This window comes from Dendrobates tinctorius, unplaced genomic scaffold, assembly GCF_039654945.1.
Source record: "Dendrobates tinctorius isolate UK_male_01 unplaced genomic scaffold, ASM3965494v1 ptg000028l, whole genome shotgun sequence".
NCBI classification, from domain to species: domain Eukaryota; kingdom Metazoa; phylum Chordata; class Amphibia; order Anura; family Dendrobatidae; genus Dendrobates; species Dendrobates tinctorius.
The window spans coordinates 47,278,207-47,422,385 of NW_027361696.1; the positions used below are offsets into that span (position 1 = coordinate 47,278,207).

The following is a 144,179-nucleotide window of genomic DNA, read 5'->3' on the forward strand; positions in this document are numbered from 1 at the left end:
GCATAACCCAGCAAGAGTTTCCTTTTTCTGCAGCCTGCGTTGCTATATGTGGACCAGAGGTGGCAGCAGACAGCAAGCCCACAGTGCTGGTCTGAGCAGAGCGCAGGGAACGACGAGTCTGCTGAGCAGGCTCCTCTGCGGCCGAAGGAGATTGGGAGACCGCCGAGCGCAAGGCTCTGGATTCCTGCTGTACAGTTGCAGGAACCTGATGCCTAACATTGGCCCCCTCCCCTTTGAGCCTCGCTACGCTCAAACACTGCAATAAGGAGCGGAGCATGGATGTTGTCCACTGGCTCCCAGGTCCGAGCCTCTGGACCATGACCCTTCCAGTCCACCAAGTAAAGCTTTTTACCACGCACCACCCTATGTCCCACAATGGCATTGACCTCAAACTCATCCAAAGACAGGTCTGATGTCCCGGCAGATGACTCGGAGAACCAGGACATGTGAACAGGTTTAAGGAGGGACATGTGGAAGGCATCAGAGATGGCCAAGTGTGATGCAAGAGCCAGGCGATAGACCACAGAGCTAATCCGCTCGAGGACTTTGAAGGGACCAATGTAGCAAGGAGCAAACTTAGTGGACTCGACTCGCAGCCTGATGTTACGGGCAGAGAGCCACACTAAGTCACCAGGGGAGAAGGTTGGAGCAGGATGCCGATGTGCATCCGCGGAGGACCTCATTCTCTCCTTAGAGGCCCGAATGGCATCCTGGGTGCGATCCCAAATATCACGTGCCTCCACCGCCCAGTCTGCCACCCTAGAGTCGGTGGAAGACACTGGCATGGGCACAGGGACATGAGGAAGTTAGCCGTAGTTAAGGAGGAATGGCGTCTGGCCGGTGGAATCGGCCACCATGTTGTTCAAGGCGAACTTAGCCCACGGCAACAAAGATGCCCAGTCATCCTGCCTGGCCGAGGTGAAATGTCGGAGATATGTGACCAGGGTCTGGTTGACCCTCTCTACCAACCCGTTCGTCTTGGGATGATAGGCCGAGGAGAGATTCAGTTCAATACTGAGCAAGCGACAGAGCTCTCTCCAGAAGTGAGATGCACACTGGAGACCCTAGTCACTGACAATCTTGTCAGGCATGCCGTGTAAGCGGAAAACATGTTTGATGAACAGCACTGCTAAACCCCGTGCGGAAGTTAGCCGAGAGAGAGGCATCAAGTACACCATTTTAGAAAAATGGTCGGTGACGACCCAAACAACGGTGCTGCCACTGGACATGGGTAGACCACAAAGTCCATGCCAACCATCTCCCAGGGCCTGTCCACCACCGGTAAGGGGTAAAGTAACCCAGCAGGTCGTTGCCGAGAAGGCTTATTCTTGGCAAAGGAGACACACGCCTGAATGTAGTCTTTGACGTCACGAGCCATATGCGGCCACCAGTACGTCCTTGCCAGAAGCTCAACTTTCCGCTTAGTACCAAAGTGTCCACCCACCCTGGACGTGTGAGCCCAGGAGAGGACCTCTGGATGCAAATGGGCAGGGACAAAAGTCTTGCCCGGGGGTACAGACTCGAGGGCGACCGGAGCCACTGTCCTCAGACTCTCAGATGGTACGATTAACCGAGGCTCCTCCTCCTCCACTGATACCATGGAGCGAGAGAGTGCATCGGCTCGAACATTCTTCTCACCGGAAAGGAAATGTAGGGTGAAGTGGAACCGGGAGAAGAAGAGAGACCATCAGGCTTGGCGAGAAGTTAACCGCTGAGCGGTTTGGAGATAGGCCAATTTTTTGTGGTCAGTGTAAACTTGGAAGGGATAGCGAGTCCCATCCAGAAGGTGTCTCCATTCAGAAAAGGCCAACTTCATAGCTAGCAACTCTCTGTCCCCAATGGAATAGTTCCTCTCCGCCGGCAAGAAGGTCTTGGAAAAGAAGAAGCAAGGATGCTTCCGACCTTGGGCATCTTTTTGGAACAGGACTGCTCCAGCACCGACGGACGAGGCATCCACCTCTAAAATAAATGGCTTATCCACATTGGGGCGATGTAAAATGGGAGCACTAGCGAAGTGAGTAACTTGGCATTTTATTATGCAGTCTGCAAACCGTTTCGGCCTACATGGCCTTCATCAGTTTGTAATGGAAAACTTGAAGGTGAGCTGTCCAGCTCCCTAGTATTGTATATTAATTCAGTATAGTTGTAGCAAGAACCTGTTACGTTGAAACGGAGGCTTGTTACCAGTTTCTCTGTAGTTATATTAGTTGCCGTGTGGTAGTATAGCAGGTCCTTATGAGGCATGGGAGGTAAGTGCTGATGGGCGTCAGGCTGGACACGGTTTCCGCCACTTGTCTCGTCACAGAGCCGGACAGCTCACCTACAAGTTTTCCATTAAGACTGATGAAGGCCGTGTAGGCCAAAATGTTTTGCAGACTGCATAATAAAATTTTCTTCTATGGACCCTTAAGTTGAGTGTCAAGTTACTTTTCACTATTGAGCTTTGGTTTGGGTAACCTATTTGCGCACCCTGCAGTAGTGTCACGCTATATTATACTTGATGCTTGATGGAGAGGAAGGCCTTAGGCTACTTTCACACTTGCGTTTTTTTTGCTGCGCGTTTTTTGCGCACACAAACGCATGAAAAAATGCATCATGCGTTTGTGTGCGTTTTTTGCAGGTTTTGGTGCATTTTTTTTTAAAATGCATGCTTTTTTTGTGCATACGTGCGCATTATAATGCGCACGTATACGCACCCATAGACTTTAATGGGTGTTTTGCTGTAAAAAAAAACGCATTGCGTGCACATGCGTTTTTTGGGGGCAAGTCGGACGCAAAAAAAATGCAACAGGATGCATTTTGCGCGCCCGAGCGCACACTGCAAAAAAGCATGCGCATACAAACGCGTACGTGCACATATGTATGCGCACATATGCGCACCCATGTTAAAGTATAGGGGAAAACACGCATGCTTTTTTTGTGCTAAAAAGCAGCGCAAAAAAACGCAAGTGTGAAACCAGCCTTAGACACCTCCTCTGACCACAATTTAGGATTCGCTCCCTTCTTGGTGAGGACAACCAAGGAAGCTACCAAAGTCGAGAAGTGCGGGATGAATTGGCGGTAATAGTTAAATCTCATAAAGTGCTGCACCGCTTTGAGTGAGTGAGGCTCCTGACAATCCATTACCACCTGCAGTTTGGCAGGATCCACGGCCAACCCCTGGGTCGAGATGATATAGCCCAGGAAAGGCAAGGACTCCTGCTCAAACACGCACTTCTCCAACTTAGCATATAGGGCGTTTGCCCGTAGGAGATTGAAGACTTTGCAAACCTCTCTACGGTGGGACTCCAAATCTGGAGAGAAGATAAGAATATCATCCAGATAGACCACTACCGAAGAGGAAAGCATATCTCGAAAGATGTAATTTACGAAGTCTTGAAAGACGGCCGGGGCATTACAGAGGCCAAAGGGCATGACCAGATACTCATAATGGCCATCGCTGGTATTAAAAGCCGTCTTCCACTCGTCTCCCTCACGTATGCGTATCAGGTTGTAAGCTCCCTGCAGATCGAGTTTGGTAAATACTCTTGCTCCCCGCAACCTATCAAACAGCTCCGATATCAGGGGCAGAGGGTACTTATTCTTAACGGTAATGGCGTTAAGACCCCTATAATCGATACAAGGCCGCAATTCACCGCTTTTCTTCTGAACAAAGAAGAATCCCGCCACTGCTGGTGACACTGACATTCTAATAAATCCCCTGGACAGATTGTCCTTGATGTATTGTGACATGGCCTTCGTCTCCGGGAGAGACGGGGATACACATGACCCCGGGGAGGCTCTGCACCAGGCAAGAGAGCTATAGGACAGTCGTAGGGACGGTGCGGCGGGAAAGTCTCTGCCGCTCTCTTGGAGAACACAACTGCGTACTGCTGATAGTGCTTAGGGAGCAAAGAGAGGTTTGCGGGAGCCACAGTGGAGGCCACCTGAACGCTCTCGCTCAGATATCTACTCTCACAGGACTTACTCCAACTAAGAATTCTCCCCGAGGACCACTCAATATGGGGAGAGTGGCAACACAACCAGGGAACTCCCAAGAGAACCTGATCGATACCCTAGGGCATTATAAGGAGGGACACTGTCTTGTGATGAGACGGAGACAGTGAGAGAATTAGTGGAGCAGTCTGATGGGTAATCTGCGAGTGTAATGTCGAGCCATTCAACACTCTGATGGTGACCGGCTGAGGTAGCCTAACCTAGGGGATCACATGCTGAAGAGCAAAGGCTGAGGACATAAAATTACCTTCCGCTCCAGAATCTATGCAAACCTCCACAGCAAGAGTGGAGGAGACGAACTCTAGCACCCCCTTGAAGGTTAACTTGGAGGAAAATGGTGTGGTGTCTCGTAACCCTCCTGCTATTGCCACTAGACGCGGGCGTATCTCCGAGCGTTGTGGACACCTATTGGCAAAGTCACCAGACTGTCGACAGTGAGCGTGAGCTATGGGGGTTCGAACAGGGTAGAACTTAGAGCCCATGTGAGGTACCTCCATAACCACCGACGACTCGGATGCTCGATCGGGTGGCTCCAGAGGTTTAGAGAAAGTTGGAGCCAGCTTACAAATCTGTCTGGACTGGGAGCGCTCCAACCCTCGCTCTAAGAAGCGGAGATTAATACGGGTGGAGATGGTAATAAGCTACTCTAGAGTGACGGGAACCTCCCGAGTGGCCAGAGCGTCCTTAATGTGGTCAGCCAAACCCCTCCAAAAGATTGGTGTTAGGGTCTTATCTGACCATTCCAACTCGAAAGCCAGTGTCCGAAAATGAATGGCATACAGGTTGACTGGGGACGAACCCTGTGCCAACAGCTGGAGCACGGTATCGTGTGTGACCCATGGACCCAGAAAGACCTGCTTCAGAGAGCCTAGGAACTGAGAGGCTTCCTGAATCGTGGGGTCACCATGCTCCCACAGTGGGGTGGCCCACTCCAGAGCCCTGCCAGCCAGAAGGGAAATGATGAATCCGACCTTAGCCCGCTCAGAGGGGAATCGCGCAGCCAGCAGCTCTAAAGGTACTGTCACACTTAGCGATGTACCAGTGATCCCGACCAGCGGTATGACGTGGTCAGGATCGCTGGTACATCACTAAGTGGTCGCTAGTGAGCTGCCACACAGGCAGATCTCACTAGCGACATCGCTGGGGACAGGGGTCGCTACTTACCTGTCACACCAGGCGATCCTGCATCCTCCCGCCCGGCTCCACGCGTCGCTCGTCGTCACAGCAGGAAGTGCCGCAGGAAGTGACCGACGAGGAATGGTCCAGGACGTTCTCGCGCGATCAGCGATAACCAGCGGGGGAGCGGGTTGTAGGTAAGTATCACACACAGCGGTATCGCTAGCAATATCGCTATAACGTCACAAGTTATAGCGATATTGCTAGCGATATCGCTGTGTGTGACATGCCCTTAACTGAATAGCACACTGGATCACGAATCCCCTACAGGAGGCACTAACACCCGAGATCTTCTCGGGCAGCAGGAGGTGGGATAACATCGGTGCAGGGATGGAAGTGGGAATACGGGAGACAGCCTCCTCAGCTGCCTGAGCAGCGGCCGCAGTAACATTCGCAGCTGAGGTTGAACGCTCGAGAGCAGCCAACCTGCCCCCCAGCTGCCGAATGTGCTGCAGTAGTTGCTGTTTATCCGCCATTACTAGCCAGACCCTGGCGCTAGTATAATGTTAGGGCTGGCGGAACGCAACAAATTGTAAAATAATAGTAGGTGCGTTCGCAGCTCGATGTTCACCATGCAGAGGTGGTACACTGCTGCTAGGTAATGGCAGGAGTATAAAGTGGTGAGGAAAGGTCACATGTGGGTTAACGTGACCCAGTGTGAACAGAAGCGAACTCTGTTAACTCACAGAGCCGCACTACTGCTGAACGTAAATGCCGGAGTCTGTTTAGCTCACAGAGCCCGGCCAAAGAGCACACAGAAAGTGGTCACAGAACTCTGCCCCAAGGACACGGAGTCAGAGTCCCTCTAGAACTTTTGAGCGCGTGGCGTCGCAACTGCGGACGCCGCTATAGACGCTGATTACGGAGTGTAGAGCACGTGCACTGAGGCATGCCGAGCCACTGGTGGAGACTGATGCCTGTCTCAGACTCTGTCCTACCTTCACCTAAGCCTGGGCGCTTAACAGGCTAGGCTGCACAACACATGCATACCAAGGGTAGGGGTTTCTTAATGAGTCATTCACCAGAGACATTCATACATGCATACAACACTCACTCCTCATAGTCTGATAATGCAGTCTATACTAGCGCATGGCCAAGCGGCCATGCAAACCTTTTATAGCCGCGTGCTTCCAGGACCTTCCTGGCCTTTCGGATGGACCAATCCAAGCTGGAGCAGAACCTGAGCACGTGACCTTCGGTCTCCAAAGGGAGATCACTCCACGGGCATCTTCAGTGAACCGAAAGGAGGACTTAGCCCCTGGAGAGACTCGCTGCTGGCCAGCCTGCGTTGCTATATGTGGACCAGAGGTGGCAGTAGCCAGCAAGCCCACAGTGCTGGTCTGAGCAGAGTGCAGGGAACACCGAGTCTGCTGAGCAGGCTCCTCTGTGGCTGAAGGAGAATAGGAGACCGCTGAGTGCAAGGCTCTGGATTCCTGCTGTGCAGTGGCAGGAACCTGATGCCTAACAATTCCAATCTGTGTCTGGTGTCACTGTGACAGCGAACGATGTTGTAACTACATGGTGCAGGCACTCTGAGCATTGGGATAGCAAGGAGGAGAGGTGAGTATTTTATTTTTATGGGGAGTGTATTATACTATATAGAGGCTTATAAGGCATGCATTATACTATTTATTGAGGTCTTTGGGGAGTGCAATATACTATATAGATGCCAATGGGGAGTGCATTATACAATACATAGAGGTCTATGGGGAGTGTATTATACTACATAAGCATATGGGACGTGAATTATACTATGTATAGGGGCCTATGGGGAGTGCATTATAGTATATAGAAGCCTATGGGGCTGGTTGGCTAAGTTTTGCAGCACACTCACTACCAGAATTTACAACAGTATTTCCCAATAATAATTTTTGCCTTAAAATATTTTAATGCTAAGCATTGATTTTTTGGTGTACAATAGCTACCACCATTATGTCCAATGTCGCAGCTAGCCCAGAGTTTCAGCTATATTATGTTTCATGTCAAGGAAGCGTTGGGACACCACAAATTCATATTATGTTGTGAACAATTTATTGAGTTTGGATAAGGAAATCTAAAATATATACAGTGATCTTTAGCTTATTTTGTATCCATTTTACTTCACTCACCCTTCCTATACAATTAACCAGGTCATCTACATATGAAATGCGTGGTGTGTACAGTTGGCTTGGGTGGATTCTAGGGATGTTCATGTCTCTTCTCATGCAGAGTTGCTGATGGGATTACAAAGCTCCTGACAAGTGTGATTTCTGCAGAGTATTGTTTCCTGTGCATAATTCTATTAAGTCAACTGGATGATACCAGTTCCTCCATTATCATTCAATTGAGCTAATAGATTTGTCAAAGATCCATATACCCAAAACTTACTGGTGCATTGAAGACAAAGTTTAAGGCCTCTTTCACACATGAGTTTTTTGCCATAAGTCACAATCTGTCATTTTGTGAAAAAAAAGGATCCAGCAACTCTCTAGAAGCACAAGGGACAAAGTTTACCTTAAGGCCTGTTTCACACTTCAGTTTTTTGATGTCAGTCAAAATCCGCCGTTTTGCAGAAAAAATGGATCCGCCATTTTTTTTGGTGGATCCACTTTTTTCCCACTGACTTGCATTGCGGCGGATTTTGACAGATGGCCATCCGTTGCATCCGTTTTTTGACGGATCCATCATAATTTTGGCATCCGCTCTCTTGAGTGGACGGACAATGAAACGTTTTTTGTGTGCGTTAAAACAGCGGATAGCAACGGATCCGTCGCTGTCCGCCATGGACGCCTATGGGCGGCGGATCCATTGACAACCGTTAATTGACGGAATCCGCCAATGGATCTGCCTTTTTATACTAAGCATGCCCGGAAGACTTTGTTTGCATGATATTTAACCTCAAATCCCGTCCTGCCAGCAAAATAAAAATCTCTCTCTCTCTATCTCTCCTTGCATGGAGGGCTCTTCAGTTCTTCGAGAGACCCAGAAATATACTAATGTAGACACTAAAGGGCCTGTCACACTAAGCGATATCGCTAGCAATATCGCTATAACGTCACTGGTTTTTGTGACGTTATAGCGATATTGCTAGCGATATCGCAATGTCTGATACTTACCTCCGACCGCTCCCCCGCTGGTTATCGCTGATCGCGCGAGAACGGCCTGGGCCGCTTCTCGTCGTCAGCTTCCTGCTGGGGCTTCCTGCTGTGGAGACGAGCGATGCATGGAGGTGAGCGGGAGGACGTCAGGATCGCCTCGTCTGACAGGTAAGTAGCGACCCCCGACCCCTGCGATGTCGCTGGTGAGATTTGCCTGTGTGGCAGCTCACTAGCGACTACTTAGCGATGCACCAGCAATCCTGACCGCATCATATCGCTGGTCGGGATCGCTGGTGCATCGCTAAGTGTGACAGTACCTTAAGGGACGGTGGTGACCAAATATTTTAGGGTTTACATACTATCCAGAAATATCACATTTGCATATTGTTTTTAGAAAGAAAAACATGTGATTCTCTTTTTAAAATAAAGATCTGGAGATGAATCTGCAACAGATTATCAGTGAGGGACCTGGGAACACATGTAGTGTATAGACAGGTACTGAAGAGGAGAGCAGCTCCAATATGCATGATATAGCTGGAAGAATGTAGGAGATAAAAAAAAATACTCATTAGGTTTCATTGTATTATGGCTGCTTGTAGTAAGAAAATATACACTTAAAAGCCTGGGAGTATTCACACCCCCATCACTGTACCCAAAGTAAATTATAAACAAGAAATACCAATAGGTCAATTCTAATCTTAACAGAGAAAGACTTTGGACAAATGTGAAGTTGTAACAAGAATGAAATATTTTTGTTTTAAATTCAAGTTTTATTAAATAAAAAAGTTTTACAAAATAATCAGGATATACAGAAGAACCAAATTCCATCACTGCAATCCCACACACACACAAAAGAAAACTACTGGTCACTAATGTGCAGTTTTTTTATGTCCAGGTGCCTGATGTATTCACAGCTGAATTGTTTTGGGTAAAACTGGCAGAGAATCTTAGTAGAGCTCTGATCCGGAATTAGGAGTGTTCTAATTTTGACGCCACCGGTTCTTCCATCATATCCTCCACAAGGAAATTGCCATTTTATCTGTGAAAAATAAGGATAAAATGTAGATATCACACCTCTATGAAATGTATAGGCAAAACTTTGCCAAATTCCAGGCCAAAGACGAAAAATAGGTAGCACTCCGTGATGCAGTAAAACAATCCTTTATTCAATACAAGTGGTGCATGGTTGCAGGCTTGAAGGTGTAGCGGAGGACGGCTGTTTTGCGTCGATTAGAAGCTTCAATGGGCCCAGGTACCAATGCTACATCACAGAGTGACACCTATTTTTTTCCTCTTTGGCATGGACTTTGTAGGACACTGATCATTTCAGGTGTTGAACCCAGGATCTTGCAAGCCGTACACTGTACACTTAGTCTGCCTAATAAGCTTGAAAATGTATATTTTAAAGCTCTTTGGTACTTGTTTTTCTCCTTTTCCTCAACTTTCTCAGATGTATCTATGGATATAAAATGTTCTAGACAGTTTTTCTGCAATAACCCATTTTAGATGTCATTCGCTTCAATAATATTAATGACTGTAGCAAGATATATTCAGCCAACCTCATCCCGATCAGTTTTGACTCATTGTGCACAATAGATAAGATTTGTAGTTCCCCAAAAAATACAGTAAATAGAAGTTGAACGTCAAGTTGGTTGTCGCTTAATTGTCCCAACAACAGACATATTGAATTTGTTATATCACTTTGTTTATTTTTATTGGATGTTTTTGGTTGTCTCTTCTAAGAAAGAAAAATAAACAAATAGAAGAAATAACCAAAAACATCCAATAAACATATCTAGGATTTGGAGGCCTCTGTGATGACTGGTGGAGTGCACTGTCCTCTTACCTGTTACTGTTCTTCTTCCGATGCTTCTTAGATTTGGATCTCCTCTCCCAGTCTTCCTGGAGGTCAGGACAGTCCTCTGAATGATGGCCTAGCATGAGGCAGCTGTAGCAGAACGGTCTTCTGTAGCCCTCCTTATGGTCCACATTCTTCTCACTCAATGATGTATCACAGTATGAAATTATGGCATCTGATTCTCCCAATGTGCATCTTTCTGGTAGATGCAAAAGACCATCAGATGAAGAATCGTCTTTTCTCAGTCTGACCAGCACAGACCAATTCCCAGTCCAAAATCCAAAACTATTGAGGGCCTTAGTGGGACCTTTCAAGACAGTGCAGAAGCGTCTTAGGTGTTCAGCAACCTCCTTCCCTGGTATTTGTGTGTTTCGTAAGGTTACAATTACTTCCACTTCATCTGTACTATCAACGCAGTCGATGGTGAGGGATTTAGGTGTTGTAGACTTCGCCATCTTGTTTCTTCTGACTACAGCTGTAGGAGCAGAAGAGTTCACCAGGGTCTTCTCTAGGAGAATGTATGAGGGCAGAGAGAAGTCACTCCTCTATATCAGACTGGGTAGGAGGGAAGGGGTGTCTTGTCATTGTCTCCTTCATCTTTGGTATCAGGTAGAGTAAAACTGATTTACATAACAAGTCTATTCAGTAGGTGAAGACCCAAAGAAAACAACTTAGTAATGAGCTTCCCTCCAAATCTCTTTCCATGGTCATATGCCTGGATATATTTTTATCCATTTATCTGTCATCTATCTTCTCGATTCTGATACACAGTGCAAACTGACCAACAGTACAAGAAATGTGTCTTTGGCTGAAGACTTTCCTGATAGGTCCCCGTTTCTCCTTACAAGACCCTTGCTAATATTAGTATAGGTATGTGTTGTGTTCATTATCAATTTTTATCTATTTTTAAACATAGATGATAGACAATAGATATATAAATAGATAGACAGATTATAGACAGAGGATGGATAAATAGATGAAAGATAGATAGATAGATAGATAGATAGATAGATAGAGATGCATCTCTCCAGGTCAATAAAGTGCAAAAATTGTTGCTGTTATTGGCCCATTTGGCAAAGCTTTGGTTGCAGTGTGAAATGATCTCATTGTGTTTATTGCACAGATCAGATACATAAAGTGCATTAATTGTAGACATAATTGTACATCACTAACAAAAGTACAAGTGACTGCAGATATAAATCATAATATACCAAATACATAGCAATGCATAGTGCTACATCGTACAAGGTGTGACGTGCATAAATGCATAATACTGCTCATTAGTAAGAATTATTGATGAAGATGACACCCAACCTATTATAGTTGTGTCATCAACATGGCGCCTACGTTTACAATTATGGTGATCGCCTCCCTTAACGAGCACCTCATTGATGTAACCCATCAGCTCAGTCATGTTTTCAAGTGGAGGAGATACATACAGTAGAAGTCCATGTGTGAGACTGGAGCTGGTTGGAGCTCCTGAGTGTCCAGGAGATACCAAGGGTCTGGAGTATGGACAGGAACCAGAGGAAGCCCAGCTGGGAAAACCCAAGGTGCTGTTAGCCATGTAACCAAGAGCGTGGGGCATGGTGTCCTGACGGACGTCAAGCATTGGAACTGTATGAACAGAACAAGACTGGAATAGACTGTTTGTGGGTTCTGTGTTGTTCACATGCCTACCAGGGGTTATAAAGTGGTTTATGAGGCTATAATAAACCAGAGCTTTGGACTTGTTTAAAAGGAATCTGCTCCTGTGTGTTCCAATATCGCTGCCAAGCGAGCATACCCCAGCCCGCTAGTGATCGCTATGTCAGATTTTAAGTGACTATAACTTCCAATGATCAAATTTCAAAAATGTCTGCTAAATTCAGAGATAGGAGGTTCTCTAAAACATTTCTGGATAATGGTAGAATAAAAGCCACATGTGGTGAAGTGTGAACTGAAGAGTCATCATCCCATGGTCTCCTCTTCTCATGTGGAGTTGCTGATGGAAATACAAAGCTGGGTAAAAGTGTGATCTCTGCAGAGTCCATTGTGTCTCAAGGTTAGGTTCATTGAATAATCAAAGTGCCTTCATTATTATTCAATTCAACACCAATAGAATTATCCCAAATATGTTAATTTAATATAAACCTTAAACTATTGATACATTATAAACAAGTTATTTTCTGCATCTTTTAGCTATAGATTTAATAAAACAAAGCAACGGAAGAAGTAAGGCCTCTTTCACACATCAGGTTTTCGGCGTCAGGTGCGATCCGGCGCTTTTGACTAAAACCGGATCCGGCGAAATGCAATGCCGGATCCGGTTTCCCCCCCATTGACTTGCATTAGAGCCGGATCGAGCCGGATGGCCATGCGTTTCATCCGATTTTCGCCGGATCCGGCAATGTGACGCGATCCGGCGTCTGGAAAAAACGGCTACTGTAACGTTTTTTGTCTCCGGCGAAAAAGCCGGACACGCCGGATCCGGCGTGTCCGGCTTTTTCATACAATGAAAGCCTATGAGCGCCGCAATGCGCCTGATCCGGCGACAGCCGGATCCGGCGGCCGGATCCGGTTTCTTTGGTCTGAGCATGCTCAGTAGCTCTGCCCACAGGACATATATAAAAGCAAGACAATGGGACCCTCAGCCACACCCAACATGCCACCCAAGCCAAGAACCAGGAGCAGGAGAAGGCAGCAGACATCTGCAGCAGCAGCACCATCAGCACCACCCCAAATGGAGCAGCATGCTGAACAACGGGAGGGGAGTCCAGCAGCAGATGAGAGACGGTAATTATCAAATCCCCCATTCCTCCAAACTAGGGCTATGGAATATCAAGATATTCATTGGCCCTTTGTTTCTCTTTATTCAACAGCCGCCCAATAGATGCAGCAGCAGCAGCAGCAATGGCAGCAGCAGAAACACCACCCACAGCCATGGAGTCTGGCCATGAGGAAGACAGCACATCTTCTGGGAGCCCTCTCTCGCATCGTCAGCGTTTGACGGTAAGTTTTTATTTCCAAAATCCATCATCTCTGTAATATATGTGTATTCATTGCCTTTTATTTCAAAACAGGAATCACAAGATGAAGAGGAGCTCCCAGAAGAAGAAGGAAGGGGTGGACAGACACTTGGAGTGGGCTCACAATTGGTAAGTTTTTTGCATCAAACGCAGAAACACAACATCACACTACACACAACACATAGAAAACAATGTTCTGCAGACCACACACAGCAAACAAATGCCTACATCCAAAGACATAACATTTTTTGTTTTCTTCTCTAGTCTTCCCAATCTGGTGCTCGGCCAAGAGGTCCTCGCAGTGCCTCCCAGGGTCGTCGGCGACAGCAACGCGGCGGTCACCAGCGTGTAAGTATAAATATTTTTGCTTTGTTTTTTTTGCACTTTTTATTTCATTTCTTTTGTGGAGGCTAATTATGTTATTTTTGTCTTTTTCTTTAACAGCCTTCACAGCGTGCTCCCGACTCTGACGGTGAGGATGGAGGGATTGATGTGGACCGCCTCATCGATCTCGTCAGAGAAAGGGAGCCGCTCTGGAATATGGCTGACCGCCGCCACGCTGACCTGATCGTTACCCGACGACTCTGGGAGGAAATCTGTTCGCTCCTTGTGGACCGCTGGGAGGACCTCGAAGCTCGGGCCCAGATTAAAGAGCGTAAGTATATACAGTACCGGTTGCTTGATTTAAACCAGTGTTTCCCGAACTCCAGTCCTCGTGGTCCCCACGGATCATGTGTTCAGGATTTCTATTTACTTTGGACATCCTGAAAACATGACCCCTGGGGACCATGAGGACTGGAGTTTGGGAAACACTGATGTTGTATACTAACCACTTTGTCCTTTCTCGTTTCAGGGGAGAGAATTGTGAAGCGGTGGCGGTCTGTGAGGGATCGTTTCAAGAAGGAGTTCAATAAAGAGATGCGGGCCCCGAGTGGATCTGGAGGACGCAGGAGCAAGTACAAGTACGCACGAGCCCTGTCGTTCCTCCGGGAGACAATGCTCACCAGAAGGTAAATATTACACACCACATGTGACAAAAAAATGTTTAGATGTAACATTTTTTTTTTCAGCCAGGGCCATACCATGTCACTATTTTAATTGTTTTTTTTTCTCTTTATTCCACAGCACGGTGAGCAGCACTCGGGAGCCTGCACGATTGGACCCTTCTGAGGCGATCCCTGAGGAGACCGGCACCGAGGGACACTTCGACCGCCCCGGTACATCTGCACCTTCCCAGCCTTCCCACACATTCGACCCATCTGTCCCATCCACCAGCACAGGAGCATCGTGGCCGCCTACATTACATGAAGCTGCTGGTGAGGAGATCGCTTTCCCTTTACCCCACCCTTCTGCCCCTGCCACCTCTAGTACACCTGCGGGTACTGGGCGGCAGCGGCAGAGGGGTCAGGAAAAGACTTATGCGCCAGAGTTCTTGCATCTGAATGCATCTTTCCAGAACTGTCTAAAAGTCTTGTCAGAGCAAATCTCCGCAGGCTATCAGCAGATCAACTCCAGCATTCTGGAGGTGAAGACACTTCTGCAAACCATGCATTCAGAAGCAAGATCTTCGCCAAACCACACCTTTTTCAGGTCTGTTGTGGAGCGCATGGAAACGCTCTCTCCTGCCCAGCAGATGCATGTAATGCATTCATGCCACGCTGCTCTCCAGCAAGTTACCTCCCAACCTCCTCCTCCCACCACAGTAGTTCCTCCACCTGCACCCCCTCCAGCCACTTTCCATCCTCCCCCTCCTATTACATCTACACCCCCTCCAGCCACTTTCCATCCTCCCCCTCCTATTACATCTACACCCCCTCCAGCCACTTTCCATCCTCCCCCTCCTATTACATACCAACCACCTCCCCAGCACCAGCAACCTCCCCAGCACCAGCAACCTCCCCAGCACCAGCAACCTCCCCAGCACCAGCAACCTCCCCAGTACCAGCAACCTCCCCAGTACCAGCAACCTCCCCAGTACCTGCAAACTCCCCAGTACCAGCAACCTCCCCAGTACCAGACATCTCCCCACTTCCAGCAACCTGCCCCGTACCAGACATCTCCCCACTTCCAGCAACCTGCCCCGTACCAGACATCTCCCCACTTCCAGCAACCTGCCCCGTACCAGACATGTTCCCACTTCCAGCAACCTGCCCCGTACCAAACTCCTTCCCCATACAACTTGCCATCAACATCATCTGCTCCTACAGTCCCTGCCCAACCCTCCTCTCCACCACCCACCACCTCTTCTGCTTCCCACATGTCCACCCATTCTGTAGTTTTTTCCACACCTTCACCTCTAACTGTTCCTTCCCCACCACGATCCCAGTCCTCTCTCCACACTCCCAGTGTCGAAGTGTCCCGCAGCCCCTCCAGCAGTATTTCCACCACACACTACACAGATTTATAATGTGTGTATTTAAATAAAAATGACCAGTTTTATGGTTTCAAAGCTTTATTAAACAAGTTTATTAAAATTTTAAAAAAGTTTACTAAAAAAAACATTTTTCAATAAAAGTTAAATTATTTTACACTGGTTGTCTGTCATTTCTTTCTGCGGCGAAAAAGGTTATATACAGGGTATTTAAAAGGTGAAATGGTATTCAAAACTAGGTATATAACTGTGGGTAAATTTTAGCTTTTTGCCACAGTTGTGTTCCTGGTTGTGTTTGAAGCAAAGTATTTCACCTAAAAAGTTGTGTTTATTGTTGGTGATTTCCTAACAATGTACACAACTTTTGTTAAAAGGTGAAATACTTTGCATAAAACACAACCAGGTACACACCTGTGGCCTAAAGCTAAAAATAGAGACCATGACAAGATAGCCAACTTTGGTTGGCAAAGGTATATACTGTTGGTACAGGAGGTACACAAGTTTGGTTAGGGCACAAATCTTTCACACTCTGTCATCCTGCCAGTGTACTCTGCCTTGAGGTGACATAAAGTATAGTGCAAAATTGTCCCTCATTACTGAAACCGTCACAGAACTTCTAGTGGTAATGTCATGGTAATCTTGCAAGGTGGTTTCTTCAGAGGTGTCCTCAATGGAAATGGGTTCCTTGCAGATAACAAAATTGTGGAGTACCACGCACGCTTTGATCACCTCGTCCACAGTTTCTGTCTTGAGGTTGATCGCAGTCAATAGGACCCGCCATTTGGCTGTCAGAATACCAAAGGTACATTCAACCATTCTTCTTGCTCTTGTGAGGCGGTAATTAAAAATGCGTTTTGGTCTTGTCAATCCTCTGCTAGAGTACGGTTTCAAAAGGTGTTCTGACAGCTGGAAGGCTTCATCCCCTACACAGACAAATGGCATAGGTGGACCAGATGTTTGCGGCAGCGGTCTAGGTGGTGGGAACTGGAAGGTGTTTCCATACAGTTTACGCCCCATGGCAGACAGTTTGAAAACTTGAGAGTCATTGAAGTGGCCATAGGCCCCAATATCAACCGCAATAAATTTGTATTCCGCGTCAGCGATGGCCATGAGGACAATTGAAAAATATTTCTTGTAATTGAAATATTCCGATCCCGATCCAGCTGGCTTTACAATCCGGATATGTTTCCCGTCCACAGCGCCCAAGCAGTTGGGAAACTGACATATCTGTTGAAACTTGTCAGCAATTTCAATCCACCTCTCTGTTGTGGGCTCTGGTAAAAACTCTTCAGCTAAGGAGTCCCACAGTGCATGGCATGTGTACTTCACAATTCCAGATATGGTGGAAATCCCGAGTCTGTACTGGAAATGCAGTGACGAAAGGGATTCTCCAGTTGCAAGAAATCTGTGGGGAATTAAAAAACAATAAATTAGTTTTAAATCACAGCATTACATACCAAAACTGAGCTATAACACTTGGAGATACAAACTACCACCAACAAGATTGCAGTGAAAGTGTGCTCTGATGCGATCACATCCAATAAATGTGGCTTACCTTAAAGTCACCATCAGACGCTCTGCGGGTGAAACAGAGAAGCAGCAATAGGTGTCCGCTTTTCTTATGAGGTGTGCAATGCGCTCCACCAAGTAATCAAAATTCTCCATTTTCATCCTAACATATCCAAAAAATTTATCCGGGTTTCGTCGAAGGTCCATGCAGAGTGTAGAATAGACCCCACGCGTCATTCTCTTGGCTGTGATGGGGTGGATCCACAAACGTCGTCTACGATGCCTGATGCGCTGCTGTCTCGCTCTCTCCTTCTCCAGAACAATCACCCTCAAACGATTCGCCTTCGCTATAAAATCCGCCAAATTCTTCAAAATATTTCCAATGACAACATCCATCTTCGCCAGTAACTTGCTCTTCTCTCCAACCTGCACTTTCTCCTCTACAACCTGTCAAAGAAGGGCTGTAGGAACATGCTATATATAGTTTTCCAGTAGCCAATCCCGTTCGGAAGGCCACAAGGGTCAATTTTAAAAACCGGATCCGGCGTAATCCGTCGAAAAACGGATAGAAAAACGGATGAACCGGATGAGACGGATCCGGTTTTGTCTGTCAAGAAAAAGACGGATCTGGCAGAAAACCGGATCCGTCACATCCGGTTTTACTAAACATTTGCCGGATCCGGCGTTCCGGCACGACGCCGGATCGCGCCTGACGCCGAAAACCTGATGTGTGAAAGTAGCCTAATCTGCTTCCAATTTGTATCACCATCTCACATCTGTACATACATCTATATGTTTTAACTTTTTTCCTACTGCTGTTTCTATGTCTCCCTTTCTCTCCTATTGGATGTATGAAATATTAATGGCTTTAATAAGTGGTGAATTATGAAGCAGACACTTGAAGGTCCAGATCAATGACAACAACACTTCAGGATACAAGTTCACGAGGTCGACACTTGGGTTACATGCTAAAAAAAAACTGACAAATGGGGTTTTTGGAGAAGGATCCTTGAACTTTGGGTATAGAATGATGAGACTGACAAATGGTGTCACTGTCCGGCATTTTAAGTCAAAGGATTTAATTTTTCTGTACCCCAAGTTTTAGACTGCTGTATCCATATTACTTAATTAGGGTACATCATAGTAAAACTTGGGGTACAGCAAAGTGCGTTATTATATAACATGCTCGCCACTACTCTGTACTCACCCGAGCATCTCGCTGCTCGAGAAGCTCGGAGCTCGCCAAGAATTTCCAGAGTTGCTCGGCGGGAGCTCGGGTCCCCTCCCTGCATGTTTGGCGATCTTTAGTGTGCCAGTGAACATGCAGGGATTGTCTGCCTCACACTGTAATGCTCATGTTTGTTGTGGCATTACAGTGTTTGGTAGGCCGCACAGCGTCATTGTAACGTGCTGCTGCAGTGTAATACAGCGCAACTTCCACCAGAGGGTGATGGTGAGGGAAGAGAGGTTTCACACACACAGCGTAGTTACATAGAGCAACAGCACAGGTGTCACAGGTAGTGAAAGAGAAGTCAGACTAGCCGTAGTCAGCAACTGTCAGGAGCAGAAGTAGCAAAGGAGACAGAAAGTAGGCAGGTACAAGCGAGAAGTCAGGACCTACTAGGAACGTGGTATTAGAAACATAAGACGTAAGCCATTGTCAGGGTACAAGTCAGAGGGTCAAAAGCCAGTCAGAAAGCGTGGTATCAGAAACGGAAAAACCAGAAGCAGGGCCAGAGATCAAGCTGGGTCATACACAAGTCCAGGAAATCAGAGGCAAGATGAACACTAAAGGAATACAGGTCAGAGTCACCAGCTTGGAAGCTGCAGTATAGCTGATGCTGGCCCGCAGGCGGCAGAGGACTGAAATAGCTCAGCCAACTCCAGAACGAGGCAGAGGAGTTTAACCCCCGCATGACCAGTCCAAAGAGAAGACAGCAGAAAACAAACTCTGGACTGGATTATGACAGTTATCTGTATATATCAGACCTGGCATCGCCATGCTCGTCACAGTCTACTACGGAATCAGGCAGTGTTGGGAGAGTTGCTGCTGAGCCAGGGAGAGATTTGCTTGTTTATTAGTTAGTGTAGGAATACCACAATGTATTCTACACATATCCATCTCAACTAATATTCCTTCTGAGGACTAATCCAGCTGCATAGATATCAGTGCTAGGAAGGCAGACAGGGAATGTGGCAGACTGCAGTGCATATAGCAAGAGGTTTCATTACAGTTCTGTCTGCTGCTGCTTTTACAGATATTTATAGACATAACCTCAGGTAGCAGGGGCCAGGAATAATTTTTTGCATCTTAATCCTGATTATTTGCTTAAAAAGCAATCCAGAGAACACCGTTTTTCTGCTCCACTTGCTTGTTGGCACTGCAGAATACAGCCAGATCCTTTCCATTTTACATAGTTAAAAATCTATCTGTTTAAAAGTGTCATTTGTCCATCACACTGATCACATACACGGGTGTTCAAAATTCTGCCATTTCTGGCCTCCATTTAAATTTTTTTGCAGTGTGTTAGCGAAGTTATTGACACCAGTTTGTTGGCCATATAGTTACCTACGGCCAGCTATTTAAAACCGGTTTTCCATCCACGGATCACATATAAGATCGCTCCAAATTCAGCCATTTGTAGTGAATGTGGAAAATATTGTTATCCATTTAAAATGGGAAAGGTGCGTGGCAAGGGACGGGGAACTAGATGTGATGGTGATGGTGAATTCATAGTCCAAGGCCGTGGGCAAGCTGAAATTGTGCCACAACAAACACCCTTATCTTCTCGCCTGACCTTCCTGTCCCAATTACAAGGGGACCGCAGCACACCAGTATTGAACCAAGTAAAGTGTCAAAAAGTTGGTTGGATAGCAGATAATGCTTCCAGTCACCTTGCCACCACCACCACCACCCTGTCTTCCACACAGTCAAGTATCAGTAGCTGTGAGTCTGGACAGCATATTCCTCACCCTGATCCTCCTTCCTCCCACAATGCCGAGTGCCCGGAGACAACTCATTCAACACTTGGAAACTCCAAAGAGCTGTTCACTTTTCCATTTATAGATTCGGGCCTCTTGCCCAGTCCACTTAAAGCGGGGCAAGAGGAGATCGCAGGTAGCGATGCCCAAATATTTGAGCAGCCACAGTCACATGAAGGCGATGGTGGGAAAGTGTCACAAGAGGTGGACGATGAGACACAATTGACAGAAAGTCAGGATGAGGACCAGGGTGCAGAAGTGGAAGATGAGGTGGTGGATGATGTAGTAACTGACTCAACCTAGCAGGAGGACATGCAGAGCAAGGACAGCAGCACACAGGGGGAGGGAGGCATATTACCCCAACAGGCAGGAAGAAGCAGTGTAGTGGCAGCAGACAGAAGGTGGGCAACCATTTCCTGTAACAACAACATGACGGAAGTTGCCAGTACAACTGTTAGGTCTTTCAGAGTCTGGTTGCTTTTTAAAGACTCTGCCGATAGACCCAAAAAAGCAATTTGCACCATCTGCCAGGCCAGCATCAGCAAGGGTAGCAAAACTACCAGCATGATCAGGCACATGGCAGCAAAGCACCCGACTTTGTGGGTCATACCCCAGGATCCAGGGACTGTGACTGCTGGTAACATCACTGCTTCTTCCGCTGTTGTTGGTGGAAGCCAATGGTGCATGGAAGGATGCCTCCTGCCCTTCACATACTCAACTAGCACCATCAACAAGCACGTCCACATCCTTGTCCCAGTGCAGTGTTCAGTTGTCCATACCCCAGTCCTTGGAACGCAAGCGCAAATACGCAGAAAACGCCCCTCAGGCCACACTACTAAATCCCCATATTTTGCGACTGCTTGCACTCAAAATGTTGCCTTTTAGGCTTCTAGAGATGGAAGCTTTCCGCAGTGTGATGGCGGCAGCTGTCCCTCAGTACTCGGTCCTAAGCCGCCACTATTTCTCCCGGTGTGCCGTCCCCGCATTACCCAAGCACGTGTCCCACATCATTAGCAGTGCCCTCAACCATACTGTTACTGGGAAAATCCATCTAACCACAGAAACGTGGACAAGTGCTTGTGGGCAGGGTGACTGCACTCTGGGTTAACATAGTGGAAGCCGGGACCCAGTTGGACCTTGGGATGGAACACTTCCTCCCAATGCTGAGGATTGCAGGCCCTAGGTCAATCAGGGTTGCCCCCACAGTCTACAGCTCCTGAACATCCCCCTCCTCCTCTTCAGCCTCCATCTCCGAAATGACCACATCAGTCACAATCTGGAAGCACTGCAGCACTGCCTCAACCAAGCATCAACAGGCTGTGGTGAAGCTAATATGCTTAGGTGACAAACCGCACAATGCTAAAGAGTTGTGGACAGCTCTGAAAGAGAAGGCAGATCTGTAGCTAACACCGCTGAACCTACAGCCAGGCATGTTCATGTGTGACAATAGCCAGAACCTGGTGGTGGCTCTGAGGCGAGGCGAGCTCACATACGTACCATGCCTAGCCCATGTGCTTAATCTCGTGGTTCAGCAGTTTCTCAAAACCTACCCAGAGCTGCTGGATCTGCTTGTCAAAGTACACCACCTGTGTGCCCATTTTAGAAAGTCAGCTACAGCTTCCGCTGCCCTTTCCGTGCTTAAGCAGCTGTTGTGAGTTCATTTTCCCCTCCGTCATGAGGCCTAGTGAACTCCCTATTCTAGTGAAGGAAGGTAGTGAGCCTGATTATCAGGCACCTGGGACTAATGAAGACGATTGGCTGAGTGGAGTCACTGACTGGATTTAAGGCAGACTACGCCCTTTCTGCCCAGCGGGAGATTTCTCTGTGGACTCTTGGACACCAGTCTGATTCCTGCTCTCCTAAAGATAAGTTTGCTGTTTTGCCTTTTGCATCTAAGTTTTGTTTTTGTTTTTCTTGCTTTTTGGATTCTGCCACTCCCTGCTGGAGTGTGCAGTGTTCCGTGAGCTCTGTCTTCTGAAAGTACCTGAGTGCTGGTTTAGTTTTTGAAGCTTAGTTGCTTCAGGGCCATTTTTATATCAGCTTGTTGGCTATTATAGGGTTTTGGCAGATTGCAGACAGCAGCCTTCCTATCCGTTCCTTTCTAGGTAGTTTTTGGGCCCCGTCTTTGCTCAGCCTGTGTTTCTGTCTGTGTAAGTGTTTTCATCTTGCTTCACCGTCATTATATGTGGGGGGCTGCCTATTGCTTTGGGGTCTGCTCTGGGGCAGTTAGATTTCCCCTTTCCTTCTTTAGGCTTATGTATCTCTCCGGCTGTGATCGAGGGGTCTAGGGCATCGTAGGAACCTCCCACGGCTACTGCTAGTTGTGTTGATAGGGTCAGGGGTCTGCAATCTGATAGTTGCCAACTTCTCTGGTTTTCAGGACTTAGCTGGCTTTTCTGTTTTTGCCTCCTACGGTGACTCAATCATAACAGAATCACCCACCAAACCGCAGATCCTGGGGTACTCAATAGCAGGAAAGAATTGTGTTTAAAAAAAAAAAAAAAAAAGGGGTGTTTGTATATTCTTTCCTCTTTATCTCTGAGGCCATAGGGGGAATTTTTTTTTCTCTCAATGGAGATAAAGCAAGTGTCTGATCGTGTGGAGCAGCTCGCTGCTGAAGTGCGAGGAATTTCCGCCTATCTTGCTCGTTCACATGCTGTTGAACCAAAGATCCCCACACCTGATGTATTTTTTGGGGATCGATCTAAATTTTGAGTTTCAAAAATAATTGTAAATTATTTTTTGCTTTGAAGCCTAACTCGTCAGGGAGCCCCACGCAGCAGGTTAAAATTGTCATCTCTTTGCTGCGTGGCGATCCCCAGGATTGGGCGTTTTCTTTGAAACCAGATGACCCTATTCTGACTAATGTGAACGCATTTTTTCAAGCATTGGGGTTGCTGTACGACAAACCTAATGCTATTGATCAGGCTGAAAAGACCCTGTTAGCATTGAACCAGGGTCGAGAATCTGCAGAGTTGTACTGTCAAAAGTTCCGAAAGTGGGCGGTCCTTACTACCTGGAACGATAGTGCCTTGGCTGCTCTCTTTCGGAAGGGTTTGTCAGAAGCCGTAAAAGATACTATGGTGGGATTTCCTGTTCCCTCTGGTCTGGACGATTCTATGTCTTTAGCCATTCAGGTTGATCGGCGTTTACGTGAACGCAGGATTACACGAGAGGTGTTGCCGCCGGTTGAACAGACGTCTGAACTTATGCAATGTGATAGAGTTTTGTCTAAGGTGCAACGTCAGGAATTCAGAAGGCGTAATAAGCTGTGTTTTTTCTGTGGAGATGCCTCACATGTTATTTCTGTTTGTCCTAAACGTGAGAAACGCTTTGCACACACGTTTTCTGTTGGTGGGGTTCAGCCTAAGTTTCTTTTGGCGATTACTCTGATCTGTTCCCTGTCCACATTTTCCGCCAAGGCTTTTGTGGATTCGGGAGCAGCGCTAAACCTAATGGACTTGGATTTTGCTAAACGTTGTGGATTTCCTTTGACACCTCTGCAGACGCCTATCCCTTTGAGGGGGATTAATGCTACCCCTCTGGCTAAAAATAAACCTCAGTTTTTGACCCAGTTGGTCATGCGGGTCGCCCCAGACCACCAAGAAAATTGCAGATTTTTGGTGTTGCATGGTCTGCATGATGCCGTTGTTCTGGGGTTTCCCTGGTTGCAGATTCATAATCCAGTTTTGGATTGGAAGTCTGTGTCTGTGGTGAGTTGGGGTTGCCGGTGTACCTTTAGTGAGGCTCCGGTTTTTTCCACCTCTCCTCAGTCGCATGAGGTTCCTGACTATTTGGCGGACTACTATGATGTATTTAGTGAGAATGAGTCTGCATCCTTGCCTCCTCATAGGAGCTATGACTGTGCTATTGAACTAAACCCGGGGTGTAAATTTCCCAAGGGTCGGCTCTTCAATTTATCTGTACCCGAGCACGAGGCTATGCGGTCCTATATTAAGGAGGCGTTGGAGAAGGGTCATATTAGACCATCCTCTTCACCCTTAGGTGCCGTTTTTTTTTTTGTGGCCAAGAAGGATGGTTCTTTAAGGCCTTGTATTGATTATCGTGCCCTCAATAAAATTACTGTTAAATATCAGTATCCGTTACCCCTGATTTCGGATCTATTCTCTAGAGTCAGAGGTGCTTGCTGGTTTACCAAGCTTGACCTCAGGGGGGCGTATAATCTTATCCGCATTAAGCAGGGGGATGAATGGAAGACGGCGTTTAATACTCCGGAGGGACATTTTGAGTACCTGGTGATGCCTTTTGGGCTCACTAATGCCCCTTCTGTCTTCCAGTGCTTCATGAACGATATTTTCCGAGACTTTGTCGATAAATTTTTGATTATCTATCTGGATGATTTTTTGATCTTCTCCAAGGATTGGGATTCTCATGTGGAACATATTCGGACTGTGTTCCGGATCTTGAGAGAGAATTCTCTGTATGTCAAAGGATCAAAATGCCTTTTTGGAGTACAGAGAATTTCTTTTTTGGGATTTATTTTGTCTCCGTCAACTATTGAAATGGACCCGGCCAAGGTACAGGCCATTTATGATTGGGTTCAGCCCACTTCTTTGAAGTCCCTCCAGAAGTTTTTGGGTTTTGCTAATTTTTATCGGAAATTTATAGCAAAATTTTCTAGTATTGCCAAACCATTGACTGACCTGACCAGGAAGGGTGCGGATGTGTTGAATTGGTCTCCGGAGGCGGTTGCTTCCTTTCAGGAGCTGAAGCGTAGATTTACCTCCGCCCCGGTTCTGCGGCAACCTGATGTCTCACTCCCGTTCCAGGTAGAGGTGGATGCTTCTGAGATTGGTGCAGGAGCGGTGTTGTCCCAAAAGGATCCGGCAACATCTAAAATGAATCCCTGTGCTTTCTTTTCCCGTAAGTTCTCTTCATCTGAACGTAACTATGATGTGGGGAATCGGCAACTGTTGGCCATGAAATGGGCATTTGAGGAGTGGAGACATTGGTTGGAGGGAGCCAAACATCAAGTTGTGGTCCTCACTGACCACAAAAATTTGATTTACCTAGAGTCGGCTAAACGCTTGATCCCTAGACAGGCTAGGTGGGCCTTGTTTTTTACACGTTTTGATTTTGTGGTCTCTTTCCTTCCTGGAACTAAGAATGTCAAGGCAGACGCCCTCTCTAGGAGTTTCTTTGCTGATTCTCCTGTGGTGACCAAGCCTGCCACCATCTTAGGCGAAGGGGTAGTTCTTTCTGCCATCTTGCCCGATTTGAGACTTGCTCTACAAGAGTTCCAGGAGGACAAACCTGAGCGTTGCCCCAGTGGAAAGTTGTATGTTCCTGACCAGTGGAAGAAGAGAGTGATGTCTGAAGTTCATTGCTCTGCATTGGCTGGTCATCCAGGTATTTTTGGTACTAGAGATCTGGTGAGTCGCACTTTTTGGTGGCCCACCTTGTCTCATGATGTCAGGAATTTTGTGCAATCCTGTGGGACTTGCTCCCGGTCTAAATCTTGTTCTCGCTCTAGTGGGTTGTTGATGCCTTTGCCGGTCCCCAGGAGGCCATGGACCCATATTTCAATGGATTTCATCTCTGATATGCCGGTCTCTCAAAGAATGACTGTTATTTGGGTGATTTGTGATAGGTTCTCTAAGATGGTTCATCTTGTACCACTCCCTAAGTTGCCATCTTCCTCTGAGTTGGTGCCTCTGTTTTTGCAACAGGTGGTTCGCCTGCACGGGATTCCTGAGAACATTGTATCTGACAGAGGAGTTCAATTTGTGTCTAAATTTTGGAGGACGTTCTGTTCCAAGTTGGGAATTCAGTTGTCCTTCTCATCTGCTTTTCACCCTCAGACCAATGGGCAGACAGAGAGAACAAACCAGACCTTGGAGTCGTATTTGAGATGTTTTATTTCCGCTGATCAGGATGATTGGGTTTCATTTTTGCCCTTGGCCGAATTTGCTTTGAATAATAGAGCTAGTTCTGCCACTTTGATGTCACCTTTTTTTTGTAACTTTGGTTTTCACCCTCGATTTTCTTCAGGGCAGGTGGAGCCTTCTGCCTGCCTAGGTGTCGACACTGTGGTGGAGAGAATGCACCAGATCTGGGACCAAGTGGTGGAAAAGTTATCTCTCTCCCAGGAAAAGGCCCAGCGGTTTTCCAACCGACATAGGACCATTGGTCCCCAGTTTAAGATTGGTGATATGGTGTGGTTATCATCAAAAAATATTGCTATGAAGGTGGCTTCTCCTAAGTTTAAGCCTAGATTTATTGGACCTTACAAGATTTTGGAGATTATTAATCCGGTCTCTTTTCGTTTGGCTCTTCCTGTCACATTTAAGATCCATAATGTGTTCCATAAGTCCTTGTTGAAGAGGTTTGTTGAGCCAGTTGTGCCTGAGGTGGCACCTCCGGACCCTGTATTGGTTGAAGGTAACTTGGAATATGAGGTAGAGAAAATTCTGGATTCCCGTCTGGCTAGACGGAGACTCCAGTATTTGGTTAAGTGGAAGGGTTATGGTCAGGAGGATAATTCCTGGGTCTCTGCCTCTGATATTCATGCCAAAAGATTGGTGCGTGCCTTTCATCGGGCTCACCCTGATCGCCCTGGTAGCGTTGTTGAGGGTTCGGTGACCCGTCCTCAAGGGGGGGATACTGTTGTGAGTTCATTTTCCCCTCCGTCACTGAGGCCTAGTGAACTCCCTATTCTAGTGAAGGAAGGTAGTGAGCCTGATTATCAGGCACCTGGGACTAATGAAGACGATTGGCTGAGTGGAGTCACTGACTGGATTTAAGGCAGACTATGCCCTTTCTGCCCTGCGGGTGATTTCTCTGTGGACTCTTGGACACCAGTCTGATTCCTGCTCTCCTAAAGATAAGTTTGCTGTTTTGCCTTTTGCATCTAAGTTTTGTTTTTGTTTTTCTTGCTTTTTGGATTCTGCCACTCCCTGCTGGAGTGTGCAGTGTTCCGTGAGCTCTGTCTTCTGAAAGTACCTGAGTGCTGGTTTACTTTTTGAAGCTTAGTTGCTTCAGGGCCATTTTTATATCAGCTTGTTGGCTATTATAGGGTTTTGGCAGATTGCAGACAGCAGCCTTCCTATCCGTTCCTTTCTAGGTAGTTTTTGGGCCCCGTCTTTGCTCAGCCTGTGTTTCTGTCTGTGTAAGTGTTTTCATCTTGCTTCACCGTCATTATATGTGGGGGGCTGCCTATTGCTTTGGGGTCTGCTCTGGGGCAGTTAGATTTCCCCTTTCCTTCTTTAGGCTTATGTATCTCTCCGGCTGTGATCGAGGGGTCTAGGGCATCGTAGGAACCTCCCACGGCTACTGCTAGTTGTGTTGATAGGTTCAGGGGTCTGCAATCTGATAGTTGCCAACTTCTCTGGTTTTCAGGACTTAGCTGGTTTTTCTGTTTTTGCCTCCTACGGTGACTCAATCATAACAAGCAGCATTTGCAGCTTTGGGGTCACCAACTGGTGTGTGATGTCCCCACACATTGAAAATCTACACTGCAGATGTTGGGAAGGGTTTTTGAGTAGAAAAGGGCAGTTGTTGACTACCAGTATCAACAAGGCCATCAGTATTCAGTTCAGACTCCACACACAAGACCTCAGCAGTGGACATGGATGTCAGTTATATGTACCATCCTCCAAAACGTTGAGGACTCCAACAAGATGGTGAGCGGCGATGATGCATCATCATCCTGCTTCTCTGTGTTCTGAAATGCTCTCTTCTCACAACCAAAGAGGATGCATTGGGGGAGCACGATGAGATTCGGCAAGGAACCATACAGGACGATTACACACAGCCCAGCCTCATCTCATCCCAACGTGGATGGGGTGACAACAAGGAAGAGGAGGAGGAGAACAGGAGCTAGTTTCATGCGCTATAGACAGTACTACCTGTACAACTGTCATACAATCTGTGCAGCATGGATGGCTTGAGGACAAGGAGGAGGAGGAGAGCATTGTCAGTCTGTTAGCAGTCTGGTATGCATGGCTGAGTTTGTTGCGCTGCCTTTTCCGTGACCCTCGCATTCTCAAAATTTTGGGTGACAGTCATTACTGCTGGTTGGTGACACTTCTAGACCCATGCTACAAGGAGAACTTTCCCTCTCTCTCGCGGCTCCTAGATACCCGATGTTTACCTTGGAAACTAGCATGTACGCCGATTTCCAAGGTAAACAGCGGGTATCCAGGAGTCGCGCGGCTCCTGGATACCCGACGTTTACATTAGAAACCAGCGTCCAGCGTCGCTGGGGCTCTCTATGTGACAGCTCACCAGCAATCAGCCTAACGATGTCCAAGCGATCCCATCATGTCGGATCGTTGGTGGGATCACTGGGACATCGTTTAGTGTGATGGGGCTTAACAAACACAAATCCAGTGTCTTTTTTTGGGAGGTCTATTTACATGCACCTCTTCACACCCACACATGGGTATACGCTTCCTGATTTTGGCTATTTGCTGTTGTCCTCCTCCATCTCCTCCTCCTCCACCACCATATCACCAGGGTGACCGTGGTCCGTGATACAACACCCACATAATTATTTAAAAGGGTGTTTATGATGCCCATAAAAAAAAATTGTTATACAGTATGCTCATGTATACACCCCCCCCGAGGGGTAAATGTTTGTCAGCACATACATGGCATGGGTAATACAAGTATAGGAGACCCGCTCCTTTCTATGTGAACATTTCTTTTTATGAGGCCCTCCTCCACGTCTCTTCCAAGGCGCATTGGAGTGCCTCCAAATTTTTGACAGCCCTTGCATTCACTGCACAGGCAAACACTATGGGAGACCCCCTTCCTAATAATGGGAACATTTTTTCATGAGGCCCTCCTGTATGCCTCTTCAAAGGGGTATTGAGGTGCGTCCAAATTTGGCAGCCCTGCATGCAGCCCTGCACTGCATACGCAAAAACACTGCAGGAGACCCACTGTTTAATAATGGGAACAACAAAGAATAGCTGGCTGATAGCTCTCTAGGAATAGTGAGGGCCGACTGCTGGCCCTTTAAGAATAATAAAGGCAGCCTGATGGCACTATAAAAAAAATTGGCTTTGTGACTTTCAAAGTCAATCCTTCATGATTGAAACAGGATACGGCTGATGATGTGTCACACACCACATAGCCAGAAAAGGTTGTAAAATGTTAAAATGACATTTCCCAGTGAATGCATATGCATATATTGGTTGAAAGCAATGTTAAAGTTCAAAAACACATCAAAAACGCTACATGTGAACATAGCCCAAGGTGTGGAGCATTTTTGTTTTTGGTTATTTTGTCTTATACATGAGTCATTACCCTGTAAAGGATGTTCCTTAACATATTTCCCAGGAAAATCCATTTTGGTTTTGTTTTTGTATGTTCTAATGTGAGTCTGTAAAAGCGGTGTATGACTGACAACATTGTTCACAGCACTGACCTGGGAGTCAGAAATGCTTCCATGGGTGTTCCCCATGATGTTCCCATATCATTTGAGCACTGTTCCAATCGATATCTGCAATTTCTAGTTCCTTTGCAGACCGCCGGAGGGGTTGCAGGAAAAATGCTCAAGTTTCCCATTGACTTACAGTGCCTTGCGAAAGTATTCTGCCCCCTGGAACTTTTCAACCTTTTCCCATATATCATGCTTCAAACATAAAGATGCCAAATGTAAATTTTTGGTGAAGAATCAACAACAAGTGGAACACAATTGTGAAGTTGAACTAAATTTATTGGTTATTTTAAATTTTTGTGGAAATGCAAAAACTGAAAAGTGGGGCGTGCAATATTATCCGGCCCCTTTACTTTCAGTGCAGCAAACTCACTCTAGAAGTTCATTGTGGATCTCTGAATGATCCAATGTTGTCCTAAATGACCAATGATGATAAATATAATCCACCTGTGTGTAATCAAGTCTTCGTATAAATGCACCTGCTCTGTAATAGTCTCAGGGTTCTGTTTGAAGCACAGAGAGCATCATGAAGACCAAGGAACACAACAGGCAGGTCCGTGATACTGTTGTGGAGAAGTTTAAAGCTGGATTTGGATACTAAATGATTTCCAAAACTTTAAACATCCCAAGGAGCACTGTGCAAGCGATCATATTGAAATGGAAGAGTAACATACCTCTGCAAATCTACCAAGACCCGGCCGTCCCTCTAAACTTTTATCTCAAACAAGGAGAAGACTGATCAGAGATGCCGGCAAGAGGCCCATGATCACTCTGGATGAACTGCAGAGATCTACAGCTGAGGTGGGACAGTCTGTCCATAGGACAACAATCAGTCGCACACTGCACAAATCTGGCATTTATGGAAGAGTGGCAAGAAGAAAGCCATTTCTCAAAGATATCCATAAAAAGTGTCATTTACAGTTTTCAACAAGCCACCTGGGAGACACACCAAACATGTGGAAGAAGGAGCTCTGGTCAGATCGAACTTTTTGGCAACAATGCCAAATGATATGTTTGGCGTAAAGTCAACACAGCTCATCACCCTGAACACACCATCCCCACTGTCAAACATGGTGGCAGCATCATGGTTTGGGCCTGCTTTTCTTCAGCAGGGACAGGGAAGATGGTTAAAATTGATGGGTGGATGGAGCCAAATACAGGACCGTTCTTGAAGAAAACCTGTTGGAGTCTGCAAAAGGCCTAAGACTGGGATGGAGATTTGTCTTCCAACAAGACAATGATCCCAAACATAAAGCAAAATCTACAATGGAATGGTTCACAAATAAACGTATCCAGGTGTTAGAATGGCTAAGTCAAAGTCCAGACCTGAATCCAATCGAGAATCTGTGGAAAGAGCTGAAAACTGCTGTTCACAAATGATCTCCATCAAACCTCTGTAACAACCCTGCTGGCGTCACTGCATGGCCTCCCATCCCCTGCACATCAACTTACTCACTGCTCCGGGTCATGCTGTGAATTCTGTCTATTGCCAGTCCTGTGCTCTGTGCCTCTGCTCTTCTGTATGTTTCCTGGCTATGTGTGTATAGGGGGGCGGCGCCAGAACTCTCTGGTTCTTATGCAGTCAGGGTGCACCTGTCTAATTTTCCCTGACCAATCACCTAGAGCCAATGACTATTTAGTTCCACCACACCCACTGAAACATTGCCTGTGCAATGTCTATACTCAGTTAGTATCTTGCTGCTGAGGAAGCCAGGCCCTGTCCTGTGTATCTCCTTCTGTGTAGGAATACCCTTAGCCTTGCTTTGTGTTCTTTGCCTGCCTGCCAGGAGGCTGAATATCCTGGCCCTTGAGTTTTGGTCCCAGTACCTTGTCTGTACTCTGTCCTACCTTAGTCTCCCTTTCTCCTTGTCTGTGGCTTCCTTCCCTGCTGTGTCTTTCCTTGTGTTCTCCCTGTCTGTGCATCTGCTCCCTTGCAGTTCTGCCTGCTCTGCTCCCTTGCAGCTCTGCTCCCTTGCAGCTCTGCCTGCTCTGCTCCCTGTCAGCTCTGCCTGCAAGGGAGCAAATGTTGTTCCTATCTTCAAATAGGGGAAGAAGGTGGACCCAGCCAACTATAGGCCGGTGAGTCTGACTTCTATACCAGGAAAGATCTTTGAACGAATTATTAAACAACATGTATGTCAGTACCTGGATAAGAATGAAGTGATTAAACAGAGTCAGCATGGGTTTGTAACTAATAAGTCATGTCAGACTAACTTAATTTCCTTCTATGACGGAATCACTGATTGGGTGGATCAAGGAAATGCTGTAGATATAGTATATCTTGACTTCAGCAAAGCATTTGACAAAGTATCTCATACAATCCTTATTGAAAAAATGACTAAGTATGGAATGGACAAGGCAACTGTTAGGTGGATTCATAACTGGCTTAGTGATCGGACCCAAAGAGTGGTCATAAATGGCTGCACATCCAGTTGGAAGAATGTCTCAAGTGGGGTACCACAGGGCTCTGTCCTGGGCCCTGTATTGTTCAACATCTTTATCAACGATTTAGATGAAGGAATTGAGGGTAAACTGATTAAATTTGCTGATGACACAAAGCTAGGAGGGATAGCTAATACTAGAGAAGAGAGAGAGAGGATTCAAAAAGATATAAATAAACTGGAGAAGTGGGCAGCAACTAACAGAATGGTTTTTAACAGGGAAAAATGCAAAGTACTACATCTGGGCAATAAAAATGAAAAAAGCATATACAGAATGGGAGGAATAGGCCTAAGCAACAGCACATGTGAAAAAGATTTGGGTATACTAATAGATCACAGACTGAATATGAGTCAACAGTGTGATGCAGCAGCAAAAAAGGCAAGTGCAATTCTAGGATGTATTAACAGAAGCATACAGTCTAGATCACGTGAAGTCATTATTTCCCTCTACTCCTCTTTGGTCAAACCTCATCTGGAATATTGTGTCCAGTTTTGGGCACCACATTTTAAAAAAGAAATCAACAAACTGGAGCAAGTTCAGAAAAGAGCAACCAGAATGGTGACCGGTCTGCAAACCCTGTCTTATGAGGAAAGGTTGCAGGATTTGGGATTGTTTTGTTTGCAAAAGAGAAGACTGAGAGGAGACTTAATAGCTGTCTACAAATATCTAAAGGGCTGTCACATTGTAGAAGGATCAACTTTATTCTCATTTGCACAAGGAAAGACTAGAAGCAATGGGATGAAACTGAATGGGAGGAGACACAGATTAGATATTAGAAAAAACTTTTTGATGGTTAGAGTGATCAATGAGTGGAACAAGCTGCCACGAGAAGTGGTGAGTTCTCCTTCAATGGAAGTCTTCAAACACAGGCTGGACAGACATCTGACTGGGATGATTTAGCGAATCCTGCTTTGAGCAGGGGGTTGGACCAGATGGCCCAGGAGGTCCCTTCCAACTCTACGATTCTATGATTCTAAGATTCTATGCTCTGCTCTCTTGCAGCTCTGCTCTCTTGCAGCTCTGCCTGCTCTGCTCTCTTGCAGCTCTGCCTGCTCTGCTCTCTTGCAGCTCTGCCTGCTCTGCCCCCTTGCTGCTCAGCTTCCTAGCCGCTATGCCTGCTCGGCTCCCTAGCCGCTCTGCCTGCCCGGCTCCCTTGCAGCCCAGCCTACTCTGCACTCCTGCGGCTCTGCCTACTCCGCACTCCTGCGGCTCTGCCTACTCCGCACTCCTGCGGCACAGGTCCAAACCTGTTCCTTCATATTTCACTCCTTCCTGCCTGTATCCATACCTGCACCTCCTGTGTGAACAGGTCCCAACCTGTTCCTTCATACACCACACCTGCTTGCCCTGTGTCTCCAAGCCGTGCCTGCTTGCCCTGTGTCTCCAAGCAGTGCCTGCTTGCCCTGTGTCTCCAGCTGTGCCTGCTTTCTCTGTGTCTCCAAGCCGTGCCTGCTTGCCCTATGTCTCCAAGTCGTGCCTGCTTGCCCTGTGTCTCCAAGCTGTGCCTGCTTGCCCTGTGTCTCCAAGCTGTGCCTGCTTGCCCTGTGTCTCCAAGCCGTGCCTGCTTGCCCTGTGTCTCCAAGCCGTGCCTGTTTGCCCTGTGTCTCCAAGCTGTGCCTGCTTGCCCTGTGTCTCCAAGCCGTGCCTGCCTGCCAGTGTACCAGCCATGCCTGTTAGTCACACCTGTCCAAGTGACTTGTCCCTGAGTGGGATCAGCAGCCACAGCCAGACACCACCATGGAGTGGCACCCGACAGCAACCTGCCGCACAAGCCTGACCTCACCATCAGAGGCTCCAGTGAAGACTGAGGTAGCTGTCATGGTTACGCCCCTTCCAGGGTAGTCTGGTTTGTGGCACAGTGGGGCCACAACCCCCCGGCTCGCGCTATTCAGCCAAGGCACGAGCGTGACAACCTCACTGAGCTCGAGCTGTTTGCCAAGGAAGAATGGGCAAGAATTTCAGTCTCTCGATGTACAAAACTGATAGAGACATACTCCAAGCGACTTGCAGCTGTAATCGCAGCAAAACGTGGCGCAACAAAGTATTAAGTTAAAGGGGCCGAATAATATTGCACGCCCCACTTTTCAGTTTTTGAATTTCCACAAAACTTTAAAATAACCAATAAATTTCGTTCAACTTCACAATTGTGTCCCATTTTCTTGTTGATTCTTCCAAAAAAATTTACATTTGGTATCTTTATGTTTGAAGCATGATATGTGGGAAAAGGTTGAAAAGTTCAAGGGGGCCGAATACTTTCGCAAGGCACTGTACATTGGGCTCGTTGATCAGGTCGAGCACCCAAACATTCCAATTTGCTGGACACGAGCAAGGAGCACCCAAGCATTTTAGTGCTTGCCCATCACTAGTCTTGGCATTTTTGATAACCCTTATTTCTAAAATTTATTTCCGTCTGGCTATAAAAACCATAAATTGCTTAAATTTTACAATTTACAAAGCATATAATATACTGCATTAAACAAAATTGTTTTATTTGGTGGTAAAGTCGTTACTGTATTTAATACATGTAAACCAGGTTTAATGTTCATTTGTATGAGTGCACAAATATTAGATGGGTATGTTGATGGCTCTAGATCTTGGGGAGAAGATAGTCCTTAGACATTACACCATCCAACAGTTTATTCTTTTGTGCCTTGGATTGGGTCCACGTTTACCAATATAGCTATTTACACATGTTCACATTGGCCATAAAGCATATAAAAAAACAAAATGAGCAAAAGCCCTGCTGTAACTAAGTAAAAAGCAAATGTGCATCTAAATAACAGGGGTCTTAGTAATACTGTTTTTGATCAAAAATAGCATAGAAGCCATCCCACCATCGACAAGATAACCCTGATCGGGACAGTCCTACGCTGTCTAATATTAAAAACCTTACCATGTGTCAGAATGTGTGAATAAGAGGAGACAAAATGGAACGGGTCCCGATGTATGGACACCATTGCTCATTTTGTTTTTTTTTGTAGGTTTTATATGCTTTATGGCCAATGTGAACATGCATTTATGTGCTGAATGTATACCAACTTAAAATCAAGCTCAATATAGCCATTTACCTGGATAGCATATTGCACAACTTGAAGGAGTTTTTTATACTAGGATCTTTATAGTTTTATTCTTGACAATGGTATAGTGAAGTCAAGACAACTTAACCCTACCAATTTAATGACCCATAGATGCATGAAGGCAAACACCACATACTGCCAGCAATTATTGCAGTATTCACCATAAATCATTTTTTTGCATTTTATAATTGTTCTTTATGAAGATATTTATTACGGAGGGAATTTTTTGTTCTATGAAAGGGTACCACCATGGGGTAAAATATGGTGCTTATTCCACAATTTCTGCTGATTCTCAGTTGATTGCCATATATAGACAATATATCTCTTATGGATTTTATTTTGGAGAACAGCGAGTTCTATACTTACCCTAATATTAGACACAAAGTAAAAAAATGTTGCTTTTCAGCCGCAGTTACATCATGGTTCCACACAGGAATGTATTAATTGTAATAGGTAAATTTGCTTAGGTCAAGCTTACTGACTAATCTACTTTAACAGCAGACAATTGCTAATGATCCTTTGTAAAGTTGATATGGTGTGTGTGATCAAAGCAAACATCTACAAAGCTCTTTGAATTTTATGCATTTGCTAGTTCTCTACACACCAATATCATATAGGTTTCATGTCAATGAAAAGTCAGGATATCATTCACCTTATATGGTGACCAAAATTTGTTGGTTTTGGATACGGATAATAAAACATTGGGACCTTTCAGCTCTCTTTTTTTTATCAATTTAATTTCTATCACACTTCCTATACGATTATTCAGTTGGTGATTAACCCGGTCATCTACATTTGAAATGCCTTGTGTGTAAAGTTGGCTTGGGTAGAGCCTGGGGAAGTTCATGTCTCTTCTCATGCAGAATTGTTGATGGGATTAGAAGGCTCCAGACAAGTGTGAACTCTGAAAAGTCTATGGTGTCTCATGAATAATTCTAGTAGGTCAGATAGCTGAACTAATAGGCTTTAGATGTATTGGTCTTGGATAAAGCTGACTGGTTTCTGGAATAGGCAAAGATGACAACATGTGGATGCACAATAGTGAAAAGCTGCATCTTTCTTCATTTCTCTGATGTTTAAGAGGTATTTAATTGGCAGTGACAGGAGATATCAGTTTTTAATTTGTTTCACAAACTAAAAACTGACATTTTTAATCACAATTTTTTTTTATCCATCCGTACCATCTAACTAGCTTTACCTTTTTTTATATCCATCTGTCTTATTAAAAGGGAAGGTGCCATCAAAAAAACTTTTTTTCCAGCAATTGAAAAAATGTAAAGAATTAATGTTTACATTTTCTTAAAAAATACGATAACATGTTTATAATTTAGTAAAATAATTTTAAAAGGTTTGGTATTTCCACTTTTAAACACTAGAGGAAGCAGCTATTGAAATTTGCCAAAAACCTAGTGTACAACTAGCTCACTTTACTGCCCTGCAGTAAATATGGGCTGAGTCTGCTGACATAGGTGTGGGGTCACTCCTCTCCTCCCCTTCTGGATGTTTGCTAAGGGATAAGAGAGGATGACATTTAGGAACACAGTGAGCAGCCATTTTGCTGGTGACTGCAAAGTTATACTGACAAGTAGACAGTCACTGAGGATGGCAGGCAGCAAGGATTCTGAGAGATATATGGAGGAGGGGGCAGGGTGACAGCAGCACATGGTATTTCAGGAGGGTAGTGTGCTGGTGTATGGGGGGCACCCTGCTCGGTGCACAGAGCAGTCAGGGATTGTACATAGAGCGCTGTCTTTTATACACATGGATGGACTGTCTGCTTGTCTGCTCGACAGAAATCCAGGAAACATTTCTGCTGATTGATGGCCTGTTCTAATCCAGACTTCGCATGCAAAGACCACATTCCCCTCCTCAGATCCTGTCTTCTCCATCCTATCCTGGTGATGTGTGAAAGTGAGGTTACAGGCGCAGCCCGGGGTGACGCTGGGAAGCAGGCTGGGGGGAAATGTAGCCATATAGTAATGATAAAAATGAGACCCTTCTCTTCAGCTGCCTCACCAGCCCTCCCCTGAATGCACCTAGCTGGAGGTTATGCTGCCCCCTCTATTACCCCAGACCCGTGTGCAGGTGCTCAGCCAGAACACTTTCTGCAGATAATACTGCCTTAGTGTTCTGACATAATACCGCCATGTACATCACACATAATGATGCGATAGTGTTCTACCACCGTATAGATCACACATAATAAAGCCATATACTTCTCACATAATACCGCCATATAGATCTCATATAATACTGTCATGTAGTTCTCACGTAAGACCGCCATATAGATCACACATAATGCTGCCATATAGATCACAAATAATATAGATCTCACATAATACTGTCATAGTTCTCACATAATACCGCCATATAGATCAAATGATGAAGCCATGTAGATAATACATCATACCGCTACATTGTTCTCACATAATACCACCATATAGATCACAAATAATGCCGCCATAGTGTTCTAACATAATACCATCATATAATTTTCACATAATGCCACCATATAGATCACACATAATACCACCATAGTGTTCCCACATAATACCACCATATAGATCACACATCATACCGCCATATAGATCACACATCATACCGCCAGTGTTCTCACATAATACCACCATATAAATCACACATAATACCGCCATAATATTCTCACATAATACCGACAAATAGCTCACACATAATGCCGCCATATAGTTCTCGCATAATACTGACATAAAGATCACACATAATACCGCCATATAGATCACACATAATATAGATCTCACATAATACTGTGATATAGTTCTCATATAATATCGACATATAGATCACACATAATCTCACAATATAGTTCTCATATATTACAGTCATATAGTTTTTACATTATTCCACCATACTGATCAAACATAATACCACCATACAGATCACATATAATACAGTCAAATAGATCACACATAATGCCATAACACAGATCACACATAATACTTGGTGGCATCAAGTGTGGTCTATGTGGCAATACTTTGAAAAAAAATATAATAGAAAGGGATAAAAATTATCCAAAAGACACCACTTCACAAAAAGATAATTATTAAAAAAAATTTTGACCACTTGCGGCTCTTGTATGTTATGTGACTGCACCTTATTTTGATGCACCATGCACCTTGACTATATGTGGGCTGTATAGTTCTGTATTGCATACAATTTTTCCACTTTAGTTATGATTATTCTCCAAGGTTATGGCATAGCTCCCAACCGTCCTGATTCTCGTGGGACAATCCCGTTTCTAACCCCCTCCCACCTGTGTACCGCCCTGGACTCTATTTTTCCCGCACTGCACTGAGCCGCCACACCCCCATGCACCGACCCCATCCTCACCCTCCCAGAGAGCCACCGCAGCCTGCAATGACATCCTAGGCTGTTCTGTGGCTGTGCGCACAGGACCTGTGATGAGGTCACAGGAGGGGAGGAGTCAGGGGTCACATGATCAGGGGCCTCCGTATGCAGGACTCTGCTTTGCTGGTTGTCATGGTGCTGGATGAGGTGAAGTTTCTGTGTGGGGTCAGGAGGGGTTTACAGGGTGGATGTAGAAGAGCCATATGTGTACAAGGTGTACAGAGTGGAGCCGCGTGTGTACGAGGTGTATGGAGCAGAGCCGGGTGTGTACAAGGTGTACGGAGTGGAGCCGTGTGTGTACGAGGTGTACGAAGCAGAGTTGTGTGTGTGCGAAGTGTACGGAGCGGAGCCGTGTGTGTACGAGGTGTACGGAGCAGAGTTGTGTGTGTGCGAAGTGTACGGAGCGGAGCCGTGTGTGTACGAGGTGTACGGAGTGGACCCATGTGTGTACAAGAAGTACGAAGCAGAGCCGTGTGTGTACGAGGTGTACGGAGCAGAGCCGTGTGTGTACGAGGTGTACAGAGCATAACTGTGTGTACAAGGTGTATGGAGCGGAGCCGTGTGTGTACAGAGCGGAGCTTTGTGTGTACAAGGTGTTCGGAGCGGAGCCATGTGTGTACAAGGAGTATGGAGTGGAGCCGCATGTGTACGAGGTGTGCGGAACAGAGCCGTGTGTGTACGAGATGTTCAGAGCGGAGCCGCGTGTGTATAGGGTGTATGGAGCTGAGCCACATGTGTACGAGGTGTACGGAGCAGAACCACGTTTGTACAAGGTGTACGGAGCAGAGCAGTGTGTGCACGAGGTGTACAGTCCACCGGAAGTGATGTGCTTGAAGCTGACCGGACATTAGGTAATTTCATGAGGAGATTGTGACGGAACCATGGAGGCACTTCAGGGAATGCTTCAGATCCATCGCCATGTCCTCCTCCGACAGCGCAGACAGCAGGATCGCCTTGGAATCAGGGATGCCGGCCATGTGAGCGGATCATGATATGTCCTGCACGGGAGGCTCAGGTGGGCATTACAATGGGAGTCAGGCTGCTATAGTATCTTTATAGAATCTTTCTTTCTCTGTTTCTTACTCTGTTCTTTCTTTCTTTCTTTCTCTCTTTCTTTGTTTCTTTCTTTCCCTCTCTTTCTTTCTCTCTCTTTGTTCTTTCTCTCTCTAATCTTTTTTTTTCTTTCTCTCTCTCTCTGTTCTTTCTCTGTCTCTCTCTGTTCTTTCTGTCTTTCCCCTCTTTCTCTCTCTCTGTTCTTTGTTTCTTTTTTCTCTATCTTTCTCTCTTTCTTTCGCTCTCCCTCTGTTCTTTTTTTCTTTCCCCGCTTTCTGTCTCTCTGTTCTTTCTTTCCCCTCTTTCTTTTTCTCTCTGTTCTTTATTCTTTCTCTCTCTGTTCTTTCTTTCTCTCTCTCTCATTTTTATCTGTCCTTTCTTTCTCTCTGTTCTTCCTTGCTCTTTCTCTCTCTGTTCTATCTTTCTTTTCTTTCTTTCTCTCTCTGTTCTTGCTTTCTCACTGTTCTCTCTCTGTTTTTTATTTCCCCTCTTTCTTTCTCTCTCTGTTCTTTCTTTCTTTCTCTCTGTTCTTTCGGTCTTGCTCTCCTTTCTTTCTCTCTTTCTTTCTTTCTTTCATTCTCTCTCTCTCTGTTTTCTTTTTTCTCTCTCTGTTTTATTTCTTTCTTTTCCTCAGTACCAGTCAGTGTGCCCACAGAACTAGCCACTGTGCCCATAATGCCAGCCACTGTGCCCTCAGTACCAGTCAGTGTGATCAGTAGTGCTATTGGGGTGAGGTTGGGCATGGACATGGGTGTGACTAGTTATGAAATGGGTGTGGTTGGGGAGTGGTCTAAAATTTGCACACGCCGCAGATTTTGTCCCGCTTTCCCTTCTTCAAAAGTTGGGAGGTATGGTTATGGAGAGGTTTTTTTTTTCTTCGACATATGTGGTATTTTTACATATATGCATTGAATATTTTTACCAAAATGACCTATATAAAAAATGTTTAATATTATGGAGATATTGCTGCTCTGATTATTTTTATACCAGATAATATGACATATATATGTTTTTTATGCAGTTTTTGTGTGACACCATCAAAATGTCCACTTATACTGAATCTTATGGCAACCTTATTGCATATGTGCTGCTCTGATTATTTTTATACCAGATAAATATGACATATATGTTTTTGATACAGAATTTTGAGCAGTTTTCGTGTGACACCACCAAAATTGCCGCTTACACTGAACCTTATGGCGACCTTATTGCGTATGTGGACTGCACCTTTAGCCGGGTTATAATATGGTGGATGTATGTAAATTTGGGAAGTAAATTATCAATGATTATTTTATTCCTATATTGTAAGGTTATGGTATATCCACACTTATAAGCTGCACACAATACCATCTTATATGTGACGTCTTCAAAATGGCCACATACATGGGACTTCTAAAAAAAATGGTGACTCCACTGCACAGATTTTGGCAAGTTTTTATGACATCATGGGTGCGATTTTAAGTAGTTTGTGCGACTTCGATAAAATGGCTTCATACATTGGAACTGCTAGAAAATGGTGATTCTAATGCGCATGCACACTTGCACTTCCTGTCAGCGCATAGTATGACGGCCTCTTATAAGGTCCTGCAAGTGTTTATGACATCATGGATGGTTTTCCTCCACACACTGGCCGGAATCGAGTGCCCTAACACAATGCAGCTGTGATAGAGAGGCAGTGATGACATGCGCTGCAATCTGATTCGCCTTTCACAAACTCTGAGTGGTATATATGGGTGCCATTAGGGATGGGCAGACACTCCCCTTGAGAAAGCATATATGCGAAATACGTGTTGGGTGTTCAGTGGCATCACAGACAGGCTTACAGCAACATGGGTAAGATCAATTGATGAATTACTGTTCCATTTGGCCGGGGGGGGGGTTGTCTCTGATGGAGCTTTACTATGATCATTTAACTGTGTTGCAGCCTGAATTTTGGTCTGTTCCACTATATGTATGGACTTGATTCCCTATTTTTTCTATACCTCATACATGTCTCATGTACACACGGTTCATGCGATCTTTATATTTGTATGTTTATATTTCTAACAAAGATTGATACTTTTCAATAATTATCTCTTTGTGAAGTGGTGTCTTTTGGATAATTTTTATCCCTTTTTGATGTTTCATGAGCACCCATTTATTATTATGAGGTAACTGCTTGAGGCCATCTGTGGTCCCTCTTATAGATTGATATGTTAGTGGACACTATTTTGATTAAAAAATATATATGGTGGCATCATGTCTGATTTATATGGCAACATTACGTGTGGTCCATTTTGCAGTATTATGTAATAGATATACCTGGCGGCATTATGTATGGCAGTACTATGTAATAAATATATATGGAGGTATAATGTGTGGTCTGTATGGGAGTATTATGTAATACAGTGCTGTGCAAATTAATTGGGACAAAGCAGTGATTCAAAACAGTTTTAACTGCTTTGAACAGGCACTCACACCTGTTCAAAGCAGTTAAAACTGGTTTGAATCACTGACTGGTAACCAACTTACGATTTTACTTAAAAAAATGCTTTATCCCAATTAATTTGCATAGCACTGTAGATATATCTGGCAGCATTAAGTAATAAATATATATGGCGGTACAATGTGTGGTCTTTATGGGAGTATTCCGTGATAAATATATATGGCGGCATAATGTGTGATCCATATGGAAGTGTGCTGGTCTATGGGAGGTCACAGATATATGGTGGAAGGAGCAGGGTGACAGCAGCACAGAGTATTTCAGGAGAGCAGTGTTTCCTTGTCAATGGGGGTTGTGCTCACACTCACAATTGTATACTTAGCCTATACTGGCTATTAAAATGGGGGACCCCCCCAAAAAAATTTAATTAATAACCAACAAATGCTATCAAGACAGCTGAGGGCTGATATAACCTAGGAAGGGGCCATGGATATTGCCTCCCCAGGCTAAAAACATCAGCTCTCAGCTGCCCCAGAAATGGTGCATCTATTAGATGATTTGCCCAGCTCTTCCCACTTGCCCTGTAGCGGTTGCAAGTGGGGTTCATGTCACCTTTGTATTGTCCAGTGACATCAAGCCCAGCTTAGTAATGGAGAAGCGTCTCTAAAACACCTCTCCATTACTAAGCCTTTAGTTATATGGTAAATAGAGACACAGCCAGAATAAAGTCCTTTATTACTCTTAATTAAACTATACTTACCTAACTCCTAATCACAGACTCCCTATTCTATTGCAACAAAAATAAAATAAACCACAAATATTCCTCACTTGTCCGAGGAGAAGATAATCCATAATGTTCCACAACGATCCTGATCACTTTGAGAGCAGTCACATCAGTGCTATGACTGCTCTCAAAGACAGCCGGCGATACACTGACAGGTGACAGGAGGTGATCGCCCCTACACAGCTCAGGCCAGGGTCAGACATGTGAGAAACTCACACGAGTCTCGCATGTCAATACCAAGCACTGTCGCCGGCACTCGGACCGGAGCGTTCAGCTGCATAGAAATACATGCTGCCATGTGCTCCTGTCCGAGTGCCGGCGGCAGTGTCTGGTATTGACATGCAAGACTCATGTGAGTTTCTCGCATGTCTGACCCCGGCCTCAGTGTCAGTATGACACAGGATAGGATTAGATACACAGCTCAGCAGACAGTATCACACAGGAGAGGATTAGGTACGTGACTCAGCATATAGTATGACAGGAGAGGATTAGATACATGGCTCAATTGCATAAACAAGGCTTGCACTCTGTAGGTAGGGGGCAGGTGCAGACTGAACCTGGAGCTAGTCCACAGAAGTCATAAACTAATAAGAAAACAGCCGCACTCACAAATTTTAGTTTAGTTTAGTTTTTTCCAATGCAAGTCAAAAAGGTTTATTGAAACACCACAGAAGTAGCGTGTTGAGGTAACGTTTCGACCCTGTGTCGGGTCTTTCTCAAACCTCACTAGAAAAGATACATACAAGATGGACGTTAGGCTATATATACACAATAGTGATGCAAAAACAAAACAATTACTATATGGATTCAGTGGAGAATATATACATGTATACATCATAGCTCCCAACCGTCCCTGATTTCATGGGACAGTCCCGTTTTTGCTCCGCCCACCCGCTGTCCCACCCGGGACACTATTTTTCCCGCACTGCAGGAAGATAAGCCGCACGTCCCTCATGCACCCCATCCTCGCCCTTCCAGAGACCCACTGTAGCCACTCACAGCTTGCAATGACGTCACTAGGCTGTAGTTCTCTTCTCTGTGCGCACAGGACCTGTGATGAGGTCACAGGATGGGAGGAGTCAGGAGTCACATGATCATCGATGTCATTGCAGGCTGTGAGGGGCTGCCGTGATCAGGAGCCTTGGAGTATGCAGGACTCTCTCTGCTGTGCTGGTCGTCATGGTGCTGGATGAGGGAAGTATATGTGTGGGGTCAGAAAGGGTTTACAAGGCGTATGGAGCGGAGCTATGTGTGTATGGAGCGGAGCCTCGTGTGTACAAGGTGTACGGAGCGGAGCCGTGTGTGTATAGAGCACAGCCATGTGTTTACGGAGCAGAGCCGCATGTGTACGAAGTGTACGAAGCAAAGCCACGTGTGTACGAGGTGTACAGAGCAGAGATGCGTATGAAGCGGAGCAGCGTGTGTATGAGGTGTACAGAGCGGAGCCGTGTGTGTACGGAGTGTACCGAGTGGAGCCGCATGTGTATGGAGCGGAGCAATGTGTGAAAGGGTTGTACAGAGCGGAGCCGTGTGTGTACAGGGTGTTCGGAGCGGAGCCGTGTGTGTACGAGGTGTATGGAGCAGAGCCGCTTCTGTACGAGGTGTACGGAGCGGAGCCGTGTGTGTACAAGGTGTACAGATGGAGTGGAGCCACGTGTGTACGAGGTGTATGGAGCGGAGCTACGTGTGTACGAGGTGTGCGGAACAGAGCCGTGTGTGTACGAGATATTCGGAGCGGATCCGCATGTGTATAGGGTTTATGGAGCTGAGCCACATGTGTACGAGGTGTACTGCGCAGAACCACGTGTGTACGAGGTGTATTGAGCGGAGCTGTGTGTGTACGAGGTGTACAGTCCACCGGAAGTGATGTGCTGGAAGCTGACCAGACATTAGGTAATTTCATGAGGAGATTGTGACGGAACCATGGAGGCACTTCAGGGAATGCTTCAGATCCATCACCATGTCCTCCTCTGACAGCACAGACAGCAGGATCGCCTTGGAATCGGGGATGCCGGCCATGTGAGCGGATCATGATATGTCATGCACCGGGAGGCTCAGGTGGGCATTACAATGGGAGTCAGGCTGCTATAGTACCATTATAGAATCTTTCTTTCTCTGTTTCTTACTCTGTTCTTTCTTTCTCTCTTTCTCTGTTTCTTTCTTTCCCTCTCTTTCTTTCTCTCTCTTTGTTCTTTCTCTCTCTAATCTTTTTTTTCTTTCTCTCTCTCTGTTCTTTCTCTGTCTCCCTCTGTTCTTTTTTTCTTCCCCTCTTTCCTTCTCTCTGTTCTTTATTTCCCCTCTTTCTTTCTCTCTCTGTTCTTTCTTTCTCTCTGTTCTTTTGTTCTTGCTCTCCTTTCTTTCTTTCTTTCTTTCTTTCTTTCTCTCTCTCTCTCTCCCTGTTTTCTTTTTTCTCTCTCTGTTTTCTTTCTTTTCCTCAGTACCAGTCAGTGTGCCCACAGTACTAGCCACTGTGCCTATAATGCCAGCCACTGTGCCCTCAGTACCAGTCAGTGTGATCAGCAGTGCTAATGGTGTGCGGTTGGGCGAGGGCATGGGTGTGACTAGTTATGGAATGGGTGTGGTTGGTGAGTGGTCTAAAATTTGCACACGCCGCAGCCTTTGTTCCTCTTTCCCTTCTTCAAAAGCTGGGAGGTATGGTTATGGAGAGGTTTTTTTTTCTTCGACATATGTGGTATTTGTACATATATGCATTGAATATTTTTACCAATATGACCTATATAAAAAATGTTTACTATTATGGAGATATTGCTGCTCTGATTATTTTTATACCAGATAATATGACATATATATGTTTTTGATGCAGTTTTTGTGTGACACCATAAAAATGTCCACTTATACTGAACCTTATGGCAACCTTATTGCATATGTGCTGCTCTGATTATTTTTATACCAGATAAATATGACATATATGTTTTTGATACAGAATTTTGAGCAGTTTTCGTGTGACACCACCAAAATTGCCGCTTACACTGAACCTTATGGCGACCTTATTGCGTATGTGGACTGCACCTTTAGCCGGGTTATAATGTGGTGGGTGTATGTAAATTTGGGAAGTAAATTATCAATGATTATTTTATTCCTATATTGTAAGGTTATGGCATATCCACACTTATAAGCTGCACACAATACCATCTTATATGTGACGTCTTCAAAATGGCCACATACATGGGACTTCTAAAAAAAATGGTGACTCCACTGCACATGTGCACTGGCTTTTCCTGTCGGCGCATAGTGTGATGACTTCTCACAGATTTTGGCAAGTGTTTATGACATCATGGGTGCGATTTTAAGTAGTTTGTGCGACTTCGATAAAATGGCTTCATACATTGGAACTGATAGAAAATGGTGATTCTAATGCGCATGCACACTTGCACTTCCTGTCAGCGCATAGTATGACGGCCTCTTATAAGGTCCTGCAAGTGTTTATGACATCATGGATGGTTTTCCTCCACACACTGGCCGGAATCGAGTGCCCTAACACAATGCAGCTGTGATAGAGAGGCAGTGATGACATGCGCTGCAATCTGATTCGCCTTTCACAAACTCTGAGTGGTATATATGGGTGCCATTAGGGATGGGCAGACACTCCCCTTGAGAAAGCATATATGCGAAATGCGTGTTGGGTGTTCAGTGGCATCACAGACAGGCTTACAGCAACATGGGTAAGATCAATTGATGAATTACTGTTCCATTTGGCCGGGGGGGGGGGGTTGTCTCTGGTGGAGCTTTACTATGATCATTTAACTGTGTTGCAGCCTGAATTTTGGTCTGTTCCACTATATGTATGGACTTGATTCCCTATTTTTTCTATACCTCATACATGTCTCATGTACACACGGTTCATGCGATCTTTATATTTGTATGTTTATATTTCTAACAAAGATTGATACTTTTCAATAATTATCTCTTTGTGAAGTGGTGTCTTTTGGATAATTTTTATCCCTTTTTGATGTTTCATGAGCACCCATTTATTATTATGAGGTAACTGCTTGAGGCCATCTGTGGTCCCTCTTATAGATCGATATGTTAGTGGACACTATTTTGATTAAAAAATATATATGGTGGCATCATGTCTGATCTATATGGCAACATTACGTGTGGTCCATTTTGCAGTATTATGTAATAGATATACCTGGCGGCATTATGTATGGCAGTACTATGTAATAAATATATATGGAGGTATAATGTGTGGTCTGTATGGGAGTATTATGTAATACAGTGCTGTGCAAATTAATTGGGACAAAGCAGTGATTCAAACCAGTTTTAACTGCTTTGAACAGGCACTCACACCTGTTCAAAGCAGTTAAAACTGGTTTGAATCACTGACTGGTAACCAACTTACGATTTTACTTAAAAAAATGCTTTGTCCCAATTAATTTGCATAGCACTGTAGATATATCTGGCAGCATTAAGTAATAAATATATATGGCGGTACAATGTGTGGTCTTTATGGGAGTATTCCGTGATAAATATATATGGAGGCATAATGTGTGATCCATATGGAAGTGTGCTGGTCTATGGGAGGTCACAGATATATGGTGGAAGGAGCAGGGTGACAGCAGCACAGAGTATTTCAGGAGAGCAGTGTTTCCTTGTCAGTGGGGGTGTGTGCTCACACTCAGAATTGTATACTTAGCCTATACTGGCTATTAAAATGGGGGACCCCCTCAAAAAAAAATTAATAACCAACAAATTCTATCAAGACAGCTGAGGGCTGATATAGCCTAGGAAGGGGCCATGGATATTGCCCCCCCAGGCTAAAAACATCAGCTCTCAGCTGCCCCAGAAATGGCACATCTATTAGATGATTTGCCCAGCTCTTCCCACTTGCCCTGTAGCAGTTGCAAGTGGGGTTCATGTCACCTTTGTATTGTCCAGTGACATCAAGCCCAGCTTAGTAATGGAGAAGCGTCTCTAAAACACCTCTCCATTACTAAGCCTTTAGTTATATGGTAAATAGAGACACAGCCAGAATAAAGTCCTTTATTACTCTTAATTAAACTATACTTACCTAACTCCTAATCACAGACTCCCTATTCTCTTGCAACAAAAATAAAATAAACCACAAATATTCTTCACTTGTCCGAAGAGAAGATAATCCATAATGTTCCACGACGATCCTGATCACTTTGAGAGCAGTCACATCAGTGCTATGACTGCTCTCAAAGACAGCCGGCGATACACTGACAGGTGACAGGAGGTGATCGCCCCTACACAGCTCAGGCCAGGGTCAGACATGTGAGAAACTCACACGAGTCTCGCATGTCAATACCAAGCACTACCGCCGGCACTCGGACCGGAGCGTTCAGCTGCATAGAAATACATGCTGCCGTGTGCTCCTGTCCGAGTGCCGGCGGCAGTGTCTGGTATTGACATGCAAGACTCGTGTGAGTTTCTCGCATGTCTGACCCCGGCCTGAGAGTCAGTATGACACAGGATAGGATTAGATACACGGCTCAGCAGACAGTATCACACAGGAGAGGATTAGGTACGTGACTCAGCATACAGTATCACAGGAGAGGATTAGATACATGGCTCAATTGCATAAACAAGGTGTGCACTCTGTAGGTAGGGGGTAGGTGCAGACTGAACCTGGAGCTAGTCCAGAGAAGTCAAACTAATAAGAAAATAGCCGCACTCACAAATTTTAGTTTAGTTTAGTTTTTTCCAATGCAAGTCAAAAAGGTTTATTGAAACACCACAGAAGTAGCTTGTTGAGGTAACGTTTTGACCCTGTGTCGGGTCTTTCTCAAACCTCGCTAGAAAAGATACATACAAGATGGACGTTAGGCTATATATACACAATAGTGATGCAAAAACAAAACAAATACTATATGGATTCAGTGGAGAATATATACATGTATACATCATAGCTCCCAACCGTCCCTGATTTCGTGAGACAGTCCCGTTTTTGCTCCGCCCACCCGCTGTCCCACCCGGGAGACTATTTTTCCCGCACTGCAGGGAGATAAGCCACACGTCCCCATGCACCCCATCCTCGCCCTCCCAGAGACCCACTGCAGCCACTCACAGCTTGCAATGACGTCATTAGGCTGTAGTTCTCTTTTCTGTGCGCACAGGACCTGTGATGAGGTCACAGGACGGGAGGAGTCAGGAGTCACTTGATCATCATGTGACTCCTGACTCCTCTCCTCCTGTGACCTCATCACAGGTCCTGTGCACACAGAGATGAGAACTGCAGCCTAGCGATGTCATTGCAGGCTGTGAGGGGCTGCCGTGATCAGGAGCCTTGGAGTATGCAGGACTCTCTCTGCTGTGCTGGTCGTCATGGTGCTGGATGAGGGAAGTATATGTGTGGGGTCAGAAAGGGTTTACAAGGAGTATGGAGCGGAGCTGTGTATGTATAGAGCGGAGCCGCGTGTGTACAAGGTGTACGGAGTGGAACCGTGTGTGTATAGAGCGGAGCCATGTGTTTATGGAGCAGAGCCACATGTGTACGAAGCAAAGCCGCGTGTGTACGAGGTGTACGGAGCAGAGATGCGTATGAAGCGGAGCAGCGTGTGTATGACGTGTACGGAGCGGAGCTGTGTGTGTATGGAGCGGAGCCGTGTGTATGGAGCGGAGCCGTGTGTATGGAGCGGAGCCGTGTGTGTACGGAGTGGAGCCACATGTATACGAGGTGTACGAAGCTGAGCCGCGTGTGTATGAGGTGTACAGAGCGGAGCCGCGTGTGTATGAGGTGTATGAAGCAAAGCCGCGTGTGTACGAGGTGTACAGAGCAGAGATGCGTATGAAGCGGAGCCGCGTGAGTATGGGGTGTATGGAGCGGAGCCGCATGTGTAGGAGGTGTAGAAAGCAAAGCCACGTGTGTAGGAGGTGTACGGAGCAGAGATGTGTATGGAGCCATGTGTGTACGGGGTGTATGGACCGGAGCCGCATGTGTAGGAGGTGTACAGAGTGGAGCCACATATAAACGAGGTGCACGGAGTGGAGCAGCGTGTGTATGAGGTTTGCAGAACGGAGCCCTGTGTGTACAAAGTGTACGGAACTGAGCCGTGGGTTTACGGAGCTGAGCCGAGCCGTGCGTGTACGGGGTGTACAGAGTGGAGCCGCATGTGTATGGAGCGGAGCCATGTGTGTAAGGGTTGTACAGAGCGGAGCCGCGTGTGTGTGGGGCATACGAAACGGAACCCTGTGTGTACGAAGTGTACAGAGCTTAGCCGTGTGTGTACGGAGCGGAGCAGAGCCATGTGTGTAAGGGGTGTACAGAGTGGAGCCGCGTGTGTATGGAGCGGAGCCGCGTGTGTACGAGGTGTACTGAGTGGAACCGCATGTGTACGAGGTGTATGGAGCAAAGCAGCATGTGTACAAGGTTTACGGAGTGGAGCCATGTGTGTACAAGGTGTACAGAGCGTGGCCGCATGTGTACAAGGTGTACGGAGCAGAGGCGCATGTGTATGAGGTTTACGTAGTGGAGCCATGTGTGTACTTAGTGGAGCCGTGTGTGCGCGAAGTGTACGGAGCAGAGCTGTGTGTGTATGAGGTGTGCAGAGCCAAGCATGCACAAGGTGTATGGTAGGGAGCATTTATACCTCCCAACCGCCCCGGACTCAGCAGGACAGTCCCGATTTTGAGTCTGCCCCACTGCCCTGGCAGGGAGGTTACTTTTCTCGCGGACACTGGAGTACACGGCGGAGCCCTGAGGAGCAATTTAAAATTCGCACGTGACTTTCCACTGGAAATAACGTGCTGGAAGTTGATTGGAAATTAGGTAATTTCGGGAGGAGATTGTGACAGAACCATGGAGGCACTTCTGGGAATGCTTCAGATCCATCACCATGTCCTCCTCCGACAGCACGGACAACGGGATCGCCTTGGACTCAGGGATGTTGGACATGTGAGCGGATCATGATATGTCCTGCATCAGAAGGCTCAGGTGGGCATTATAATGTGAGCCAGGCTGCTATAGTATGTTTAAAAAATCTTTATTTATTTCTCTCTCTGTTTCTTTCTCTCTCTTCTTTCTTTCTTTCTTTCTTTCTTTCCCCTCTTCATTTCTCTCTCTCTGTTCTTTCTTTTGCTCAGTTCTTTCTTTCCCCTCTTTCTTTCTCTCTCTAATCTTTCTCTTTTCTTCCTTTCTCTCTCTCTCTGTTCTTTCTGTTCTTTCTTTCCTCTCTCTGTTCTTTTTTTCTCTCTGCTTTTTCTCTCTCTCTGTTCTTTCTTTCTTTTTCTTTCTTTCTTTCTTTCTTTCTTTCTTTCTCTCTTTCTCTCTGTTCTTTCTTTCTTTCCCCTCTTTATTTCTCTCTCTGTTCTTTCTTTCTTTCCCCTCTTTCTTTCTTTCTTTCTTTCTCTTTCCTTTATTTATTCCCCCTCTTTCTTTCTTTCTTTCTCTCTGTTCTTTCTTTTCCCTCTTACTTTCTCGCTCTAATCTTTCTTTCTCTCTCTTTCTCTCTGTTCTTTCTTTCTCTCTGTTCTTTTTCTCTCTCTCTCTGTTCTTTCTTTATTTCCCCTCTTTCTTTCTCTCTCTAATCTTTCTTTCTCGCTCTCTGCTCTTCCTTTCTTTCTCTGTTTTCTTTCTCTCTCTCTCTGTTCTTTCTCTCTGTTCTCTTTCTTTCCCCTTTCTTTCTCTCTTTCTGTTCTTTCTTTCCTCTCTCTCTCTGTTGTTTCTTTCTTTATCTCTGTTCTTTCTCTCTCTGTTCTTTCTTTCTCTTTCTTTCTCTCTCTGTTCTTGCTTTCCCCTCTTTCTTTTTCTCTCTGTTCTTTCTTTCGCCTCTTTCTTTCTTTCTTTCTTTCTTTTTCTATCTGTTATTTCTTTCTCTCTTTCTTTCTCTCTCTCTGTTCTTTCTTTCCCCTCTTTCTTTCTCTCTCTGTTCTTTCTTTCTCTTTCTCTCTGTTCTTTTTATCTCTTTCTGTTCTTTCTCTCTGTGTGTGTTCTTAATTTCCCCTCTTTCTTTTTTTTCTCTCTCTCTCTGTTGTGTTTTTCTGTCCCCTCATTCTTTCTATTCTCTCTTTTTCTCTATTCTTTCTCTTTCTTTCCCCTCTTTCTTTCTCTCTCTGTTCTTTCTTTTGCTCTGTTCTCTTTCTCTTTCTTTCCCTTCTTTCTTTCTCTCTCTGTTCTTTCTTTCTCTCTCTCTGTTCTTCCTTTCTTTCTCTGTTCTTTCTTTCTCTCTATGTTCTTTTTCTTTCTCTCTCTCTGTTCTTTCTTTCTTTCCCCTTTTTTATTTCTCTCTCTCTGTTCTCTTTCTTTCTCTTTCTTTCTTTCTCTCTCTCTGGTCTTTCTTTCCCCACTTTCTTTCTCTCTTCTTCTCTGTTCTTTCTTTCTTTCCCCTATTTCTTTTTTTCCTCTCTCTGGTCTTTTTTCTGTCCCCTCTTTCTTTCTCTCTGTTCTTTCTCTCTCTCTGTTTCTTTCTTCCCCCTCTTTCATTCTCTCTGATCTCTCTTTCCCCTCTTTCTTTCTCTTTCTCTGTTCTTTCTTTCACTCTGTTCTTTCTTTCTCTCTCTCTGTGTCATGTCGGACGCTGTTCACACCACAGCGTCCGGCAGGCAGAGGTAGTTCCACCTCCATCCACTATAGCCTCAGTGGCGCCGGCTTGATCTTCAGGCTCTCGGGGGTTAATCTTGCTGGAGACCAGTTTGGATGGTTAGTCACGCCCACGGTCTTTAAATAGTCATGCTGGCCTATGGGCGTCGCCGATTAAAGCTTGTGTTTCATACCAAGTGGTACCGGTCTGGAGTGGAGGTGTTGAAGAGAGAGAGATTCGTATCTGGTGGCGTATGATCCGTTGTTATCCTTTCTCCTTCCCATATTTGTGTTTAGTTGTGCCCTGTCCACATTACTGTATAGTCCTGTGTGTATGCGGCGCGGTGCAGTTTAAGTTCTCCCCGTCTGTCATTACTGTGTTGGGCTTTGGTGGTTTGTCTCCTCACTGGGTGGAGGGTGGAGGGTTAAGTGCAGGGCTGAGCAGGAGATAAGGAAAGGTTGGAGGCTCAGGCATTTGCACCATCAGCAAAAACCCTGGGTTGAGGGTCAGACAGGGTTTCCCCTAGTTAAAGGGACATCACAGGGGCCCCGGGTATTTCAGCCTTAGTTGAACTAAGCACTGCGTGACACTCTGTTCTTCCTTTTTATTTCTCTGTTCTTTCTTTCTCTCTCTGTTTTCTTTCTTTCCCTTCTTTCTTTCTCTTTCTTTCTCTCTCTGTTCTTTTTTCTGTCCCCTCTTTCTTTCTCTCTCTTTTCTTTCTTTCTCTCTCTTTCTTTCTCTTTTTCTTTCTTTCTTTCTTTCTCTCTCTTTCTTTCTCTTTTTCTTTCTTCTTTCCTTCCCCTCTTTCTTTCTCTTTCTCTGTTCTCTCTTTCTTTCCCCTCTTTCTTTCTTTCTTTCTTTCTTTCTTTTCTTCCCTTCTTTCTTTTCCTCTCTGTTCTTTCTTTCTTTCTCTATCTGTTTTCTTTTTTCTCTCTCTCTCTGTTCTTTCTTTTCCTCAATACCAGTCAGTGTGCCAACAGTTCCAGCCTCTGTGCCCATAATGCCAGCCACTGTACCCATAATGCTAGCCACTGTGCCCTCAGTACCAGTCATTGTGATCAGCAGTGCTAAATGGGTGGGATTGGGGTGTCTACATTGGTGTGGACAATAGTTGTGAAATGGGTGTGGTCTAAATTTAGCCTTTGTCCCTCTTTCCCTTCTTCAAACGTTGAGAGGTATGATACACACATTTACACTATATACAAATATACAGATTATGCCCATGAAATACAGGAGTATATTATTACCGGTTATTATATGCAGTCTCGGAGCAAGGGTACGGAGAGGCTGGCATGCTAAAGCATATAAGACAGTATGACATGATATGATCATTGAGGCAGTGTTTACATGAAAATGACCTTAAGGAAGAACAAAAAGTAGAAAACAGGAGAAGCCACAGCAGAATGAATATACAGGAAGGGCTGAAAATATGATCAGAAGCAGTTTAGTGAGGTGAAGGGACCTACAGAGCAGAAGCAATATAAGTGGAGGGGAGGCATACCTAGAAGCCATATATGAATATCCGGCAGGGCAAAGGACCAGGCAGGAGTCCTGGAATGAGCTGGGGGGATGGGCAGTGCATGGGTTAAAAATTGAGCGTTTTATGGGTGAGAAATATGCAGGAGACCAATGTGGTGCTGTGGCACATACCTGGAAGTGCGAAGCACAATGCACCGTCTGTGGTGATGTGTGGAGGCATTGGTGGTCAGTGGGTTAAAATACCCCAGAGACCGGAAATCAGGATGGAGAGCAGATGGGGGTGCACGCGCAGTAGTAAAGGAGGAGAACATCAGAGCTGTGCCATAGGAGGGAGGCTTGGAGCGCTGGTGGTGGGGGCACATGCGCTGTGTGTTGAAGAGGAGAGCTGCGCTGAAGTGCCGCGGGCGCATGCACAGTACGGTGCCCAGTCAAAGCATAAACACAAGCATCCCTGGCGCCTGTGCAGTAGCGCTGGGAGGGGTAGATGTAAGAAAAGAGACGTGGGGAGAGGAAAGAATGAAAGAAGGGAGGGAGAAGAAGAGTGAGAGCAAGAGATTGTACAGTTGTGGCCAAAAGTATTGACACCCCTGCAATTTTGTCAGATAATACTCAGTTTCTTCCTGAAAATGATTGTAAACACAAATTCTTTGGTATTATTATCTTCATTTAATTTGTCTTAAATGAAAAAACACAAAAGAGAATGAAGCAAAAAGCAAAACATTGATCATTTCACACAAAACTCCAAAAATGGGCCAGACAAAAGCATTGGCACCCTCAGCCTAATACTTGGTTGCACAACCTTTAGCCAAAATAACTGCGACAAACCGCTTCCGGTAACCATCAATGAGTTTCTTACAATGCTCTGCTGGAATTTTAGACCATTCTTCTTTGGCAAACTGCTCCAGGTCTCTGATAATAGAAGGGTGCCTACTCCAAACTGCCATTTTTAGATCTCTCCACAGGTGTTCTATGGGATTCAGGTCTGGACTCATTGCTGGCCACCTTAGACGTCTCCAGTGCTTTCTCTCAAACCATTTTCTAGTGCTTTTTGAAGTGTGTTTTGGGTCATTGTCCTGCTGGAGACCCATGACCTCTGAGGGAGACCCAGCTTTCTCACACTGGGCCCTACATTATGCTGCAAAATTTGTTGGTAGTCTTCAGACTTCATAATGCCATGCACACGGTCAAGCAGTCCAGTGCCAGAGGCAGCAAAGCAACCCCAAAACATCAGGGAACCTCCGCCATGTTTGACTGTATGGATCATGTTTTTTTCTTTGAATGCCTCTTTTTTTTCTCCTGTAAACTCTATGTTGATGCCTTTGCCCAAAAAGCTCTACTTTTGTCTCATCTGACCAGAGAACATTCTTCCAAAATGTTTTAGGCTTTTTCAGGTAAGTTTTGGCCAACTCCAGCCTGGCTTTTTTATGTCTCAGGGTAAGAAGTGGGGTCTTCCTGGGTCTCCTACCATACAGTCCCTTTTCATTCAGATGCTGATGGATAGTACGGGTTGGCACTGTTGTACCCTCGGACTGCAGGGCAGCTTGAACTTGTTTGGATGTTAGTCGAGGTTCTTTATCCAACATCCGCACAATCTTGCGTTGAAATCTCTTGTCAATTTTTCTTTTCCGTCCATATCTAGGGGGGTTAGCCACAGTGCCATGGGCTTTAAACTTCTTGATGACACTGCGCATGGTAGACACAGGAACATTCAGGTCTTTGGAGATGGACTTGTAGCCTTGAGATTGCTCATGCTTCCTTACAATTTGGTTTCTCAAGTCCTCAGTTCTTTGGTCTTCTTTCTTTTCTCCATGCTCAATGTAGTACACACAAGGACACAGGTTGAGTCAACTTTAATCCATGTCAACTGGCTGCAAGTGTGATTTAGTTATTGCCAACACCTGTTAGGTGCCACAGGTAAGTTACAGGTGCTGTTAATTACACAAATTAGAGAAGCATCACATGATTTTTCGAACAGTGCCAATACTTTTGTCCACACTCTTTTTTATGTTTGGTGTGGAATTATATCCAATTTGGCTTTAAGACAATTCTTTTTGTGTTTTTTCATTTAAGACAAATTAAATGAAGATAATAATACCAAAGAATTTGTGTTTGCAATCATTTTCAGAAAGAAACTGAGTATTATCTGACAAAATTGCAGGGGTGTCAATACTTTTGGCCACAACTGTATAATGAAGGCAAAGGAATATATGAAGATATGCGGGGAATATCTGAAGAGGACTAGAATAAAAGTAATGAAAAAGAGGACATGATGAAAATAATGGAAAGAAGGGATATGGAAAGTGAAAATAAATGATAAAATAATAGAAGAAAAATGAAAATTAAATTAAAAAATAAAAATAAAATAAAGATAGCAATGAAATAAAGCTGCAGATAAAATGATGAAAATAAAAGGAAAATAAAATACAAGGAGAATGCAATGAAAAAACGTAGTGAAAAAACTACAATAAAGAGGGGAAAAAAACAATAGGAAAAAATAAAGAAAAATTGATGAAAAATAATGAAAAAGTAATGAAAAAATATAATGAAAAAAGAGAAAATAAAGAAAAAATTGAATAAAATGAAAAATTGAAAACAATGAAAACAAGGGGGAAATAAAAAGGTAGAAAAATTAAATAAAAAAAAAAGTAAAATAAAAATAAAAGTAAAAATAACATGGCGAGAAAATACAGGTACTTACCCTGATCGGGTGTGGAAAAATGAAGGGATCAAGGTGCCTGAAACATTAAGAAGAGTTAGTATACGGGAAGAAGAAACAAAGTCAGCATGTTAAACACATTCCTGCGAATAATAGATATGGAGTTCACATACTGGATAAATATAACTAGAATGAAATAAACAACAAATGGAAAAAACAGAGAATAATGAGCAGGAAACCACTATATCATTTATCTGAAAACCTTGTTGAGTTCCCTATTCAATCCCTTAAGGTACTGTCACACTTAGCGATGCACCAGTGATCCCGACCAGCGATATGATGCGGTCAGGATCGCTGGTGCATTGCTAAGTGGTCGCTAGTGAGCTGCCACACAGGCAGATCTCACCAGCGACATCGCAGGGGTCGGGGGTCGCTACTTACCTGTCAGACGAGGCGATCCTGACGTCCTCCCGCCCGCATCCACGCGTCGCTCATCTCCACAGCAGGAGGCCCCAGCAGGAAGCTGACGACGAGAAACGGTCTAAGACGTTCTCGCGTGATCAGCGATAGCCAGTGGGGGAGCGGTCGGAGGTAAGTGTCAGACATAGCGATATCGCTATACCGTCACAAAAACCAGTGATGTTATAGCGATATTGTTAGCGATATCGCTTAGTGTGACAGGCCCTTTAGGTGATAGAGTTTGCAAGGTGTAAATCCAATAAGATTCTCTTTCCCTCAATTGCTTAATGTGATTGCCACCCCGTCGTGGTTTCTCAATCTGTTCCAAAACCTGAAAATGTAGTTGGGAGACAGAGTGGTTGGCAGATGTGAAGTGGTGAGGAAGAGGAAGCCATGTCTTTTTACACCTTATGGTCGATTTGTGGCTCACAATGCTGTCACAGATATGTTGCGTCGTTTCACTGTCGTAGAGTAAACCACACGGGCATTTCACTACGTAAATGACATTATAGGATTCACAAGTGAAGAAACCTTTGATTTTATACTGTTTGCGTCCTTGCCTTCATTATACAATCTCTTGCTCTCACTCTTCTTCTCCCTCCCTCCTCCCTCCTTTCATTCTCTCCTCTCCCCACGTCTTTTTTCTTACATCTACCCCTCCTAGCGCTATTGCACAGGCACCAGGGATGCTTGTGTTTATGTTTTGACTGGGCACCATACTGCGCATGCGCCTGCGGAGCTTCAGCGCAGCTCTCCCTTTCAACACAGCGCATGCGCCCCCACCAACAGCGCTCCAAGCCTCCCTTCCATGGCACAGCTCTGACGTTCTCCTCCTTTACAACTGCGTGCGCACCCCCGCCCACTCTCCATCCTGACTTCCTGTCTCTGGGGTATTTTAACCCACTGACCACCAAAGCCTCCACACACCACCACAGACGATGGCGTATTTTGCTTCACACTTCAAGGTATGTGCCGCAGCACCACCATGGTCTGCTGCATATTTCTCACCCATGTAACGCTCATTTTTTAACCCATGCACCGCCTGTCCCCCCAGCTCATTCCAGGACTCCTGCCTGGTCCTTTGCCCTGCTGGTTTTGCATATATGGCTTCTAGGTATGCCTCCGCTCTACTTATATTCTAATATTGCTTCTGCTCTGTAGGTCCCTTCACCTCACTAAACTGCTTCTGATCCTATTTTCAGCCCTTCCTGTATATTCATTCCGCTGTGGCTTCTCCTGTTTTCTACTTTGTGTTCTTCCTTAAGGTCATTTTCATGTTAAACCTGCCTCAATGATCATATTTTATATGCTGCAGCATGCCAGCCTCTCCGTAGCCTTGCTCCGAGACTGCATATAATATCGCGTACTAATATACTCCTGTATTTCATGGGCATAATCTGTATATTTGTATATAGTGTAGATATGTATATATGTATATATTCTCCACTGAATCCATACAGTATTTGTTTTGTTTTTGCATCACTATTGTGTTTATATAGCCTAACGTCCATCTTGTATGTATCTTTTCTAGTGAGGTTTGAGAAAGACACGACACAGGGTCGAAACGTTACCTCAACACGCTACTTACTTCTGTGGTGTTTCAATAAACCCAAGGGGCATGCCCAGGTCACAGCAGGGAGCAGCTCAATTCAAGGTATAGGGTAGGCAGGAGAATGCTGTCTCCTTGCCCAGGGCAGCCATATTTGCAGAGTGTAAGTGTCTTACACTCCTGCAAAGCAAAATGGCAGTGCCCAGTGGCTGCAAGTTAAAAAATTCAATTTTGTATGAAATTATTGTTTATATAAACAATCATTTTTGATACAAAAAAATTGTGGCACTTTCCCTTTAAGAACAACATCACTCAAGAATATATAGCCACAGGTATAAAGAATTTCTTCAAAGAAAACTGCCCTCATGACAAATGCGACTCCAACACCTTGGAGGCTTATAAAGCCGTTTGGCTGCTTTCACATATCCGTTTTTTTGGCATCAGTCACAATCCGTCGGATTGACTGATCCATCACAGATTGTTAAAAACTGATGCAACGGATCCGTTTTTTTTTGTTGGATCCGCTAGCCGAATCCGTCCAAAAAACAGGTCCGTCGCATCCGTTTTCCGTTTTTTGACAGATCAGTGTTTAAAAACGCCCACAGGCAGATAGATAGAATCCATAGATCTATCCATCTTTTGATATATCTATGGATAGATATAGATAGATAATAGCAAGGCCGATGTTTATTAATGAGCAATATTTCTTATTTTAAAAAAAGGAAAAAAAAAGTGGCGTGGGCTCCCGTGCAATTTTCTGCGCCAGAGGGGGAAAGCCTACTGCCAGGGGCCAATATTTGTAGCCTGGAAAAGGGGTAATACCCATGGCCCCTTCCCAGGCTATGAATATCAGCCCGCAGCTGTCTACATAGCCTTTACTGGCTATTAAAATAGGGGGACCCACCAAAAAAATGACGTGGAGCCCTCCTATATTTTATAGCTAGAATGGCTATGCAGACAGCTGTGGGCTAATATTCATAGTCTAGGAAGGGGCCATGGATATTGGCCCCCCCCGGCTACAAATACCAGCCAGCAGCCACCCCAGAGATGGCGCATCTCTAAAATGCACCAATTCTGGCACTTAGCCCCTCTTCCCACTACCGTGTAGCTGTGGCATATGGGGTAATAAGGGGTTAATGTCACCATGCTATTGTAAGGTGACATTAAACCCGGTTAATAAAGGAGAGGAGTCAATAAGATGACTGAGTGATACAATGGGAAGGATTATGTCAGTCATTGTATCAGTGGAGCCCCTGGAGAGCGGTCGCATCAGCTGATGTGACAGCTCTCCACGGGAGATTGTCGTGGGACAATCATATGAATTGGATTACGTCGTACACATGGAGTATAGTGTTGGTTTATTTTAAATTTTTTTTTCTGATGATCAATGGCTTCTGGGATTGGCAATATATGGGGAGTATGAACTATATATGTGTTTTTTTTTTTTTACATTCAACACATTAGCCGGATGATGGGACTACTACTGTCCCATCATTGGCTAATGTTTCAATCACCCTTAGTGTAGTAGGAATAGCCTGATGGGACTTGTAATTCCATCGGACGATGCGTGCATATACACACACACATGCACACATAGCACCACACAGCCCCTCATATCCCCGCACAGCCCCCACACACACACACAGCCCGCACACACATTACATGCACATAGTGTCGGAGCATGCGCAGTTTAAAAACAGAATCATCGGTTTCCGTCATTTTTTGGACAGTGACTGATCCTGCGCCCATAGACTTCCATGCTAGCAAAAATCGGACAGCGACGGACCCGTCACTGTCCGATCTTTCAACGGACACAAAAAAACGTTGCTCTGTGCGTCGTGTCCGGTCACTAGACAAAGAATTTCTGACAGATTCAGCAAACGACGGCCAAAACGTGAGGCCATCCATCGCAATCCATCACTAATACAAGTCTATAGAAAAAAACGGTTCTAGCGGCATCAGTCTCCGGATCTGTTTTTTTTCAAAAACCGATGGATTGTGACTGATGGCAAAAAAGTGATATGTGAAAGGGGCCTTAGCTGACTTTTTGGAGGGGAAGGGGGAAATTTGGCACAGCCAGACAAAAAAAAAAGCTATGATTGTTAGAGTTGAGCGAAACGGGTCGAAAAATTTCAAAAGTCGCCGACTTTTGGCAAAGTCGGGTTTCATGAAACGAAACCCGACCCTAGGATGAGGTCGGCCACGAGGTCGGCGACTTACGCGCCAAAGTCGCGTTTCAAAAGTTTGTTTTGCGCTCTTTTTCAGCCAATCAGGATCCACGGACACTGTGGGCAACGTGATGACATAGGCAGGGGTCACCACCATCTTTCAGAAGGGCATGCAAGTGATTGGCTTGCTTTGGTGGGCGTCACAGGGGGTATAAAAGGGCGTGCACGCCGACCGCCATCTTACTTCTGCCGATCTCAGTATAGGGAGAGGTTGCTGCTGATTCTGTAGGGAGAGTGTTAGGCAGGGAAGAAGACAAAAAAACTGCTTCTGCTGCAAGCGATTTGGCCTGCACAACACACCAGTCACTGTGTGTGCAGTGCAAGGGGAGGCTATATAGTGGTGTATCAGTGGTGTTGGTTGTTGGGCTGCCTTCTAAGGCTTCCTGACATTCCTGCATTGCTGTTTACCCACTGCTCCGCAAACTGCTTTTTTAAAAGCAATCCCAATTTTTTTTTTTGTTTTGTCCTGCTGAGAAGAAAAAAAAACGGCTTCTGCTGCTAGCGATTTGGCCTGTACAACACACCAGTCACTGTGTGTGCAGTGCAAGGGGAGGCTATATAGTGGTGTATCAGTGGTGTTGGTTGTTGGGCTGCCTTCTAAGGCTTCCTGAAATTCCTGCATTGCTGTTTACCCACTGCTCCGCAAACTGCTTTTTTAAAAGCAATCCCAATTTTTTTTTTGTCCTGCTGAGAAGAAAAAAAAACTGCTTCTGCTGCTAGCGATTTGGCCTGCACAACACACCAGTCACTGTGTGTGCAGTGCAAGGGGAGGCTATATAGTGGTGTATCAGTGGTGTTGGTTGTTGCGCTGCCTTTTAAGGCTTCCTGACAGGCTGGCATTGCTGTTTACCCACTGCTCTGCAAACTGCTTTTTTAAAAGCAATCCAATCTCCCTTATCCTCTAGTCACTTTTGTCACAGCTGTGCCATCGAGCCTGTGACATAGCGCTCAGATATCAGTGGGCCTCACACAATCCAAAAGTGTCCAGTGTCCACAAGTGTCTGCAGAAATTCAAAATCTCCCTTATCCTCTCGTCACTTTTGTCACAGCTGTGCCATCGAGCCTGTGACATAGCGCTCAGATATCAGTGGCCCTCACACAATCCAAAAGTGTCCAGTGTCCACAAGTGTCTGCAGAAATTCAAAATCTCCCTTATCCTCTAGTCACTTTGGTCACAGCTGTGCCATCGAGCCTGTCACATAGCGCTCAGATATTCATTGGGCCTCACACAATCCAAAAGTGTCCAGTGTCCACAAGTGTGTGCAGAAATTCAAAATCTCCCTTATCCTCTAGTCACTTTGGTCACAGCTGTGCCATCGAGCCTGTCACATAGCGCTCAGATATTCATTGGGTCTCACACAATCCAAAAGTGTCCAGTGTCCACAAGTGTGTGCAGAAATTCAAAATCTCCCTTATCCTCTCGTCACTTTTGTCACAGCTGTGCCATCGAGCCTGTGACATAGCGCTCAGATATCAGTGGCCCTCACACAATCCAAAAGTGTCCAGTGTCCACAAGTGTCTGCAGAAATTCAAAATCTCCCTTATCCTCTCGTCACTTTTGTCACAGCTGTGCCATCGAGCCTGTGACATAGCGCTCAGATATCAGTGGGCCTCACACAATCCAAAAGTGTCCAGTGTCCACAAGTGTCTGCAGAAATTCAAAATCTCCCTTATCCTCTCGTCACTTTTATCACAGCTGTGCCATCGAGCCTGTGACATAGCGCTCAGATATCAGTGGCCCTCACACAATCCAAAAGTGTCCAGTGTCCACAAGTGTCTGCAGAAATTCAAAATCTCCCTTATCCTCTCGTCACTTTTGTCAAAGCTGTGCCATCGAGCCTGTGACATAGCGCTCAGATATCAGTGGGCCTCACACAATCCAAAAGTGTCCAGTGTCCACAAGTGTCTGCAGAAATTCAAAATCTCCCCTGTCCTATAGACACCTTGTACCTTGTTTTACATTACTATATAGTTTGTTGGATTTTGTCTACATTTCTACCAAAAATGAGGTAGGCTGGTGGAAGAGGCCGTGGAATTGAGCGGGGGTTGGCAGCTGGTAATGATGGTGTTGGTGGTGGATCTGATGGTAGTGGCAAGAGCAAAATAGGACCGAATGCAGGAGGTGTTGAGCCTGCGTCATCGTCTGGCTACATAAGGCCTCGAACGCTTAGTTTTCTAGGAGTTGGCAAACCGCTTTTAAAGCCAGAGCATCAGGAAAAAGTTTTGTCTTACATTGCTGACTCAGCCTCCAGCTCTATCGCCTCCTCTTCTTCAGTTGTAAAAAGTAAAAGCACTGAGTCGTCATTGGAGGCTCATGTTCATGAACCACACCTTTCCTTGTGTCCTTCACCCCAACCAAGATTGAAGGATGACGCAGGCCATACTACTGATTACTCCATGGAGCTGTTTTCACATACCATGCCTGGATTATCAAGTCAAATGGTGAATTACCCAGGCCAAGATGAATCTGACATGGAGTGCACTGATGCACTGCCGCTGATGGATGATTCTGCTGGTACATTCACTCAGAGCACTACATTGTCCTCGCAGTGTACAGAGCCAGATTCTGACCCTGATGAGACTCAGGTGCCCCTTCCCGCACACTATACCACCATACACGGTGACACAGAGGAAGGTGCACATGACATAGAAGAGGAGGTGATGGATGACCCAGTTGTTGACCCAGATTGGCATCCATTGGGGGAAGAGGGTGCTGCTTCCAATAGCTCAGATGAGGAGCATCCACAGCAGACATCGACATCGCAACAGCTGTTATCTGGCAGGCCCGGAGCACTCCAAAGACAGGTTCCAAACATCAAAAGAGTTGCTGGACAGCTTGTCCAGAGGGTCAAAAGATCACAGCGTGCTAGGCCGCAAAATGTCTGCCAAAGTAGGAAGAGTGCAGTGTGGCACTTTTTTGACCAAAATCCTCATGATCAGGCCAAGGTTATCTGTAAGAAGTGCGCAAAGACCTTTAGCCGAGGGAAAAATCTGAAAAATTTGAATACCAGTTGCATGCTTAGACATTTAACCAGCATGCACTTGCAAGCGTGGACACAACACCAAACCTCAAGTGCCACATGTGCAACTGATCACAACGAAGGTAGTCAGCAACGCTACATTGTTTCCCCCACTGTAAGCCCACCGGTTAGCACAGCAGCAAATGTTGAGGTGTCGTTGCAAGGCCACAGCAGTCAGGGAATCCCACTGTTATATCAACGAAAGACTGATTCTAGGCCATCAGAAAGAACAACAACTCCATCACCATCATCAACCCTCTCTCAGTCCGCCCTGTCCACCGCTACTCCCACCATATGCAGCTCTCAAGTCTAGCTCACCCTCCCAGACACTATGAGTAGGTCAAGAAAGTACTCAGTCTCTCATCCGCGTACACTGGGTTTGAACGCCCACATTGCCAAACTAATCTCGTTTGAGATGATGCCCTTTCGGTTAGTGGAAAGCACAGCTTTCCGCGAACTCATGGCCTATGCAGTACCACACTATGACCTACCCAGTCGCCACTTCTTCTCTCGCAAAGCCATCCCAGCCCTCCACCATCATGTGAAAGACCGCATTGTCCATGCACTCAAGCAGTCAGTGAGCGGAAAGGTGCACCTCACAACAGATGCATGGTCCAGTCGGCATGGCCAGGGCCGTTACGTGTCCATCACTGCGCACTGGGTTAATGTGGTGGATGCAGGGTCCACAGGGGACAGCGGTGGTGGGACAGTGCTGCCTAGCCCACGGTATAGGAAACAGTTGGCTGTAGGCGTTCGACCCTCCTCCTCCTCCTCCAGAAGCGAAAGCTCGTCCACAGAGCGCAGTCGTACGAGCACTCCATCTGCAGCTGCCACTGTTGCACACGATGTGTCCCCCTATCGAGCAGCTAGTGGAAAGCATCAGCAGGCTGTGTTGCAGATGATGTGTTTGGGCGACAGACACACCGCCGAGGTGCTGGCCGAGTACTTGAAGCGACAAACTGAGTCATGGCTGGGCAGTGTACATCTTGAGGCAGGCAAGGTAGTTAGTGATAACGGCCGTAATTTTGTGGCAGCCATAGCCCTTTCAAAACTCAGCCATATACCTTGCTTGGCTCACACCTTGAACCTGGTGGTGCAGTGCTTCCTCAAAAATTATCCGGAGTTAACAGCCCTGCTCCAGAAGGTGCGAAGACTGTGCGCGCACATCCGCCGGTCACCTGTACACTCCGTTCGTATGCAGAAGCTGCAGCGATTGCTCCACCTTCCCAACCACCGCCTCATTATCGACATTGCAACAAGGTGGAACTCCACCCTGCACATGGTGGAGCGGCTGTGCGAGCAGAGGCAGGCCATAATGCATTTGTGGGAGGATACACGGCCAGGCACTTTGAGAGCAGACATGGAGTTGACAGGTGTGCAGTGGTCGAAGCTGAAAGACCTCTGTAAAGTCCTTCAGTGTTTTGAGGAATGCACACGGCTGGTAAGCGCAGACGACGCCATCCTAAGCATGAGCATCCCACTTATGCGTCTGCTCATGCAAACTTTGACGCACCTTAAGGAGCAGGCGTCTGCAGCCAATGTTGATGAGGAGGAAGAAGAGGAGGGAATCCTTGATGACATTCAGCCATTGTCTGCTCAGGGACCTCTCCTGGACGAGGTGGAGGAAGAAGAGGAGGAGGAGGAGGATGATGGGGATGATTACTTAGGGGAGGAGGATGCATCTCGTGGGGCAAGTGAAAATGTTGGCGTGGCAAGGTCTGGTACAGGGTTTGTGCGTGACTGGAGGGATGTGGATTTGCCAGAAAGTGCTCCTCCAACCAGCACTCGCAGTGCATCATTGACACCGGGAACATTGGCCCACATGTCAGATTATGCCTTGCAGATCCTAAAAAGGGACCCACGCATTGCCAAAATGATGAACGATGACGACTACTGGTTGGCCAGCATCCTGGATCCACGCTATAAAGGCAAATTACAAAACATCATGCCACAGGAGAACCTTGACCTAATATTGGCTAATAAACAAGCAACTCTGGTAAATCGGTTGCTTGAGGCATTCCCAGCACACAGCAGCGGTGATGGTTCTAACACGAGCCGTACGGGCCGGGGGCAGCTTGGCAGAGGTGTTCGTGGTGCACACAGCAGAAGTGGCGTTGGAGACAGGGGTTTCATGACAATGTTGTGGACTGATTTTTCAAGTACCGCTCACACAACTGGTAATACTGCATCGATGGAAAGTGACAGGAGACAGCAGTTGTCAACTATGGTTACAAACTACTTTTCCTCCCATATCGATGTTCTCCCACACAGGTCATTCCCCTTTGACTATTGGGCCGCTAAACTGGACACCTGGCCTGAATTTGCACAATATGCCTTACAGGAGCTCGCTTGCCCAGCTGCAAGTGTGCTATCGGAAAGAGTCTTCAGTGCAGCTGGATCAATCCTGACAGAAAAAAGGACCCGTCTGTCAACCCAAAATGTGGATGATCTAACCTTCATTAAAATGAACCACGCATGGGTTTCCAAGGATTTTGTCCCACCTTCCCCTGATGACACATAGGGTGACAGAAAAATGGCTTGCTTTGGTCCACCTCTTCCTGGGACTTGACCTATTTCACCTTTTGCATCAGCTGAATGTCCAACATCAACATATGCCACTTTCTAAAACTCCCTAACTGTGCTGCCTCCCCCCCCCATGGCCGGGGTCACCACCTAGCGCATGACACCGTGCGAGTGCCGTTGCCCTGGACAGGTGGGTAGGCCGACTCTTGGGCGCGGGCACTGGCACAGGGTCCTTCATAGTGCAATCAAGTGTCTCTGACGGTGGTGGTGCACACCCGCCGTCAGACACACCGCCATACTATGAGGGGCCCAGTGCCAGTACCGACGCCCACGAGTGGGCCCCCCTTGCTTGGGCAGGGCCCCAGCATTTGCAATCTTTACCTCTCCCTGCTCCTCCGCTGTGTAGTCTGGGCTGTCAAATCCATACTGTGCCTGACACCGTCTGAGCCTGCCTCCTGATGTATAGACATATATTTTGAATGTGTACGCTATCCATACATGTTATCTGGGGATACGGTACCCTTTCTAACCTTTGTGCAATCACGTGCAATCCATACTGGGCCTAACACCGTCTGAGCCTGCCTCCTGATGTATAGACATATATTTTGAATGTGTACGCTATCCATACATGTTATCCGGGGAAACGGTACCCTTTCTAACCTTTGTGCAATCACGTGCAATCCATACTGGGCCTAACACCGTCTTCCTGCCTCCTGATGTATAGACATATATTTTGAATGTGTACGCTATCCATACATGTTATCTGGGGATACGGTACCCTTTCTAACCTTTGTGCAATCATGTGCAATCCATACTGGGCCTAACACCGTCTGAGCCTGCCTCCTGATGTATAGACATATATTTTGAATGTGTACGCTATCCATACATGTTATCCGGGGAAACGGTACCCTTTCTAACCTTTGTGCAATCACGTGCAATCCATACTGGGCCTAACACCGTCTGAGCCTGCCTCCTGATGTATAGACATATATTTTGAATGTGTACGCTATCCATACATGTTATCTGGGGATACGGTACCCTTTCTAACCTTTGTGCAATCACTTGCAAGCCATACTGGGCCTTACACCGTCTGAGCCTGCCTCCTGATGTATAGACATATATTTTGAATGTGTACGCTATCCATACATGTTATCCGGGGATACGGTACCCTTTCTAACCTTTGTGCAATCCATACTGGGCCTAACACCGTCTGAGCCTGCCTCCTGATGTATAGACATATATTTTGAATGTGTACGCTATCCATACATGTTATCTGAGGATACGGTACCCTTTCTCACCTTTGTGCAATCACGTGTAATCCATACTGGGCGTGAGAACGGCTGGCGAGCTGTTAAGCAAGCTACAGCACCTGTGGTTTGCACACGTAAGTTTTTCATTTTTTCAGGAATGACGGTTAGGCCTAATTCCGGAACTGTGGTTGACCTGCACTTACTGGGAAATCATTGTTCGCGGGTAATAATTGTAATCAGTGATCCCCATCACTAACGTTGTTCAGCGGGTTATCTGCACCTGTAAGCGACAAACGCTGGCCTTTTTTAGTGTAGCGCACATGCAGCCACGGACATGTAAGGGCATGACACACCAGTTATTGGCCAATCTCATGTGCCAGAGCCTCACGTGTCCCTCTAGTAAGCCGGACTCGGACCGCGGGGCATGACGGAGTCTCGTTCGTTAACGGAATTAAGCTTGCAATGTGTGCATCTGTTCTGTAGCTGGCATGGTTGAGGTTTCCCAGGTGGAGTCGAATTTAACCGTAGGCTCCACTCCTGGTGGTGCCCTTCTGGACATTCCTTGAAGGTTCAGCTTTGCAACCATACTGCCCACGTAAAACAAACACTTTGCCTTCATGAACGCTGTTTGGAGGGTCATGACTCGTGGGAATAACGCCGCCCAATCAGTTAACCTGCTAGAGAGATCGTTCGTTGCTCCCAAGCATGACATCACACTCCCTAGGAAGAAGGTAATGCCACTGTGGCGACCGTACTCCTGGGGGCGACACAAGTGCACTGATGCCCAGCCACTGCTCGATGAATCTGCTGGTACATTGACCCAGATCACTACATTCCCCTCGCACCCTACACGACCTGAATCTGACCCTGATGAAACTCAGGTTACCCTTCCCATATACAGTTCCATCTTACACGGTGACAAAGAGGAAGCTGCAGATGAAAGTGCAGGTTCGGCCCACCCGCCATCAGACACACCACCGTACTATCAGGGGCCCTGTGCCAGTGCCGTCGCCAACGAGTGGGCCCCCCCTGCTTGCTCAGGATCACAGCACTTGCAAAGTTGAAATACTGTGCAGTGAGATGGAAGATGGGGACGACGAGGAGTCCAGACAAGTACAGGGATTCCCTAGCGAGGAGACTTATTTGATTGTTTTCAATGTTGGGACAGCAATTTTTGGGGAGCACTATACTCTGGAGAATGATAGATGGGGCCCACCATACACTGGAACGTTCCAAAGGTGGACATCAGACACTGGAGCAGCATTTACAGGGCCCATTATACACTAGAGCATTAGAAATGGGGCCCATTATGTTTGGAGCATTATTTGGGCCCATAAGACAGTGGAGCTTCATCCATGGGGACCAACATATACTGTAGCATTATGTGGAGCTCATCATATACTGTTTCAAACATTATATGGGACCAATGATTTTGTATGGAGAAATAGATGGGCCTCGTCATGAGATGTAAAAAGTGAGGTATTTTTCATTGTACTATACCGCTATTTCTCTGCCGTATCGGAGCATGATGAGTTGTGGTATGTGTTAAAGGGGCGCTCTTTCGCCCAGGGCACATGAAAACCTGCAGCCAGCCCTCCCCCCCCACAACTTTAGCCAAATAACCCCCATTTTTCAGTGCGTAACTTGTATTATGAAGTTAATTAAGGTTGACAAGCTTAAGTAAGAAGAATTGATGCTTTTGGCATTCAAATGGGCACTGTAGGTGTGTTTCCTGTCCTTCTCTCACTGCCGATTTTTATTCCCCATTGACTTACATTGGGTTTCGTGTTTCGGGACGACCCCGATTTTTTTCCTATAATCGGACGATCTTGCTCGACCCGACTTTTGGAAAAGTCGGGTTTCACGAAACGAAACGCGACCCTAAAAAACCAAAAGTCGCTCAACTCTAATTGTAAGGTAAATCAAAATGTCTCACTTTGTCAATGAAATTTGCAGCAGAAACAAAATATACCATAAGACTCAGATTTTAGAGATATCAATTAAATTAGTAATTTTGTAGACAGAAATACCTGTGTACTTAGGTTGGCATCCCGGGACCCATCTAGGTACTGATATATCGGGAGGCAGTCAGACATCCAGGATCTCCCAAGCAGGACCAAAGACCCAACTTCTCTCATCTTGATGGGACTGTTTCACCCCAATGGGCTTCTCAGCAATTTGTAGATATGCAAGTCTCTTATGTGGTAGGGCAGTGTCAGCTCTACATTCCTGTCTTCACAGACGGCTTGGGATTGGAAGAGATAGTGGAGTCTTCCTGCGGAGGCAAAGCCGAATCTGCACCCGCCTTAGCGTTCTCTTCCGGGGTCTCAGGACTCCATTCTGCAGACAAATTTGCAGATGGCTGTTCGAAACTTTCTTCTTCATCCTCCATGGCCACAGGAGGCACCTTTTCAGGCACTTCAAGGGTTTCTTCTCTCAGTATGGGGTCTTCGGAGAAGCATGGCTGAAGCATACTCCTGTGGACCACTCTGGTGGGTGCATTCTCTTGCCTTTCTGGATAAAGCTCGTACACAGGTCCTTCCATGCCAACTCGACGCTTCACTCTGTAAGGCCTACTCTCCCACCCATTTTCCATCTTGTCACAAGGACGTTTCTCCCTCACTAACACCCGCTCACCAACCTGAAGATCTGTCCCCGTAGAGGAAGCTTCTCAGGGTGCTCCAGTTCCCAGAGCCATGTCTGAACTAACCGATGTATGGTTTGTAGATGATTACAATGTTCTCGGACCCAGGTAGATACCCCCATCCATAGGTAGTCTTCTCCTGGATCCAGCTCCAGTTCTGTGACTTCCTTTCCTGTTCGGCCGAACAATAGCGAGTAGAGTGTGTAACCCGTGGTTTGATGGACTCGATTGTTGTAGATCCACATGAGCTCAGTGACATATTCCGGCCACCATCATCTTCTAGGGTCCTTAGCATCTGAATCAGAGTACGGTTAACTCGCTTACAGTCCCCGTTTTCCTGAAGATGGTACGGTGTTGTGTGTGATCGGTCAAACTGATAGATCTGCTGTAACTGATCCATCACTCTTCCCAACAAACAAGCTCCTTGGTCCGAATGGATCCGCTGTGGGCAGCCTTACACCTGAATGAAGTGTTTACAGATAGCATACGCAGCGGACTCAGCCGTCTGATCTGGGGTGGGTGTCACCACAAGTTTTGTGAAATGATCTACCATCACTAAGTAGTGGTCATATGCTTGGTTAGCTGGCCCGATGGTTATATAGTCGACGGTCAATAGCCCTAGGGGTGCTGAAGTTACTATCATTTGAGTAGGAGCCCTTTGTTCCGGGGACTTGGCCAACTCACAGGCCCGACAGAGTCTACAAGCTTCCTCGACCGCTGCTCTTAGCCGTGGGTGGTAAACGAACCACTGAAGCCACTGTAAAGTTTTTTGAAGACCAAAGTTAGCCCCTTCTTCGTGAGCTTCAGTGACCACCATCTCTGGAATCACCACCTGCCAGGAAGCCCCAAGTTCCCTCTGAAGTTAAACTTTCCAATATAACAGCCCATTTCCCATCTGGAGGTGCTCCCACTGATGGAGCATCTTCAATACTTCTGGAGTCAAAGCCTTCCACTGTTCCGGGCTAGGTAGCTTCTTCAACATCACCCAGTGTAGGAACAGAGCAAGCTCACGATCTTCCTGCTGCAATTGAACCCACTCATCCCGAGATATTCCCAATATTCCTTTATAATGGGGAGTCTGTATCTGGTCCAGCGTGGCCGCCACCGTCCCAGCGGTCCTTCGGAACTGGGGCACCTCCTCTTCCTTTAGCAACTCATCTCTACTCTTTCCCAGTGGTGCATGTCTTGCTCTGGACAAGGCATCAGCATGCATTCTCTGCTCCCTGTCTATAGACAATTCTTTACCGGTACTTCGCCATTCAGGCCACCCAACTTTTCTCCATGGCCCCTAGCTTGGCGTTCTCCAGATGCTCTAATGGGTTATTATCGATGTGCACTAGCATCTCAAAGCCGAACAGGTATTCTGCGAATCTCTCCGTCATGGCACACACCAACGCCAACAACTCCAGCTTGAAGGAGCTATAGTTGTTGGGGTTGTGTTCGGAATCATGGAGGGAATGGCTAGCATAAGCGATCACCCTTTGTCTTCAGTCCTTCACCTGCGACAACACAGCCCCAAGTCCGTGCAAACTTCCGTCGGTGTGGAGAATGAACGGTATAGAAAAGTCAGCATAAGCCGGTACTGGAGCTTCGGTCAGTGCTTTTTTTAATTCAGAAAGTGCCTTTTCCTGCCACTCCTCGCAACGGGTAGATCGACTCTTGGCATTTGGGGGTACCCCCTTTAGGAGTTCAAGTAACAGTTGCACTACCCGGGCAAAATTCTTCACGAAGCGACGGTAGTATACCATCAATCCCAGAAAAGCCTGTAAATCTTTTACGCTTTCTGGCGTCGGCCAGTGCCTGATCACCGCAATCTTCTCCTGTGATGGCTTCACTCCCTTGGTGGAAACGACATGACAAAGGTACTCGATCTGAGTCCGGAACAAATGACATTTTTGGGGTTTCACTTTTAGCCCATACTTCTGTAAATGGCTCAATGCTTGCTCCAGTCTCCGTAGGTGGTCTTCAAATGAGGCGGCGGTGTGCGCCGCCTCATTTGAAGAACATCTACTGAGACTGGAGCAAGTCATCTGTCATCCAGATAGATGATGTCATCTAGATAGATGAGTGTGGCCTCAAAGTTCAGATCACCTAGACGCCTCTCCATCAGCCGTTGAAACGTCCCGGGAGCATTGGTCAGGCCGATCGGCATTCTTTTGAACTCAAAGAGACCCATGGGCAGTATAAAGACCATCTTCACCCAATCCTTTTCCAACAAGGGCACTTGCCAGTAGCCACTGGCGAGATCTAACGTCGAGAAGAATTTACCCTTCCCCAACACGGACAGAGACTCCTCAATCCAGGGCAGAAGGTATGCGTTTAGCTTACGGTAATCCACACAGAACCTCAGGGACCTATCTTTCTTCCTCACCAGCACAATGGGGGCCGCCCACGGACTCTAGCTTTCCATAATGACACCCGCCTGCAGCATCTGACCCAGCATTTCTTTCACACTCTGATATAACTGGGGGGAATCTGCCGATAGTGCTCTCATATGGGTGCTGTATCCCCCGTTGGTATCTCGTGGGTAATTGCCGTGGTGCAGCCGAAGTCATCTTCATGGTTCAAAAAACAGACTGATATCACCCCAGTAACGCTTCTACTTCATGTACTTGGGTGGGCGTGAGTTCAGACAGTTCAGCGCGCATCTGTTCTAAGACGCGCCGACCCTCTTGGATGTATTGAGGTTCGGCCGTCGGATGTGGTGACTCTCACCGACCACGGGTATTCCGGATTCACCGCCAACTGTATGTCCTGAGCCGGTATGACTTCTTCGGGCATGCCCACTACCCATGCGACTTCACCTTAGCGTGGGACGACAATTTCCTGATCGGTCAAATTCACGCAGCGTACAAGCACCGTCCCCTCTCGTACCACGGCCAGCGTTCGGGCCACTAAGAGTCCTGCAGGCAGTTGTTGGACTACCAAAGATTCCAACTGGACTTCCACCCTCTCCAGCGGGGCATGTGCTCGGACGGGCAGGGTTAGCAAAGTCTGCCCTGGTGGTAAGGTGAGTTGAGTGGATGCCGGCACAATCACTTTTCCTAGAGTTTCCCTTTGAACGGAGACTTCATGCATGTGGGCTGTGCAAATTAACTGTTGAAACACCCGCCACTGGGGGGGTGGACTCTACTGAGTTAAAGACAAGAGCGATGGCTCATCACTCAGCAGCTTTCTGAACTCTTTCAGGATATTCATCCCCAAAATGACAATGTGACTGTGGTCAGCCTCTCCCTGAGTCAGCACGATACCCCTCCATCCAAGATCCTTCCTACACAGGGAGACCTGCATCCATACCACCCCTGCGACTGGGATGGGCAGGTGATTTGCCGCCATCAGCTTTATCACCGGGCCCGAGGGTTTCTGGGAAGTGCCGAAGGAAGTACGCTTCGAGCATTGTGGTCACTTGAGACCCGGTATCCACCAGGCAATGCACGGCCCGGTCATTGAACTCAGCCCACACCAGCCGGCATGTGGACACCAGATTTGTGGGACTTTCACTACTCCTTCCTTTCCATTGTGGCTCCGGGCGAGGTCCCCCTCTAGTTTAATGGGCGGTGGGGTCGGGGCCCGGCCCGCCATGGACATTCTCTAGTCATATGTCCTATCTCTCCGCAGTTGTAACATGCAAAAGACCTTGGTCGGCGGAACCTTCGGGCCTCATCAAGGACATTTGCTCCCCCTTGACTTCCAGCAATGCACTGCCGGTTTCAACTTTTTCTGTCATTTGAGCTAGCTCCCCTTGGATATTCAACAGTTCTCTTCACATCTTTTCAACCCATTTGGGTTCAACTTCCAACTGTACTGCTGCCTCACCGCTCTGGACCTTCCCTACCGGGACTGTCACCAACTGCTCCTGTTCACGTGAGCGAGCCTCTTTCCCTATGTCAGCAAAAGTGATACGAGAGTCTACCCACACCTGCTCTCTTAGGGTCTGTTTGGTCAGGGTGTCCCGCAGACCAGTCACAAACAAATCACGCAGCACGACATCCGTTGGCCCTATCCCCACCCCGTCTTTTCTGGCAATGGCAGTGTGTAATTCTTGAAGGACATTCATATATTGCGTAACCGTCTCCCCCTCTCTTTGCATACTTCTAAACAGGCGAGTCCTAAGTTCTCCCATGTCAATGGGGCCCCCTTAGGTCGCCTCTAAGATCTGGAGTACTTTAGCAAACGTATCACGGTCTCGTGGGAATGCAGCATCACGGAGTCTCAAGCCTTTCTGTTCAAAGCCATAATGGCCAACTCGGCCTCGAGTGCGGGGGGTCATCGGGTGCATTCTCATCATATCCCCCATATGTTCTGTCCAGCTCCACACCATAGTATTAGACCCCATAAACTTCGGCAGGTTACTCAGCATGGCTCCCAGAGAGATGCTGGTTCTGGGCCCTGCCACCTGTTCTGCCACTTCCGCACTACCAGACTGCATCCTGCCGACTATGCCAAAATGTAAAGAGGAGAGATCAGTTGGATGAAGTAAATAGCCGGAGACAGAGAAGGGGTTAACAAGGGTTTACTGAACACAAGTAATACTCTACGCAGGGAGGCAAGATGAGTAAAGAACAGAGGAAATCACATACAAACACAATGCTCAGGTATAAGAGATAAAGAAATACGGTAACTTATCGCGTGCAGTTCTTGCAGGGGAAAGGCTGGAAAATCTTCCGTCGGTGTCGCAAGTCGTGGACAAAGTCTCTGGCTCTGCTACCCAGATACGAGAAGCACTGTCTCACGATGGTGCTGATGGACTCGGTCCTGCTTGACTTGAGTGTGTCAGAATGTGGAAACAGTCTTTTAGGCAGATTCCTCACCAATGGCGCCGGACACGAGACATGGGCACGCTTACAGTCCGCAGCAACCAACGGTCTTTCAGAATAGTTTCTAGGCAGTTTATCCTCTATCACAGTCACAACAGGGATATCCGGATCCAGGTAGTAATTTAATAGCGTAAAAGGAAGTCATTAGGTCAGCACGCTGAGAGTTGGGTGACGGGGAGTTGTCAGCGCGAGCAGCGGAGGAGTCAACCGTCCCCTGTAATTTTCCCGCTAAGTCTGACCCGTTCCCGCGCTCAGGTCTCCTTATATACCCCGCGCCCCCTGCTGTCTGACAAAAAGGTCTATCCCTCCTAGAAGAAATCTCCCCCGCCAACAGTGGTGACAGTCCCAATATTCCCTCTAAAGGGCACCGGACACCGATGACTCTGTCTCGGCTCATCTTCTTATACACACCCCTCTTTTTTGTTGCTACAGAAACTCTCCCCCCCACTTAAAGTGACTGCAGTTTTATACTTGCATTTCTGTAGTAAGTTCCACATAGAAGCCACTCGAGGGGGGAAAGACAGCCTAAAACCGGCACAGTTCAGCTGCATCTTTACATGGGGGGGGCAGTCTTCCTGAAATAACTTTTGCTTGTAGCGCAAATGCTGCTTTTTTTGCTGCATTTAACTGTCCATGTGAACACTGCCTAAATGTCCAAACAAAGTGGATTAAAAAAAAAAGAACTTTTATGGATTAAGCGTGCGCTGCCAGACCATCACTCCTCACAAGTGGTGTGCTTTATACATTTATTCCCAACGCGGTTCAAAGTTAACAACTTCTTCCTCAGGGGATGACATGTCATCCCCTGAGGAAGAAGTTGTTAACTTTGAACCGCGTTGGGAATAAATGTATAAAGCACACCACTTGTGAGGAGTGATGGTCTGGCAGCGCACGCTTAATCCATAAAAGTTCTTTTCTTTGAATCTGATGATTTATGACCACGGCGTGGTCATTTGGATGTGCAGCAAGCTGACCTTTGTTCCTTTATGTCTGATACTCTCCGACATAAGGTGAGTATAACGAATTAATTTACATTCTCAGTTTCTCGGGGAAGACCCTATTGCGCTCTTTTTCTTTTAGTTTCTACTATTCCAAACAAAGTGGATGTGACTTCATAAACTCCTACTACATACACTGCTAAACTGTGTGCTTTTGGTGCTTTTTTTTCCTCTAGGCTTTTATGTGGAGCCTTAAAAACCACATGGTAAAAAAAGATAAAAGCACAATCACTTGTTCTGTACTACTAAAAATGCTATGCTGCTTCAAATATGGGGGGGTGATGCACATTCAGAAGACTGTTATTGCATGATGTGGTAGTGCCAACTTTTTTTTTCTTTTTTAAATACACCATTTACAGCTCTTCACAAATCTGATTGCTGTGTTGTGCGGGTTGTTACAATTTCAAGAATATTAAATTTGTCCATGTGATGTTTATTTTGTAAAAGATGACATTGTAATTTGTTTTTCACTGTTTTATAGGAAGAAAACTGACATTTTTATTTTCCCTCTAGAGTACAGGAATCTAGAAATTAACTGCTATATACAGATGTATTTCTGTGTAACAGTAGATCTGCCATACTTATTAGTGCAGACTGTGGCTCATAGCTTTAGCTGATGCCTGCACTGATGCAGCTTTTGGGTTTGATTCCTGATGAGAGTAGATGGAAATGTAATGACGAGGCCGAGCATTTCCTGCTATCAACCACCACACGGTGTCCGCAGCCGAAGGAATTATTACACACACACCGGTCTCGAGGATAACAGTTGCTTTTACTTCAGCAGAAAGGGAAATAAAACTTGGAACAAATAAGGAACAGTCTCTCATGGGTAGTCCACGGCAAATACAGTTCACACTTAGATGCTGAGATGTGATTGGGGACTGGAGCTTTAAGAGCACAGGAGAGCGTCTCTTAGTAGTTTACGGGAAAGAAGTAGACACAGCAGTTAAAGGTTACAGACCTGTACTTCAGGGTTAGTTCAACAGTGTGTCATGGCACATGCACAAGTACTTATAGGTGAATGAAGAAATTTGCGGTGAATCTGGACAGAAAGACTTTAAAATGAAGCCTGTACAGGTTAGAGAGGAAACCCAGGCTCTTAGGCCTACAGGAGATCTTGTAGTGAAAACAGCCTCCAAGTGTGTTCTGCTCTCTCTGAAGGCATGGCCAAGACTAAAGAGAATTCTAGACTTATCTGGACAAGCCAGGAAAACAGCTCCTCCTACTGACCATGTGAGTAGGAGCTGGCCAATAGGACACCGAATTCACATCTCAGATCCTTACAAAACACAATAATTATAAGTCATTGTACACTTTCACCATTAGATGGTGTCAGAACACAGCAAATGAGAAATACTACTGAGGAACACCTTGAAATATAACACACATGAAAAATGCATTGCACCTAAAATGGAGGTGACTAGATATGGATAATTACAGCTCAAATTCTACATGTTGGACAATTGGCAAATCATCTCTAATGGCTTGTTTGCTTTTCAGGCATATTAGGACCAGTGGATGGAAGAGGGATAAGAGCATCTTCGAGGCTTTGGCTCTTAGTGGTGTAAAACTGACCCTGCCCAACGAATTTACCCTGTGGGTAAATAAATAGTTGCTCTGTAAAATATACAGTAGACTTGATTCTCAATTTCTAAGACAGATGGGTCATTAAGATATGGCTGTCTGTAGACAGGTTGGGCAAAGAGCATTATCCATACACAGTGGCCATCTTTGATCCAAGAACCTCCCCGTGTCCTAAATGCATCGCCAAGAATTCCAGAAGATCAGTGTAAACGTTCCTGCTCTTCTATGGTTAATTGCCATATAGACATCAGGAAAAGTAATGCTTGTATGGTGCTCATCACTTCTATCATCTGAAACTTATTAGTAAAGACGGTGACTTAAAATCGAGGGAAGTGTGTGCCCTACATCCCCCATAGTCCCCACAGTCTTGGCCCTGTATCCCTGGATGGAACACTTCATAATTCTACAACCCAACAACAGCCCTGCTGCAGGAGTACTGGATGTAGACTCTGCGGAGCCCTGATGACTGTAGAATACTGGGGTGTACATACTACAAAAATGTATTGTTACAAAACTTTCCTTATAAGAAGGGTAACTTCAGCAATGTGGTGGACATCCCCCAAATAAAGTACAATATTCTTATCTGGTCTGTTATATTATGCTGAAGAAGATGCCGAGTCAACGAGAGAGTTAATGTTGTTATGCTAATAGTTTGTGTGATAAAAGCTGTTATTTTATCCCTATGGAAGGTGTTGTACTTCGGTTCTCTTGCAGGCTTCGTCTGTAAGGCCATCCCTGGGAATGCAGGTGGCCTGTCCACTAGGGAAACCAGACAGCAGATACAGTTTGTATTACACTGCATATGACGCTAGATGATTGATGTTGGGATTAGCTCACCAGTTGGGAGGGGAAAGGGAAGTTTTATATGTCTTCTGAGTTACAGTCAGTTAGAACCTGCCAGCCAGACAGTCCAATCAGTCCATGACTACCAACAGCACATGTTCAACTTCAGTGAAGGGGAGTGGAGAGAAGGAAGGCTGAACAGACAGTGAAGCAGGTTCTAAGAAGCAGAGCTGGAAGTGTTTGGTCAGTATATGTAAGTTTCTTAATAGAATGAGGATGCATCTAAAGCTTTGTCTGGACTCTGGGACTGACAGTCAGACCTCTGTCTCCCTGATGTGGAAGATGTCATCTGGGTCACAGAGAAAGGGAAAGATGCTGGGTGTGATGAGCGTCAGCTTACGCTGAGTCGTTTCTTCTTTGAATGAGTGGACCCTCTGGGCCGTGGCACCCATCCACCTAGGGCGAGCTAACCTAGTGAGAACCACCCCCTATACAGCGAGTGTCAGGGGCAAGACCAAGGGGGTGAGCCACCACAGCAGCTATACCAGACGGCCGGCTCAGTGAAACAAGACAAGGTGAGACGTTAGTTCAAAGAAACTTCATTTAAGGAAGGCTTCAGGGATAACATCAGGTACAAACATAACCAGAACAGGGACAACATAGCAAGGTGCGTGCCAGGGCACGCCAAGGTCCAAGCATGGTACGTGCAGATGGTAGGCGGAGGCACGATGACATCAGACTCCGGACAGCAAGCGAAGATCAACCGGGACATCAGGTTCTGAAGCTCTGTAGGCAATCATCAAGATCCGGACATCCGAAAGTCAGCCAGGATTCCATGCAAGGAAACAAGACAGGGTTAACGACATGATGCGTGTCAACGGACACGACAGGTTCGGGTTCACAGGACGAGACCTGCGCATACCAAGGGGCATGCCAGGGAGAGACACAAGGATGGTGGCCTGCGCGTGTGAGGGCACGCCTGGGAGAGACACAAGGACGGTGGCCTGCGTATGCGAGGGCTCGCCAGGGACAGGTACAATGGCATCGACCGACAGGCTCCAGGTATCTGGCTACGGACATCAGCTTCGGACATGAGGCCACAGGTCTAGGTCCGGACCTCTGGCAGCGGTTGGCAGGTTATGGAATCCGGCAGGCAAACTAAGGTTAAAAGCAGAGCAAAAGAGGCAAAAGGCTTTGTGCAAGAGTAGCACGAAAAGGCACAGTGCGGGAACCAGCGTGCGTGCAAGAGAGCACGAAGACCACGGCGGGGGCACTGGCAGGTGATACCGACAATGGCAGTTGCAGGCGAGCATGACCAGAGGCGGCACCGCTGCGGGGCCACACAGCCGCGAACCACTTTAGCACTGGACGGGGGCACGGCTGAGGCACACAAGCGAGCACGGCTAGAGGCGGCATGGCTAAGGCACACCAGGCAGGCACAGGCGACCAGGCACGTGCACGGAGGCACGGAGCCACAAGGCAGGGCTAGGCAAAGGGTACAGGACAGAGCCACATGCGAGACAGCATGGCAAAACCTAGAACGAAAAGTGCAAGAGCGCACGAAACATCAGGGACAAGACAAAGAACGAGACAGAGACCTGCGCATGCAGAGAGCATGCCAGGGACAGGGACAGTCTAGCAGCGGAGCGTAGGCCGAAGCCCAGAGCCGGGCCAAGGCAGGGACTAGATAGGGTACAGAGCGAGGACTGCACGTGTAGAGACACGCCAGGGAGAGGTTCAGAGCGGAGGCCTGAACGTGTAGAGACACGCCAGGGACAGGGACGGTCTAGCAGCGGAGCGTAGGCTGAAGCCCAGAGCCGGGCCAAGGGAGAACCTTGGGACTAGACAAGGTACTGAGCGAGGCCTGCATGTGTAGAGATACATGAGAAACTTCTACATTATTTTGATCAAAATTATGTTAACTAAATACCCTTATTATTACTATTATTACTACCTTCATGCAATTTTTGCAATATATATTTTTTTACTTTTTTATTCCAGGATATTTGTTTTGTGTTTTGCTTTTGGTTTTCTATGTGTAGAGATACGCCAGGGAGAGGTTCAGTGCAGAGGCCTGCACGTGTAGACACGCCAGGGAGAGGTTCAGAGCGGAGGCCTGCACGTGTAGAGACACGCCAGGGAGAGGGTACAGAGACGGGGGCCTGCACGAGTAAGGAGACACGTCAGGGACAGGGTACAGAGACAGGGGCCTGCACGTGTAAGGAGACACGTCAGCGACAGGGCACAAAGACGGGGGCCTGCACGTGTAAGGAGACACGTCAGGGACAGGGCACAGAGACGGGGGCCTGCACGTGTAAGGAAACACGTCAGGGACAGGGTACCTGAAGCCACAAAGCAAAGTGAGACAGGAAACATGGAAAGAAACACGGAACAGAATCAGAGCAAACAAGGACTACAAGGCAAAGCAAGGCAAAGACAAAACATGGCACGAAGGACAAACACTAGACAAGACACTAGACAAGAGACGGAATACGAGCACGGAGCGTGTGCGGAGACGCACGACAGAGCAGAGTGCAAAGGCACAGAATAGAGGGAGCGCCCCACAGACCAAGAAGCCATGCAGGGACACAACACAATACTCAGGCCCTGAGCATAGGAAGGGAAGGTCTGATATAGGGCACAGCACTTCCTCTTCTGGGTCAGGACCAGGGAAGAACTTCCTAGTTCAGATGCTCCAGATCACAGAGCGCAGACACATGATCAAGGATTCTAGACATGGAGATGATTGAAGAACCAGACAGTGCAGGATCCTAGGAAAGGTCACATGATCAGAGTTTCAGACATGATGAGATGATTGCAGAACCAGACAGTGCAGGATCTTAGGAAACGTCACATGATCAAGGTTTCAGACATGACGAGAAGATCACAGAAGGCAAAGCAGAAACGCAGGCATCTTGCAGCTCAGCAGACATGAGGTGAGTGTGCACACTGCTCTAGGGAACAAGCAGGATAGCAGACAAGATATGCGCATGCACATTGCTCCAGGAGTTCTTGAGACAAAACAGACATGGCGGACATGACAGTACCCCCCTCCTTAAGCCCTCTCTTACTGGGGCTGGAAAGAAGAAAAAAAAAAAATTCTTCGGCAGAAACCAGAGTTTAGTCCAAACCGCTCCAACAATGTTGATCCGACATCTGAAACGGACACCTGCACCGGTCAAGACACAGGAGCCGCGGATGAGACACAGGGATCCAGTGGGGAGGACTGCGGGTAGACAAACAAGTCTTCTTATTCTGGCTGCCATCATTTCCAAACAAGTTCAGAGGTCAAGGGCCGGGTCTGAGTTACATCAGAAGAGTGGCCAGGGTACCGCCATTTTCAAGCGAGTTCAGGAGACATAGACCAGATCAGATTCTTCATCAGATGGGTAGCCGAGGTACCAGCGGAGTCCATGGCCTGAGTATTCTGTGATGAGCGTCAGCTTACGCTGAGTCGTTTCTTCTTTGAATGAGTGGACCCTCTGGGCCGTGGCACCCATACACCTAGGGCGAGCTAACCTAGTGAGAACCACCCCCTATACAGGGAGTGACAGGGGCAAGACCAAGGGGGTGAGCCACTACTGCAGCTGGACCAGACGGCCGGCTCAGGGAATCAAGACAAGGCGAGACGAGACGTTAGTTCAAGGAAACTTCATTTAAAGAAGGCTTCAGGGATAACATCAGGTACAAACATAACCAGAACAGGGACAACATAGCAAGGTACGTGCAAGGGCACGCCAAGGTCCAAGCATGGTACGTGCAGATGGTAGGCGGAGGCACGATGACATCAGACTCCGGACAGCAAGCGAAGATCAACCGGGACATCAGGTTCTGAAGCTCTGTAGGCAATCAGGATCCAGACATCCGAAAGTCAGCCAGGATTCCATGCAAGGAAACAAGACAGGGTTAGCGACATGAAAATATAAAAAGAGAGAAGCCAGCGCTGCCGATGGTCAGAACGTATAACATGAAGTGCAATGCACATATTGACATCTAACTCTAATCAAAATGAGACATTTGGCAAAATATTTATCAATACATTGAGCCACCCCGCCGCGCCAAGGCAATCTCATGTGGGGGGTCCTACTCTACATTTTTTATTACTCACTGTGCCATTACAGCCTCCTGAATATTTCAAAAGCTAGACCATATCTATTACAATTGTACCTGAAACATGTCTGAATCGCGCCCGTGCAGGCAGATGAAACAAGTGCAGATAAAGGCCAACCAGGTCTGAACACAGACATCTCAGGTTAAACCTCCACACACTGCCCAACCAGCAAACACAGATGAAGGGCGATGCAGGCTCAGACACAGATGTACAAATTATAAAGCCTGGGGCAGGGCGGGGCTGCTGTGTGTGTGCAGAGCAGCCTAGATCCATCACATTGAATACAGCAAAAATGGCGAACATAACCCAGCGCGCACGGCAACAGTGGTGGTCAGCCACGATGCAATATGCAAATATAAAAAGAGAAAAGCCAGTGAAGCGTAGGCCGAAGCCCAGAGCTGGGCCAAGGCAGGGCCTTGGGACTAGACAGGGTACAGAATGAGGACTGCATGTGTAGAGACACGCCAGGGAGAGGTTCAGAGCGGAGGCCTGAACGTGTAGAGACACGCCAGGGACAGGGACAGTCTAGCAGCAGAGCGTAGGCCGAAGCCCAGAGCCGGGCCAAGGGAGAACCTTGGGACTAGACAGGGTACAGAGCGAGGCCTGCACGTGTAGAGACACGCCAGGGAGAGGTTCAGAGCGGAGGCCTGCACTTGTAGAGACACGCAAAGGAGAGGTTCAGAGCGGAGACCTGCACGTGTAGAGACACGCCAGGGAGAGGGTACAGAGACGGGGACCTGCACATGTAAGGAGACATGACAGGGACAGGGTACAGAGATGGGGGCCTGCACGTATAAGGAGACACGTCAGGGACAGGGCACAGAGAAGAGGGCCTGCACATGTAAGGAGACACGTCAGGGACAGGGCACAGAGACGGGGGCCTGCACGTGTAAGGAAACACGTCAGGGACAGGGTACAGAGGCAGGGTACCTGAAGCCACAAAGCAAAGTGAGACAGGAAACATGGAAAGAAACATGGAACAGAATCAGAGCAAACAAGGACTACAAGGCAAAGCAAGGCAAAGACAAAACATGGCACGAAGGACAAACACTAGACAAGACACGAGACAAGAGACGGAATACGAGCATGGAGCATGTGCGGAGACGCACGACAGGGCATGGTGCAAGGGCACAGAATAGAGGGAGCCCCCCACAGACCAAGCAACCATGAAGGGACACAACACAATACTCAGGCCCTGAGCATAGGAAGGGAAGGTCTGATATAGGGCACAGCACCTCTTCCGGGTCAGGACCAGGGGAGAACTTCCTAGTTCAGATACTCCAGATCACAGAGCGCAGACACATGATCAAGGATTCTAGACATGGAGATGATTGCAGAACCAGACAGTGCAGGATCCTAGGAAAGGTCACATGATCAGAGTTTCAGACATGACGAGATGATTGCAGAACCAGACAGTGCAGGATCTTAGGAAACGTCACATGATCAAGGTTTCAGACATGATGAGAAGATCACAGAAGGCAAAGCAGAAATGCAGGCATCTTGCAGCTCAGCACACATGAGGTGAGTGTGCACACTGCTCTAGGGAACAAGCAGGATAGCAGACAAGATATGCGCATGCACATTGCTCCAGGAGTTCTTGAGACAAAACAGACATGACATACATGTCGGACATGACACTGGACCTCAGGACCGCAGCTATCACTGAAAAGGTACAAAACCAAGGGAACATCACTAATAATAGACTATGTCTTTGTCAGGAGCCCCGCACTACACTTGCTCACTGAGCCAGTGCGGGTGTCCTGAGTACAAAAGCAGTGCTCAAAGATACCTGTGGAGCAGGGCAGCAGCGGTGATGATGCGTGCTTCAGAGTATCAGGACCTGAAGCACATGACTGCTGGGGGCGTGGCCTAAGTTCCACAGAGCTAGGAGCTGCAGAGAAACTCCTAGAAAAGTAACTACAATACAATGTTACCAAGGGGCATAGACAGAGACAGAAACCAGATGAAGCCAGGGTCAAAGCACAAGATAGCAATACAGTTCCAAAGGGTTAGACAGAATGGATAGTCAGGACGTAGCAATAGATCAGAAAACCAGAACGGGCAATAGACGGTACAATAGGGACAAACTGTAGCGGAGTAACGATAGCCCAGTCAGGAAGTCAGAACCGGAGAAGACAATAGTACTAAAACGAGACATGGAGTACAGAGTGAGGGAACAGACCGGGTCATACACGGGAAGCAAACATGCAACGCAGAATACACGCACACCAGGGGTCAGACACACCAGAACAACAGTATAGCTGACAGAGAACTCTGGTAAAGAGTGAGTATAAATACTCCTCCCAGATCCAGAAAGAGGCCACTAACACTTAACCCTGTGAGTGCAGGGCAAGAACCTTGTTCAAACCATGACAGTACCCCCCTCTTAACGGGGGGCCACTGGACCCCCAGACTTGTCTGGGTATCTGGCGTGAAAAGCCCGCACCAGACGATCGGCATGCACCGAACTGGCCGGAACCCATGACCGATCCTCCAGAGAGTACCCTGTTATGAATGAGTCACCGTAGGAGGCAAAAACAGAAATACTAGCCAAGTCCAGAAAACCAGAGAAGTTGGCAGCTATCGGATTGCAGACCCCTGAACCTATCAACAACAACTAGCAGTAGCCGTGGGGGGTTCCTACGGTGCCCTAGACCCCTCGATCACAGCCGGAGAACTAAATAGCCTAAAGACAGAAAGGGAAATCTAAATTGCCCCACAGCAGACCCCAAAGCAATAGGCAACCCCCAACATATAATGACGGTGAAGCAAGATGAAAAAACACTAACACAGATAGAAAGATAGGCTGAGCAAATGATGGGGCCCAAGCTAACTAAATAGGACAGGATAGAAAAGCTGCTGTCTGCAATCCGCCAAAATCCTATCAAAACAAGAGCCAACAGACTGATAGGGAAAAAGACCCTGAAGACGCTAGGCTTCAAAAAGACTATATCAGTACTCAGGTATTTTCTGAAGACAGAGCAAAAAGACAAAAAGGAATTCAGCTCACCCCCAGCAAGGAATGGCCGAAATCCAGAAAAACAAGGCAAAATAAAACCAAAACACAAATGCAAAAAGCAGAGCAGAAAACTTAGCTTTTGAGGAGCAGGAATCAGACTGGTCTCCTAGAATCCCTCAGAGAAATCACCAGCAAGGCAGAAGGGCGTCGGTCGCCTTATATCTAGTCAGCAATTCCCGTCACCCAGTCATCATCTATCTGCTCAGGTGCTTGGTGATCAGTCTCACTACCTTCCTTCACCAGAAGAGGGAGTTCCTCAGACCGCAATGGTGAAGGGGAAAATGAACTCACAACAGTACCTCCCCCTTGAGGAGGGGTCACCGAACCCTCATCCACGCCACCAGGGCGATCAGGGTGAGCCCGATGAAAGGCAGGCACCAATCTTTTGGCATGAATATCAGAGGCAGAGACCCAGGAATTATCCTCCTGACCATAACCCTTCCACTTAGCCAAATACTGGAGTCTCCGTCTAGCCAGACGGGAATCCAGTATCTTCTCTACCTCATATTCCATGTTACCTTCAACCAATACAGGGTCCGGAGGTGCCACCCCAGGAACTACTGGTTCAACAAACCTCTTCAACAATGACTTATGAAACACATTATGGATTTTAAATGTGACAGGAAGAGCCAACCGAAAAGAGACCGGATTAATAATCTCCAAAATCTCGTAAGGTCCAATAAATCTAGGCTTAAACTTAGGAGAAGCCACCTTAATAGCGATATTTTTTGATGATAACCAAACCATATCACCCACCTTAAACTGGGGACCAAGGGTCCTATGTCGGTTGGAAAAACCGCTGGACCTTTTCCAGGGAGAGAGATAACTTATCCACCACTTGGTCCCAGATCTGGTGCATTCTCTCCACCACAGTGTCAACACCTGGGCAGGCAGAAGGCTCCACCTGCCCTGAAGAAATTTGAGGATGAAACCCAAAGTTACAAAAAAAAGGTGACATCAAAGTGGCAGAACTAGCTCTATTATTTAAAGCAAATTCGGCCAAGGGCAAAAATGAAACCCAATCATCCTGATCAGCGGAAATAAAACATCTCAAATACGACTCCAAGGTCTGGTTTGTTCTCTCCGTCTACCCATTGGTCTGAGGGTGAAAAGCAGAGGAGAAGGACAACTGAATTCCCAGCTTGGAACAGAAAGTCCTCCAAAATCTAGACACAAACTGAACTCCTCTGTCAGATACAATGTTCTCGGGAATCCCGTGCAAGCGAACTACCTGTTGCAAAAACAGGGGCACCAACTCAGAGGAAGATGGCAACTCAGGGAGTGGTACAAGATGAACCATCTTAGAGAACCTATCACAAATCACCCAAATAACAGTCATTCTGTGAGAAACAGGCATATCAGAGATGAAATCCATTGAAATATGGGTCCACGGCCTCCTGGGGACCGGCAAAGGCATCAACAACCCACTAGAGCGAGAACAAGGTTTAGACCGGGAGCAAGTCCCACAGGACTGCACAAAATTCCTGACATCACGAGACAAGGCGGGCCACCAAAAAGACCGACTCACCAGATCTCTAGTACCAAAAATACCTGGATGACCAGCCAATGCAGAGCAATAAACTTCAGACATCACTCTCTTCTTCCACTGGTCAGGAACATACAACTTTCCACTGGGACAACGCTCAGGTTTGTCCTCCTGAAACTCTTCCAGAGCACGTCTCAAATCGGGTGAGATGGCAGAAAGAACTACCCCTACGCCTAAGATGGTAGCAGGCTTGGTCACCACAGGAGAATCAGCAAAGAAGCTCCTAGAGAGAGCGTCAGCCTTGACATTCTTAGTGCCAGGAAGAAAAGAGACCACAAAATCAAAACGTGTAAAAAACAAGGCCCACCTAGCCTGTCTAGGGTTCAAGCATTTGGCCGACTCCAGGTAAATCAAATTCTTGTGGTCAGTGAGGACCACGACTTGATGTTTAGCTCCCTCCAACCAATGTCTCCACTCCTCAAATGCCCATTTCATGGCTAACAGTTCCCGATTCCCCACATCATAGTTACGTTCAGATGGGGAGAACTTTCGGGAAAAGAAAGCACAGGGATTCATTTTAGATGTTACAGGATCCTTTTGGGACAAAACAGCTCCTGCACCAATCTCAGAAGCGTCCACCTCTACCTGGAACGGGAGTGAGACATCAGGTTGCCGCAAAACCGGGGCAGAAGTGAATCTTCGCTTCAGCTCCTGAAAGGAAGAAACAGCCTCCGGAGACCAATTCAACACATCAGCACCCTTCTTAGTCAGATCAGTCAATGGCTTGGCAATACTAGAAAATTTTGCTATAAATTTCCGATAAAAATTAGCAAAACCCAAAAACTTCTGGAGGGCCTTCAAAGAAGTGGGCTGAACCCAATCATAAATGGCTTGCACCTTGGCCAGGTCCATTTCAATAGTTGACGGAGACAAAATAAATCCCAAAAATGAAATCCTCTGTACCCCAAAAAGGCATTTCGATCCTTTGACATACAGGGAATTCTCCATCAAGATCCGGAACACAATCCGAACATGATCCACATGAGAATCCCAATCCTTGGAGAAGATCAAAATATCATCCAGATAGATAATCAAAAATTTATCCACAAAGTCTCGGAAAATGTCGTTCATGAAGCACTGGAAGACAGAAGGGGCATTAGTGAGCCCAAAAGGCATCACCAGGTACTCAAAATGTCCCTCCGGAGTATTAAACGCCGTCTTCCATTCATCCCCATGCTTAATGCGGATAAGATTATATGCCCCCCTGAGGTCAAGCTTGGTAAACCAGCAAGCACCTTTAACTCTGGAGAATAGATCCGAAATCAGGGGTAACGGATACTGATATTTAATTGTCATTTTGTTGAGGGCACGATAATCAATACAAGGCCTTAATGAACCATCCTTTTTGGCCATGAAAAAAAACCCAGCACCTAAGGGTGAAGAGGATGGTCTAATATGACCCTCCTCCAACGCCTCCTTAATATAGGATCGCATAGCCTCGTTCTCGGGTACAGATAAATTGAAGAGCCGACCCTTGGCAAATTTACACCCCGGGCTCAGTTCAATTGCACAGTCATAACTCCTATGAGGAGGCAAAGACGCAGACTCATTCTCACTAAATACATCATAAAAGTCCGCCAAATAGTCAGGAACATCATGCGACTGAGGAGAGGTGGAAAAAACCGGAACCTTACTAAGGGCACACCGACAACCCCAACTCACCACAGACACAGATTTCCAATCCAAAACTGCATTATGAATTTGCAACCAGGGAAACCCCAGAACTATGGTATCATGCAAATTATGCAACACCAAAAATCTGAAATTTTCTTGATGGTCTAGGGTGACCCGCATTACCACCTGGGTCCAAAACTGAGGTTTATTTTTCGCCAAAGGAGTAGCATCAATCCCCCTCAAAGGGATAGGCGTCCGCAGAGGTGTCATAAGAAATCCACAACGTTTAGCAAAATCCAAGTCCATTAGGTTCAGGGCTGCTCCCGAATCCACAAAAGCCTTGGCGGAAAATGTGGACAGGGAGCAGATCAGAGTAATTGCCAGAAGAAACAGGTTGAACACCACCCACAGAAAACGTGTGTGCAAAACGTTTCTCTCGTTTAGGACAGACAGAAATAATATGCGAGGCATCTCCACAAAAAAAGCACAGCTTATTACGCCTTCTGAACTCCTGACGTTGCTCCCTGGACAAAACTCTATCACATTGCATAGGTTCAGACACTTGTTCAACAGGTGGCAACACCTCTCGTGCAGTCCTGCGTTCACGTAAACGCCGATCAACCTGAATGGCTAATGACATAGAATCGTCAAGACCAGAGGGAACAGGAAATCCCACCATAGTATCTTTTACAGCTTCTGACAAACCCTTCCAAAAGAGAGCTGCCAAGGCATTATCATTCCAGGTAGTAAGGACCGCCCACTTTCGGAATTTTTGACAGTACAATTCTGCAGAATTTCGACCCTGGCTCAATGCCAACAGGGTCTTTTCAGCCTGATCAATAGCATTAGGTTCATCATACAACAACCCCAAGGCTTGAAAAAATGCATTCACATTAGTCAGAATAGGATCATCTGGTTTCAAAGAAAACGCCCAATCCTGGGGATCACCACACAGCAAAGAGATGACAATTTTAACCTGCTGTGCGGAGCTCCCTGACAAATTGGGCTTCAAGGCAAAAAATAATTTACAATTATTTTTGAAATTCAAAAATTTAGACCAATCCCCAAAAAACACATCAGGAGTAGGGATCTTTGGTTCAGCAGCATGTGAATGAGCAAGGTAGGCGGAAATTCCCCGCACTTCCGCAGCGAGCTGCTCCACACGATCAGACAAATGCTTTATCTCCATTTGAGAGAAAAAAAAATTCCCCCCTACGGCTTCAGAGAAATAGAGGAAAAAATATACACACTTTTTTTTTTTTTTTTACAATTCTTTCCTGCTATTGAGTACCCTAGGATCAGCGTTATGGCTGGTGATTCTGTTATGAATGAGTCACCGTAGGAGGCAAAAACAGAAATACTAGCCAAGTCCAGAAAACCAGAGAAGTTGGCAGCTATCGGATTGCAGACCCCTGAACCTATCAACAACAACTAGCAGTAGCCGTGGGGGGTTCCTACGGTGCCCTAGACCCCTCGATCACAGCCGGAGAACTAAATAGCCTAAAGACAGAAAGGGAAATCTAAACTGCCCCACAGCAGACCCCAAAGCAATAGGCAGCCCCCTACATATAATGACGGTGAAGCAAGATGAAAAAACAATAACACAGATAGAAAGATAGGCTGAGCAAATGATGGGGCCCAAGCTAACTAAATAGGACAGGATAGAAAAGCTGCTGTCTGCAATCCGCCAAAATCCTATCAAAACAAGAGCCAACAGACTGATAGAGAAAAAGGCCCTGAAGACGCTAGGCTTCAAAAAGACTATATCAGTACTCAGGTATTTTCTGAAGACAGAGCAAAAAGACAAAAAGGAATTCAGCTCACCCCCAGCAAGGAATGGCCGAAATCCAGAAAAACAAGGCAAAATAAAACCAAAACACAAATGCAAAAAGCAGAGCAGAAAACTTAGCTTTTGAGGAGCAGGAATCAGACTGTCTCCTAGAATCCCTCAGAGAAATCACCAGCAAGGCAGAAGGGCATCGGCTGCCTTATATCCAGTCAACAATTCCCGTCACCCAGTCATCATCTATCTGCTCAGGTGCTTGGTGATCAGCCTCACTACCTTCCTTCACCAGAAGAGGGAGTTCCTCAGACCTCAATGGTGAAGGGGAAAATGAACTCACAACAGTACCCCTTCCAGTGTATCAGATACTGGAGTCTCCGGCGCACCCACCGGGGGTCAACAATGCGCCCTACTTCATACTCCAGCTGCCCCTCTACCAGCACTGGTGGAGCATTTGATGAGGGATCCTCTCTCACCGTCCCACCAGGCTTTAACAGGGACCTGTGGAAGACATCAGAAATTTTAAAGGAGGTGGGCAGCTGCAGTTGGTAGGCTACTGGGTTAACAACCTCCACAACTGTGTATGGGCAAATAAACTTGGGGCCGAGCTTTATAGATGGTATCATAAGCTTGATATTGCGGGTGCATAGCTACAGCTTCTCCCCTACTGCAAATGCTGGACCTGGCCCTCTCCTCCTGTCTGCAAACCGCTTATAGGTTTCCTGGACCTTGGAAATATTCCTCTGAACCTCCCTCCAAAGAATTCTAAGACGTTGTGTTGCACCCTCAGCTCCAGGACAACCTGAATCCATGCGGGAAAACTCTCCAAAATGTGGCTTAAACCAATAGTTGATCTGAAAGGGAGACTTCCCAGTAGATTGACTCACACGACCGTTGAATGCAAACTCTGCCATGGGCAATACCTCACACCAGTCCTCCTGCCTGGAAGAGGCCAAACATGTGAGAATCTGCTCCAATGATTGGTTCGTGCTCTCCGTCTGTCCATTAGACTCTGGGTGGTAGGCAGAGGAGAAGGACAATGAAATCCCCAGCTTTTTGCAAAAAGCCCTCCAGAACCTGGCTACAAACTGTACCCCTCTGTCTGACACCACATTCATAGGCACTCCATGCAACCTAATTATATGCTGCATAAATAAGCGGGCCAGGGTTTCAGCAGATGGTAACGCGGGGAGAGGTACAAAGTGGGCTTGTTTTGAAAACCTATCCACCACCACCCATATCACCGAGTTGCCCCTGGAAGGAGGAAGATTTGTGATACAAATCCATGGACAAATGTGTCCATGGTCTATCCGGAATTGGCAAAGGCACCAACTCCCCGTCCGGCCGGACCTGAGAACTTTTAGAACGAGCGCACACCCCACATGCAGTCACAAACTTTTTAATATCTGTCACCTTAGAGGGCCACCAGAAACCCCTCGCAATTGCCCCCAGGTAGCTGCAATCCCAGGATGAGCACTCAACATAGAATCGTGAAATTCCTGCATAAGTCCGAGACGGAAACGTTCCGGTACAAACAATTTACCCAGGGGTTTACCACCCGGAGCCCGAGCCTGGGCCTCCAAAATCCCTCTCTGTAACTCAGATGAGATTTCGGCCACCACTACTCCTGGCTGAAGAATGGAGGAGGGAGGTTCTGGAGGGGACACCGAATCAAAGCTTCGGGATAAGGCATTAGCCTTGATGTTTTTAGATCCCGGGCGGAATGTGATGGTAAACTGAAATCGAGATAAAAAAAGCGCCCACTGAGCCTGTCTGGGGGGTCAATCTCTTGGCAGACACGATATAGGCCAAATTTTTGTGATCAGTGATGACTGCAATGGGATGAACAGTCCCCTCCAGGAAATGTCTCCATTCATTAAAAGCCAACTTTACCGCCAACAACTCTCTATTGCCGACATCGTAATTTCTCTCGGCAGAGGAAAATTTTTTAGAGAAGAAGGCGCAAGGCCTCAGATTAATAAGGGTAGGAGAGCCCTGAGACAAAACTGCCCCCACCCCTACTTCCGAGGCATCAACCTCCACGACAAAAGGTCTTGACGGGTCGGGTTGTACCAACACAGGGGCTGAAGAAAAGCACTTTTTTAATGTCATGAAAGAATTTTTTGCAGCTACAGACCAATTTTTTACATCAGCTCCCTTGAGAGTGAGGTCCGTTAGAGGCTTTACCACCTGCGAGAAGCCCTTAATAAATTTCCTATAAAAGTTGGCAAAGCCCAAAAATTGCTGCAACCCTTTCAAGTCATGAGGCTGCACCCACTCCGTAACAGCCTGGACCTTCTTAGGATCCATGCAGAACCCCTCCCCTGACACAATCAACCCCAGAAAGGATACTTCTTGCATGAAAAATGAGCATTTTTCCAACTTGGCATACCAATGATTCTCCCTCAGTCTCATGAAAACCATCCGCAAATGGTGCAAGTGAGATTGACTGCCAACCGAGTACACCAGAATGTCATAGAAAGAGATAACCACAAAATGACAAGTTAAATCAGCGAAAATTGCATTAATAAAATTCTGAAAAACAGCACGAGCGTTGGTGAGACATAAATAGGACGTATATGCCCCACGTAAATCCAGTTTAGAGAACCAGATCAGGAATTAGGGGGAGAGGGTATGCATTTTTCACAGTAATTTTGTTTAATCCCCAAAAGTCGAGGGACGGCCGCAAACCACCATCTTTTTTCTTAACAAAAAAGAAGCCCGCCGCCACAGGTGAAACAGAAGGTCTAATATGCCCTTTGCGGAGACTCTCGGTAATGTACTCCTTCATGGCTAGACGTTCGGGCCCAGACAAATTGAACAGGCGAGCCTTGGGTAACTTGGCTTCAGGGACTAGATTAATGGCACAATCAAAGGGTCTATGTGGTGGTAGCGCCTCAGCCTCACTTTCGGAAAATACGTCTTCAAAATCTTTCAGGTACTCTGGAATACCTTCCAGATCGACAGATGACACTGACACAGATTTTACTGGGGTGACAAGAGTTGTCAAGTTACAGCATAGACCGTTAGGCATACAACCCCACTGAATGATCTCCCCCGTGACCCAGTCAATAGTAGGATTGTGACCTTGAAGCCAAGGCATACCCAGTACCAGTCCAGCCGGCAGATTATTTAGAACAAAACACCTTCATTTTTCCACGTGAGTGTAACCCACTTTCAGAGAAAAGGTATCAGTCATGAAGCAAATTCCCTCCCGAGTGATAGGAGAAGAATCAATTGCCACGATTTTAACAGGATCTTTTAACCTGACTGTCCCTATCTTATGAAAAGTCACAACTTTGGCATCGAACAGATTAATAGAAGAACCACAGTCAACAAAGGCAGTAGTCACAACCGGACCGCCTGTAAGTTCTAGTTCCACCGGAAGCAGAATTTTAGTAAGTGAGGAAAAGGGTACCTGGGAGCCTGGGCAGCCTGCTCGATTGTTACCCAGACTCAGTCGTTTTCCTGACGGCTTCACTGAAGAAGGGCAAGAAGGACAGTTCCTTCTCCAATGTCCAGCGGATCCACAGTAAAAGCACAATTGGTTGTTTCTACAGTGTCTCCTCTCTTTTTCCTTCAATGACGTGGCACCAACCTCCATGAGCTCAGGACTAGATGCAGTGTCTCTCAGATTGGAGAATAAAGGGGTCTCCTGCAGAATGACCCCTTTTGCCCGCAGCCTATGGTCCATGCGGACAGCCTGGGTCATAGCGTCCTCCAAAGAATCCGGTGGAGGATGAAGGGCTAGGGCATCTTTCAAACGTTCGGACAGGCTTCTACAGAACAAACCCCGGAGGGCAGCATCATCCCAGAAGACCTCCGCTGCCCAGCGTCTGAACTCAGAGCAGAACCATTCAGAGTGCCTCCCCTGTGTCACACTCATCACCATATCCTCTGCCAGACGCACTCTATCAGGCTCATCATAAATGTGCCCCAGAGTCTCAAAGAACAAATTCACAGACATACGTTCAGGAGCAGAGGAAGAGAGAGAGAAAGCCCATGCCTGTGGAGCCCCCCGAAGTAGGGAAATGATGACCCCCACCCTCTGGAACTCATCTCCGGAGGAGCGGTGCCTCAGAGAAAAAAAAAGCTTGCATCCTTCTCTGAACGACCTGAACTCCCTTTTATCCCCTGAGAAAAGGTCTGGCAATTTGACCGGAGATTCGGGGGATGCCAATGACACATCTCTATCCCCAGCACTAGGAGCCCCTGCAGCAACAGCCCCCTGCACAGTATCCACCAACTGTTGCTGGGTCTGGGCCATCGTGCTCTGTTCCACATTAAGTTTGTGGAACATTTGGGTCAGGTGCTTGACCTGATCAGCCAAAGCTTGTATGGGATCCATGAGGATAACACTTTTTTTCTTTTCCCTTCAGAGGAAAAAAAAACTGAAATGGTCAGCTATAATGTCAGGAGCCCCGCACTGCACTTGCTCAATGAGCCAGTGCGGGTGTCCTGAGTACAAAAACAGTGCTCAAAGATACCTGTGGAGCAGGGCAGCAGCGGTGATGATGCATGCTTCAGAGTATCAGGACCTGAAGCACATGACTGCTGGGGGCGTGACCTAAGCTCCACAGAGCTAGGAGCTGCAGGGAAACTCCTAGAAAGGTAACTACAGGACAATGTTACCAAGGGGCATAGACAGAGACAGAAACCAGATGAAGCCAGGGTCAAAGCACAAGACAGCAATACAGTACCAAAGGGTTAGACAGAATGGATAGTCAGGACGTAGCAATAGATCAGAAAACCAGAACGGGCAATAGACGGTACAATAGGGACAAACTGTAACGGAGTAACGATAGCCAAGCCAGGAGGTCAGAACCGGAGAAGACAATAGTACCAAAGCAAGAGACGGAGTACAGAGTGAGGGAACAGACCAGGTCATACACCGGAAGCAAACAAGCAATGCAGAATACACGCACACCAGGGGTCAGACACACCAGAACAACAGTATAGCTGACAGAGAACCCTGGTAAAGAGTGAGTATAAATACCCCTCCCAGATCCAGAAAGAGGCCACGAACAGTTAACCCTGTGAGTGCAGGGCAAGAACCCTGTTAAAACCATGACAGTCTTATTCTGTATGCTGCAGCCATGTGTAACCAAAATGCACAGTAAAGATGAACCTGTTAACCAAGAACCAAGGTCTCGTCTTGTTTGTAGTCGGATCCAGTCCCAAGGACAAAGGTCACGAGGACTCAAAGTAAAAGTGAGTACAGAACTAACTCCAGCACATTCCACTCTCACCTCTGTTTAGAAGAGGGGGTTGCAGGCAATCAGAACTGTGTTCTGGCCAACAGCAGATGCATAGTGGTACCCCACTATCCAGGTAAGGTGGAGACACCTGACCACACTCCAACACTCACATCCCACACGCACACCAGTAGTGTAGCAGAGCAACCTTGGTGGCTCCCTGCTTGGAACACGAAGAGTGCTGGGAGGTGGGTGGAGCCTAGACTGCACAAGAGAGCGGGAGAATATTAGGAAAAGGTCAGTCTGTGAGAGAAGATCCCCTGAGAGGGATGGAGTGAAGGAAGTGCTGCAGCAGACTCCTGTGACCTGGAGCTGCTGGTACAGGAAAGAGCCATAGAAAGCCTGATTCTTCAGAGGGAAGAAAGATTAGTGCAGAATGTAAGGAGAAGAAGAGAACTAAGGACTAGGGTCAGAGCAGAGCCCTTCTTCAAGTTTGAAGCGCATGGCCGGTGTCCGGTCCCTGAGGTTGTATGGATACTGATGTTCCTGCAGCAGAAACCGGAGGAATAGAAGTCGTTACCACTTCATTCCCATATAAGACTTGTGGGCATAACAGCAACGTGGGTGAGCCGGGACATGACAGCAAGGAGTCCTCGAAGCAGGCTACAGCTGTCTGCCGTACAAGTAGAGTTCTAAGTAACATCAAGAAGGAGGAACTTGAGTTTAATACACAACTACAAGTACTTCAGATTAGGCGCTAGTGTGGAGACGTTCAGAGAAGGCACATGTTAGAGGAATGCTGGAAAGGTGTACTTTACCTTGCCTGGGAGTTGGCTGAGCCCCTGACCTGGAGGACACGGCACCGAAGCGGGCATCTGTGTGCACCAGACTGTGAGTAAAGCCTTGGAACTACATGACCTTGTGTCCTCCACTTTTTCTTGTGTCTTACACCCAGCTCTGCTACATCTACTTCTTTACACCATCTCCCCACTTGCCAACCTCATCTACACTGCCCTGGGACTACAGCTCCACCTGTGGGGAGCTTCAACATCATTGCTGCACCACACCATCTGTCCCAGAGAAGTAACCCTGCAGCGCTGGTCAAACTGACCAGAAACCACAGGTGGCGTCACGAATCATCTCAACAACTTTATCCCCATCACTCTACCCCTTTTACATTGACCGCCTGAGGCCACGGACTGGGTCACTGCCACTGTGACATCTTTCATTGTATTCAACGGGCCTGGTGACGAGTACCCCACGGCCTCTGGGGCGAGTCAATTTTGGCGTCACGAACAGGATGATGAAGCCCGGTACCACCGGGTCCTGTGTGCTGCAGATTTATTGGACTTAAAATTGCTGAAAATGTGCAAAACAACCAAAATGATAGACTGTAAAATGGACTCTCAAAATGGCCGCCAGCGCGGTGAAGAAGGGCGTGACAACATGGGTGGCCCTAAGAAAAGAGCACGAACTGTCCTGGGCCTCCCCTGCCTGAACTTCTATGCAACCGCAACATGGCCCACCCCCAGAGGGGTTCGTACACTGGCTTGGTATGGAGGCAGAGGAAGAAGATGCCGCCCCAGGAAGGAGGAGCAAAGCCCTGTGGCAGGAAAGGAGCCCAGAGAGAAGCAAGAACGCCAGGACGCCATGATGGAAGAAGGACGGAGGCCTGAAGAGCGCGAGGAAGAGGAGCTTGCCTTCCCCGGCGCAGTAGTCGAAGGCTCCGGCCCTGCTTTTGTGATGGACCGTCAGCAGCTGAAGGAAGAAATCGTCATGCGGAACCGCAGTCTGAGGCTGAAGCAGGAAGCGCTGCGGACCTTGGATTGGCAGCGCACCCAGGAGGGGCCTGCAGAAACGGTACCTCCACCACCGGTACCCACCACCGCTGCACCAGTTCCACCCCAGGCAGCACCTGTGAAACCCGCGGCCGCTGCTATGCCATCGGCAGCGCCTGTCACCACCTCCCCGCTGCTGCCACTGCTGGGCGCTGCCTGCCAGGAGGAGTTACCTGAGGACCCGGGAGCTGAATTTGAAGCAGGGACCGTGTTCCCGCCTGGACCGGGTGCGGCCGCACAGGTCCCACCGGAGGCCTCAGCAGACCCTGAACCAGCATCTGCTCCACTCCAGTCGCCGCCCGCTGACCTGGCAGCTCCAGCAACCACCGTTGCCACCGGCTGCCGTCCAGTGCCTGCACCGGAGCCAAAACACCAGCAGGAAGCGTCAGGTATGACCACCGCCCCTCCAGCTGGGGAGATCTCAGATTTCCCGTCCGCTCCAACGTCCGGGCAGGTTGAGCTGGACCTAGTCAGGGACCGGGATACTAGACCCTGGGGGGAAACACCTGAACTCCTGGCAGTGGTGCCCCTGTCCACTGTGGGCAGAGGCCGGTACCGAGAGGAGGAGGAGAAGGAAGCCCGGTGCCAGCAGACTATCCGCCAGCTTCAGATTAGGCGCTAGTGTGGAGAAGGCACATGTTGGAGGAGTGCTGGAAAAGTGTACTTTACCTTGCCTTGGAGTTGGCTGAGCCCCTGACCTGGAGGACACGGCACCGAAGCGGGCATCTGTGTGCACCAGACTGTGTAAAGCCTTGGAACTACATGCCCTTGTGTCCTCCACTTTTTCTTGCGCCTTACAACCGGCTCTGCTACATTTACTTCATTACACCATCTCCCCACTTGCCATCCTCATCTACACTGCCCTGGGACTACAGCTCCACCTGTGGGGAGCTTCAACATCATTGCTGCACCACACCATCTGTCCCAGAGAAGCAACCCTGCAGCGCTGGTCAAACTGGCCAGAAACCACAGGTGGCGTCACGAATCATCTCAACAACTTTATCCCCATCACTCTACCCCTTTTACATTGACCGCCTGAGGCCACGGACCAGGTCACTGCCACTGTGACATCTCCCATTGTAATCAACGGGTCCGGCACCGAGAACCCCACGGCCTCTGGGGTCGAGTTACAGAAGTGTGTCCTGGACCCACTTCAGATACACCGGATGTCTTTCCTCCCTTTCTAATGTGTGCAGTGTATACACTGGCACAATGGCAAAAATCAAAGGATCGGCACAGGTTAGGCCTCTTTCACACATCAGGTTTTTGCCGTCAGGCGCGATCCGGCACTTTTGCCAAAAACCGGATCTGGCGAAATGCAATGCCGGATCCGGTTTGCCCCCCACTGAATTGCATTAGCCCGATCCGGCCGGATGGCCATGCGTTTCATCCGGTTTTCGCCAGATCCGGCAATGTGTCGCAATCCGGCGTCTGGAAAAAACGGCTACTGTAACGTTTTTTGTCTCCGGCGAAAAAGCCGGACACGCCGGATCCGGCGTATCCGGCTTTTTCACACAATGAAAGCCTATGAGCGCCGCAATGCGCCGGATCCGGTGGCCGGATCCGGTTTTTTGGGTCTGAGCATGCTCAGTAGCTCTGCCCACAAGCCACATATATAAAAGCATGACAGTGGGACCCTCAGCCACACCCAACATGCCACCCAAGACAGCAACCAGGTGCAGGAGAAGGCAGGAGACCACTGCAGCACCATCAGCACCACCACCACCACAACCACCCCAAATGGAGCAGCATGCTGAACAACGGGAGGGGAGTCCAGCAGCAGATGAGAGAAGGTAATTATCAAATCCCCAATTCCTCAAAACTAGGGCCATGGAATATCAAGATATTCATTGGCCCTTTGTTTCTCTTTATTCAACAGCCGCCCAAGAGATTCAGCAGCAGCAGCAGTGGCAGCACTGGCAGCAGCAACAGCACCACCCACACCCATGGAGTCTGGCCAGCAAGAGGACAGCACATCATCTTCTGGGAGCCCTCCCTCGCATCGTCAGCGTTTGACGGTAAGTTTTTATTTCCAAAATCCATCATCTCTGGAATATATGTCTATTCATTGCCTTTAATTTCAAAACAGGATTCACAAGCTGAAGAGGAGCTCCCAGAAGAAGAAGGAAGGGGTGGACAGACACCTGTAGTGGGCTCACAATTGGTAAGTTTTTTGCATCAAACGCAGAAACACAACATCACACTACACACAACACATAGAAAACAATGTTCTGCAGACCACACACAGCAAACAAATGCCTACATCCAAACACATAAATTTTTTTCTTTTCTTCTCTAGTCTTCCCAATCTGGTGCTCGGCCAAGAGGTCCTCGCAGTGCCTCCCAGGGTCGTCGGCGACAGCAACGCGGCGGTCACCAGCGTGTAAGTATAATATTTAAGTGAAATTTTGGTACACTTTTTATTTCATGTCTTAAGTGTGGTGACTAATTTTGCTATTTTTCTCTTTTACTTTAACAGCCTTCACAGCGTGCTCCCGACTCAGACGGTGAGGATGGAGGAATAGATGTGGACCACCTCATCGATCTCGTCAGAGAAAGGGAGCCGCTATGGAATATGGCTGACCGCCGCCATGCTGACCTGATCGTTACCCAACGACTCTGGGAGGAAATCTGTTCGCTCCTTGTGGCCCGCTGGGAGGACCTCGATGCTCGGGCCCAGATTAAAGAGTGTAAGTATATACAGTACCCAGGACCGGATTAAGGTTGGTGGGGGCCCCTGGGCAGAAAATCTGGTGGGGGCCCCCATATCATTAACATTTTAGCCATAACAGTAGAGCGCGAACTGTAGCACTCAGATGTACAATCTAATCTTATCCTCTTGTTCTGCCACATTCAGATTTACAGTACTACAATAGAGATACAGTCCAGGATAACTCAAAGCAGTCCAATTATAGACAGAAAGAGTTACTCACATTTTTTTTTATTGAAGCCAATGTTAAGACAGCCAAGGAATAATAAAAATGCAGAAAGGGAAAGTTTTCACCGGCAGCAATTGTTGCTAACTACTGTATAACAATATGCTCTCTATTGTATTATCTCCGGAGTACAGCTTCCCCCCCCCACGCAAGGGTATACAGCTCTTGCCCCCTACAAGGGTATACAGGCAGCTTTCCCCCCCATGGGAATACAACTGCCCCCCAACGGGTATACAGCTCTTGCCCCCTACAAGGGTATACAGGCAGCTGTCCCCCCCCCCCAAGGTTATACAGTTCTCCAATGTTTCGTCTTTATACAGTTCCCTCCTCCAGGTATACAGGCCCAAATGTACAGCTCCCCTCTCGCGCATACAGCTCCCCCGATCAATATATAGCTAGCTGGAGCCTGGAGGCAAGGGGGTTAATCACCTTGGCGCTGCAGAGTTGATTGGCGGGTACACAGCAGGCGGCGGGCGCACGATGCTCGTGAACGCGGCGAGCAGGCAGAGGAGATCCACAGGACAGGAGGCGTGACAGGAGAGGAGGCGTGACAGAAAGAAAGAACAGAGAAAAAAGAAAACAGAGAAAGAAAGAACAGAGAGAGAGAAAGAAAGAATGGAAAGAAAGAAGAGAAAGAAGAAAGAACACACAGAGAGAGAGAGAGAGAGAAAAAAAAAGAAAGATTAGAGAGATAAAGAAACAGAGATAGAAAGATTCTATAAAGATACTATAGCAGCCCGGCTCCCACTGTAGTGCCCACCTGAGCCTCCCGATGCAGGAAATATAACGATCCGCTCACATGGCCGACATCCCCAAGTTCAAGGCGATCCTGCTGTCCGCGCTGTTGGAGGACATGGTGATGGATCTGAAGCATTCCTTAAAGTGCCTCCATGGTTCCGTCACAATCTCCTCCCGAAATTACCTAATTACCGGTCAGCTTCTAGCACGTCACTCTTCCGGTGGAACGTCACATGCGAATTTTAAAGTGCTCCTCGGGGCTCCGCCGTGTACTCCTGTGTCCGCACGAAAAGTAAGCTCCCAGCCGGGGCAGTATCTCTCTCAAAATCGGGACTGTCTCGCTGGGAGGTATGAATGCTCCCCACCATACACCTTGTACACGTATGGCACCGCATACATCATACACACACAGTTCCGCTTTTTATGCCTCATACACACGGCTCCGTTCTGTACACCTTGCACACACACACTGCTCAACTCAGTACAAACATGGCTCCACTCCGCAAACCTCGTACACATGCGGTTCCGCTCCACACACCTTGCACACACGCAGCTCCGCTCCATACACACACGTGGGGCTCCGCTCCGTACACGTGGGGCTCCGCTCCGTACACGTGGGGCTCCGCTCCGTACACCTCACACACTCGTGGCTCTGCTCCGTACACCTCATACACACACACGGCTCCGCTCCGTACACCTTGTACACACACATCTCTGCTATATCCACCCTGTAAACCCTCCCTGACCCCACACAAACTTCACCTCATCCAGGACGATGAGAACCAGCACAGACAGCAGAGTCCTGCATAAACCAAGGGCTGATACTGGGTACTGGGGGAACATTATACTGTGTATGGGGGGATGGCGGTACTGGGGGAACATTATACTGTGTGGGGGATGGCAGTACTGTGGGAATATTATACTGTGTGAATATTATACTGTGTGGGTGTGACGGTAGTGGCGAACATTATACTGTATGTGGGGGGATGGTGATACTGTGGGAACATTAAACTGTATGTGGGGACGTGATACTGTGGGAAAATTATACTGTATGTGGGGACAGGAAAGGGACATTGCAATATGTGTTTTATTACTGTTTTCCATACTTGGGTCACATGTACAAGGAACAAAATGCTATGATTCTTAGAAAGTGACAACAAAAAACACCAAGATAGTCTCAGCTCTGAAAAGGTTACTGCCCCCTCTGCCCAGTAATGGGGAATCTCCAGCACCTACCTCCACATGCACAGCCACACTCCACATAGAGAATAATGGGGCCTCCAGCACCGACCTCCACCCGCAGAGCCACACTCCACATAGTGAATAATGGAGCCTCCAGCACCGACCTCCACCCGCAGAGCCACACTCCACATAGAGAATAATGGAGCCTCCAGCACCGACCTCCACCCGCAGAGCCGCACTCCACATAGAGAATAATGGAGCCTCCAGCACCGACCTCCACCCGCAGAGCCGCACTCCACATAGAGAATAATGGGGCCTCCAGCACCGACCTCCACCCGCAGAGCCACACTCCACATAGAGAATAATGGAGCCTCCAGCACCGACCTCCACCCGCAGAGCCGCACTCCACATAGAGAATAATTGGAGCCTCCAGCACCAACCTCCACCCGCAGAGCCGCACTCCACATAGAGAATAATGGAGCCTCCGGCACCGACCTCCACCCGCAGAGCCACACTCCACATAGAGAAAAATGGGGCCTCCGGCACCGACCTCCACCCGCAGAGCCACACTCCACATAGTGAATAATGGAGCCTCCAGCACCGACCTCCACCCGCAGAGCCGCACTCCACATAGAGAATAATGGAGCCTCCAGCACCGACCTCCACCCACAGAGCCACACTCCACATAGAGAATAATGGAGCCTCCAGCACCGACCTCCACCCGCAGAGCCGAACTCCACATAGAGAATAATGGAGCCTCCAGCACCGACCTCCACCCGCAGAGCCGCACTCCACATAGAGAATAATGGAGCCTCCAGCACCAACCTCCACCCGCAGAGCCGCACTCCACATAGAGAATAATGGAGCCACCGGCACCGACCTCCACCCGCAGAGCCGCACTCCACATAGAGAATAATGGAGCCTCCAGCACCGACCTCCACCCGCAGAGCCACACTCCACATAGAGAATAATGGAGCCTCCAGCACCGACCTCCACCAGCAGAGCCGCACTCCACATAGAGAATAATGGGGCCTCCAGCACCGACCTCCACCCGCAGAGCCACACTCCACATAGAGAATAATGGGGCCTCCAGCACCGACCTCCAACCGCAGAGCCTCACTCCACATAGAGAATAATGGGGCCTCCGGCACCGACCTCCACCCGCAGAGCCGCACTCCACATCGAGAATAATGGAGCCTCCGGCACCGACCTCCACCCGCAGAGCCGCACTCCACATAGAGAATAATGGAGCCTCCGGCACCGACCTCCACCCGCAGAGCCGCACTCCACATAGAGAATAATGGAGCCTCCGGCACCGACCTCCACCCGCAGAGCCGCACTCCACATAGAGAATAATGGAGCCTCCGGCACCGACCTCCACCCGCAGAGCCGCACTCCACATAGAGAATAATGGAGCCTCCGGCACCGACCTCCACCCGCAGAGCCTCACTCCACATAGAGAATAATGGGGCCTCCAGCACCGACCTCCACCCGCAGAGCCGCACTCCACATAGAGAATAATGGGGCCTCCAGCACCGACCTCCACCCGCAGAGCCGCACTCCACATAGAGAATAATGGGGCCTCCAGCACCGACCTCCACCCGCAGAGCCGCACTCCACATAGAGAATAATGGGGCCTCCAGCACCGACCTCCACCCGCAGAGCCGCACTCCACATAGAGAATAATGGGGCCTCCAGCACCGACCTCCACCCGCAGAGCCGCACTCCACATAGAGAATAATGGGGCCTCCAGCACCGACCTCCACCCGCACTCCACATAGAGAATAATGGAGCCTCCAGCACCGACCTCCACCCGCAGAGCCGCACTCCACATAGAGAATAATGGAGCCTCCAGCACCGACCTCCACCCGCAGAGCCACACTCCACATAGAGAATAATGGAGCCTCCAGCACCGACCTCCACCCGCAGAGCCGCACTCCACATAGAGAATAATGGGGCCTCCAGCACCGACCTCCACCCGCAGAGCCACACTCCACATAGAGAATAATGGAGCCTCCAGCACCGACCTCCACCCGCAGAGCCGCACTCCACATAGAGAATAATGGAGCCTCCAGCACCGACCTCCACCCGCAGAGCCGCACTCCACATAGAGAATAATGGGGCCTCCAGCACCGACCTCCACCCGCAGAGCCGCACTCTACATAGAGAATAATGGGGCCTCCAGCACCGACCTCCACCCGCAGAGCCGCACTCCACATAGAGAATAATGGAGCCTCCAGCACCGACCTCCACCCGCAGAGCCGCACTCCACATAGAGAATAATGGAGCCTCCAGCACCGACCTCCACCCGCAGAGCCGCACTCCACATAGAGAATAATGGAGCCTCCAGCACCGACCTCCACCCGCAGAGCCGCACTCCACATAGAGGATAATGGGGCCTCCAGCACCGACCTCCACCCGCAGAGCCACACTCCACATAGAGAATAATGGGGCCTCCGGCACCGACCTCCACCCGCAGAGCCGCACTCCACATCGAGAATAATGGAGCCTCCGGCACCGACCTCCACCCGCAGAGCCGCACTCCACATAGAGAATAATGGAGCCTCCGGCACCGACCTCCACCCGCAGAGCCACACTCCACATAGAGAATAATGGAGCCTCCGGCACCGACCTCCACCCGCAGAGCCACACTCCACATAGAGAATAATGGAGCCTCCGGCACCGACCTCCACCCGCAGAGCCACACTCCACATAGAGAATAATGGAGCCTCCAGCACCGACCTCCACCCGCAGAGCCGCACTCCACATAGAGAATAATGGGGCCTCCAGCACCGACCTCCACCCGCAGAGCCGCACTCCACATAGAGAATTATGGGGCCTCCAGCACGGACCTCCACCCGCAGAGCCGCACTCCACATAGAGAATAATGGGGCCTCCAGCACCGACCTCCACCCGCACTCCACATAGAGAATAATGGAGCCTCCAGCACCGACCTCCACCCGCAGAGCCGCACTCCACATAGAGAATAATGGAGCCACCGGCACCGACCTCCACCCGCAGAGCCGCACTCCACATAGAGAATAATGGAGCCTCCAGCACTGACCTCCACCCGCAGAGCCGCACTCCACATAGAGAATGGAGCCTCCAGCACCGACCTCCACCCGCAGAGCCACACTCCACATAGAGAATAATGGAGCCTCCAGCACCGACCTCCACCCGCAGAGCCACACTCCACATAGAGAATAATGGGGCCTCCAGCACCGACCTCCACCCACAGAGCCGCACTCCACATAGAGAATAATGGAGCCACCGGCACCGACCTCCACCCGCAGAGCCGCACTCCACATAGAGAATAATGGAGCCTCCAGCACCGACCTCCACCCGCAGAGCCGCACTCCACATAGAGAATAATGGAGCCTCCAGCACCGACCTCCACCCGCAGAGCCGCACTCCACATAGAGGATAATGGAGCCTCCAGCACCGACCTCCACCCGCAGAGCCGCACTCCACATAGAGAATAATGGGGCCTCCAACACCGACCTCCACCCGCAGAGCCCCACTCCACATAGAGAATAATGGAGCCTCCAGCACCGACCTCCACCCGCAGAGCCGCACTCCACATAGAGAATAATGGAGCCTCCAGCACCGACCTCCACCCGCAGAGCCGCACTCCACATAGAGAATAATGGAGCCTCCAGCACCGACCTCCACCCGCAGAGCCGCACTCCACATAGAGAATAATGGAGCCTCCAGCACCGACCTCCACCCGCAGAGCCGCACTCCACATAGAGAATAATGGAGCCTCCAGCACCAACCTCCACCCGCAGAGCCGCACTCCACATAGAGAATAATGTGGCCTCCAGCACCGACCTCCACCCGCAGAGCCACACTCCACATAGAGAATAATGGGGCCTCCGGCACCGACCTCCACCCGCAGAGCCGCACTCCACATCGAGAATAATGGAGCCTCCGGCACGACCTCCACCCGCAGAGCCGCACTCCACATAGAGAATAATGGAGCCTCCGGCACCGACCTCCACCCGCACTCCACATAGAGAATAATGGGGCCTCCAGCTCCGACCTCCACCCGCAGAGCCGCACTCCACATAGAGAATAATGGAGCCTCCAGCACCGACCTCCACCCGCAGAGCCGCACTCCACATAGAGAATAATGGAGCCTCCAGCACTGACCTCCACCCGCAGAGCCACACTCCACATAGAGAATAATGGAGCCTCCAGCTCCGACCTCCACCCGCAGAGCCGCACTCCACATAGAGAATAATGGGGCCTCCAGCACCGACCTCCACCCGCAGAGCCGCACTCCACATAGAGAATAATGGAGCCTCCAGCACCGACCTCCACCCGCAGAGCCGCACTCCACATAGAGAATAATGGAGCCTCCAGCACCGACCTCCACCCGCAGAGCCGCACTCCACATAGAGAATAATGGAGCCTCCAGCACCGACCTCCACCCTCAGAGCCGCACTCCACATAGAGAATAATGGGGCCTCCAGCACCGACCTCCACCCGCAGAGCCGCACTCCACATACATGGCTGCTCTCAGTGCTCTGTGCTGTGCGCACAGGACCTGTGATGAGGTCACAGGAGGGGAGGAGACAGGGGTCACATGATCGGGGGCCCTGACACCTTCCCTCCTGTGATCTCATCACAAGCCTTTGCACGCTACCAGCAGCATCAGCCTTCGCGCTACTTGTAGGTGCTGCTGGTAGCAGAGCACATAATGCCGCCCCCACGGTCACTCACTTTTAGGTGGGGAGAAGATGGAGTGCCATTGCAGCAGCCAGCAGGAATGTGGTGGGGGCCCCCTTAGAAGCTCTTGTGGTGGGGGCCCTGGGGCTGAAGCCCCGCCTGCCCTGCCTATAATCCGGCCCTGACAGTACCGGTTGCTTGATGTAAACCAGTGTTTCCCGAACTCCAGTCCTCGTGGTCCCCACGGATCATGTGTTCAGGATTTCTATTTACTATGTAAATCCTGAAAACATGACCCCTGGGGACCATGAGGACTGGAGTTTGGGAAACACTGATGTTGTATACTAACCACTTTGTCCTTTCTTGTTTCAGGGGACAGAATTGTGAAGCGGTGGCGGTCTGTGAGGGATCGTTTCAAGAAGGAGTTCAATAAAGAGATGCGGGCCCCCGAGTGGATCTGGAGGACGCAGGAGCAAGTACAAGTACGCACGAGCCCTGTCGTTCCTCCGGGATACAATGGTCACCAGAAGGTAAATATTACACACCACATGTGAAAAAAAAAATGTTTAGATGTAACAATTTTTTTTCAGCCAGGGCCATACCATGTCACTATTTTAATTGTTTTTTTTTTCTCTTTATTCCACAGCACGGTGAGCAGCACTCGGGAGCCTGCACGATTGGACCCTTCTGAGGCGATCCCTGAGGAGACCGGCAACGAGGGACACTTCGACCGCCCCGGTACATCTGCACCTTCCCAGCCTTCCCACACATTCGACCCATCTGTCCCATCCACCAGCACAGGAGCATCGTGGCCGCCTACATTACATGAAGCTGCTGGTGAGGAGATCGCTTTCCCTTTACCCCACCCTTCTGCCCCTGCCACCTCTAGTACACCTACGGGTACTGGGCGGCAGAGGGGTCAGGAAAAGACTTATGCGCCAGAGTTCTTGCATCTGAATGCATCTTTCCAGAACTGTCTAAAAGTCTTGTCAGAGCAAATCTCCGCAGGCTTTCAGCAGATCAACTCCAGCATTCTGGAGGTGAAGACACTTCTGCAAACCATGCATTCAGAAGCAAGATCTTCGCCAAACCACACCTTTTTCAGGTCTGTTGTTGAGCGCATGGCAATGCTCTCTCCTACCCAGCAGATGCATGTAATGCATTCGTGCCACGGTGCTCTACAGCACGTTACCTCCCAACCTCCTCCTCCCACCCCAGTAGTTCCTCCACCTGCACCCCCTCCAGCCACTTTCAATCCTCCCCCTCCTATTACATACCAGCCACCTCCCCAGTACCAGCAACCTCCCCAGTACCAGCAACCTCCCCACTTCCAGCAACCTGCCCCGTACCAAACTCCTTCCCCATACAACTTTCCATCAACATCATCTGCTCCTACAGTCCCTGCCCAACCCTCCACTCCACCGCCCACCACCTCTTCTGCCTCCCACATGTCCACCCATTCTGTAGGTTTTTCCACACCTTCACCTCTAACTGTTCCTTCCCCACCACGATCCCAGTCCTCTCTCCACACACCCAGTGTCGAAGTGTCCCGCAGCCCCTCCAGCAGTATTTCCACCCCACACTACACAGATTTCTAATGTGTGTTTTTTAATAAAAATGCCCATTGGGTTTAAAACCTTTATTAAAAAAGTTTTTTGCACTTTAAAAACATTTTACAAAAAAAAAAATATTTTACATAAAAGTTAAATTATCGTTTCACAATGGTTGTCTGTCATTTCTTTCTGCGGCGAACTATGTTTAAAAAAAAGGTTAAATACAGGGTATTTCAAAGGTAAAAAGGTATTCAAAACCAGGTATAAACTGTGGGTAAATTTTAGCTTTTTGCCACAGTTGTGTTCCTGGTTGTGTTTGAAGCAAAGTATTTCACCTAAAAAGTTGTGTTTATTGTTGGTGATTTCCTAACAATGTACACAACTTTTGTTAAAAGGTGAAATACTTTGCATAAAACACAACCAGGTACACACCTGTGGCCTAAAGGTAAAAATAGTAAAACCATGACAAGATAGCCAACTTTGGTTGGCAAAGGTATATACTGTTGGTACAGAAGGTACACAAGTTTGGTTAAGGGCACAAATCTTTCACACTCTGTCATCCTGCCAGTGTACTCTGCCTTGAGGTGACAAAGTATAGTGCAAAATTGTCCCTCATTACTGAAACCGTCACAGAACTTCTAGTGGTAATGTCATGGTAATCTTGCAAGGTGGTTTCTTCACAGGTGTCCTTAATGGAAATGGGTTCCTTGCAGATAACAAAATTGTGGAGTACCACGCAAGCTTTGATCACCTCGTCCACAGTTTCTGTCTTGAGGTTGATCGCAGTCAATAGGACCCGCCATTTGGCTGTCAGAATACCAAAGGTACATTCAACCATTCTTCTTGCTCTTGTGAGGCGGCAATTAAAAATGCGTTTTGTTCTTGACAATCCTCTGCTACCGTACGGTTTCAAAAGGTGTTCTGACAGCTGGAAGGCTTCATCCCCTACACAGACAAATGGCATAGGTGGGCCAGATGTTTGCGGCAGCGGTCTAGGGGGTGGGAACTGGAAGGTGTTTCCATACAGTTTACGCCCCATGGCAGACAGTTTGAAAACTTGAGAGTCATTGGAGCGACCATAGGCCCCAATATCAACAGCAATAAATTTGTATTCCGCGTCAGCGATGGCCATGAGGACAATTGAAAAATATTTCTTGTAATTGAAATATTCCGATCCCGATCCGGCTGGCTTTACAATGCGGATATGTTTCCCGTCCACAGCGCCCAAGAAGTTTAGAAACTGACATATCTGTTGAAACTTTTCTGAAATTTCAATCCACCTCTCTGTTGTGGGCTCTGGTAAAAATTCCTCAGCTAAGGAGTCCCACAGTGCACGGCATGTGTACTTCACTATTCCAGATATGGTGGAAATCCCGAGTCTGTACTGGAAATGCAGTGACTGGGATTCTCCAGTTGCAAGAAATCTGTGGGGAATTAAAAAACAATCAATTAGTTTAAAATCACAGCATTACATACCAAAAGTCAGCTATAACACTTGGAGCTGCAAACTACCACCAACAAGATTGCAGTGAAAGTGTGCTCTGATGCGAGCACATCCAATAAATGTGGCTTACCTTAAAGTCACCATCAGACGCTCTGCGGGTGAAACAGAGAAGCGGCAATAGGTGTCCGATTTTCTTATGAGGTGTGCAATGCGCTCCACCAAGTAATCAAAATTCTCCATTTTCATCCGAACATATCCAAAAAATTTAAAAATAAAAATAATATTAGGCGCATGCAACTCTGATACCGGCTCCAGTAGCAGCAAAATGTAGACAGTACCACTAAAAAAGTCCCAGGGTAAAAATCAAAAGTAAATAAAATTCATTTGCGCTTACATGAAAAGCCGAGGGTATACTCAGTACATGTGCCTCTTATTCATATAGATTGATAGTAAGGTTTGGATAAATTAAAATAATTAGTGACTACTAAAAATAATTTTTTATTAAAAAATAATGTTTTTAGTCCTAATTTAAAGTATAAAAAATAAATAGTATAAAAAGGCAAAATAAACCTAACAATCCAAGGGATCCTAGGCAGCTGAAAGATATCTGTCTTAATTGGTGACAGGTAGAGTTGAGCGACTTTTGTTTTTTTAGGGTCGCGTTTCGTTTCGTGAAACCCGACTTTTCCAAAAGTCGGGTCGAGCAAGATCGTCCGATTATAGGGAAAAGTCGGGGTCATCCCGAAACACGAAACCCAATGTAAGTCAATGGGGAATAAAAGTCGGCAGTGAGAGGAGGACAGGAAACACACCTACAGTGCCCATTTGAATGCCAAAAGCTTCAATTCTTCTTTCTTAAGCTTGTCAACCTTAATTAACTTCATAATACAAGTTACGCACTGAAAAATGGGGGTTATTTGGCTAAAGTTGTGGGGGGGGGGCTGGCTGCAGGTTTTCATGTGCCCTGGGCGAAAGAGCGCCCCTTTAACACATAATACCACAACTCATCATGCTCCGATACGGCAGAGAAATAGCGGTATAGTCCAATGAAAAATACTACACTTTTTACATCTCATGACGAGGCCCATCTATTTCTCCATACAGAATCATTGGTCCCATATAATGTTTGAAACAGTATATGATGAGCTCCACATAATGCTACAGTATATGTTGGTCCCCATGGATGAAGCTCCACTGTCTTATGGGCCCAAATAATGCTCCAAACATAATGGGCCCCATTTCTAATGCTCTAGTGTATAATGGGCCCTGTAAATGCTGCTCCAGTGTCTGATGTCCACCTTTGGAATGTTCCAGTGTATGGTGGGCCCCATCTATCATTCTCCAGAGTATAGTGCTCCCCAAAAATTGCTGTCCCAACATTGAAAACAATCAAATAAGTCTCCTCGCTAGGGAATCCCTGTACTTGTCTGGACAGGTGCTGTAGCTTGCTTAACAGCTCGCCAGCCGTTCTCACGCCCAGTATGGATTACACGTGATTGCACAAAGGTTAGAAAGGGTACCGTATCCCTGGATAACATGTATGGATAGCGTACACATTCAAAATATATGTCTATACAGCATGAGGCAGGCTCAGACGGTGTTAGGCCCAGTATGGATTGCACGTGATTGCACAAAGGTTAGAAAGGGTACCGTATCCCTGGATAACATGTATGGATAGCGTACACATTCAAAATATATGTCTATACAGCATGAGGCAGGCTCAGACGGTGTTAGGCCCAGTATGGATTGCACGTGATTGCACAAAGGTTAGAAGGGGTACCGTATCCCTGGATAACATGTATGGATAGCGTACACATTCAAAATATATGTCTATACAGCATGAGGCAGGCTCAGACGGTGTTAGGCCCAGTATGGATTGCACGTGATTGCACAAAGGTTAGAAAGGGTACCGTATCCCCGGATAACATGTATGGATAGCGTACACATTCAAAATATATGTCTCAGGAGGCATGTTCAGACGGTGTTAGGCCCAGTATGGATTGCACGTGATTGCACAAAGGTTAGAAAGGGTACCGTATCCCTGGATAACATGTATGGATAGCGTACACATTCAAAATATATGTCTATACAGCATGAGGCAGGCTCAGACGGTGTTAGGCCCAGTATGGATTGCACGTGATTGCACAAAGGTTAGAAAGGGTACCGTATCCCCGGATAACATGTATGGATAGCGTACACATTCAAAATATATGTCTCAGGAGGCATGTTCAGACGGTGTTAGGCCCAGTATGGATTGCACGTGATTGCACAAAGGTTAGAAAGGGTACCGTATCCCTGGATAACATGTATGGATAGCGTACACATTCAAAATATATGTCTATACAGCATGAGGCAGGCTCAGACGGTGTTAGGCCCAGTATGGATTGCACGTGATTGCACAAAGGTTAGAAAGGGTACCGTATCCCCGGATAACATGTATGGATAGCGTACACATTCAAAATATATGTCTCAGGAGGCAGGCTCAGACGGTGTTAGGCCCAGTATGGATTGCACGTGATTGCACAAAGGTTAGAAAGGGTACCGTATCCCTGGATAACATGTATGGATAGCGTACACATTCAAAATATATGTCTATACAGCATGAGGCAGGCTCAGACGGTGTTAGGCCCAGTATGGATTGCACGTGATTGCACAAAGGTTAGAAAGGGTACCGTATCCCTGGATAACATGTATGGATAGCGTACACATTCAAAATATATGTCTATACAGCATGAGGCAGGCTCAGACGGTGTTAGGCCCAGTATGGATTGCACGTGATTGCACAAAGGTTAGAAAGGGTACCATATCCCCGGATAACATGTATGGATAGCGTACACATTCAAAATATATGTCCCCGTGGGGGGGGAGGCAGCACAGTTAGGGAGTTTTAGAAAGTGGCATATGTTGATGTTGGACATTCAGCTGATGCAAAAGGCGAAATAGGTGAAGTACCAGGAAGAGGTGGACCAAAGCAAGCCATTTTTCTGTCACCCTATGTGTCATCAGGGGAAGGTGGGACAAAATCCTTGGAAACCCATGCGTGGTTCATTTTAATGAAGGTTAGATCATCCACATTTTGGGTTGACAGACGGGTCCTTTTTTCTGTCAGGATTGATCCAGCTGCACTGAAGACTCTTTCTGATAGCACACTTGCAGCTGGGCAAGCGAGCTCCTGTAAGGCATATTGGGCCAATTCAGGCCAGGTGTCCAGTTTAGCGGCCCAATAGTCAAAGGGGAATGACCTGTGTGGGAGAACATCGATATGGGAGGAAAAGTAGTTTGTAACCATAGTTGACAACTGCTGTCTCCTGTCACTTTCCATCGATGCAGTATTACCAGTTGTGTGAGCGGTATTTGAAAAATCAGTCCACAACATTGTCATGAAACCCCTGTCTCCAACGCCACTTCTGCTGTGTGCACCACGAACACCTCTGCCAAGCTGCCCCCGGCCCGTACGGCTCGTGTGAGAACCATCACCGCTGCTGTGTGCTGGGAATGCCTCAAGCAACCGATTTACCAGAGTTGCTTGTTTATTAGCCAATATTAGGTCAAGGTTCTCCTGTGGCATGATGTTTTGTAATTTGCCTTTATAGCGTGGATCCAGGATGCTGGCCAACCAGTAGTCGTCATCGTTCATCATTTTGGCAATGCGGGGGTCCCTTTTTAGGATCCGCAAGGCATAATCTGACATGTGGGCCAATGTTCCCGGTGTCAATGATGCACTGCGAGTGCTGGGTGGAGGAGCACTTTCTGGCAAATCCACATCCCTCCAGTCACGCACAAACCCTGTACCAGACCTTGCCACGCCAACATTTTCACTTGCCCCACGAGATGCATCCTCCTCCCCTAAGTAATCATCCCCATCATCATCCTCCTCCTCTTCTTCCTCCACCTCGTCCAGGAGAGGTCCCTGAGCAGACAATGGCTGAATGTCATCAAGGATTCCCTCCTCCTCTTCCTCCTCATCAACATTGGCTGCAGACGCCTGCTCCTTAAGGTGCGTCAAAGTTTGCATGAGCAGACGCATAAGTGGGATGCTCATGCTTAGGATGGCGTCGTCTGCGCTTACCAGCCGTGTGCATTCCTCAAAACACTGAAGGACTTTACAAAGGTCTTTCAGCTTCGACCACTGCACACCTGTCAACTCCATGTCTGCTCTCAAAGTGCCTGGCCGTGTATCCTCCCACAAATGCATTATGGCCTGCCTCTGCTCGCACAGCCGCTCCACCATGTGCAGGGTGGAGTTCCACCTTGTTGCAATGTCGATAATGAGGCGGTGGTTGGGAAGGTGGAGCAATCGCTGCAGCTTCTGCATACGAACGGAGTGTACAGGCGACCGGCGGATGTGCGCGCACAGTCTTCGCACCTTCTGGAGCAGGGCTGTTAACTCCGGATAATTTTTGAGGAAACACTGCACCACCAGGTTCAAGGTGTGAGCCAAGCAAGGTATGTGGCTGAGTTTTGAAAGGGCTATGGCTGCCACAAAATTACGGCCGTTATCACTAACTACCTTGCCTGCCTCAAGATGTACACTGCCCAGCCATGACTCAGTTTGTCGCTTCTAGTACTCGGCCAGCACCTCGGCGGTGTGTCTGTCGCCCAAACACATCATCTGCAACACAGCCTGCTGAAGCTTTCCACTAGCTGCTCGATAGGGGGACACATCGTGTGCAACAGTGGCAGCTGCAGATGGAGTGCTCGTACGACTGCGCTTTGTGGACGAGCTTTCGCTTCTGGAGGAGGAGGAGGAGGAGGAGGGTCGAACGCCTACAGCCAACTGTTTCCTATACCGTGGGCTAGGCAGCACTGTCCCACCACCGCTGTCCCCTGTGGACCCTGCATCCACCACATTAACCCAGTGCTCAGTGATGGACACGTAACGGCCCTGGCCATGCCGACTGGACCATGCATCAGTTGTGAGGTGCACCTTTCCGCTCACTGACTGTGTGCATGGACAATGCGGTCTTTCACATGATGGTGGAGGGCTGGGATGGCTTTGCGAGAGAAGAAGTGGCGACTGGGTAGGTCATAGCGTGGTACTGCATAGGCCATGAGTTTGCGGAAAGCTGTGCTTTCCACCAACCGAAAGGGCATCATCTCAAACGAGATTAGTTTGGCAATGTGGGCGTTCAAACCCAGTGTACGCGGATGAGAGACTGAGTACTTTCTTGACCTACTCATAGTGTCTGGGAGGGTGAGCTGGACTTGAGAGCTGCATATGGTGGAAGTAGCGGTGGACAGGGCGGACTGAGAGAGGGTTGATGATGGTGATGGAGTTGGTGTTCTTTCTGATGGCCTAGAATCAGTCTTTTGTTGATATAACAGTGGGATTCCCTGACTGCTGTGGTCTTGCAACGACACCTCAACATTTGCTGCTGTGCTAACCGGTGGGCTTACAGTGGGGGAAACAATGTAGCGTTGCTGACTACCTTCGTTGTGATCAGTTGCACATGTGGCACTTGAGGTTTGGTGTTGTGTCCACGCTTGCAAGTGCATGCTGGTTAAATGTCTAAGCATGCAACTGGTATTCAAATTTTTCAGATTTTTCCCTCGGCTAAAGGTCTTTGCGCACTTCTTACAGATAACCTTGGCCTGATCATGAGGATTTTGGTCAAAAAAGTGCCACACTGCACTCTTCCTACTTTGGCAGACATTTTGCGGCCTAGCACGCTGTGATCTTTTGACCCTCTGGACAAGCTGTCCAGCAACTCTTTTGATGTTTGGAACCTGTCTTTGGAGTGCTCCGGGCCTGCCAGATAACAGCTGTTGCGATGTCGATGTCTGCTGTGGATGCTCCTCATCTGAGCTATTGGAAGCAGCACCCTCTTCCCCCAATGGATGCCAATCTGGGTCAACAACTGGGTCATCCATCACCTCCTCTTCTATGTCATGTGCACCTTCCTCTGTGTCACCGTGTATGGTGGTATAGTGTGCGGGAAGGGGCACCTGAGTCTCATCAGGGTCAGAATCTGGCTCTGTACACTGCGAGGACAATGTAGTGCTCTGAGTGAATGTACCAGCAGAATCATCCATCAGCGGCTGTGCATCAGTGCACTCCATGTCAGATTCATCTTGGCCTGGGTAATTCACCATTTCACTTGATAATCCAGGCATGGTATGTGAAAACAGCTCCATGGAGTAATCAGTAGTATGGCCTGCGTCATCCTTCAATGTTGGTTGGGATGAAGGACACAAGGAAAGGTGTGGTTCATGAACATGAGCCTCCAATGACGACTCAGTGCTTTTACTTTTTACAACTGAAGAAGAGGAGGCGATAGAGCTGGAGGCTGAGTCAGCAATGTAAGACAAAGCTTTTTCCTGATGCTCTGGCTTTAAAAGCGGTTTGCCAACTCCTAGAAAACTAAGCGTTCGAGGCCTTATGTAGCCAGACGATGACGCAGGGTCAGCACCTCCTGCATTCGGTCCTATTTTGCTCTTGCCACTACCATCAGATCCACCACCAACACCATCATTACCAGCTGCCAACCCCCGCCCAATTCCACGGCCTCTTCCACCAGCCTTCCTCATTTTTGGTAGAAATGTAGACAAAATCCAACAAACTATATAGTAATGTAAAACAAGGTACAAGGTGTCTATAGGACAGGGGAGATTTTGAATTTCTGCAGACACTTGTGGACACTGGACACTTTTGGATTGTGTGAGGCCCACTGATATCTGAGCGCTATGTGACAGGCTCGATGGCACAGCTGTGACAAAAGTGACTAGAGGATAAGGGAGATTTTGAATTTCTGCACACACTTGTGGACAGTGGACACTTTTGGATTGTGTGAGGCCCACTGATATCTGAGCGCTATGTGACAGGCTCGATGGCACAGCTGTGACAAAAGTGACTAGAGGATAAGGGAGATTGGATTGCTTTTAAAAAAGCAGTTTGCGGAGCAGTGGGTAAACAGCAATGCAGGAATGTCAGGAAGCCTTAGAAGGCAGCCCAACAACCAACACCACTGATACACTACTATATAGCCTCCCCTTGCACTGCACACACAGTGACTGGTGTGTTGTGCAGGCCAAATCGCTAGCAGCAGAAGCAGTTTTTTTGTCTTCTTCCCTGCCTAACGCTCTCCCTACAGAATCAGCAGCAACCTCTCCCTATACTAAAATCGGCAGAAGTAAGATGGCGGTCGGCGTGCACGCCCTTTTATACCCCCTGTGACGCCCACCAAAGCAAGCCAATCACTTGCATGCCCTTCTGAAAGATGGTGGTGACCCGTGCCTATGTCATCACGTTGCCTACAGTGTCCGTGGACCCTGATTGGCTGAAAAAGAGCGCAAAACAAACTTTTGAAACGCGACTTTGGCGCGTAAGTCGCCGACCTCGTGGCCGACCTCATCCTAGGGTCGGGTTTCGTTTCATGAAACCCGACTTTGCCAAAAGTCGGCGACTTTTGAATTTTTTCGACCCGTTTCGCTCAACTCTAGTGACAGGGCTGGTGGTTTTAGGAGCTAAATGTTCACATCAAAATAGACATTAATAAATACAAGCATAGAGCCATACCTGAGATCATGAATAGTAGCGGTTGAAAAGAGTGAGAAATGTAGGTAACTTGGTCCTTTTTACAATGATGATGATAGCGCTGAAAAGTCCCAGTCCGCAGACAGATGTCTGAGTCTCCGATCACTTGTAGTTACTGCTGATGCCGTAAATCCTGAGATCAAAGCTGTCTTCCAGCGAAAAGTGCACGTAAACGTGCTGTCAGGAGCAAAGTCTGAAGAGCAACGATGGATAATCTGACACAGTGGGTTCTGTCACGGCCGATGACAGATAGCCCACCCGCCGCGTAATCGTCCTTGCAGGACGGTAATTTAGGCAGCTTGTCTGGATAGTAAACCAACAGGGTATGCCTGGATAGTGCAGGACCCTGCGTGACGTCACGGTCACGTGTAAGAACACGTGAATGGTTAGCAGGCACTGGTTGGACCTGACAAATTTCTAACAAGATTGCAACAAGATTGCAGTGAAAGTGTGCTCTGATGCGAGCACATCCAATAAATGTGGCTTACCTTAAAGTCACCATCAGACGCTCTGCGGGTGAAACAGAGAAGCGGCAATAGGTGTCCGATTTTCTTATGAGGTGTGGAATGCGCTCCACCAAGTAATCAAAATTCTCCATTTTCATCCGAACATATCCAAAAAATTTATCCGGGTTTCGTCTAAAACCTGATGTGTGAAAGTAGCCTAAATGTGGCTTTATATAAAGACATTGCGATGTACAGGCACTTTTTACTTTGGGCATTGAAAATAGCAGAACGTTTGCCCTAATTATGTAAAGTCTCTCCTCTTTAGGGATCAGTCACCCATCCAAGATTAGTGTATGAGTGCTCTACATAGCTTTCACGGATAGCGCTCATGCCTGTGATGGGCTAAGGGGCCGTTCACATGTCCATGATGCCTTGCGGGCCAGGGAGATATGTCTGACTTTGATGCAAGTGTCAGCTCAAAATTGTCAATGCAAGTCCATGAAAAACTCGGAATACATTCTGATATCTGTAGTTCTTTTTTGCGGACTGACAAAATAAAAATAAAAAACCTCCACCTTCTCCATGTATGAGGGGTAAAACCAAACTCTCATCAGAATAATCAGTCTTTTTTACTCGGATGTGTGGCTAAGACCCTAGTTTGAGCTCATGCCATCATACCTCAGCAGTTGAATATATTGGACTCGCCGGTCACTCTCGCTGACACTCTCAGTTTAAGGCCTTAGCATTCCTGGCTCCTGATCTGGTTGCTCTTTGATGCTCACTCTTAGGCCAAGTTAACAGCAGCATCTTTAAAAACCTAAAAAAAACTACTTTAGGGCACAGTTCCAGCTCTCTTTTGGAGTCTCTGTTAAACCCAAACTCTCTGGCATTTTCTCTGAACTCTCGACGTCTCCCTAGAGCTGGGTCCAACATGTCATTGGTGCCCAAGAGGTAAGGAGGCCCATTTCTGTTTCTAAAGCAGCAGGAATTGTGCATTACGATGAGCTATGGGACTGCAAAGGTACCGCCTGAGGAAGATATTGTGTCGCTATCGAAAAGCATTGAGGAGTGCAAAGTATTTTAATAAAAGTTTGTGCCTTCAACTATTTATTTCTTTTTCTTTTGCCCTAGCGCTTCTAAAGACAGCACTTTTTCTTTTTTTTTATCCATACCCCTCGTGAGGGTACGCAGCAGGAGCAGCTCTGGGCCCAGTAAACTACTCTCCTCAGCCAAAAGACCTGCAGTCACGTGACTCCAGCAACGTCTCCCCACAGTCACATTTTCGGATCCTGTGACGACAGCAGGAAGAGCCACAAAGCACGGAGCTCCATCCTCCTCACCTCTTCACTCTCACCGGGGTTGTGCAAGGTGCACAACCCCTTGAGGTTAGTGGTCCTTTGGCCTATTTAGCTACACAGCTCCCTAGATCACAAAGTTCTTCTCATATGCGCTCCCTGTCTCCTTTCTTTTGCATTGGACTGCAAAGGACCCATATAGGGTTCTTGCACAGGGACTGTTATTATTTTTTTTTTGTCTTGTCGGTGTACCCATGTGCCCTAGAGTCTGACTTGGGCCCCAGCCACCAGTCACTTGGTCTCAGAGTGCTCCTCTCCTGGGTTTTTGCCTCCTATAATTTTTAAGCTGAGGTCTTGGCTCTCCTGCTTGAGGTCATTCCTACTGCTGGGAACTTGATTTAGGTACAGTAGTCCCTGGTCTGGATTTGGAGACACCCAACTTTTATCTATTTGAGGCAGCCAATCACATGCACGTAGGACTGTCACAGAACCAAACTCTTTTCTATAAACACCCCTCACCAAGGCATCTCACTTTCAACTGTATCTGCATTCCTCCGCCATCATTCTCGCTGCACATCTAAACTAGGTCGCACCCGCTCTACTGAGCAGTGCAGGTTTTCAGACCATTTGTTATGGAGACTGGAGCAGCGAGGGAGATGTGAAGATTTATTTATTTTAAAACATATATAGCTCAATAGGAGTCCATTATGCTCTTTGCAGGGCTATGTGGTGACCAATTACATTGTGTGGTGGCCATTATAGCATGTGGAGGGTTATGTGGGGTCCATAATAGATTGTTGAGGGCTATGTGGCAGCCACTATTGCATGTGGAGGATTATGTTGGGGATATTATAGCATGTGGAGGGCTATGTGGCGGCTTTTATAGCATGTGAAGGGTTGTGTGGAGGTCATTATATCATGTGGAGGGCTGTGTTGGGCCGTAATAGTGTGTGGGGGCCATTATAGCATGTGGAGGGCTGTGTCCAGGCAATCATACTGCATTGGGATCACTGTTGGGGTATCATACTTGGTGAGGTAATGTACGGTCATCAAATTGTGCATCAGAGGATGCTGTGCCAGGATTCACTATGGGGTTATTATACCGCATTTGGGGGCACTTTTGTTGTCATCATACTTTATGAAGGTCATAAAAGGAATATCTTAATGCCAGGGAACACTAACAAGGAAAGTTACTTTGTAAGGGCTGCAAAGTTGTGAGATATGCTCTTCTGTGCCACTGCTGAAAACTAATTATTTTTTTTGTTTATTTTTTGGTGGGGGCCAACTACGACTTCTGCTATGGGGCCCTATGATTTCTATGTACATAGATCTCTACAACTGACACCGGGAGGAGGTAAATCAGCCCTTATGTCACCTGTCTGTCACACTGATCACTCCTAAGCTCCTGCAGTATCACACGAGCGAGCAATCATCTGCACAATACAGAATGCACAGCTCAAAAAAACAAAACAAAACATAGACCTGTGCACAGACTATACGTCTGTATGCATGCTGGAAACACACACATTTTATAGGTTATCATTTTTCCTCTAGCAGGACAAATACAACATCATAGTGCACCAGAATAGCAGATATGAGGGAGGCTAGAGTCCACCTTCACCCTCGTACATACTGTATGGATAATTGCAGCATGCACTACTGTGTGCCTGGTTCTATAAAAATCATTACTTGCTACTAAGTAGTGGCAGCAGGGGGCAGTAGAACTCTCTGTGATAAAGGCAGCACATTAGAGAGTATAAATATCTTCCAAACCATAAGTATTATATGATCGTAGGTTAACAGCACATGACCATGTGTCAGTAAGTGGCCAGAAAACAAGTAATTACAATGGAAACTCCATCAGATCCAAAATCCTATGAAGAGACAGGGAGTCAAAAATCCAAAATATAATTGGTTTAAAACGAATAAAAGTTTATTATACAAAATGACACATACTGGCACAAAACACATGGATAAAGACAGTTCAAGGTGATGGCATACAATATCAAATTGCTGCAATTATACTTTATTATAGCAGGTTTCGGTAGCAAAAACAAGCCAAATGGATGCAAAGAAGTCCAAAAATAGGGTGTTTGTCTACATAAAGTCACATGTGTGACTGTGATCAAAGTAGGTGATGGTGCTACATGGATACTGACACAATATATATATTACACCATTCATTTGTAGTGAACACCCTCCCAAATACTCTATATATAAAATAGCACAATGTTGCAATAGATACATATCGCGGTTATTAGGTGATTACAAAATCAAACAACAACATTAAGATGCATATAGAGACGGGGGAGCAAATAATGAAGGTAAGTATATGAAAAGGCTATCTCACCCATGGTACCCTGTGCGACAAATGAACAGCTGACAGCAGCCTCAGTGCGCGTTTCACGTGAGATTCCTCAGGGTGGCTGTGATTCTCTGTGTGTAAGATCCTCTTTATGTAGGAGCCGATTCAGGTGTAAATCCTCACCCACAATGGAGGAGGGCGCTGAGGAACAGCTGTATCGGGAGTGGGGATGATTATGGCCCATGTATACTGGATGCCCAAGCCATTAGCGGCGATGCCTTGGGCCCTCGTAGCGGTACAGTCAGTCTGTGGGAAATCCTCAGTGACGTCAATAACCCGCATGCGTCATCGTCGAGCACCATCAGCAGCGTCAATGACAGATGAGCCCCCCGAGCATGCTCACATTCCGGACTCCACTTTTAAGAAGGTCAAAACATAACATGTAGATGCTGATACATTGGGGCAAAACTGCTTTAATCAGATGGTATAATGTTGATAAAGCTTAATCATATCCAAAGATGACTATCTGCATGGATCATAGAAAGAATAACATATAAATCTATTAAAGTGACAAGTGTATACTGAAGCAATGAAAAGAAAAGAACATTGAACTGCGATCAGTAGAGGACTGGATCCAACAAGGCTAATTCATCTCTTGTAAATCCACATACATACAGTGGGGATAAAAAGTATTCGGTCAGCCCCCAATTGTGCAAGTTCTCCCACTTAAAAAGATGTGAGAGGCCTGTAATTGACATCATAGGTAGACCACAACTATGAGAGTCAAAATGAGAAAACAAATCCAGAAAATCACCTTGTCTGATTTGGCAAGATTTATTTTGCAAATTGTGGTGGAAAATAAGTATTTGGTCATTAAACAAAGTTCATCTCAATATTTTGTTATATATCAATGACAGAGGTCAAACGTTTTCTGTAAGTCTTCACATGGTTGGCACACACTGTTGGTGGCAGGGCAGGACTGGCCATCTGGCAATTCTGGCAAATGCCAGAAGGGCCTGTCTGGTCATGGGCTGCCTTGTTTGCTATGTTGTTAACAGAATCTGTATTATCAACAAAAAAGAGGGAAAAATACAAGTGACAGTGACATGATATAAAGTGCTATGTATAAGAAATTGTATCTGTGCATATCAAAAGAGGTAATCTAATACCATAAAAGAGACAGCACTGTATACTCACAATGACAAGTATACATAATCCTATGTCTATTGTTATATAGCTATATTGCTAAGAACGAATAGCAAAAGCAGAGACCATAGGATTTATGGAGGGTGTCACTGGTCCAGTGCTGTTTTGCAAAAAGACAAATATAGTCCCCAATATTGTATCAATTGCTAATACCCAATACCCAATAAGATATGTCCTCAGCATAAAAATAATGTCATCCACATAGAGTAGCATATCTGTCCAATTAAAAGTTTCTTAGGAGGGAAAGTTTCCATAATGTATATTGTCCTGACTAGTGTTGAGCGATACCAGCCGATACTGAAAAATATCGTATCGGAATGGATCGGCCGATCTAAAAAAAGTATCGGGTATCGCCGATTCCGATCCCGGAAGTCCCATTCAAGTCAATGGGACAGAAATATCGGAATTGAAAAAACACCTCTCTTGCCTTGTACAGCCTGTTCGGGAGGGGGGAAGAGTGTGGGCGGTGCGTGGGCGGACACTGTGCGTCTGTGTGTGCAGGCGGGGTCTGTGTGGGCCTCTCGGTGGTCTGTACGGGCCTCTTGGGGGCCTGTGCCGGCCAGTCGGGGGCCTGTGCGGCTGTCGGTGGTCTGTATGGGCCTCTCGGGGGCCTGTGCCGGCCTGCCGGGGGCCTGTGCCGGCCTGCCGGGGGCCTGTGCCGGCTACCGGTGGTCTGTATGGGCCTCTCGGGGGCCTGTGCCGGCCTGCCGGGGGCCTGTGCCGGCTGCCGGTGGTCTGTATGGGCCTCTCGGGGGCCTGTGCCGGCCTGTCGAGGGCCTGTGCGGCTGTCGGTGGTCTGTATGGGCCTCTCGGGGGCCTGTGCCGGCCTGCCGGGGGCCTGTGCCGGCTGCCAGTGGTCTGTATGGGCCTCTCGGGGGCCTGTGCCGGCCTGCCGGTGGTCTGTATGGGCCTCTCGGGGGCCTGTGCCGGCTGTCGGTGGTCTGTACAGGTCTGCCGGGGGTCTTTTGTGTGTGCAGGCATCGTCCGATGGGACTACAAGTCCCATCGGGTGATGCCTGCTACACTGACAGTGATTGACACATTAGCCAATGATGGGACAGTAGTAGTCCCATCATCCAGCTAATGTGTTGAATGTAAAAAACAAAACAAAAAAAAACATACTACATACATACTACATACATACATACATACTACATACATACTACATACATACATACTACATACATACTACATACATACTACATACATACATACTACATACATACATACTACATATATACTACATGCATACTACATACATACTACATACATACATACTACATACATACTACATACATACTACATATATACATACTACATACATACTACATATATACATACTACATATATACATACTACATACATACTACATACATACTACATTCATACAACATACATGTATACTACATACATACAACATACATACTACATATATACATACTACATACATGCTACATACATACTACATATATACAACATTCATACAACATACATACATACATGCTACATATATACAACATACATATATACTACATACATGCTACATATATACTACATTCATGCAACATACATACATACTACATACATGCTTCATATATACTACATTCATACAACATATATACTACACACAACATACATACATAGTACATACATACTACATATATACTACATTCATACAACATACATATATACTACATACATACAACATGCTACAGACATACAACATACATACTGCATACAATACATTCATACAATGCATACATAGACATACAGTACATATAACACAGAGTACATACTCACCATTACTTGTCACTTTGATCCCCGAAGCCAGTGTCATATAAGGAAAAATACGAAAATAACAAACCACCAAATACTCCATGATCCGCAGAAATCCACGAGTGAGTGTCCCACGCCGATCTTCCGTGGAGAGCAGCAGCATCAGCTGATGCGACTGCTCTCTACGGGGCTCAGGAAACCAGTGTCGGAAGGTAGGTATCCTTCCGCACTGTATTCCTCCGCCACTGTAAAAAAATAGTCCCTGGTCTCACTTTATGGCAAATGCTGAGTGGGAACTTTTTCACACAGCAATGCCAAAAGTGAGACTAGGGACTATTTTTTTTACAGTGGCGGAGTAATACAGTGCGGAAGGATACCTACCTCCCGACACTGGATTCCTTGAGCCCCTAGAGAGCAGTCGCATCAGCTGATGCTGCTGCTCTTCACGGGAGATCGGCGTGGGACACGCATGGATTTCTGCGGATCAGGGAGTATATGGCTTGTTTGCTATTTTCATATTTTTCCTTATATGACACTGGCTTCGGGGATCAATGTGACAAGTATTGGTGAGTATGTACTCTGTGTTTTATGTACTGTATGTCTATGTATGTATTGTATGAATGTATGAATGTATTGTATGTAGTATGTATGTAGTATGTATGTATTGTATGAATGTATGTATGTTGTATGTATGCATTATGTAGTATGTATGTATGTTGTATGTCTGTTGCATGTTGTATGTATGTAGTATGTATGTAGCATGTATGTAGTATGTATGTATGTTGCATGAATGTAGTATATATGTAGCATGTATGTAGTATGTATGTATGAATGTAGTATATATGTAGCATGTATGTAGTATGTATGTATGTATGTTGTATGATGTAGTATATATGTAGCATGTATGTAGCATGTATGTAGTATGTATGTAGTATATATGTATGTTGTATGAATGTAGTATGTATGTAGTATGTACAGTTGTGGCCAAAAGTATTGACACCCCTGCAATTCTGTCAGATAATACTCAGTTTCTTCCTGAAAATGATTGCAAACACAAATTCTTTGGTATTATTATCTTCATTTAATTTGTCTTAAATGAGAGAACACAAAAGAGAATGAAGCAAAAAGCAAAACATTGATCATTTCACACAAAACTCCAAAAATGGGCCAGACAAAAGTATCGGCACCCTCAGCCTAATATTTGGTTGCACAACCTTTAGCCAAAATAACTGCGACCAACCGCTTCCGGTAACCATCAATGAGTTTCTTACAATGCTCTGCTGGAATTTTAGACCATTCTTCTTTGGCAAACTGCTCCAGGTCCCTGATATTTGAAGGGTGCCTTCTCCAAACTGCCATTTTTAGATCTCTCCACAGGTGTTCTATGGGATTCATGTCTGGACTCATTGCTGGCCACCTTAGAAGTCTCCAGTGCTTTCTCTCAAACCATTTTCTAGTGCTTTTTGAAGTGTGTTTTGGGTCATTGTCCTGCTGGAGACCCATGACCTCTGAGGGAGACCCAGCTTTCTCACACTGGGCCCTACATTAAAATTTGTTGGTAGTCTTCTGACTTCATAATGCCATGCACACGGTCAAGCAGTCCAGTGCCAGAGGCAGCAAAGCAACCCCAAACCATCAGGGAACCTCCGCCATGTTTGACTGTAGGGACCGTGTTTTTTTCTTTGAATGCCTCTTTTTTCTCCTGTAAACTCTATGTTGATGCCTTTGCCCAAAAAGCTCTACTTTTGTCTCATCTGACCAGAGAACATTCTTCCAAGACGTTTTACGCTTTTTCAGGTAAGTTTTGGCAAACTCCAGCCTGGCTTTTTTATGTCTCGGGGTAAGAATTGGGGTCTTCCTGGGTCTCCTACCATACAGTCCCTTTTCATTGAGATGCCGACAGATAGTACGGGTTGACACTGTTGTACCCTCGGACTGCAGGGCAGCTTGAACTTGTTTGGATGTTAGTCAAGGTTCTTTATCCAACATCCGCACAATCTTGCGTTGAAATCTCTTGTCAATTTTTCTTTTCCGTCCACATCTAGGGAGGTTAGCCACAGTGCCATGGGCTTTAAAATTCTTGATGACACTGCGCACGGTAGACACAGGAACATTCAGGTCTTTGGAGATGGACTTGTAGCCTTGAGATTGCTCATGCTTCCTCACGATTTGGTTTCTCAAGTCCTCAGACAGTTCTTTGGTCTTCTTTCTTTTCTCCATGCTCAATGTGGTACACACAAGGGCACAGGACAGAGGTTGAGTCAACTTTAATCCATGTCAACTGGCTGCAAGTGTGATTTAGTTATTGCCAACACCTGTTAGGTGCCACAGGTAAGTTACAGGTGCTGTTAATTACACAAATTAGAGAAGCATCACATGATTTTTCGAACAGTGCCAATACTTTTGTCCACCCTCTTTTTTATGTTTGGTGTGGAATTATATCCAATTTGGCTTTAGGACAATTCTTTTTGTGTTTTTTCATTTAAGACAAATTAAATGAAGATAATAATACCAAAGAATTTGTGTTTGCAATCATTTTCAGGAAGAAACTGAGTATTATCTGACAGAATTGCAGGGGTGTCAATACTTTTGGCCACAACTGTATGTAGTATGTATGTAGTATGTATATATGTAGTATGTATATGTGTAGAGTGTATGTAGCATGTATGTAGTATGTATGTAGTATGTATGTAGTATATATGTATGTAGTATGTATGTAGTATGTATATAGTATGTATGTAGTATGTATGTAGCATGTTTGTAGTATGTATGTAGTATATATGTATGTTGTATGAATGTAGTATATATGTAGTATGTATGTAGTATGTATGCAGTATGTATATAGTATGTATGTAGTATGTATATATGTAGCATGTATGTAGCATGCATGTAGTATGTATGCAGCATATATGTATGTTGTATGTATGTAGTATATATGTAGTATGTATGTATGTAGTATGTATGTAGTATGTATATAGTATGTATGTAGTATGTATATATGTAGTATGTATGTAGCATGTATGTAGTATGTATGTAGTATATATGTATGTTGTATGAATGTAGTATGTATGTAGCATGTATGTAGCATGTATGTAATATGTATGTATGTTGTATGTCTGTAGCATGTTGTATGTATGTAGTATGTATGTAGTATATATGTATGTTGTATGAATGTAGTATATATGTAGCATGTATGTAGTATGTATGCAGTATGTATATAGTATGTATATATGTAGCATGTATGTAGCATGTATGTAGTATGTATGCAGTATATATGTATGTTGTATGTATGTAGTATATATGTAGTATGTATGTATGTAGTATGTATGTAGTATATATATAGTATGTATGTAGTATGTATATATGTAGTATGTATGTAGCATGTATGTAGTATGTATGTAGTATATATGTATGTTGTATGAATGTAGTATGTATGTAGCATGTATGTAGTATGTATGTTGTATGTCTGTAGCATGTTGTATGTATGTAGTATGTATGTAGTATGAATGTAGTATATATGTAGCATGTATGTAGTATGTATGTATGAATGTAGTATATATGTAGCATGTATGTAGTATGTATGTATGCTGTATGAATGTAGTATATATGTAGCATGTATGTAGTATGTATGTAGTATGTATGTAGTATATATGTATGTTGTATGAATGTAGTATGTATGTAGTATGTATGTAGTATGTATATAGTATGTATGTAGTATGTATATATGTAGTATGTATGTAGCATGTATGTAGTATGTATGTAGTATATATGTATGTTGTATGTATGTAGTATATATGTATGTAGTATGTATGTAGTATGTATATAGTATGTATGTAGTATATATGTATGTTGTATGAATGTAGTATATATGTAGTATGTATGTAGTATGTATATAGTATGTATGTAGTATGTATATATGTAGCATGTATGTAGCATGTATGTAGCATCTATGCAGTATATATGTATGTTGTATGTATGTAGTATATATGTAGTATGTATGCATGTAGTATGTATGTAGCATGTATGTAGTATATATGTATGTTGTATGAATGTAGTATGTATGTAGCATGTATGTAGCATGTATGTAGTATGTATGTAATTTATATGTATGTTGTATGTATGTAGTAAGTTTTTTTTTTTTTTTACATTCAACACATTAGCCGGATGATGGGACTACTACTGTCCCATCATTGGCTAATGTGTCAATCACATCGGACGATGCCTGCACACACACAAGCCCCCCAGCAGGCCCACACAGGACACCAGCAGCCGGCACAAGCCCCCCGGCAGGCCCGTACAGACCCCCGGCAGCCCGCACAGACCCCCGGCAGGCCCGCACAGACCACCGGCAGCCGGCACAGGCACCCGTCAGTCGGCACAGACCCCCGAGAGGCCCGCACAGACCACCGGCAGCCGGCACAGGCACCCGGCAGGCCCGTACAGACTACCGGCAGCCGGCACAGGCCCCCGAGAGGCCCGTACAGACCACCGGCAGTCGGCACAGACCCCCCGCAGTCGGCACAGACCGCGCATCATGATGCGCACAGACCGTGCATCATGATGACGTCATTTCAGCAGCCAATCACAGCCATGCCAATAGTTAACATGCCTAACAGGATGTGCCCACACTTCTGAGGATTCCCATTAGCTGAATCAAATCGAGCAGGCTGATAGCTTTATGGGAACTTCCGATTCCGGTATCCGATACGAAAAAAGTATCGGAAGTCAGTATCGGAATTCCGATACAGCTAATATCGGCCGATACCCGATACTTGCGGTATCGGAAAGCTCAACACTAGTCCTGACCCAATATGGGTGTTTTAAGGAGAAGGCTCCACCATGAAAATCTTAAATATCATCCAGGAAATGTAGTAAACTAAACATAAGAGTACTTTAATGAATACCAGAAAAAGACAAAGAAAACACACACAGTTAAAATCGGAGTCAAGGAATCCGGAACTCACAGTAATCTAATACAGGGAATCTATTTACAAAAATGAAGCAAAACTAATTTGCTTATTAAACCCTAATGGTGTCATAGTACCAAGTGTGGTGATCTAGCGGCATTCTAGCTGAGCCAGCTTACGCTTCAAATCTCCACCCCGAATTCCACTACATAATATATCTATCCCCCTAACTTTTTGATCTTTGGAGTTGCAATTGTGGTACAGTCTAAAATGGAGTGTAATATCTGCCACGTCCTGTGCAGTCATGATATCTCTCGTGTGCTCAAAGACACATATCCGTAGCTCATGTGAGGTCACGCCAGTATATACAAGATCACAGGTACACATTGCATAGTATATGACATGGTCAGTACTACACAAAATGTATGATCTTGTATGCCCTTTGATCAGAAGAGGTAAAAGATGTAGACCGGGTAATATTCCTGCTCGCCAAGCAATCACACAGGGTAAAAAAAAACATTTTTGCTTTCCTGCACCAAAAAAAATGTTTGGGTTTGCTAACGTAGTGGCTCCTGACAAGTATGTCTCTGGCCGTCATTAGGGGGGAATTGGAGAGGTACTTGGAGAGTGTGGGTTCAGTTGTCAGGAACGGCCAATGTCTACTCAAGATTTTCCGCATTGTCTCCCACTGATGGTTATAAGTGGAGATAAAGCGTATGGCTGGATTATCGCTTTTATAAGCCTTTGAACGGGTTAGCATATAATCCTTCCATATTGTGCTACTTTTTTCTCTAATTTCCACCAATGACTCTTCTTTCACTAGGAGTCCTGGCAGACAATAATTTGAATGAGCAGGGTAATAAAGGGATAGAGATAAGGGGCGTAGATTATTGACCGAGATACCAAGTTACAGAACACATATTTGGTTATACAAGGACGTCCAATAATAAGAACTGAGCAAACACCGGGAAAAGCTCGTAATGATAAGCATCGGCAGGGCTATAATAAACCAATGGTTATAACCATTATGAAAGCTTTGCAAAAGTACACACGCCCTCAGGTGTAAAGTCAATTTTAGAGCAAAGTCAATTACACAGAGATCCAATGGTTTATAATGTCTGCCATATAGATAAGCCCTGGCACATATACGGTGTGAAGCTGAAACATTGGTTCTGTGCACACTTCCCCTCTGATCCTTCTACTCTACCACTTTGTCTGCGTCAGTCTTCACTGCGGTTCCAGCATTTAATGTGGGGATAATGAGTCAGTTGGTAAAATAGGGACCTTGAGGCTTTGCCCGAGGAACAACTCCAAATTCACACCAAAAAACTCACTTCTGGGTGAGGTCTTCATAAATATCTGCCCAGGACATGTCTAAATTTGACAAGATTGTTTCTAAAAATTCAAAACAGTACTGGAAAATTCAGGATTTTGCAGTTTATGTTCAATGTGGTTCTGGTATTTTATTCATGGATCATGATAAACTGTATGCCTCCCAACCATCCTGGAGTCGGCAGGGCAGTCCGGGATTTGAGGGCATGTCTCGCCTTCCACTGTTTCTGCCTCTTTAGGGCACAATTACAATTTAACGTGGTGGTGGATCAGGGAGCCATCAGCTCTTCTCTCCACCATCCACTTGCGTCTTCTGAGTCTCAGCACGGAAGGCATTTTGGGGTCACCACATCTCACCTACTGCTCTGGAAACAGACCCAGCATGTAGCAAAGAACATCTCCTTTCTTCGGATATAAAAGGGACTAGGGGAGCCTTTGTTATAGGGTTGGAGGGGAAGAAAGGGGCAATGTACTGTGCGTGGGTGATGTGTACTGTGGAGCATCGTTGGTGGGCATCATACGCTATCGGAAAGCACTGGAGTATCATGATGTGTGGGAGGCACCGTGGTGGCTTCATACTACTGTGTGGGAGAACTAGAGCCAACATAATTTGTTGTCACAGTGGGGGCATAATACTGCATGGGGGCCATGAAATGGGAATCAAACAATGCGGGAGAATTATGGGGTATCAATATTTATGAGTGGTTGCGCACAAAGAAGTGGGCAGAGTTAGAGGTGTGGGTGAGTTGTAAAAAAAAATTTCTGCAACACATGTGGCACAATAAGTGCACTTCATTATTGTCTTTCAAAATTGGGCGGTATGTAAATGGTGTCATCACTCCATTTCAGTAGATGAGAACTACATGTCCATTAGTGGACATGATTACCAAAGGGGTGGCCCCGAAACTTACACAGATCCCGAGTCATGGCTTTTTCTCATTGTTTAAAAGTCACAGTGCCACACGTTTGGTGGTGGCTGCTAATGGTATTGCAGCTCAGTAATATTCACTCCAATATGACTGAGCTTCAATATCTGGAGCAGCCACTTACTAAACATGTGGTGCTGTAACTTGTATATTCAGAGCACCACGGCCTCTTTAATCAGACGATCCCATAAAATATGGTAGGGTTGAAGAAACCCCTAAGGGATCTGGGAAAGCTGGCTGCCCCTTAAACAAACTGTTATGGGGACTTTATCTTGAGATTTTATTGATTATATTGGAAGATTAGTGATTTATAGCCCAGAATTTATGTAGTCATAACTGTCTGCAAGCGTGCGGCATACCTGCTGATGGCACGCGGGTTGTGGGAATATTCATCCTCTGATAAACAAAGACATTAGTGCATCGGATGCAGTAAATGAATGGCAATCATTGATCGTCAGCTCCGAGGATGACTTATTAGCCACTTGTAATTTTTCACACCCGGCTCTGAATAAGTCCTTTGTTGGTGCAGGTTATTGCGGACATAAATGTGGTGAGATACCAGAACCGGTCCTGGCAGCGCTCGACGTGTGATTGTTATTTCTTAATTATGTTGCTTCGGGTTCCAAAACACACAGATAATGGAAATTTACTCTTGATTGGAAAAATCACCAAACGTGAAAATTAATTTCCTTCTAAAATTGGCACTGTTATGTCAAGATTGTGATGGGGACATTTTGCTTGCAACTGTGCTACTTTAGCTGCCTTAGTTATGGGAGATTGTGTGGTGGGTTCTTGGTTGGTAATGTGGATCCATGGCACTGCCGTAAGGGTACTCAAAACAGGGGCAATTGTTGGTACTGTCGTGCTGCCACTATGGTACTGGAAATATGACAAAGCTTATACAATTATGGGGACACTGGATAAGTGGAGTTCTTATGGTGCATACAGGCTGATACTGTTGCAAAGGAAAAGCAAAATTCTGCGTCAGCTGCTGTTGGTACTTCTAGGGTGATACTGTAACTGAAATATTGACATTGCAGAATATACTGCTTTGGAGCAATGTCATAGGGGTATAGTCTTGGCTGCCACTTGTAGGGTGGTCTCCCCTGGTATTTGCACTCTTTTTGGCACTGTTATTGTTATGTCTCATGAATGAGACATTTTACAGACTGTCCTGTACATTTTACATGCTGTTTTGCAGTCTCTCATATTGTTTATTGTTGCTATGTGTTCCTGTGTTTTGCATAGCTGAAATCCTCCCTTTCCATCAAGTTTGTCCCTTCTGTCTCTCTGTCTCCCTCTTCTACAGTCATGGCCAAAAGTTTTGAGAATGACACAAATATTAATTTTTACAAATTCTACTGCTTCATTTTTTCTAATGGCAATTTGCATATACTCCAGAATGTTATAAAGAGTGATCAGCTTAACAGCAATTACTTGCAAAGTCAATATTTGCCTAGAAAGGGGGCGGGGCCTAGCTCTTGATGTGAGAAGTCGGGTGGCTGTGCTTCTCTGCCACCATTAGCCTCAATTATCCTGCACAGAGCCCGAACCAGCTAATTCCTTTACCAGGATCAGATGTCTGAAGGTCCCAGGAGTCAGGGGTGAGCTTCTGCCAGACTCAGAGAGACAGACATGGGCCGCAAAAGGCAGAAAGATGTCGGAGCCTGCAGCAGTGCCTCAGTCCAAGATGGTGCTGAGAGAGAGGAGGAGGTGGGAAGAAGAAACACAGCCTTTGCACAGAGGCTGGAAGTCTCAGCCCGGCTGAACAGGTATGTGAAGGGCATAGAGACAGATGAAGAAGGAAATGGAGAGAGTGAGAAGCACAGAGATGAGGAGGAAGACGATGAGGAGATGCCTGTGCTGAATGCAGAGCTGGAGCAGGAGGAAGAGGGGGATGGTGACACTGTGCAGTTAGCTGAAAGTGCAGATGTAGCAGAGCCCACCCTGCGGGATGTATTCCAAGCTGTCTTATACTGCAAGACTGCCTTAACTGCTCTAACAAAGCAAGTGAATTGCCTGAAAGAAGAAATGGGAGCCATAAAAACATCTATGCAGAAAGTTACAGCCAGATTAACTGAGGTGGAGGACAGAGTTGGTGTAACAGAAGATCACTTAACCTCAGTGCAAAAGACACAACAACAGCACACTCAGAGGATCACGGTAGTAGCCAATAAAAATGATGACCTGGAGAACCGGTCACGTAGGAACAATTTGCGCATTGTGGGCATCCCTGAGAGAGTTGAGGGTGCTGACCCCACAACCTTTATTGAAACCTGGCTGCTGGACAAGTTTGGTGCTGATAACTTGTCGAGAGTGTTTGCGGTGGAGCGTGCCCATCGCGTACCCATGAGACCCCCAGTGCCGGGAGATGGACCTCGCACGATGCTAGCCAGAATCCTGAATTGCAGAGACAGGGACACTATCTTACGAAAGGCTGCAAAGTTGACAGATCTTAACCTGGAGGGCAAACGAATCGAAATATACCCGGATTACTCAGCCGAGGTGCAAAAGTTGCGACTGCGGTATGGCGAAGTGAAGAAACAGCTCCGCTCTTTGCATTTGAAATACTCTACAATTTATCCTGCTAAATTAAGAGTGGAAGCTTTTGGAAAGGTCATTTTTTTCCCGTCACCGGTTGAGGCTGCTTCGTGGTTGGAGCGCAACCGGAGCAAATTGAGAGAAGATAATGGCAATATGACCACATGACCCTGCTAGACTGATCACTGGACAGGGTTGTGGCGCTGCTTTACTCTGCGAAATAGGAGCGCAGAGGAGGGGGAGAACTCCCCACTGGGATCTACGTATTATGGTTAATTGTTTAACTAATGGTTCGGGACTATGCATACTGTTGACAATATGGCGGAGAGGCTGCCAATGATGGAGGAGGACACGACGCATGTTGAAGTGCGGAATACTGAGAAGTTGCTCAGGTTCTTTGAGCTCCCACTCTCACGTTGGGGAGAGAGTGACAAGTGCAAAAGGGGAAGGGTGGGGGGAGGGGAAGCGGAGAGGGATGGGGGGAGGTGGGTGGGGTGGATTTGTAGGGAGATGGGGGTTTTCATGCGGTTTGACCGGGTATGATTGGGACCACAATGTAATGATATTACTTGATGATGATGGATTGTTCTTTCTAATGCACAATGAGTAACCGTACTGTTCGGATGTTAAGTTGGAATGTACGTGGTATATCTGATAAGGTTAAGAGGGCGGCTGTTCTGAATCATATCAAATCCTGTGAACCTATGATCGCGTGCTTGCAGGAGACACATCTCACTAGAGACACTATGCACTGGTTGTCAAGAGCCTGGATGCTAAAGACATATCATTCTACTTATTCCTCGTACTCCAGGGGGGTGTCAGTCCTAATACACAAAAACACACATTATGAAGAGCTGGAAGTGCATGTAGACAGTGAAGGGCAGTATGTATGGATTGCTTGCAGATTGTTCGGACACAAAATGATTTTAGTGGCTTTATATATCCCTCCACCTTACTCTAAAAAGAAACTACAAGCAGTACTGGAACTGACGGGCAGATGGGGGGAGACTCCATTGTTGATTATGGGAGATGTTAATAACACTATGAATGATTTTTGGGATAAAGTACGACCGGCAGGTACGGAAGCTGGACAGGACAGGATGACTGCCTTTGGCAAGTATGTAGGGGAACTTGGGCTGGTAGATCTGTGGAGAGTACGAAATGAGGGTAAGAGGACTTTTTCATGTCATTCGGCAACACATGGAACACTGTCGAGGATAGACCTGGCTTTGGGGGATACCGCTATGGACGGGATGGTGGGGGAGGTGGAATACCTACAGAGGACTCTCTCGGATCATGGTCCTATGGTGGTCACGCTTCTGGTGAGATCTGCTCGGGGTCAGAGGGGAGGTTGGCGTCTACACCCGACGTGGCTTAAAGTGGTGGACATGGGTGGCATAACCAAAGAGCTAGAGCACTTCTTCCAAATGAACGAAGGGAGTACTGAGGCCACAACGGTATGGGATGCCATGAAGGCATTTATGAGGGGACTTTTTATAAGTGAGATTGCGAGGTGTAAGACCAAAACTAAATTGGCAGATCAACAAATAAAGGATGACCTGACAAGAGCGGAGGCAGACATGATTTTGGCGCCAATGAGTGAAGCTCACAATAGACTAAAATTGGCTCAGGAGGCAGTTGATAAACTGCACATGATGCAAGCTGAGAGGAAAAGGGCATTTCAGCAAGCTCAATTCTTTGAAGAAGGAGAGAGAGTAGGTCACTTGTTGGCGGTGATATCTGCGGCACAAAGGGAGTCTTCCAGGGTGTATAAACTGAGAGATCAAACAGGGGCGACTCTGACAGACACAAAGGACATACTGGAGGTCTTCAAGGCATATTACATGGCACTGTACACTTCGAGAGCATGGGACACAGAGGGGGATGTGGAGAAATTTTTGGAAGGCATTTCACTACCTAAATTGTCTGAGGAAGATAGGTTGAGGTTGGAAGAACCTGTGAGTGTGAAGGAGGTGGAATGTGCAATACTGTCTATGCCCAATAACAAATCACCGGGAGCTGATGGTCTACCTGGGGAGGTGTACAGGGAGTTAGTGGAACTGCTGGCTCCGAAATTGAAATCTGTGTTTGATGAGGCTTTAGTGACGGGGGCACTGCCGAGATCAATGGAGGAAGCAGTGATAGTGGTTCTGCCGAAGGAGGGAAAAGATCCCATGGATGCGGAGTCGTACAGGCCCATTTCGTTGTTGACAACGGATGTCAAAATACTCGCTAAGATCCTGGCCACCCGGCTCACCGAGGTTGCGCATACCATTATACACGAGGACCAGTCGGGCTTTATGCCTAACCGCTCCACGGCTGTTAACTTAAGAAGATTATTTCTTAATATGCAACTGCCTGCTGATAATGGTGGCAGGAGAATAGTGATGTCATTGGATGCTAGGAAAGCATTTGATAGCGTGGAATGGCAATACTTATGGAAAATCATGGAACTGATGGGATTCGGCCCCGCGTTCATGGCCTGGGTGAAGTTATTGTACTCATCCCCAAAGGCGGTAGTTAAGGTGAATGGAGAACAGTCCGGGATGTTTGACTTGCATAGGGGCACAAGGCAGGGGTGTCCGCTGTCCCCGCTATTGTTCGCGGTGGCAGTGGAGCCCCTGGCGGCCAAGATTAGAGCTGAGAGGGGAGTGGTCGGATTTAAATTTGGGAAGCTGGAAGAAAAAATATCATTGTATGCCGACGACATCCTGTTGTTTTTGGAAAGTGCAGGAGACACTGGGGTGCGCGATGGATGTAATTAAACAATTTGGCAGCATTTCAGGACTGGAGATAAATTGGCACAAGTCTTATGTCATGGCTGTGGATAGAGCAATAGAAGCGGAGGAGATAGATGAGAGGGGGAAACAACTCTAGCTAGTTTCACAGTTTAAATACCTAGGGATATGGGTAGCTCTTCCACTGTCCCGATTCACGGATCTGAATTTGGTTCCTCTGCTAGAGAAATTTAAAGGGAAAATAGGTGCATGGTGCAAATTGGCTTTAACGGTAATGGGTAGAACTAACCTGATTAAGATGGTCCTTATGCCACAACTAATGTACGTTTTGCACAATTCGCCGATATGGCTACCAAAAAAACGGTTTCGGGGCATTGATTCTATCTTCAGATCCTTGATATGGGGCAAGAAGCAGACACGGATTAAATTTGGAACTCTGCAAAAAGGAAAGGAAGAGGGAGGACTGGCCGCACCAAATCCATGGGTCTATTTCTTGGCAGTACAGGGCCAGCATGTCAGGGGAAGGAGAGAGCTTGATTGTGGAGGAGCAGCTCACCGGGTGCTGGTACATGTGACGGGGAGACGCCCACTTATCCAGGGTCTAGAGGATGGTACCTTTAAGAAACTGGGAGCACCATATCCTACCATAGGCATGATTCAGAAGGTATGGGACACCATTAAAAGGATCAGAGGGGTGGATGAGCTGACTAGGTACTCACCGGTGTGGGAAAATGAGCATCTGCCGGAACTTAATAAGCTGCGTCAAATGGGCAATTGGAAGGCGAAAGGAGTAAGATATGTGTGCCAGCTGCAGAGTGGAACGGACCTGAAGACCTTTGAGACATTGAGAGAGGAATTTGATTTGCCTTCGGTATGGGGGTTTCAATACTATATGCTTCGACATGCTTGGAGGGCACAGTGTAGATTGGGAGCCATGACGGTTCAGGGCGACATTGTACTAGAATTTGTGTGTATGAAAGGAGGGACGAGCATATATCATGATCTACTACACTCCTATCTGGGGGACAATCACCTCACTGCAAAGAGTAAATGGGAGAGGGAGGTGGGTACCCTCACAACAGAACAATGGGAGACTATTCTTGAATATGTCCCGAAGATCTCTCTAAGCGAGCAGGCACGGCTCTCCCAATTATATGTAATACATAGAACATACAAAACACCGCTGGTCCTATTCAAGGCGGGCTTGAGGGGAGACTCTAGCTGCCCTAGATGTGGCACAGACCAGGCCGGACTGTTACATATGTTATGGTCGTGTCCGCGGCTGGTGGCATACTGGCTGGTCGTTATCAACAAAATTGAGAGAGCTTATGCATGTACGCTCGACAGGAATCCAGTGCTGTGTGTTTTGGGGGAGGTGGATGGGATACCTGTCTCAGAACATTACAAAGTGGCAATAGCGAGGTTGCTGTATGTGGCACGCAAACTAATAGCACGAAAATGGAAGGATTCGGAACCCCCCACTAGGAGGGAATTTATTGCTCAGACACGTACGGTAATGCATTTAGAGGAAAGCATTTACAGGCGAAGGCATGGTGAAAGCACTTTCGAAAAAATATGGTCCGCCTGGATGGCGGTGATATGATTGCTAAGACTCTCAAGTATACCCGGCATAAGGAGTATTGGGGGAGGGGGGAGGGGGGGATGGCTTTGATTGTATTACTACAAGATATGTGAATTGTTACATGTATATTGATATCCACTGTTTATTGTTTAAAATCTTTTGAAACCTAAATAAAAATAACTGGTTTAAAAAAAAATATTTACCTAGAAAATTAACTTTATCCCCAAAACACATTTCAACATCATTGCAGCCCTGCCTTAAAAGGACCAGCTAACATCGTTTCAGTGATTGCTCCATTAACACAGGTGTGGGTGTTGATGAGGACAGGGCTGGAGATCAATCTGTCATGATTAAGTAAGAATGACACCACTGGACACTTTAAAAGGAGGCTGGTGCTTGGCATCATTGTTTCTCTTCTGTTAACCATGGTTATCTCTAAAGAAACACGTGCAGTCATCATTGCACTGCACAAAAATGGCCTTACAGGAAGAGTATCGCAGCTAGAAAGATTGCACCTCAGTCAACAATCTATCGCATCATCAAGAACTTCAAGGAGAGAGGTTCCCTTGTTGCCAAAAAGGCTCCAGGGCGCCCAAGAAAGACCAGCAAGCGCCAGGACCGTCTCTTAAAAGTGTTTCGGCTGCGGGATCGGGCTACCAGCAGTGCAGAGCTTGCTCAGGAATGGCAGCAGGCAGGTGTGAGTGCATCTGCACGCACTGTGAGGCGGAGACTCTTGGAGTAAGGCCTGGTCTCAAGGAGGGCAGCAAAGAAGCCACTTCTCTCCAGAAAAAACATCATGGACAGACTGATATTCTGCAAGAGGTACAGGGAGTGGACTGCTGAACACTGGGGTAAAGTCATTTTCTCTGATGAATCCCCTTTTCGATTGTTTGGGACATCTGGAAAACGGCTTATTCGGAGAAGACCAGGTGAGCATTACCACCAGTCTTGTCTCATGCCAACTGTCAAGTATCCTGAAACCATTCATGTGTGGGGTTGCTTCTCAGCCAAGGGAATGGGCTCTCTCTCAGTCTTGCCTAAAAACACAGCCATGAATAAAGAATGGTACCAGAATGTCCTCCAAGAGCAACTTCTCCCAACCGTCCAAGAGCAGTTTGGCGATCAACAATGCCTTTTTCAACATGATGGAGCACCTTGCCATAAAGCAAAGGTGATAACTAAATGGCTCAGGGAACAAAACATAGAGATTTTGGGACCATGGCCTGGAAACTCCCCAGATCTTAATCCCATTGAGAACTTGTGGTCAGTCATCAAGAGACGGGTGGACAAACAAAAACCTTCAAATTCAGACAAAATAAAAGCATTGATTTTGCAAGAATGGACTGCTATCAGTCAGGATTTGATCCAGAAGTTGATTGAGAGCATGCCAGGGAGAATTGCTGAGGTCCTGAAGAAGAAGGGTCAACACTGCAAATATTGACTTGCTGCATTAACTCATTCTAACTGTCAATATAACCTTTTGTTACTCATAATATGATTGCAATTATATTTCTGTATGTGATAAAAACATCTGACAAACACACATAATAACCAGAGGGCAGCAGATCATGTGAAAATATAATATTTGTGTCATTCTCAAAACTTTTGGCCATGACTGTAGATGTGAAGTTACTTCTTTCTTCTTCTCCCTGTGTCTAAAGGTACTGTCACACTTAGCGACGCACCAGAGATCCCGACCAGCGATATGACGCGGTCAGGATCGCTGGTGCATCGCTAAGTGGTCGCTAGTGAGCTGCCACACAGGCAGATCTCAAAAGCGACATCGCAGGGGACGGGGGTCGCTACTTACCTGTCACACTAGGCGATCCTGCGTCCTCCCGCCCGGCTCCACGCTCGTCGCTTGTCTCTCCACAGGAAGCCCAGCAGGAAGCTGACGACGAGAAACAGTCCAGGACGTTCTCGCCCGGTCAGCGATAACCAGCCCGGGAGCGGGTTGTAGGTAAGTATCACACACAGCGATATCGCTAGCAATATCGCTATAACGTCACAAGTTATAGCAATATTGCTAGCGATATCGCTTAGTGTGACAGTACCTTAAGTCTCTATCTTGGCTTCATTAGAGGCACATGTGCTTTCAGCTTGTCTGAGGAAAGTCTTTTTTACCTGCTGCTGTGTATGCATGCAACAAGAATTCTTAAAGAAATCAAAGTCTCTTCTGGATTCTTCATAACATGTGTGCCGGCAGCTGAGTTGAGCTATCTGCAACCATCACTAATTGTAAGTAAGGTGAAGAGATCCAGCATCTCACAGAGCCATATTTGCAGCCACAGGCCCCGGGGACAGAAAAGTAAAAAAGACTTACCAGATTCATCTGTAAAGCCTTCCCAGCATCTATAAAGCTTCAGAACTTCCTGCAGAGCACCTGCTCTCAGCATATAAGAGACTATACAGCTCCCCTTCTCCCTGTGAATCAGGATGGCTGAAGGAATGACTACACGGTCTCTGCCAGACCCATTGTTAGAGGAAGAGTGCATAGAACTTGATCCACCATCTAGTGAGAAGGCTAGACGTCCCACAAAGCCCACATGGAAAGCAAGAGAGAATCTAGAATCCAGTAAACATGATCTTCTCCGTGCTATAGCGGAGCTATGGAAAAACTGCTGAGTCACATTGACAGCCTGTCTCAGCCTGCTTCTCTTGAACGACCACCAGAGGGAACCCTTGCACAACTGTGTTCAGATTATCAACGGTATGCAGAAACAGCAGATCAGTACATCTCAGTGTTACAGAAACTTAACCCGTCAGTTCTCTGCAAAGAGCTACAAGCTTTCCAACAACTTAACTCTCAGAGAGAAAGCATGATGCATGATATAAAAGCCAAGACAGAGGCAAGAATCGTGCTAATAGCCGAGATGTCATCTAGTATTTCTGGCTCAGCCAGGTAGTCAAAGCGATCATCTAAGTCACGCTCTTCAAAATCCTCAATCTTCAGCGAACAGCTCGTAAAAGCACGTGCAGAAGCCGAGGCCACTAAAATACAAGCTGCCTTCGCTCAAAAGAAAACTGAGATGAAAATAGAGGCCCTAGAGAAGGAATGCGAACACACCATAGCCATAGCAAGGTTAAAGGTCCTGGAACAAGCCATCAGTGGGAGCCAAAGAGACAGCATCAGTTTAAGTGATTTTGATGCTGAAGACCCTCTTAAGCGTACTAGAGACTATGTACAAAGCCAATACATTGCTTCCCCTGCTCCCACAATCCTTCCTGACCGCACAGATGCTCCCCTGAGACAACAGGACACAGAGTGTTTACCTGCATCCTGCAACCAGGGACTGTACAATACGCTGCCAACCTTGCATCCTGATCCTCCTCTGAGCACCGAAATGTACCGGAAACCTCCACCTCACCAAATCTTATACACAGAAACATACGTGCAGGCCAATATGAAGGCAAGTCACCACACTCCGGTCAGTCGCACAATTCCAGTCCCATGTGTGGCAGAAACTAAGCTCATTAAGCCAGTTAATAGACTGAATGCCTACACTGCCCCATATGTACCTGCATTCCCAGGTCAAAGCACAGACTGTATGAACAATGCTACCCAGCCTGCATCGGTCCTTCCAAAATCAGAGAATGCTGATATGACTGGCTTTGCAAGGTACATGATTCGACGTGATCTAACTAAGACAGGTCTTACAAAGTTTGACGATAAACCTGAGAACAACATGGGTTGGAAGTGTACCTTTAAAACCACAATCAGTGACCTCGGCATCACCGCTGCTGAAGAGATAGACCTGCTAATCAGGTGGCTTGGGCCACAATCCACGGATCGGGTCAAGAGACTTAAATCCGTCCACATCAGTAATCCCATCGCGGGTCTCACCGCTGCATGGAAGAGGCTAGAGAGAAGCTATGGCAGTCCTGAGGCCATAGAAAAGGCCCTGTTCAAGCGACTAGAGGATTTTCCAAAGATATTTAATAAATTTAATAAGGACAGTACAAGGTTCCAAGAGCTCAGCGACCTCCTGTTAGCGCTTCAGCTGGCCAATGCAGACCCGTACCTTCCTGGCCTCAGCTACCTGGACACTGGTCATGGGGTAACTCCAATAGTTTCCAAGCTGCCATCCAATATCCAAAATAAGTGGGCCATGCTTGGATCAAAATACAAAAGGGAAAACCAAGTCTCCTTCCCTCCATTTTCCTACTTCTGCGAGTTCATCGAAAATATTGCAGAGTGTAAGACCGATCCTAGTTTTTCCTATGGAGAACACAGCGACCCTGTTTCATCTCCTAAAAACGACACTCCACGTCTTAACTACAGGAACCACCGAGCTCCAATGTCCGTCAAGAAGACTGATGTTCTTCCCACACCTTCAGTATCACAAGATAAGAGCAACAAAGGTGAGAAGGTTGAGAATCCTAATCGTATGTGTCCCATTCACAAGAAACCTCACCCCTTAAAGAAGTGCATCAGCTTCAGAAAGAAACCACTCCAGGAACGCAAAGAGCTTCTAAAGAACTTTGGGATATGTTACAGGTGCTGTGCTTCTACTGAACACTTTGCTAAGGACTGTAAAATATCTATTAAATGTTTGGAGTGCGACAGTGAGGAGCATGTGCAATGCGCCATCCATCCCAATCTAACACTGCACAGCTTACACCTTCACCCATCACAAGGCAAGGTGGGGAGGATGCTGTTGAAACAGTGAGTTATATCACAATATCTTCTTCATGCACAGAAGTCTGCGGAGAAGACCTCTGGGACAAGTCGTGTGCGAAGATATGCCCGGCGAATGTGTATCCCAAGGGTTGACCAAAGAAAACCGCAAGGGTGTATGTTATCCTGGATGATCAGAGCAACCGGTCACTTGCTAGGTCAGAGCTCTTTGCCATGTTTGATTTAAAGGGAAACTCTCACCCCGACACCCTGGGCACCTGCAGCAGTGTTACAGAGGTCTCTGGGAGAAGAGCCAATGGACTCATGGTGTCTCCTCTTGAGAACAATGCAGAAATACCCTTACCCACTCAGGTTGAATGCAACCAGATACCATCCAACAGAGAGGAAATTCCAACTCCAGAGGCTGCACTCCATCACCCTCATCTAACGACTTTGGCAGGCAAGATACCAGCTCGACAACAGCGCAAACATCCTGATCCTGCTTGGCAGAGACATTCTGCGACTACACAAGGTACATCAGCAAATCAACGGGCCACACGACGCTCCTTTTGCTCAACGCATAGACCTATGCAGGGTTACCATAGGCAATGTCTGTATAGAAAAGAGACCCACATTCCTCATTTAAGACTCATGTCCTACCAAATGGTCACAGCACTTACTTTCAACCATGCCCACATCATTACTGGGTGAAAGAGAAGATAAGCGACAACAAGTGCAAGAAAGAAACCTCTGAAGACACGAACATATTCCTGTCCCATAATGAGGACCTTGGATCAACAGTGTTCAACTCTACAAGAGAAGACGACCAGCTAGCACCTGCAAGGGAGGACAAAAATTTATAAAGATTATGGAAAAGGAATTCGCCCAAGACGATTCAAATAGCTGGGTAGCACCTTTACCTATTCGTTCTCCAAGAACAAGGCTACCTAATAATCTGCAACAAGCAATGGCAAGGTTTTCATCCCTAAAATGCACCTTAACCCCTTTCTGACATTAGATGTACTATCCCGTCCATGGGACCCGGGCCCCTATGCCCATGGATGGGATAGTACATCTAGCGCAATCAGCGGCGCTCATGGGGTGAGCGCCGCTGATCGCGGCCAGGGGTCAGCTGATTATCATAACTGACACCCGGCACTATGTGTCAGGGGTGGACATGGACCGCCCCCAACACGTTAACCCCTGGAACACTGCGATCAAACACGATCGCAGTGTACCAGGGGTTTAGGGAAGCATCAGCAGGAAGGGGCTCTGTTATGATTGGATCACCGAGGAGGAAAGCAA

At 46.8% G+C, this 144,179-nt stretch overlaps 1 long non-coding RNA gene across 1 annotated transcript; it reads right to left on the reverse strand.

The window, feature by feature from the left end:
- Positions 1 to 9,092: 9,092 nt before the first annotated feature.
- On the reverse strand, positions 9,093 to 117,547 carry LOC141085346 (uncharacterized). The gene is made up of 3 exons (XR_012231283.1): positions 117,185 to 117,547; positions 56,226 to 56,262; positions 9,093 to 9,288 (listed from the first exon to the last, which is right to left on the reverse strand). It is a non-coding gene; the product is annotated as an uncharacterized lncRNA (long non-coding RNA).
- Positions 117,548 to 144,179: the final 26,632 nt, after the last annotated feature.